Source organism: Triturus cristatus, chromosome 4_2 (assembly GCF_964204655.1).
Source record: "Triturus cristatus chromosome 4_2, aTriCri1.1, whole genome shotgun sequence".
Lineage (NCBI taxonomy): Eukaryota > Metazoa > Chordata > Amphibia > Caudata > Salamandridae > Triturus > Triturus cristatus.
The window spans coordinates 543,542,573-543,686,751 of record NC_140586.1 but is presented as its reverse complement, the minus strand read 5'-3'; positions in this window follow the sequence as shown (position 1 = coordinate 543,686,751).

The window sequence follows — 144,179 nt, the reverse complement described above, 5'->3', positions numbered from 1 at the left end:
GGCCCCCGGGGCCAAATTTGGCCTGGGGAGGGGTGGCCACACAGCTCCCCTCCCCTTTTGTAAAGAAAAATCCTGGGCTTGGCAAAGGCAAAGTAAGTGTGTTTTCTCAGCAATTCCACTTCAGAAAATGCTCTGAAATCCTTGGTGGAGGTGAATTTAACGTTGATCTATTGGAGGACAATCTGTAGTGATTGTGCCAAGGGGCTTCTTTCTTGGTCCCTACTAGTGAGAGCAGAGTCCATGATTCTCCATTTAAATTACCACAAGTATGCAAAAGTGCAAAACCACCTGGAAGCCTCACCCGTTTGGCCTCATCCCATCCACCTTAGTAGTATTCAATGGTCGTCCCACCTTTTGCCAGGATGATGGACAGCTTACCAAAAGGTCCCCCAGCACATTTCCTGCCGATTTTGGTGACACCTTCTTAATACGATGAATATGAGGACATCTCCACCGAACAAAGAAGCATTTACTTTATTTAGTTAAGAGGATGTACCCTTGTTTGGTGGAGATTCACCTCTCTGTACTCTTGCCATCTTCTCTATAGGAAAATTCATGTTATCACATATTTCTGGAAGAAGACGCACAAGGAACAATCATATTGCTGAAATTAAATGCACAGAAGGTCAATGGAGACATTTCCTTCTGATCCATTACGCAGCTGTAGTGTGTAGAATATGCACTAGACATTTACCTGAGTTAGCACATACTAATTAACCAGTAGAAAGTACTCCAGTTGGGTAGATATTTTGTGCAAAACTGTGAACTCTTGTTGGATGAAGATGCAGATGAGGTTACATTCTGGCACAGCCACTCACACAGCTAGTGACACACCCACTCGGATATTCAGACACCCACTCAGTCAGTCAGTCATAATATTATTTCAATTTCTAAAATCACAAAGGTTAATACATTGTACATAGAGGTGAGAATATATAAAAATATAGCCAAGTAAACATACAGGTGTGTTACATGGGTTTCAAACACTCCTTCCTTTAAAAAATACATAATTGAGGAATAAATAGTTAAAAAGAACTAAAACAAACCAATTTAGAGGGTCAACCCTGAAATGCTATCTCGTAGGGTGACCATTTTTCCTTAATTTGTATACAATCAGGTTAGGTTCATTAGAAAATCATACTAAAAAAATGTGTGGTACATAGAAAATCATCCGAGGTGAATCTATAGAGCATAAAACATTTACTAGCAGCTTCTCTTCTTTGAACGAATCACCCAAACCCAGCCCAAGAACTTAGCGACAGTAAACACAATATGGTCTTCAGTGGACGTTTTTAAAATCCTGAATGCCTCGCTACTTTACCTAGTCCCTAGGTTTAAACATACGGGTTTCATCCATCTAGACCTGGGTTTTCTATAGGCTGGACAAGCAAAAAGAATGTGAGCCAGTAATTCGTAAGGGTTAAGACAAAATAGACAGTTGCTACTATTCGAGCTACACCAGTTGCTGGTAAATACATTAGTAGGGAGCGAACCCACCCTAAACTGGTGATACAGTTTCCTGTCTTTATGGGTGGTTATCAGATCCCAATACCCCTCATATTTCCCTTCATACTTAAGATCGAGAAAGTCTCTAGACAGGGAGGGGCCCATTAGGGCAGCAAATCGCCTCATAACTAGCATATGCCAATATGCTGCCTTAAATTCATTCTTTAACGGAAAAACATTGTCAGCTGGGGAAGCCCATAGACAAATCATCCCCATATCACAAAGAGTGGCCTTTACTTGTTTTAGCCACGTGATTTTGCTCATACCATCAGCCTCCCTAACTTCCATTAGGGCTTGGGCATAATGCGAAAGCTCTGGTGTAACCCATAGCCTTCTCCAATAGGCCACAGGCCTATAGTGTGCCACATCCTCAATCGAATAGCAGCCCAGATCTAAAAACAAGGGCAACAGTGGGGTGGATTGCGGGAGGCCAATTAATGACCTTAAGAATTTATTTTGCCCTGTTACCAAAGAGTCTAAGTTGGCGTAACCCCACAATTCAGCCCCGTACAATATCGAAGCACTAATTTTTGAGGAATAAATTTGTAATGCCGGAGCAATGGGTTTAGTATAGGATAGTAGCTGTTCCTTTAACAAAGCTCCTGAAAGTTGGGCATGCTTGATGGCGGGCAAGTCTATTTGGGGCTTCCATCTTAATTTATTACCAATTTTTTACCCCTAAATAAGAAAAAACCTGGGTTTGTTCCAGAGTACCTTCCCTCATCTCGACTCTACCCTTAATAGTCTTGTGTTTATCTAGGACCATATATTTTGTTTTGTCAACATTGACTACAAGGTCATGGTCCTGGCATAACTCCTCAAATCTTGAGAGGGCATGCTGAAGGCCCTTTCGTGTCTTGGAAATTATAAGGGTATCGTCCGCAAACATATGCAAAGGGATTTTCATCCCGGCTAGAGATGGTGTATATGTGGGATAATTGTTGAAATATTGCACTACCCCGTTGAGATATAGTGAAAAGAGGGTTGGTGTTAGAACGCACCCCTGTCTAACACCCTTCTCTACAGGGAACTTTTTGGTAGTACTCCCCTGTGCATCCCATCTCACCTGCGCATAATTGGCAACATGTAGCTTAACCAAAAATGCCAGAAGTTCTCGTGGCATTCCCAGTGCCAAAAAGATTCGCCACATCTTGGTACGGGGGACAAGTTCAAAAGCCGACTCAAGGTCGGCAAATGCTGCATAAATTGTACCTCCCCCTAGTAATACAACACGCCAGTATATCATGATGAACCTGAACACCTGATCAATAGTGCTAGTACAAGCACGAAAACGCGCCTGCAGAGGAGACAGAATATTACATTCCTCAATCCAAGCCTGGATTCTGTTCAGTACCAACTTAGCCGCCACCTTCTGTATACAATCTATAAGGCTTATCGGCCAATAGTTACCAGGTTGTGAGTGGTCCCCTTTCTTATAAATGGGGAGCAATTCCGCTCCTGCCCAAGTAGTGGGCATTGATGCTCCACTTACAATAGCATTCACAAGTAACTGAATATACTGTGCCCAATTTGAAATATCATAAAGGAACAGGTCGTCAGGAATACAATCGGGCACAGGCGCCCTCCCTCTGGGCACTAAAAGTAAAGCGTTTTCCACATCTTTCTTGGTGAAGTGCAATGTAAAAGTGGGAGATAGCATATCAAAGCAATCCTGCTCGTCCCCATTACATGCAAACTGAGCCTTGAAATGCGATACCCACTGATCTGGATCTACAAAGTTTGTAGGTACCTTACTAGGTACCCCACTTCCCCATTTCACCAAGTGCCAGAAGGTAGTCATATTTCTACCTAAACAGGCCTTAAGCAATTCTGACCAGTGTTGTTCATCCCAATCCCTTTTGGCACAATATTGGGCTGTCTTGTAATCAACCCTGGCCCTACGAATGTCAACCCTGTTTTTTGACCTGATTGCACTAGCTAGGGTTTTATAGGTCATACCACATGAAGTGTTATACCATGCTGCAGCCTTAAACCCCGAATCAATCAGGGGTTTTTTAGCTTTGGAAGTAAAAAAACCTTTAGGATTATTAAATAATTCCTCATGGACCTGTACAACTATGGTGTTAAGCTCCTCCTGTGAAGCACATGACTGAAGAATACCCAGGGCATTAACCATCATACCACTCATTTGCCTTAGGTGCTCCTCTTTTTTAATCACATTTGCCCATTTGACTCGTCTGGTGTTATTTGTCAGTAGGGCCTCCACATAATCTTTCCCTGGATCCTTACCAAATTGATTTAGGGAACATGCGGGTTGAAGGGAGAGCACTAACAGATTGTGGTCACTCTCTATGCGTTCACAGACCGCCATATCAATTAAATTGGACCACAGTTCCTTATTAAGCAGGAAAAAATCAATGCGACTACTACGTAAACCAGAGCTATAGGTATGCGAGCCCTGCTTATCTGAGGGCGATCTCCCATTAACAGCTCGGACTCCCTGTTCCAAACAGAGCACTTTTAACTGTAAAGCCACTCTTGTCCATTTTTTAATTGGGGAAAGATCCAACGATGGAATAGACCACTGGACATCCTCCTCTGCACTGAAGTTTACATCATAAAGGTCCAGAGGTTCAAACGTGCAATTAAAATCATCAGCTATTATCAAATTATTGTCACCTCTATGTTCTGTTAAAAACCTATCTAAAATATTGATGATGGGAGAGGCTTTCCCGCCTTGCAGACCCCTTGAGTAGACATTAATGAGAAGCAGGTCAGGTACATTTACCTGCTGTATCCTAATTATAAGGATGCCCCTGGAATTAATATAAATCTCCTCCACCTTATAGTTGTTTGATTCTCTGACCCAGGTTGTAAAGCCCCCCTCGGTCTACCACGCTGCCCACCTTCCGCAACCTTTGCAAAATGTAAGTAACCCTGTTGAAATACAACGCCCACGTCTCTTGGAAAAACAGTATATCGTGGCCCTCGATGAAGCCGGACCACTCCACTGAAACAGTTTTTTGTTGGAGACCCGCTACATTCCATGAGACTAATGTGCGTCCTACATCAGCATATTGATTTCAGTTATAACTCTGCAAATTAGACAAACCACTCGCCTCCTCTGGGCCACTTACACCTACATTCAAATAATTACCAGCAGGTTGGATGCCACACTCCCCTGCCTTACCCACCATGGATACAACTTGGGTACTGACACATTTTTGACCATACTGTATGGGTGGGGATGGGCCTCCTACGTTGTTAAAACCTAAATCCCAATCTCCCTCACCCAACTCAACCATAGGGGGCAAAGAATTATTAATGCCCATACATGAACCTAGTCAGTCAATATCCTCCAAGTTGGGGAAAAGCTCAAATCTATTGTGTGTGGGAACCATATAATCGTAGGGTCCTGGCGGTGACGCGACATTCCTAAAGTCCTCTCTTTGTTTTACATTGGGTGGAATATTCCAAAAGAAGAAGCCTAACGGCAATATATTAATATTATCGCTGCTTGTGTGTCCTGCCCCAGCCCTGTCTAAAATGGTTCTGACTAGGCGCGGGGACCCAAAGCTCAGGACCACGCAATCCCCTCTAAAGATTTTTGAGGTTTTCCTTACCCATGGAATTCTACGTATCATTTTGAATTCTGTAAATAAATGGTTACCCAACCCAGTTCTGTCATTCAACAAATGGAGGACCTTATTCCTAAGTGATGACCAGTTCTCATCACTACTTGAAGAAAGTACTGGCAATATTCGATAAAATAATGGTATATGGTGTAGCTTCAGGGGGAAGATGGAGAGTTTTGGTAGGACTCACTACACCTGCTGGTAGCGGCCTTGAGACTTGGCACTCTACTCACCCACTACGGTAGGTGACATTGGTTGTAGGTGCATGAATACTCTGTGAATTTACCGTAGGAGCCTTTGTTTTAGTGAGGGTAGGGCGACCAACCACATCAGTGGAAATGCTAACTTCAGGGACACTTGCTAATCTGTGTCCAGCCGATCTGTCAGACACACCCTCTCTCACCATGGGGATTGTGGAAAAAACATATTGCTCAATCTTTGCTAATCTTAAATCAATGCTCAACAGTTTTATCAACAACGGGTCGAGCATAGCCGCAATTTTCTCTTCCAGTTTAGAAAAGATGATATCCTCAGGATCATTAGGTACCTGGGTTTCAGTAGCCCCAGTTCTTACGGAGATCGAAACACCCTCGCTTCCCAAGATAGTTGCTTTAGTTTTTGCTATCTTGCATACTTGGTGTGTGGTTTTGGGCAGGCCACGTGCCTTTCTTTTTTTATTTATACCCTCCACACCTGTGTGTTGTAACGACTTTTGATGGCGAGTAAGTATCTTAGTGGGGGTGTGGGTAAAAGAGAAGGGATACTAACTGCCACAGACAGCTTGCTGGATTGGAGCACATAGGATGGGGAGTTTACCATAGCCATGCAATCGGGTACTATGCCTGGCTCCGAGATGAGTAATAGTGGAGGTGGAAAAGCCTCAAGGGAGGCTCTACGTGGATCTAGTGAGAGTTTCCTTTCTGTGAACTCTATTTCATGTGTTAAAACAGATTCTGCCCGTGTCAAAAAAGCATCCAACGTACCCGCCACCCCTGGCACTCCCGCCCCCTTACGTTTAACCTTACTCATAATACTGATGACAGATACTCAAGAACACTTCAATAAATAGTTTACAACGATAATGCTAACTAGTATAGCAGGAGTTCAATGAAAGGGGGGTGGCCCAGCCCAGTCTCCTCCTGGCTCAGACGGGCACAGACGGGCCCGCCCTTGGTCCGGGCTTCGTCCGGGTTCCGTCCCACGTGCGTCCCGCGGTGAGTGATGCAGCGCTTTAAGCGCAATATACCATGCCTCCCCCCTCACTCGCGGTAGCTGTGTGCGGTCTGGTGCAAAACTCACTCAACAGAGAAGTGCTAGAACCAATACTGTATCACAGTATTACGGGACAGACAAGTGCTACAATACAAACGTCCACCCATTTAAAAATGGTAAGTCTTATTTACCCTGGGGCAACAAACTAGTCATGGGAAGACAGTGAATGTCTTAGTACTGCCCTTACACACTTTGCAGTCTGGTGCACCCTGGGGACTTAAGTCCTCGCCCCGGGTGCAGCGCTGGGCTGTGGGGAGTAAATGCAGCAAAGCGTCCCTGAAAGCTACTGAAGCAGGGCGTCCTCTATTCCCGACTTTGGCCTCTCAGCAAGGCTCAAAACGCCAAGTATGTCCCCCGCGCCGCAGGGGGAGAGGCAGCGCTTTAAGCATGATAGACCACATCTCTCCCCTCACTCGCGGAAGCTGTGTGCGGTCTGGTGCACCCTGGGGACTGGAGTCCTCGCCCAGGGTTCAGCGCTGGGCTGTGGGAAGTAAATGCGGCAAAGCATCCCTGAAAGTTACTGAAGCAGGGCGTCCTCTATTCCCAACTTTGGCCTCTCAGCAAGGCTCGAAACAGCAGGTATGTCCCCCCACTCACACAGCCATTCAGCCACTCTTACATCCACACACAGCCATTCACACACCCACTCATACACCCACATAGCCACTCACACACCCATTCACAGACCCATAAAGCCACTCCCACCCCCATTCACCAACCCATACAACTACCCACACACCCACTCACAGACCTATAAAGCCACTCACACACCCACAAAACCCCTCACACACCCACTCACAGACCCATACAGCCACTCAGACCCACAAAACCGCTCACACATCCATACAGCCACTCATACACCCACGTATAGATCCATACACCCACTCACACAACCACTCACAGACCCATACAGCCACTCACAAACCCATACAGCCACTCACAAACCTACTCACTGAATCACACACTCACTCACACTCCCTCAAAACTACTCACACACCCATTCATACACCCATATAGCCACTCACACACCCATAAAGCTACTCCCACTCCCATGCACCAACCCATACAACTACCCACATACCCACTCACAGACCTATAAAGCCACTCACACACCCACTCACAGACCCATACAGCCACTCAGACCCACAAAACCACTCACAAATCCATACAGCCACTCATACACCCACATACAGATCCATACACCCACTCACACAACCACTCACAGACCCATACAGCCACTCACAAACCCACTCACTGACACACACCCACTCACACTCCCTCAAAACTACTCACACACTCACTCATACACCCATATAGCCACTCACACACCCACTCACAGACCCATAAAGCCACTCCCACACCCATTCACCAACCCATACAACTACCCACACACCCACTCACAGACCTATAAAGCCACTCACACACCCACTCAAAGGTACCAGACAGCTACCCACACACCCACTCACTGACCTATACAGCCACCCACTCACACACCAAATTTCAAAGGTTACAGGTTACAATTAGGAAATACAGTTTAAAAGACCTTCCAAATTCACTATAAAACAACAAAGGTTACAGGTACATTATAGTTTGGCTTGTGTGTGTACAATCTGAGCCTAAATATAACATACCTGTAACCTTTGTTTATTTTGTATCTCTCTCTCTCTCTCTCTCTCTCTCTCTCTCTCTCTCTCTCTCTCTCTCTATATATATATATATATATATATATATATATATATATATATATATATATATATATATATATATATATATATATATTCAGTGAAAAAACCATAGGTTTCACACATGTTATAGTTAGCTGGACATTTTACTGATAAAAAACCAATGAAATTCCCCCGTTATAGTTAGTGCAGGCAACTATAACTCACGCAACCGCAATCCTCTGCTGATGACATATGTGTCTTTATGAAAAAAAAATATTTGTAATATATGTATAGCTAAAATTTAATGGAAGAAGACATGGGCAAATAATTGTCTAAATACAGTATTAGCATCAGCAGAGGATTGCGGTCGCGTGAGTTATAGTTGCCTGCACTAACTATAACGGGGGAATTTCATTGGTTTTTTATCAGTAAAATGTCCAGCTAACTATAACATGTGTGAAACCTATGGTTTTTTCACTGAATTTGCAAGGTTTTTTAAATGCTAATTCCTAACTATAACGTGTGTGAAACCTATGGTTTTTTCAGTGAATTTGTAAGTTTTTTTAAATGCTAAGTTACTTTACGCCATTCGTGGCGTGCGCGCCCACTTAACGCAGTTCGTTCCGTGCGCGAAGCGCACCGTGCGCGCAGTGAGCACGCGGTGCGCTTTGCGCACCGCGCGCCCACTTTACGCAGTTAGTGCTGTGGATGGGCCATGTATGCACGATGCGCTTCGCGCACCGTGCGCACATGGAGGAGATATTATGCGCTTCGTTGTGAAAGATAAGCTTTTACATTTTCTGCAGCATGACGTATAAGCCATTCTCAAATGGTGCCCTGCGGGCACCATTTGCACACGGGGTGGGGAAATAGAGGATTATTTTTTTTTTTTTAAATTTTTTTACCGTACGCGTACGGTAAGCGTAATCGGCGATTTTTAGTAAAAAAATAAAAATGAATTTTTGGCCTTGGGGGTTCTTTGGGGACACATTCATCAAGGCTAGGTGGTTAGGAGCTGTCTAAACAGTCCCTTTACATGTTTTTGGCCTTTGTTTTTCCTCCCCCCCTCAGAGTGCGAGAGAGAAAATGGCGGCCGCCGCTTCCTGGTTTCGACCGATTCGAATGTTTACTAAGATCTAACAGCCAATCAGAATCGCGCTCGCGCACGTCACCGTACGCGTACGGTAAGCTTACGGTAAGCGCACGGTAAGCGCACGGTAAGCTGCCACAGATATATATATTGATTTAAATGCTATTTTCTCAGGAACTACTGAACAGATTTACACCAGACCTACAAAAGGCACTTCCTTGACCTGAGGACTACCTCTCTGCCAAATTTCAAGTAACTCTGTTCAGCCGTTCGGGCTGTAGCTGTGTCTAAAGGTCCTATGGAAAAATGCATGGGAAAAACGCGTTTTGGGACCCCCCTTTTTTCTCAGCCCCCGCTTGACGAATCCCCCCGAGACTTTCAGGGTAGGAGCGGAGCGTAGCGCCCCATTAGTTTTGAAAATGTCGCGAGGATTCGTCGACCGGCGCCAAAGTTATTCCAAATAGAATGTTGCGGTTTTCCTATGGAAAAGGGGTCCTAACTATAACTACCTACTGGCAACCGCCAGTAGGTAATATATATATATAATATCTACTGGAGGTCGCCAGTAGATAGTTATAGTTAGGACCTAGTTTCCATAGGAAAAGCGTTTTTTGTTTTCCCAATAACTTTGGTGCCGGATGACGAATCTTCGCGTAATTTTCAAAACTTGTGGGGCGCTCCGGCCAGCTCCTAACCTGAAAGTTTCGCGGTGATTTGCCAAGTAGGGTCGAGAAAAAAGGGGGTCCCAAAACGTGTTTTCTCCATGTTAATTCCCATAGGAAACTTTAGACACGGCTACAGCTCAAACTGCTGAATGGAATTACATCAAATTTGGCAAAGTAGCCCTTGTTTCAGAAAGAGACCTTTTTTTAGGTCTCGCCTACGCAGCGCGCATGCGCTGCTTAGGAGAGATACCTAATGTCATTGGCACAGCTTTAGGGGCAAAAACGTGCACGCGTTGCATTGCTTGCAATGGCAACGCGTGCACATCTGGCGATTTCCTTGCGGGAGCGCACGGCGCCATATGGTGGCGCCATATGGTGGCACGCTCCCGCAAGGGAATCGCGCAGGCCCCCTCCTGCTGCGTGAGGTGCACGCTTGTGCTGGTTTTAAGATTCGCCCCTTCGTGCGCATGCTCTATTTGCTGTATATCGCGTCAGTCTCCTTCCCACTCCTTCTCGGAGGTCTTCCCTTCTTCACTGATGAAACCCACCCCCCCAAAAGAAATGCCCTTTCTGTCGCTGCTTGGGAGAGACCGACATGTTGGGCTCCTCTTATTTGTGCTCAGCTGCAGCTGATGCCTATAGTAAATGCGCGAGTGCCGAATCTTTACTGAGATACTGTGTTACAGCGCTGAATGCAATGGCTCTGGTCAAACTAGGTTTTAACACTGACTGTGATCCGCCACCAAACACCCAAGGCATATGCCTCGCGAGCCTTTCCGTGTGACGTCTCGTTTATTTGGCGTCTACTTTTCGTATTTTTGCTAACCTTTGTCTGGCTCTCATAATATAAAACTCAAGATTTATGCACAGAGGTTGAGGTGCATGAAGTCGGGGGAGAGTTCTAGGCGTCTAATGGAATAAGAGGAAAGTTTGAGTGCGATTTGTACCGGAAAAGTAGACACAAGCTCCTCAAACTAAGTGGACAATTAGTTATGTTAGGTTACGATTGGAGGCCTGGCCCTTTTGTTATCAGAAGACAGCCATACATGCTCGAATGGTTTAACTATATACAGACTGGAGTGGCAGTTATTTAATTTAAATTTGCGTGGGGTGTGAGCTCGGCCACTTAATCTTGCCTGTACAGGTGGCTTAAACTTCTTCTCCATGGTATGTCTGCCTTTGAATTAGCCATGTTCCTGTTGTGCGAATGTCCACTGAAGACTGCAGCTGTTATTTTAAGTGGATTCTGGTGGCTTGTGTGGTTTGTCTTTTCTTCCTCACAATCGCAATACTTTTTTCCTTTTGGATGTTTTTATGTTGAATTTGCCCTGATCCTTTTTAGCTTGCATGTGTGACCAGTCATTTATTCCATGCTCATAGTGCCAATAGCCATGGCTACCGAATTATGCGAAAGAGGAGGATCAAATTATGCGGCAAAATGGACTAAATTATACGACGGGAAAAGGCAAATAATGTGGCACATTTTGTGACAGTATTTTAGTTTATTTAGTAATTTTTACACCTGGTAAGTGTCTGGGAAAAAAGGATCACCTTAGTAGTACCGATTTAACACCCAAAAACAGCAATACGCTACTGAAAGATGACCAGGCAATCTTTGTGCAAAACCTTCCAAGTGGTAGGAACCCGAGTCACCATTTTTTTTGTAACTTTTGATCCGTTTGACCTACAAACAATTTTGTTGTTGTTAAAATCTGCAGATTATTCAGCAGATGATGGATTATGTCGAAAATGCAGCAAATCTATAATTGTGAGAAAATCGCCGCTGCCACAAAATCGCATAATTCCAGTGGCCATGCCTTTAGCCCATTCATCTGTTCAAGGCCAAGTAGCATATTTTTAGGAAATGCTTTCTTATGCTTGGGCCTTCACATTTTGCCCCCCTTTCCCTGTGTGGTGTAGTACCACCCAGAGTGATAATGCGGCTTACTGGCACCACTGACCTTTTGTTTCTTGCAAAAGGGCACTTCAGATCAGTATACGTCTTGTGTGGTGCAGCAAGTGCCAATAGCCTCGCTCATCACCTCCACAATTCCTAGTTTCTTGTTGATATTGTTAAGGTCTGTGGCAATTTGGCCAGCTTGCCCATCTCCGTCTGTGGGCAAACATTTAAACAGTCTAGTGGGCTCCCTCTAAAACCACTCGGTAATTCTTCTCTATTTACAGGTTCTGGCTGTAGTTATAACATGTGGTCTTAAAAAGTCCATTTGTTATTTGCTATGATTGTGGTTATTATTGAGAATTGTTTTTTCCTGCATTGGTCACTTCTTTTTTTTTTTTGTGGTGCTTTCGGATTATTTTGGTCTGAATTTCCTGCACGTGGTGATGGTGTTTTGAAAGTAGCCCAGTACACAACCCCACCGTTGTGTCAATGGCACTTTAGCCTGTGTGTGCATCTCACAAGGCGGTAAACATGGCGGGCTCCACTGGCTTTTGTTATGGTGGCACTTTAGACTGTCTGAGCCAGCGAGAAACCTGCTAGTGGCCATCCGTCTTTTGTTTAATCCACAGTGCTGCACGTATAGCAAGGTACGTTTATAGAGCATATAATTGTCAGCAGGGAACAGGAAGCTACACTTATTCCGTTACACAACCACGGCAGGGTCCCTAAACTCTTTGCATATTGTCAGAAAACAGCTGATGCAGTTGAGAAATCTGATTCTGACGCTTGCAGACATCACCAGCTGCAGCCTCCCGCCCATGGCCATCTCGGCTGATTCTGGCTGCCGGAAAATGTCTTCTGTGCACGGTGCCTCTTGGCTCGCTGGGGTCATGAAGGATGTGGGCATGATCCCTGGCCATGGAAAGGATGCTAGAGGAAAGGCTGGCATTCCCTTAAAACGTTAAACACATTATGTTGTGCAACACCACGTGCTGTGGCTGTTTTGACCAAGCCTGTGCAGGGCTAATTTTCGAGTTTCTGTTTTCCACGATCTGAGAGCAGTGGCTTTGCACTGCAGCTTCCATTCATGGCTTACCAGGTCATGTTTGCTTAAGTTATTTGTTCAGTCTTTTTCCTGTGCTATGAAGGCAAACAATCGAGAGCAGGAATCCTTCCCTTCCCTTGCCTTCTGATGATGCCTGAAATTTGAGTCTTATTTCGTGGGAGAAGGGGTTTTTCTTTCCCTCCTGAGATGAATGTCTGTGAACCACGAGACTTTTCACTATCAGATAATGGTTAGGATTTGTCAAACTTGTACGTCATCTTGTTGTCAGGTTTTGCCTAGATATCACATGCTCTGCCTCTCGGAGCCCTTTGTTAGGTCTCGCTGAGTCAGCGCGCATGCGCTGCACGGAGAGACATTCAGTATGTGAGTTTTGAAAGTGCTGCTGGCTGGCGACAAGCTTGTGTTCCCGCGAGCTTGCACGCGCGCAGCCGGCAGCTTTGCAATATGTACAGCCGCGATCACTCACTTTCGCGCGCGCAGCCTACTTTTCACTTTTCGCGCACGCGCGCACCACTCGCGTTTCTTGTTCTGTTTCGTGACAGATGCCCATGTGCCATTTCTCCTAAGAGTAATAAAAAAGTTTGCTATCAATCATTTTGTACCAAGATCAGCAGCGTAAAGATACGAAATTACCATGTTAAAAAAAACCTAAAAAAATGTGTGTGAAACGTCAAAATCGTGTTCAAGCTCGGCTCTCTGCAACCTGAACTTTCCAAAGCTCCCACTTCCCCTCTGTGAGCTCTTGCCAGCACTATAACAGCTGTTTGCTCATTGCATGTGTTCCATTTTATTGCCACTACAGTTACTTTCACACCTTGTCGGGACCCTTTGTCCCAAGACACACCAGACTAAGTTGCAATTGCCATTTCCTGATGTAACTTTCCATGATCCTGTTCAAACCTTTGCAGACACGCTTTATTTGAACGCATCATAGTCAAATCTTTAGTCATAAACATATGCCCCAGGCACTATTAGCCCGTCAGTTTCCGTCACACGCTGTAAACACCCTTCCACAGTCCACTCCGGCCTGTCCACCATATATATATGGGCTGAATTTCATGGAAATAACGGATGCTCTGCTTTTCTCTAAGTTATCGGGGGTGGGGTGGGGGCGGGGGGGGGGGGCATACAAACCCGATGTTTCAGTTTTAATTCCCATAATTACGTCAGTGTACAGGAGTATGGAAAGAAAACAAGCATTGGCAAAGCCAATAAGTTTCGTCTATGTGAAATCTATGGCTTTGTCAATGTTATTTTTTTAACACATTGCACAGCAATTGAGCTTCTGTGCAACATGGTTTAAAGTAAAAAAAAAAAGCTATGACGCGCCCTGTGTTGACAGTGTCACAGCACTTTTTTTTAACGTTTAAGCCATGTTAGCCATGTAACACAGCAGCCCACACAACAAGCATTGGCATAGCCAATAGGTCTCGCTTTTGGGACCTTATAAGTATTTAGTTATGCAGCACAATATCCTTGGAGCAACAACATCAACTGTTGCATGGCTAAACACTTATAAGGTCCCAAAGGCGAGACCTATTGGCTATGCCAATGCTTGTTGTGTGGGCTGCTGTGTTACGTTGCTAAATGGAGTAAATCTGTTCAGTAGTTCCTGAGAAATTCAAAAAATAGAGGTCGGAAAATCAATTTCCCATAGGAAACTTTAGACACGGTTACAGCTGAAACTGCTGAACGGAATTACACTAAATTTGGCAAAAAGGTAGCCCTTGGTTCAGAAAGAGACCTTTCTTTCAAATGGTGTAAATCCGTTCAGTAGTTTTTGAGATATTAAAGGAAAAATGTGTTTATATATGAGGGCGGGACCTAACTACACAAGCAGGAGCTTGGCTCTAATTGGCTGATAACACTTCAATCCAGGAAGTGTTGACAGCCATCTTGGTGCAACTCTTTTAGGTCTTGCCTAGCGATGCAGTGCATGCGCCGCACGCTTGGTGAGAATCCATTGTTGTCGATCTACCCAAACACCACTGCACTAACCTAAACCCTAAAACACTACCCCCAGCATGACCCCCTACACAACACAAACACCACTGCACTACCCTAAACCCTAAAACACTACCCCCAGCATGAACCCCTACACTACCCAAATACCACTGCACTACCCTAAAACACGACCCCTACACTACACAAACACCACTGCACTATCCTAAACCCTAAAACACTACCCCCAGCACAACTAGCTACACTACAAAAACACCACTGCACTACCCTAAACCCTAAAACACTACCCCCAGCACGATCCCCCTACACTACCCAAACACCACTGCACTGCCCTAAATGCTATATCTACCCCCAGCACGACCCCCTACATTACAAAAACACCACTGCACTACCCTAAACCCTAAATCTACCCCCAGCTCGACCCCCTACACTACACAAACACCACTTCACTACCCTAAACCCTAAAACACTACCCCCAGCACGACTCCCTACAATACCCAAACACCACTGCACTACCCTAAACCCTAAAACAGGACCCCCTACACTACACAAGCAACCCTGCACTACCCTAAACACTAAAACACTACCCCCAGCACAACCCCCTACACTACACAAACACCACTGCACTATCCTAAACCCTAAATCTATCCCCAGCACGACCCCTACACTACACAAACACCAACTTCACTACCCTAAACACTAAAACACTACTCCCAGCATGACCCCACACACTACCCACACATCACTGCACTACCCTAAACCCTAAAACACAACCCCCTACACTACACAAACACCACTGCACTCCCCTAAACCCTAAAACAGTACCCCCGCACGACTCCCTACACTACACAAATACCACTGCACTACCCTAAACCCTAAAACACTACCCCCAGCACGACCCCCTACACTACACAAACAACTCTGCACTGCCCTAAAACACTACCCCCAAAAGAACGATGGATTTAACCCAGATCTCTTGACTGGGGGAGAATGTCTGCATTGTCAGCATTCCGTTCATCATTTGTTTGTTGTAACGCTTTTCGCCCTAAGTGGGATGGGTATTCCCAGACGTGGGACCCGTGCTCACTACGCCACTGGAGTCTAGCTATCCTGGCTGATGACGGCTGATAGCCAGAAACCAGTCCTAGGATGCTTGATTCCGGTCCAGGGAAGACATGGCTTGGCAGTTCGGGCTGGACTGTTCCCATGAGGCACAGGGTCAAGACTGATTTGCATATGGCCATGTCTAAACTGGGGTGGCGTAGTGGGCAAAAGAACGATGGATTTAACCCAGATCTCTTGACTGGGGGAGAATGTCTGCATTGTCAGCATTCCGTTCATCATTTGTTTGTTGTAACGCTAAAACACTACCCCCAGCACGATCCCCTACACTACCCAAACACCACTGCACTGCCCTAAACCCTAAAACACTTCCACCAGCACGATCCCCCTACACCACCCAAACACCACTGCACTGCCCTAAACCCTAAAACCCTACCCCCAGCATGACCCCCTACACTACCCAAACACCACTGCACTACCCTAAACTTACCCCAGCACGACCCCTACACTACACAAACACCACTGCACTACCCTTAGCCCTAAATGTACCCCCAGCATGACCCCTACACTACCCAAACACCACTGCACTACACTAAAACATTACACCCAGCACAACCCCTACAATACCCAAACACCACTGCACTGCCCTAAACCCTAAAACACTACCCCGGCACAACCCCCTACACTACAAAAACACCACTGCTCTGTCCTAAACCCTAAAACACTACCCCTAGCATGACCCCCTACACTATCCAAATACCACTGCACTGCCCTAAACCCTAAAACACTACCCCCTACACTACACAAACACCACTGCACTACCCTAAACCCTAAAACGCTACCCCCAGCTTGACCCCCTACACTACACAAACACCACTGCACTACCCTAAACCCTAAAACACTACCCCCAGCAAGACCCCCCTACACTACACAAACACCGCTGCACTACCCTAAACCCTAAAACACTACCCCCAGCTTGCCCCCTACACTGCCCAAACACCACTGCACTACCTTAAACCCTAAAACACTGCCCCCAGCAAGACCCCCTACACTACAAAAACACCACTGCACTACCCTAAACCCTATATATACCCCAAGCACGACCCCCAACACTACACAAACACCTCTGCACTGCCCTAAAACACTACCCCAAGCACAACCCCCTACACTACCCAAACAACACTGCACTGCCCTAAACCCTAAAACACTTCCACCAGCACGATCCCCCTACACCACCCAAACACCACTGCACTGCCCTAAACCCCCAAACCCTACCCCCAGCATGACCCCCTACACTACCCAAACACCACTGCACTACCCTAAAACCTAACACTACCCCCAGCACGACCCCCTAAACTACACAAACACCACTGCACTACCCTAAACCACTACCCCAGCACGATTCCCTATATTTCACAAACACTACTGCACTACCCTAAACCCTAAAACACTACCCCCAGCATGAACACCTACACTACACAAACACCACTGCACTATCCTAAACCCTAAAACACTACAGCAAGCACGACCCCTTACACTACCCAAACACCACTGCACTGCACTGCACTGCCCTAAACCCAAAAACGCTAACCCCAGCATGAACCCCTACACTTTCCAAACACCACTGCACTACCCTAAACCTTTTATCTACCCCCAGCACGACCCCCTACACCATACAAACACCACTGCACTACCCTAAACCCTAAATCTACCCCCAGCACGACCCCTATACTACACAAACACCACTTCACTATCCTAAACCCTAAAACACTAGCCCCAGCACGACCCCCTACACTACCCAAACACCACTGCACGACCCTAAACCCTAAAACAGGACCTCCTACACTACACAAACAACACTGCACTACCCTTAACACTAAAACACTACCCCCAGCACAACCCCGTATACTACCCAAACACCACTGCACTACCCTAAACCCTAAACCATGACCCCCTACACTACACAAACACCACTGCACTACCCTAACCCTAAATCTACCACCAGCACAACCCCCTACACTACGCAAACACCACTTCACTACCCTAAGCCCTAAAACACTAGTCCCAGCATGACCCCCTACACTACACAAACACCACTGCACTACCCTAAACCCTAAAACACAACCCGCTACATTACACAAACACCACTGCACTACCCTAAACCCTAAAACACTACCCCCAGCATGACTCCCTACACTGCACAAATACCACTGCACTACCCTAAACCCTAAAAAACTACCCCCAGCATGACCCCCTACACTACACAAACACCTCTGCACTGCCCTAAAACACTACCCCAAGCACGACCCCCTACACTACCCAAACACCACTGCACTGCCCTAAACCCTAAAACACTTCCACCAGCACAATCCCCCTACACCACCCAAACACCACTGCACTGCCCTAAACCCTAAAATCCTACCCCCAGCATGACCCCCTACATTACCCAAACACCACTGCACTACCCTAAACCCTAAGACTACCCCCTGCACGACCCCCTACACTACACAAACACCACTGCACTACCCTAAACCACTACTCCAGAACGAACCTGTATGCTACACAAATACCACTGTACTACCCTAAACCCTAAAACACTACCCCCAGCATGACCCCCTACACTACACAAACACCTCTGCACTGCCCTAAAACACTACTCTAAGCACGACCCCCTACACTACCCAAACACCACTGCACTGCCCTAAACCCTAAAACACTTTCACCAGCACGATCCACCTACACCACCCAAACACCACTGCACTGCCCTGAACCCTAAAACCCTACCCCCAGCATGATCCCCTACACTACACAAACACCACTGCACTACCCTAAACCACTACCCCAGAACGAACCTGTATGCTACACAAATACCACTGTACTACCCTAAACCCTAAAACACTAACTCCAGCACGACCCCCACACTACACAAACACCACTGCACTACCCTAAACCCTAAAACACTACCCCCTACACTACACAAACACCACTGCACTACCCTAAACCCTAAAACACTACCCCCAGCACTACCCCCTACACAACCCAAACACCACTCCACTACCCTAAAACACTACCCCCAGCACGACCCCCTACACTACACAAACACCACTGCACTACCCTAAACCCTAAAACACTACCCCTAGCATGACTCCCTACACTACCCAAACACCACTGCACTACCTTAAACCCTAAAACACAACCCCCAACATGACCCCCTACACTACATAAACACCACTGCACTACCTTAAACCCTAAAACACTGCCCCCAGCAAGACCCCCTACACTACAAAAACACCACTGCACTACCCTAAACCCTATATCTACCCCAAGCACGACCCCCTACACTACACAAACACCTCTGCACTGCCCTAAAACACTACCCCAAGCACAACCCCCTACACTACCCAAACAACACTGCACTGCCCTAAACCCTAAAACACTTCCACCAGCACGATCCCCCTACACCACCCAAACACCACTGCACTGCCCTAAACCCCCAAACCCTACCCCCAGCATGACCCCCTACACTACCCAAACACCACTGCACTACCCTAAAATCTAACACTACCCCCAGCACGACCCCCTAAACTACACAAACACCACTGCACTACACTAAACCACTACCCCAGCACGATTCCCTATATTTCACAAACACTACTGCACTACCCTAAACCCTAAAACACTACCCCCAGCATGAACACCTACACTACACAAACACCACTGCACTATCCTAAACCCTAAAACACTACACCAAGCACGACCCCTTACACTACCCAAACACCACTGCACTGCACTGGCCTAAACCCAAAAACGCTAACCCCAGCATGAACCCCTACACTTTCCAAACACCACTGCACTACCCTAAACCTTTTATCTACCCCCAGCACGACCCCCTACACTATACAAACACCACTGCACTACCCTAAACCCTAAATCTACCCCCAGCACGACCCCTATACTACACAAACACCACTTCACTATCCTAAACCCTAAAAAACTACCCCCAGCACGACCCCCTACACTACCCAAACACCACTGCACTACCCTAAACCCTAAAACAGGACCTCCTACACTACACAAACAACACTGCACTACCCTTAACACTAAAACACTACCCCCAGCACAACCCCGTATACTACCCAAACACCACTGCACTACCCTAAACCCTAAACCATGACCCCCTACACTACACACACCACTGCACTACCCTAACCCTAAATCTACCACCAGCACAACCCCCTACACTACGCAAACACCACTTCACTACCCTAAGCCCTAAAACACTAGTCCCAGCATGACCCCCTACACTACACAAACACCACTGCACTACCCTAAACCCTAAAACACAACCCGCTACATTACACAAACACCACTGCACTACCCTAAACCCTAAACACTACCCCCAGCATGACTCCCTACACTGCACAAATACCACTGCACTACCCTAAACCCTAAAAAACTACCCCCAGCATGACCCCCTACACTACACAAACACCTCTGCACTGCCCTAAAACACTACCCCAAGCACGACCCCCTACACTACCCAAACACCACTGCACTGCCCTAAACCCTAAAACACTTCCACCAGCACAATCCCCCTACACCACCCAAACACCACTGCACTGCCCTAAACCCTAAAATCCTACCCCCAGCACGACCCCCTACACTACACAAACACCACTGCACTACCCTAAACCACTACCCCAGAACGAACCTGTATGCTACACAAATACCACTGTACTACCCTAAACCCTAAAACACTACCCCCAGCATGACCCCCTACACTACACAAACACCTCTGCACTGCCCTAAAACACTACTCTAAGCACGACCCCCTACACTACCCAAACACCACTGCACTGCCCTAAACCCTAAAACACTTCCACCAGCACGATCCACCTACACCACCCAAACACCACTGCACTGCCCTAAACCCTAAAACCCTACCCCCAGCATGATCCCCTACATTACCCAAACACCACTGCACTACCATAAACCCTAACTCTACCCCCAGCATGACCCCCTACACTACACAAACACCACTGCACTACCCTAAACCACTACCCCAGAACGAACCTGTATGCTACACAAATACCACTGTACTACCCTAAACCCTAAAACACTAACTCCAGCACGACCCCCACACTACACAAAAACCACTGCACTACCCTAAACCCTAAAACACTACCCCCTACACTACACAAACACCACTGCACTACCCTAAACCCTAAAACACTACCCCCAGCACTACCCCCTACACAACCCAAACACCACTGCACTACCCTAAAACACTACCCCCAGCACGACCCCCTACACTACACAAACACCACTGCACTACCCTAAACCCTAAAACACTACCCCCAACATGACCCCCTACACTACATAAACACCACTGCACTACCCTAAACCCTAAAACACTACCCCAGCACAGCCCCCTACACTACCCAAACACCCCTGCACTACCCTAAACCCTAAAACACTACCCCAACATGACCCCCTACACTACCCAAACACTACTGCACTACCCTAAACCCTAGAAAAGAAACCCCCACCCCATGCCCAGTCCCCCTTACCTCTCACTCCTCGTGGTTCCTCTCTCCTCATGGTTCCTGCTTCACGTCGTCTCTGAGGGGCAGTGCACGTCGTTGTGAGGAAACTTTACAACGACGTGGATCGCCTACATGTTTTTTAGAACGCATGGTCATTTACCATACAAACCTTTACAATGAAATTTGTTGTTCTAAAAAAATGCGTAGTAGTGACTTTGCGATGTACAACGCATGCGTGGTACTGCGTTGTAATGGTATCTCGAAGTAAAAAAGTCGTAACGGCTGTTTACCGATTGAAGCTGGCCTCTGTTCTTCAGTGAGTCGTTTATTTGATAAATTAGGAGGAAGGAATGTGTTTTTTTTACTGAAAAGTGCAATCCCAGCTGTTGTATTGTGAAAGTGTCTGTGTGGCCTGGTTTCAGTTCCGGTGAGAGAGTGGAAAAGTCTGTTTGGATCTAAAGGAGTTCTGTTGTTGGACGGGGCGGGCGCGACACGTCATCAGAAAACACAGCTAATGGAAAGTGTCCTCCCTGAAGTGTGGAGCAGTGCCATGAGAGGTCAACGAGTGTGCGTCCCACCGCAGTATGACCGTACCGCGTTACCCATGTGCCGCCTCCAGGGTACGGGAGGCATAAGCGGCATCGCAGGTCCTCTTGAAGACCATTGTAGCACTAATTCTACATTTTGGAACTAGTGCATTTTAACCTTGTTGTTCCTGCCAGATACAAAGAGAAGATCCTGTGTTATTCAGTGCCCTCGTTACCTTTTTTGTGGGTTGTGGTGCTTGTCACTTCGCTGCCCCGCCGGTGCATGCGACTGGGCACCCCACCTTGTGTGCCATCTGCAGGGCCTCTGCCCTCGGATCACTGGTTTCAGTTTCTGGAGTGGCAACATAAACAGTTGCTCCCAAAGGACTAGCCTGAACACTTAGGTGAATATTCCCTGCACCAGCATGCAATGGAAATTCTTTCCTAGTTCTCCCATGTCGACGAGGACATCATAATAGCACGGCTCCGCTCGCGACACCGTATGACGTCATCTGAGCCATAAGAGGACCTCGTCGGCGTGCTGACGTCAGTTCCACCCATTTTGTCCGTGCCACCGAGGCAAATAGGCGGACCGAGACATTTTCTCATGTATACATAGTACACTAAATATATATATATTCACTGAAAAAGTCATAGGTTTCAGGCACGTTATAGTTATGAATTAGCATTTAAAAAACCTTAGAAATTCACTGAAAAAAACATAGTTTTCAGGGGCGTTATAGTTAGCTGGACATTTCACTCATACAAAACCATTGAAATTCCCCCGTTATAGGTAGTTCAGCTAACTATAACTTGCGCGCCCGCAATGCACTTCTGAAGACATCACATATTACATCACTCATGACATGGTCAGTGACATCACTCATGACATCACTGATGACATCTCAAATGACATCACTGATGACATCACTGATGACATCAACCAGTGAATGTGTGCTTTTCTGAAAATTAAATATGTTTTATATATGTATATCTCAAGGTTGATGGAAGAATAAATGGGTATATAAGTGTCTAAATGGATGATTTTTTAATGAAAAATTGATTGTATAACTCACTGATTAAGTGTATCTTAGTGAATACATGGGTTAGTGAGTAATGTTTAAATGTATAAATATCTGTATCAGTCTCTCACTTTGTGTATAACTGGCTGCATGGGTTGGTGAGTAGCTACATGAGTGTCTATATGGGATATTACTTGGTTTTTCGAGTATCAGTATGAGTGTCTGAGTTTTATGTATGGTTCAGTGGGGGTATTACTTAGTGCATACATGCATGAATGAGTGAGTCACTATTTGTATGTGTTGAAGACAGTATGTGTGCAGGACTGTATGGTGGATGAGTGTGTATATGGGTGTGTTAGTGAGTGAATGACTGTCTCAATAGTGCCTTTATAAGTAACTACATACATCTTAAACTAGTATATGTGAGTATTGGTGTATATAAGTGAGTATATGTGAGAGTGAGAGATTGGAAGAGTTCCTGTATGAATAAGTATGTGTTTCTATAAGTGATTGTTCAAAAGAGTAAGTATGTGTAAGTTTCTGTAGAAGTAAGTGTGGTGGTGTGTGTATAACTGTATATGCAAGTAAATGGATGTTTGATTCTTTATTAGCATGAGTGACTATGTGTGTGAGTAACTCTATGGATGAGTGGCGGTGTGTAACAGGATGTATAGGTGTATGAGTACATATGATGAGTGAGTACATGTATGAGTGACTATATAGGACTGTTGGTGAATGAGTGGATGTGTATGTAGATCTTAGAATTACTGAATAGGTTTTTGTAACTGGTATTGGTATGTCCATTGTTTTGAAAATTTTAGTTTCTATTTTTGTATGTGTGTATCAAAGGTTATATAAGGGTGAGAGTAGGTCTGCCACTCTATCATAAGGATGATGTAATCAGTGATGTCATTTGAGATGTCATCAGTGATGTCATGAGTGATGTCACTGACCATGTCATGAGTGATGTAATATGTGACATCATCAGCAGTGCATTGTGGGCGCGCAAGTTATAGTTCGCTGAACTAACTAAAACAGGGAAATTTCAATGGTTTTGTACGAGTGAAATGTCCAGCTAACTATAACACCCCTGAAACCTATGGTTTTTGTCTGTGAATTTCTAAGGTTTTTTAAATGCTAATTCCTAACTATAACGTGCCTGAAACCTATGGTTTTTTCAGTGAATTTCAAAGGTTTTTTAAATGCTAATTTCTAACTATGCCTACAGAGATAGTATATGTGAAGAAAGAAGAAAAAACGCAAAGAAAGAAAAAAAAGAAATGCAGAAAGAAGCAACAGAAGTCTAGACCACCTCTCTACAACGCAGCGCAGTGGTACTTACTGGAAGCACCTGGTGGGCTACTTAGCCCCCCAGAGCCCTCAGGATTGAAGGGGAATTATTTCCCCAACTTAAAACGCGCCACAGGGCGTGTTTGCACACGTCACCCCAGGCCCCGTCCCCTCTCTTCACCACTGTGTAAACATGTCCTGTGGCCATTTTAAGTTGGGAGATTAAGTTCATTTATATCCTGAGGGTCCCTAGGGTCCAACTAGCCCACTAGGTTCCTCCAGTAAGCGCCACAGAGCTGCGTTGCAGAGAGGTGTAAAAAATGGCATGGCCTGGACCACCTCTCTGCAACGCAACGCAGTGGCGCTTACTGGAAGCACCTGGTGGGCTAGTTAGCCCCCAGGGGCCCTCAGGATTGAAGGGCAATTATTTCCCCAACTTAAAACGCGCCATAGGGCGTGTTTGCACACGTCACCTCAGGCCCCGTCCCCTCCCTTCCCCACTGTGTAAACACGTCCTGTGGCCATTTTAAATTGGGAGATTAAGTCCCCTTGAATCCTGAGGGTCCCTAGGGGCAAATTAGCCCACTAGGTACGTCCAGTAAGCGCCATTGCGGAGAGGTGTAAAAAGGGGCACGGCCTGCACCACCTCTCTGCAACGCAGCGAAGTGGGGCTTACTGGAAGCACCTGGTGAGCTAGTTGGCTCCCAGGGTCCCTCAGGATTGAAGGGGAATTATTTCCCTAACTTAAAACGTGCCACAGGGCATGTTTGCACACGTCACCTCAGGCCCCGTCCCCTCCCTTCACCACTGTGTAAACGCGCCCTGTGGCCGTTCTGAGTTGAGAGATTAAGTCCCCTTGAATCCTAAGGGTGCCTAGGGTCACACCAGCCCACTAGGTACTTCCAGTTAGTGCCACAGAGCTGCGTTGCAGAGAGGTGTAAAAAGGGGCGTGGCCTCTGAACATCTGTCTGCAACGCAGCTCCCTGGTGCATACTGGAGATACCTGTTGGGCTAGTTGCCCCTCAGGGACCCTCAGTATTGAAAGAGAATTAATTCCCCAACTTACAACTCGCCACGGGGCGCGTTTGCACAATGGTGAAGGAAGGGGGCGTGACCTGAGGTGACATGTCTGCAAACACACCCTGTGGCGTGTTTGAAGTTGGAGAATTAATTCCTCCTCAATCCTGAGGGTCCCTGGGGGCCAACTAGCTCACTAGGTACCTCCAGTACGCGCCAGAGAGCTCTGTTGCAGAGAGGTGTTCAGAGGCCATGCCCCTTTTTACAACACTCTGCAACGCAGCTCCGTGGTGCTTACTGGAGGTACCTGTTGGGTTAGTGGGACCCCCTAAGCAGGCCTAAAGGGTCAGGGTGTTTCTACCCTGCCCCTTTTTTGCATTTTTTTGCGTTTGTTTCACTGATTTCTTGTGCCTCAGTTCTACAGAGGCACGAGATGGCTGCCAACACTTCCTGGTTTGGAGTGTTGACAGCCAATTACAGCTTGTGATCGGGAGGGTGCACGGATTCTGTACGGTCATACATATATATGTGTTTTTACTTTTGATTTTCTCAGAAACTACTGAACGGATTTACACCATTTAACAAGAAGGGTTCTTTCTGAACCATGATCTACCTTTTTGCCAAATTTGGTGTAATTCCGTTCAGCAGTTCGGGCTGTAACCGCGTCTAAATTTTCCTATGGGAAATTGCATGGGGAAAACATGTTTTGCGACCCCCCTTTTTTCTCTGCCCCCACTTGAAGAATCACCCCGAAACTTTAAGGATAGGAGCGGACCGGAGCGCCCCACGAGTTTTGAAAATTTTGCGAAGATTTGTCAATCGGCGGCAAAGTTATTGGGAATAGAATGTTGCGAATTTCCTATGGAAAATAGGTCCTAACTATAACTATCTACTGGCAACCGCCAGTAGATAATGTGTGTATATATATATATATATATATATATATATATATATATATATATATATCCAATCCACCTTCTGTAGTACCAGCCGGTACCACCAGAGACACGGACACTTTTCGCTGATACAAAATAGTGCTCAATTTATTTTAAACAAACATAGTTCGGTTTAGTCCAGATGCGTTTCGACCGTCCGAGCGGTCTTGATATATATATCCACATAAAATTATCACAGTTCAGTAATAATTGTCCAGCACTCCAAGGGGTAAAAAGTCACTTGTACTCTTTATTTGCAGTGATGATCACATCAACGCGTTTCGACAGCCTCACGTTACAAATGCATAACCAATAAAGGCATAAAGAAATAGCAACAGATCAAGCATTTCTCACTATTAAAACATACACGCATGATTGAGACATATTAAAAACATTCATGCCAAACAGTAATAGCATCTTTTTGGTAGGAACAGGTGGACAACGGGGAGGCGGGTGGGACAGTGAGGAATCCACAGGCAGATACTGTAGCCACCAGAAAAAGCGTTACCGAAGGTAAGTAAATTGTTCTTCTGATAGATACTTCTGCCTGTGGATTCCTCACCTTTCGAATAGAATCCCCAAGCCGTACCTCACCTGGAGGAGGGTGTCCACCTGACTAGACCAAAAAATCTTCCAAAACAGATCAAGAAAAATGGCCATCCCTCCTAACCTCCGAATGCAATAATAATCGAATAATTTTTCACCAAAATTATATTGAAAATAATACTTTAAAAATACTTTTATTAATAAATTTAGACAAACACTTAGAGGAAAACTTTTATTTATAATTAATTTAAAGATATTTCATACTTTACAAACTACGCCGAAGTCGCGACCGCAGCGCGACTTTTCAAAATGGCTACCAGAAAGCACGCAGCCATCATGTAGGGTGCGCGAAGGGTGCGCGACTTCTGTATAATATTAAAAAAAAAGATTGACTATAGTTTTCCTAACTAAAAATTATTTTATATATATATATATATATTTATTCCTTTCACTCCTCTTCTAACACTCGTTTCGTCGCTGCAGATAGGAGCTCGGACCACAATTTCGTGCTTGAATTTTTGCTTTATTGTCCGCTCTCAAACACAGCCATTACGTGTTTCGAGCCCTCAAACCCTTGATCACATGACGCCAGTAACAGTCTCTGCTGGGCTTTTAACCATTTTTTTCCCACCTGATGTGTGTTTTTTTCTTTTCTTTCTTAAAGTGACAAGTGCTATATCGCATTTCAAGTAGTAATGGACATAGAGAAAATTGCTCATATGCTGAACAAATATCCATGAACACAATATTGATTGCAATAAATATTACCTGTTGATAACAATTAATAAATAAATAAATATCCATTGTTATAAAATCTTTTTTGGTATAAATACATAAAAATATAAATATCTAATATATAAATATCTAAAACTATCACTGACTCTAATACAATAAATAAATAATTTGTAATTTAAGAACCGCATAAAAAGTCATTTAACAATTCTAATATTGGATCATGGTATTTCTGACACAGTGTCATATTTGTGATGAACCAATCATTGTCTTCATAATATTTTCCATAGTGGAATCAAATCTATATATAATTTGGGATTGTGTCAGTTAAACATATTGGATGGTTCATGTCTTATAATAATGCTAATGATAACTATGAACCAATCCTGTTTGTCCAATTTTGTTCCTTTGCGATATGTTCACCGAGTGTGTTGGTTGTGTGTATATAAAAAAAACCTATATTACCTAATCTAAAACCCATAAGTGCAACTGTGAAAAAGACAGAAAAATAGATGTCTCTTTGTTTATTTCTAGCTTAAATGCGAATTATTTGTTTTTTCAGAAGATATGCTTTTAGACTCATAATTTGTACGACCTCAATTATAGGCAAGTATAGAGATCCTCCGTTCCATTAAGACCCGATGGTTGTTTGCTGTCTAATTGTAAAATATACCTGGTTTCTAATTTCCTTAGGGCTTTTTCTCTATTTCCCCCTCTCTTATTGTATGGCACGCAATCGATCAAAAATTATTTTAAAACTTTAGGGTCTCCATTGTGTGACTCTTCGAAATGACGTGCCACTGGGTAAGTTTGATCTTTGTTTTTTATGGCTCTCAAATGCTGGAGTATCCTTTTGTGGCCCTGGAGAACCGTGCTCCCAACATACTGAAGGCCACATGGACACTCCAGCACATAGATCACATATTCTGTTTTGCATGTCAAATTCCGATGTATAGACATTTCTTTGTCATTAAACGGTGTTCTATTTGAGGATTTGTTTTCTCCATATTGACATGCTTTGCATGATGTGCATTTAAAAAAAACTTTCTTTGATTTAACCAAGTCGTCTTTTTGCAATCCCATGGGTCATTGTGGACCAATTCATCCCTCATTGAGGGCCCTTTACTGTATGTGATTGCTGGCTTAGTTGGTAACGTATGGCCTATGATACGATCAATTTGTACAAGAGGCCAATTTTTCTTTATGATGTTATTGATAACTTTTGCTTGTTTGCTATACTCAATTATGAATCTGAATGTTTCCATATTTAGTGCAGATTCATGTTGAGTTAGAGTGTTGATAATAGTATTGGCACTGGTCTGTGTTTTTAAGAGACTGTCCCTGCTGATTTTGCTGCTTCTTTTAATGGCCATAGCTATTGTTTTCTTGGAATAACCTCTCTCAAGAAATCGTTTAGTACTGGCTGCTTGCGCAGTCTGCAGGTCATCTTCATTGCTGCTTATACGTTTTAACCTAAGCATCTCACCATAGGGCATACTTTGTATGAGATGCTGGGGATGAGCGCTGGTAGCATGCAATATAGAATTGCCTGCAGTTTATTTACGATGCAATTTGGTGGCAATTACTCCATTTTTTTATGTAGTCCTGTACATCTAAAAATTCTACCTGCTGATCCCTTATATTGGCGGTGAATTCTAAGTTCAGGTTGTTAGAATTAAGATCTTTGATCAATTCTTCGGTCCTTGACCGGGTCCCCTGCCAGATGATGAAAAGATCATCATTTCGTAAATAGGAATATTCATCTTGTGTCAAAAGGCCAGCATTTTTCCAAGCGATCAATTTCATTCTGTAGGTGTTGTAAGTATTTTTGAGAATTTGCTGGTCACATTTGCAATAGCAATTCCTGTCCTGTAATTGTCTCATAGCCTCGTTGTTGTAATCAGATTTATTCCATAGGACTAAGTTTCCCCCTTTGTCTGAGTTACGAATAACAATATCAGAATTTTTTTTTAATTTAGTCTTTAATGAATGATATTGAATCTCAGTTTTATTTTTTTCTTAGTTCTCATAATTCTCTGTACTCTATGGTTGAGTTTTTTTATTTCTCCTACAACATGTTCATGGAATATTTCAATTCCATCTCGAGGCATTATTGGATTGAACGTGGAGGTAGGTTTGAACCTCGTGATTTCCTTATGTGGATCACAACTTTTGTTGGAAACCTGTTGGTCTTGTAGATATTGAGTTGGTGTCATATTTTCATCTAGCAATGCTTGCAATGTATCCACTGTAGATATGTCCACATTTGTTGCATCAATAGTTGGAGATTTTAGCAACCCAGATTGTTGTTGTATATCGCGTTCTGCCTCTGCTGGTTTTTGTAGCATAAAATGTTTTTTGAGTTTTAATTTGCGTATGCTTCTATATATATCCATGCGGGTTGAAGCATAATCAAATGAACTCTCAGGGCAGAAAGAAAGGCCGAGGGATAGTAATTGTTTCTATAGTTTTCCTAACTAAAAATTATTTTATATATATATATATATATATATATATGTGTATTCTTTAAGCTTTTGATTCCTTACGCACTTGCAGTTATCCGACCATTAATTTACTCCACTCCGTTGTGCTTTTCCATAGATGTTTTATTTCAAGCAAGCCAGCAACCCTTACGCGTTTCGGTCTCCACCGAGACCTTGCTCACGGGGAACAACAAACAAAGCACGCCATTGCTGCATTTTTTAAACAGGGTGACATCACTTCCTGTAGCTTTTCGCTTTGCATTGTGGTATCTGTAGTTTTTTAAAATAGCATTTTTTACCATTATTAATGCGTATTTAGTCTATATTTTCCAATTGTAACCAATTTTTTCAGTTTATACATTTAGAACATAGCAAGACATTATTGCAATAAATCATTAGATATCTGATTAAAGGCCACAATCAATTATCAATTTGGCAATGTCCCTTTTATATTATGCAACTTATTACTGGCCATCCAGATCTGGCCCTCCAGTGGGCTCAAATAGCAAACCACAATTCATTTGTAGTAATTACATTACCTCCATGTTACTATTCAATTACGCCATAATGTTATTATATACTAAACCCTCTAGTGGGTTATGGGGGACCATTTTGTATATGCTTGAACTCTTTTTTTGCAAATTTCTACTCAGTTCAACAATTCTCAAAATCTCATCTCAATTCAATATTTGTTACAAAAATATGATTTTTAAGAATAAGGAAGATAAAATCATCAAAGGAAAACCAATATGAGCAATCATTCTTGTATAATCCTTAGTCCCAAATCTAAAAGGTTTTGTTTCCACCAGTCTGTGTTTTATTAATTATCTGAGAATTTGGGTCATTGAGTCATTAAGTCATTATGGGTGTGAATGTAATTCTTCGTCTTGATTTATTCCCATCGGGGTCAGTGTACGAAAGTTGATAATATGTTTGGATTCTTTCTGTCGTAGAATCTTTTCTCTATCACCGCCCCTTACATTTATTTCCACTTGCTCAATTGCGTAAAATGTTAGCTCTTTCCAGTTGCTACCATGTGCCTTTTCCATATGTTTAGCAATGGCATTGCTTCTGTCAATGTTGGTCGTTGCTCTTACATGTTCCAATATACGTTTTTTTAACTCGCAAATGGTGCTTCCAATGTATTTTAACGGGCATGGGCATTCCACTGTGTAAATCACAAATTGACTTTTACATGTTATCAGTTGATTTATTTTCCACATCTTTTTTTTAAACATTTCAATTTCCTTCATATTTCTTACTATTGTGCAAACTTTACAATGTGTACACTTAAAAAAAACCCTCGTTTGTAGCCAATTTTTTGGTCGTGTATTTTCAAAGTGGCTATGTACCAGTTGGTCCTTTAAATTATTCGCCCTTCGATATGTCACCTTGGGCGAGTCTCTCACTATCCTTGCCACTGTGGGATCCAGTTGTAGTATATTCCAATTTTTACGTAATATCGTATTGATCTATTTATTTTCTGTGGAAAATGTTGTTATCAGGCGAATCTCTTGGTTACTTTCCTCTTTTTGTTCACTTTTGACTTTAATCAATTCAGTTTGTGTTAGTTTTTCTGTTTTTTGACGGCAGACATCTATCACTTTGGTATTATAATTGCGTTTCTTAAATCCAACATTTGCCATTTTACTGTTTTTCTGCCATTCGGTCTCTTGCGAGCAGATTCTCCGAATCCTCAGGAATTCTCCGAATGGAATTTTGTTAATGGGACTAGATTGATGAAAAATTTCAGCATACAGGATGGAATTCATGGCAGTGCTTTTGTGGTGCAATGTAGTGTGGACTTGACTTTCATAAACATAGATTTCCGTGTCTAAAAATGTTGTTCGCTCTTCACTTATATTATAGGTGAATTTAAGATTTGAGTCTGTGTTGTTTTAGATTTCAAAGTATTTTGCGAAGTCCTCCTGGCTTCCATCCCATATAATGAATAAATCGTCAATGTAGCGTAGCCACATAACGATTTTGTTAACAAAATAATCATTTTTAACACTCCAAGCTTGATTACGCTCCCACCATCCCATGGTGAGACATGCGTAACTGGGACTGAATGGAAATCCCATTGCGATGCCGTTTACTTGTCTATAGATCTCTTCTCCAAACATAAATATGTTTTCAGTCAAGCATGTTCTTATCATTTCTAATAACATTTGATTGTGATTGTGAAATTGAATGTTACGTTCTTTTAGGAAAAATTCGCAAGCAGTCAAACCAATATCATTTTTGATATTCGTGTAGAGTGATACTACATCCATCGATATCAATTTATATGATGCTGCCCATGGAATTTCCTGTATGTGGCGTAATAAATCACCAGTATCTTGTAAATATGATGTTAATTCTTTTACGTATGGTAACAAGTAAATATCCACATAGTTTGCTATGGGCTCCAAGAGGGCACCTTTTGCCGAGATTATTGGTCTGCCCGGAGGTTTGGTGGGATGTTTATGAATCTTTGGGAGAAAATATATAGTTGCTGTTTTAGGATGTTCTGTGGTCAGATATTTCGCCTCCTCCTCATCTAGTAGATTTTTACTTTTCCACAACATTATTTTTTGATCTAACTCCCATTTGTACTTTTTCGTTGGATTTTCCCTGAGTCTTTCTTAAAAATCTCTATTTCTTAATTGTGAATGTGCTTCTGATATATATTGTTCTTTGTCCATTATGATGATATTTCCACCCTTGTCTGCCATTTTGATTTCAATGCTGTCATCAGTTTTTAATGTTATCAAGCCCATTCGTTCCTCTTTAGATAAGTTGTCTGTATATTTTGTATGTTTCATTTGATACAAATCTTTGATTGCTGCTTCATGAAAGAGGTCAATCTTGTTACCTTGGGTTAGTTGGGGATAATATCCTGCTCCCAGTTGTGTACAATGCATTTCCAGATCAGAGTCGTGTAAATCTGGATCCTGGTCTAGTTCCATTAGCGCTATGAAGCACTCCGAATCTTTCACTGCCAATTCCATGTCTAGTAAAGTGATCTTTTTCTTATAGTTCGCCATATTTGAGTTTTCAGAGAATATTTTTGCCAGCTTGATTTTACGAGTGTATTTGTAAAGATCTACCCTTACTTGGGCTAAGTCCATATTGTTTGATGGACAGAAATTTAGGCCTCTTTTTAACAAATTATTTTCTTTGTCCGATAATGTTTTACTAGAGAGATTGTTTATTTGTAGATCATCTGAAGATATATCCATGGTGGAGTCTAGTTCCATTTCTGTTTCATGCTCCTTGTTCTTGCTCCGACTCTGTCACTTTCGTTTGAGGCGCCCGCCTCTTCTCGTTGGTTTGATCATGCACGGCCAAGTCCTCTGCCTCTTCCTCGATTTCCCATGGATTGTGTTCCAATGCTTTTCTCCCAGTTTTTTTGTTGTAGTGCTAATCTCATTTCTTCTACAAAATTGCACCTGGGCTTTTTCTCAATATTTTCTGGCTCTCCCTCACTTGCGTCAGTAGAGGTTATTGACGACAGACTATCTGTATTATTTGTTGCCCTATCTAATTTGTCTTGTTGTTTGAATCTGTCGTATTTTCTGGCATATGTAAAAATACGCCCCTCCATATAGTCTTCTCTGTCTCGTTGGAATTTATTCAACTTTCTTGTGCGAACTGTTTCCTCATGTCTGTCAATATATCCTTCTAGTTCTTCTTTAAACTTTATTTGGTCCGGATTTAATTCGATAGTGGCCAGCTCATTTTCCATATCCATCAATTGGCTTTTTATTTTTTCCAGTGCTAATTCAATGTGTTTAATTAGGATTTCCATTAATCCCAGCGATGATTTTAATATGAACTCTCCCCATTCTTGTAGTAGATCGCTACTTGTTTCCTGATGGTTCGGCATTATATTAATACGTAAACCACGCAGTACGCGTTTGACCTCTAAATATTTCTTAAGTGATGTGATCTCCCACCATTTATTTATTTATTTTTTTGACAATTTTTCCCAGTTTCTCAGTTTATATTTAATGTCCATACTCTTCTGATACGTCCCAGTTCCATTTCCTTTATTTGAGGCTATTGGATTTTCTGGCTCAAAAAAAGTATTTAATAATTCAGTTCTCTTGGCTCCCCTTTTTTCCATCTTGCTGGCAATTCTGTCATCAGTAATGTCATCAGTGATGTCACTAACCATGTCATGAATGATGTAATATGTGACGTCATCAGCAGTGCATTACGGGGGCGCGAGTTATAGTTAGCTGAACTAACTATAACGCCGGAATTTCTATAGTTTTATACAAGTGAAATGTCCAACTAACTATAACGTTCCTGAAACCGCTGTTTTTTTCAGTTAATTTCTACAGGTTTTAAATGCTAATTTCTAACTATAACGTGCCTGAAACCTATGTTTTTTTTCTGTGAATATATATACATATATATATATATATATATATATATATATATATATATATATATATATATATATATATATATATATAATACACACACACATATATATATATACCAGCAACAAGTACACTGATATTCCCAGCCTCTTGTGGCAACGAGCCCTCGGCGGGGTAGCGAACTCAATATTTATAAACAACTCCAATCCGCTTTCTTCTTTGGTTGTGTAAAAAGAAAGATGTGCTCGGGCTCGATTTGTTGCAGCGTGTCCATCTTATAACATATAAGTATTCATTGTGGACCTATGACACATTGTTAAACCTCGTTCATGTACTAATTCCATGAATTTAGGTTATTGTACAAAGCCCTCTGCATTTGTTTCCATTTCATTATGCATATAATTTGGGAAGCAATTGGTATCAGTTTGCCAATCAATCAGGAGTTTGGTTAGCAATTGGTAATCAACCACATTGTTAAATTGGGCTGAGGTGGCTACTGACACATCAGGGCTAACTACCCCATCTGGCACTGTGTTATACAATTCAGCTCAAGCGGGCCTACGTTCCCCAAACTTAATACTTCAATGTTCCTCCTCCAGACACAATGCCGCCCGTGTGGGCGATTGGCAATTTTTAAGTTCAGGAAAAACACACAAAATACATGTACAGTACCACCATGTGTCCATCCAAAAAAAGAAACCCAGCAGGGATAGATATATTTGTCTCTCTTGCATGTCCTCTCCCCGTTGCAACATTCTGAACTCCTGCAAAAATAAAAGGACAAAGGTTCAGTGAAAATCTCGTATTCCATTTCTCTACAAACTAACAAACCTAACTAACCTAAGACCATAAATAGGGCAGGGAGCGACATTAAATTCATAACAAACATAATACCCTTTCTTAGCTACAAAATCATCAATTGGTGATTTACACAGTATATACAATTACTTGAGATCCGCCTAGATGGACTGCCAGTTCTTCACCACTGTTCAGTCCTCCAGGTCCACAGTCCTATATTTGATAATTAATTTGGGCTCAAGCCTTCATAACTCTGGTATTCTGCTGCTCCTCTTTCTTGGATAAGGATTTTTTCCAGCACACAGAGGGGCATATTTACAAGGGCATTATCGCCGCTTTAGCGGCACTTTTTGCCACTGAAGCGGCGATAATTTCATCGCCCTATTAGCAAGGTGGCGCTAACATGCATTAGCGCATGTTAGCAGCCGTTTTTGTAACGCCATTGCGTTATTTACAACGCGGCCCCGGAACCACGAAGCGATGATGAAAGCCGCGCTAACCGCAGTTTTCGCAGGATCCTTAACGCCTGGTCAAAACTTGTCTTAGACATGTTTTGAATGGGAGGTGGATTGTTTGGTTATGTCCACACTCCCCTATTATCAAGCTTTTCATTACCGTTTGAAATCATCGCTTGATTTCACACGCTAATGATGAATATCGCCGTCTATCGCAGGTTTGTACATCGCCTTTGAGCAAGATGTTGTAAATACGCCACTAACACGTTGATGTAAACTAGTGATAGGAGGCGATATTCAAGATGGCGCTAAGCGTGATCACCGCTGTTTAACGCGAAGCGTTAATAATATCCACCAGAATTTTAAAACAAAGATGTTTTTATCATGTTTTTGTTTAAAATGCCTTGCAATGGGATATTGCTTATCTTCATTGGTGATAGCTCTCGTGTGCTCCAGTACTCTTTTTTTGCGCTTTATGGATCGTACGGCCTATGGTATACATTTCACACAGGCAGCATATTGAATAAACGCAGTAGTCTGAGTTACAAGTAAGATGCTTTGTGATAGTAAATGGTTGATCGTCTTTTGACAGTTGTGCTGTCTTACAGTTTGTACTGTATTTACAGGGTTTGCAAGTACCACATGTGAAAAACAAATTGTATGTTGTTAAGACTATTTGTTGATTTTGCTAAGCTGCTACATGGAGTATCTTTCACGGATGCACTTCTTCTGAACATCACCTGTGGATTGTTTCCAATATGTTGAGCCAAAACCTCATCTGTCTTAAGTACGTACCAGATTTTCATCAGACTAAGTTTTACCTCCCATGCCTGACTTTTAAAAGAAGTTAGGAATCTTATAGGTTGAGTATCTGATTTTCTTTTCTTTTTAGGCCAATAACCCTTCTTTTTTGACCTCTTTGACCTTTGTACATGCCTGCTCAATAACTTTAAAAGAGTACCCTCTTTCCTTGAATCTCTGCTTCAGTGTACTAATCTCTTCAAAGAAAGCCGCTTCCAAGCTACAATTTATTTTGGCTCTTAATAGTGCATTGTGTGGTATACTTTCTATTAAGTTCTTAGGATTGTGGAAATGTGGATTTTCCTGATCAGTTATGTCCCCTATCTTGGACCCCAACGGTTCTATATACATGTTACAAGTACATGTATGTTCCCTCCAGTTCCAGTTTCTAAGACGCAAACATATGTGTGTCTACCGTCAACATGTTCTCTGTCAGATCCGCCATCAATGGGCTGGATATTCGATTCCTAGGTATGACAGGCCACCGACTTTATATGGCTAAGTTACTCCATTTTTACAGTTCAGGCGAGTAGGCCCGATTCTGTCCTCAAAGCCTTTCCCTGCTCTCTGTCTCTGACAGCTTCAGCTTGAGCTCGCATCTGTATCCATGAACTTTGTCCTACTCCCTGTGCAGCTAACGGTGCCTGCCTCGGCTAGTCTTCGCCTGTCTGCCAAGAAGCTGTATTTCACCTTCGAATTATCTATTTTGCTCTCCAGCCGATGCATTCCTGTCCAGTGATTTAGGTAAACATTTCCTTTAGCTCACAAGCAGAGGACTCAGCCTTTCCGTCCTCCTGCAAGTGATTCATAGCCCTGTTGCCATGGAAAGTTTTCTGCCCCTCGCATCTCATATAGACACTTAGACGCTTGTACACGCACACACAGTCAGTATAGAATAGATTCTGTCCGAGAGTCTCTTCCTTGTGGATAACATAGTTCTTTAAACATAGGATGTTAGATATGATTTGGGATTAGGTTGACTTGACCCCCAGACTTCTCGTCTCCACATGTAGAGCTAAATGTCAAGTCCCCTTCACCCCCTAGTTGCACGTCAATTACACGTCATACTGCTGCGCGCGCATCTATGCCAAGTATTATCTTATAGATCCACCTATGTCTGATAATTCTAACCAATCATGTTTCTTTTATTCCTTATTACGCCTAGTTTCGATTATGTCACTGTTTTGTCACTTTTCTTATCAAATGTTACGCCTTCTACATTCGTTTCATTGTAATGTACTTATTATAAAAATACATGTCTGTTAATAAATTATTGTACTTCACTTCCTGAACCCTCGTGGTGACGGAACCTGAAGGCCGCGACTCGAGTCGGCCATTTTGAATGGAATAAAGCCCATTAGAAAACCTCTTATACCACGGATTCTGCCTCTTGTTATTTTGAGCTATTTACTTTATATTAAGATTCCGTATGAAATTCAGTCCGGTATTTTATTTACCACATAATGGCGCCCGAACAGGGACACTTTCTCATCTCACGCGCCGGCGGTGCGTTGCAGGCCCGGTCTCCTGCCACAGCTGGACGGACCATAAACGCGTACCAGCAGGATTTCCTGTAAGCTCCCTCCGGTCAAGCGGGGGCGACTGAGGCTGCGATCAACCCAGACGAGGCGGTGAGAAGTGCGAAGTATCCCGACCAGAGCCTAGCTGAGAGAGCAAGATCCGAGGTATACAGAGGCCCACCAGGTTTTCCGAAATCCCGATGTCCAGAGGGTCCGCTGTCCGCAGTTATCGAGTCCTGTCCATTCTCTGAGGCCTTCCGTTTCAAGGAGCTACTCGGTGAGTACCATCGCCGGGGAGGCGTGTTGACGCGCACATAGGTTGTGCCAGTCAAGACGGATTTGGGTACACAAATCCGGTCTGCACTGTTTAGCAGTGTATATGTACTGTTTAGCAGTATATCAAGTATTCCGAAGTATTCAGTTATTGTCAAGAATTCAGCGTGGTGATTAGTTAAGCAGACTGTCATCATTGTCGACCATTATTAAATGTTTAATGTTTAATGTTTAAAGTATTCAGAAAATGTCTTGCATATTGTGGTATGAATGATTGTTCATTGTTCACTGTTCATTATTGTGTTTTTCTCGTATTAAGTAAGTTCAAGAGTAAGTATCAGATCAGTTGTCAATATGCCGCTCTTCTCGAAGTTAAGACAGATTACTACCAGAAAAGGGGTGCTTGAAGAAGCAGTTCCTATTCCTCCTAGAGACACTCCAGGACATTTCATGTACCATAAGCATGGCTTAGATGCCATATTGTTTCTTGATCTATGGGTAGATTATACCAAAGGATTACCGGAAAGTCAAAGGTGGCCCATAGCGGGAACCTGGGATGCAGAGTGCATCATGAAAGTGGAGGAAGAGTTATGGAAAAGAAAGGTCAGACAGTCACAGAAAGACGCTGTTGAGTTATGGCGTAAAGAATCTCATAGACGAACAGAAAAAGCACGTAGACAAGAAGAGAGGAGTAAAGAAAGTTCAAATAAAGTTCAAGAAAATCTATTAATTGAGGAAGGTATCCGAGTGAAATCAGAACAAGTGAATAGACAAAGAAATGCTCTTATGAATGGTATGTATCCCCTTCTAGCCGAAGGACTACCTAAGGCTGTTACAGAGATGCCAAAAGACTTGCCACCCCCATTATTTCCAATTAAGGTACATCCAAAGGGGCATCCCAGAACCGCAGAAGATGTTTTTCTTTCCTCATATCTAGACGATGCAGCTCCCGAGTATGCTAACGCCACACCACATAGACCGTCTGGCGGAGGGGTTCAACGTCAGGATCAGGTATCTGTCCCCGTGCAACAGCAAGTTCCGACACAAGCGTCGGCAAGCACATCTGTTTCCGCATCTGTCTCCGCAGTCGACTCTACAGAGGTATCGACACCCATAGTTGCTGTGTCACGTTCGACGAACCCATTCACACCCGACGCCCCAGATAGGGCCACGGGAGGTGCTAGCAGTACCTTCACACCACCTAGAATAAATAAACTTGTTTTTCAAGAGTCAGCACATTCACGTACACCTAAGTTCGTAAATGAACGTACGCTTAAGGAACTCCTTGTAAATTGTAGATATGACCCGGTGGTTGGTAAAGAGGACGAAATGGTCCTGGCATCATTACGTATCAGGCGAGCCGCAGAGTATTTAGCGAGGTTACCAGGGATGATTACGCATCTAGATAACATATATCATTTTGTTCAAACAGGACGAGATCCAGGATGTATTAACAGAGCTATGGAATTCCAGAAAGTAGAAATACAGGGGGAACTGTTACGTTTCCTCATAAACTGTGTGATCAGAAATCAAGATCGTCCGGGGGTAGACCCGAATGCAATGCTTATTCTTACAAGATGGAGTCAGAATATATCAGAAGGGAGACACGATAAGCAAAATTGTATAATAGCCATGTGCCGAAAAATACGTAAAGAAATAGAGCGTATTCATGAAGAGAGATTGGGAACAGACGAGTTTGAGCAAGATGAAGTGTCCGAATCAGGGAATTCCGCAAGACAGTCAGAGACCATAGCCTATGTAGGCAGAGGAAGATACTGTGAAAATACTAGATGTTTTTCTGATCCCATACACTCTGTATGTCCAAATAATAGCAGAACGTATCCGACGCCTGTAATAAATCCGAAATCTCCTGAACATTCGTTTCAAGCCGCAGATAAAATACTACGAGAACGAAGGGGTTATCACCTCCTCGATTCCGTAGATGAGCAAGAATTAGCCAGATCAGCCGTTCACTGGGTTGTTAGTCCTGAAAAATACGGTGATGAGACCGTAGCACACACGTTTCTCAACCTCAGTACAGATGAACAACGTTTAGCTGGAATCTATATGATTCAGCAACTCCTCATATTATATAAGAGCCAACATGCTGACCCTGGTCCTTTACCTGATATATTAACGGAACTACTTACGTACAGATGGAGAGGTTCTAGTAACAAGCTAATTAAAGAGATATTAGTGTCACGTAAGCAGTACGTCCTTTTTGTAAATCCAGATTCTCTCTCCTTGCCCCCCAGAGAAAGAGCACCGTACTACATGGATAGACAAAATCCTTTACGGGAAGTGCACCCAATAAAAGGCGAAGACAATGAGTTTCACCGTGTATTTGTTTACACACCCATATCAAAAATGGAATTATTAGAAATGAAGAAAGTAGTACCTAGTCATGACAAAGACCCAGCGGGTTTCCACCGAGAAATTAAAGACATGTTACTGATGGGAGAGTACACCTTTCCTGATATTATGACGATATTAAAGGTGCTTTTGCCTGCTGGCATTTATGAAAAACTGAAAGAAAAAGAGTGGGAAGTGGGAGACCAAAAGATAGACTGGACAGCATTAGCAGAGGAAGAAAGGAGCCGAACTGCAGGTTCGGGGCTCGGGGATAAAGTTAAACTATTACCAGGTTTACTAGTACAGGTACTGCCACGTTTATTAACTACAAAAAAGGAAGATTGGGGTGCAATCACAGCCTGTAAACAAAAGCAAGATGAAGACACAAGCGATTATTATGCTCGATTTGAAAAATGTTTTGGTATAAATAGTGGTATAAAAGCAAGTAGTGACTCATATCCACATCTATTTGTGACAAAATTAGTGGAAAATGCATTGCCCCCAGTGAAGAATAGAATATTGAAATTCGAGAGTACCTGGCAAAGTAACACTCCGTCGCAAATGCTACAAATGTTACAGTATCATCACAATAGAATTAGGGATGAACAAGAACACGAGCATAGACGCATGAAGGATACAAAAATGAAAATGCTAGTTTCTCAGACAGTACCAGCAGATGGTCACAAAAAGGGTGTGACACATTCTGGTGATTCTGCAGTTCCTGTAAAAGGAACCTGCAATTACTGTAAACAACTAGGCCATTATGTACATGATTGTCAAGTCCTGAAACGTAATATAGCTACAGGTATTGCAAAAAAGAGACCACGATTAGTTAGACAAGATCAGAATGAACAAGGAGCTATGCAGCATGGACAGTCCATGCCAGTTCAGCAACAGTCTATGCCAGCCTCACAGCAACCCATACAGTTTGTGCCAGCTGCACCACCGTTGCCTGCTACTGCCACACAAACCACAACACGACAAATGTATCAGACTGCACAGTATGAATACCCTGAGTATCAGCGTTACGCATGAACCAGCCTAGAGAGGGAAGTTGACTTACCGCTTATCGAGATTCCGGTAGATCAAGAAGGACCTTATGTACATAGTGAATTATTAGGTCAAGATAGAAAATTCTTACTCGATACAGGGGCAAGTCGAACAACCATAAAACGTAGTGAAGTTCCAGGGGCACCCCTCTCAGGCTCTCAAAATGTTTCCCTTGGTTTTTCAGGAAAACCTATTGTTAATGAAGTATCACAGCCTCTACCACTTACGATAGGACCTTTGACACGAACTACAGATTTATTGCTTACTAAATCATGCCCAGAAAATCTGTTAGGAATTAAAACTCTGAAAGCACTAGGAGCCATAATATGTTGTTCTCCGGAAGGAGTAAGGTTGTTTTTGCGTGATTTTAAAGGTCACTATGTGTCTAGAGACATGGATCCCCGACTACAGACTTTACCAGTACATCTATGGGCACAAGGCCCTACGGATGTTGGCTGCATGAACATTACACCCTATCGAGTTACATTGAAAGCAGGAGTGGTACTACCACGAATGCGACAATACAAGTTACCGCATGATGCTGTAGTGGCTTTGCTGAAAATCATTGATGAGCTAATTGCCCAGGGAGTAGTTGTAGAAACAGACTCCAATGTATGTAATTCACCGATAATTCCGATTCTTAAACGAACTGATCCTACTGCCCCACCAGTGTACCGATTGGTTATTGATTTGCGTGAACTAAACAAGTGTATTGTACCACAATTCCCTGTGGTCCCTGATATATCATCATTGTTGACAGCAATTGATTCCGAAGCAACATTTTTTACTGTAATTGATCTCAAGAATGCCTTTTTCAGCGTCCCAATAGATCCGGAAAGCCAATACTTGTTCGGATTCAGTTTAAATGGGCGCAGCTTTAAATTCTCACGCGCTCCTCAAGGATTTACAGAAAGCCCCAGCATCTACAGCCAAGCACTGAAACGAGAACTTGACAGTATCCACATGCCAGTCAATACTGCACTGCTTCAATATGTCGATGATCTGCTGATCACCGCGAGAAGCGAGCCAGAATGTGAAAAAGCTTCTCTGACAGTTTTACATTTCCTAGCCGACAAGGGGCACAAGGTGTCCCCTTCTAAGCTGCAATTCTGTGTTCAGCGAGTTATTTATCTTGGTCACTCGCTGTCCAAGGAGGGAAGGCAGCTTACACCAGATCGCATCCAGTTAATTGCTAACATGTCAATACCCCAGACACAAAAGGAGGTGCGAGCTTTCATAGGCCTCACTTCATATTGTAGGCAGTGGATCCCTCAGTACGCATTTCTAGCAAAACCACTCATTCAGTTAACCACACAGGAGGCAGCCACATCGACTGTTCTCCCTTGGACTCAGGAACATACACAAGCTTTTGAAAGCCTAAAGGAAGCCTTATGTCAAGCACCTGTTTTAGCAACACCGTGTTATAGCAAACATTTTACACTCTTTGTTACAGAACGCGAAGGTACTGCCTTGTCAGTACTCACTCAGGATCAAGCAGGATCACGCAAGCCATGTGCTTATTTTTCCAGTACATTAGATCCCGTAGCTCAGGCTTTGCCTGCATGCCTGAAATCAGTGGCAGCGACAGCTTTAGCAATCAGACAAAGCGATGCCATAGTATTAGGACACCCATTGACAGTTCAAGTACCACATGCAGTAGAGGTTCTTGTGAACCGAACACAAACACAACACTTGACCATAGCAAGACTTACCGGTTATGAACTGACATTGTTTCAACCACACATAGAGATCCGACGGTGTAATACATTGAATCCTGCTACACTATTACCTGTAATTGGAACAGACCCACTAGCTCATGATTGTGTTGAAATCATTGAAATAAAGACGAAACCTAGACAAGACTTGACAGACGTTCCATTGTTAGATCCAGACCTGACGTTGTATGTAGACGGATCGTGCATGAGAACAAGTACAGGAGATTTAGTGGCCGCGTATGCAGTCACAACAGACACTGAAGTTATTGAGACACATTGTATAGATACTCTGTCAGCCCAAGCAGCAGAACTTATTGCTCTAACGCAAGCCTGTATTCAAGCCACAAATAAGAAAGTTAATGTATACACTGACTCACGTTATGCATTCGGAGTTGTACACGACTTCGGCGTGCTATGGCGAGAGAGAGGTTATTTAACGTCCCATGGTGCCCACATTCAGCACGGACCCCTCATTCATGCCTTGTTAGACGCAATACATCTACCCACTGCTATATCGATTATGAAATGTAAAGCACACACGAAGGTTACTGATACCATTTCTCAAGGAAATGATTTAGCTGACCGAACAGCTAAACAGACTGCTCAGAATCGCACATTAGACATGACAAAGCCAACAGTTCAGACACTAACACAGTGTATGACAATTAAGGATCCCGCACTTGATGTAATTGACATACAGACACATGCCACAGCAGAAGAAATAAAGAAGTGGACTGAACTAGGAGGGATCCAGACAGATCAAGGATGGATGACGAAGGAGAAATCTGTATGGTTTCTCCCTGATTCCATGGTTCAAGCCATTATAGCTACAGTTCACAGTCCAGCACATTTAGGAGAGAAGGCTATGCTAGACAGCATTCAGCACATTTGGTTCAACAAACATTTACGAGCAGCAGCTAAACAAAAAGTTCGTACCTGTATGATATGTTGTCAGTTTAATCCAGGAAAGAGTGTTCCCGTAGAGCAGGGTGGATTTCAGCCTCCTGACCATCCTTTTGAAATCCTCCAGATGGATTATATTCAGATGGAACGTTGTCGAGGATTCAAATATGTTCTCGTAGTTGTCTGCGCTCTCTCCCGTTGGACAGAGGCGTATCCCGTATCAGATTACACTGCCCCGACTACTGCCAAGCAGCTAGTTCGAGAATTCTTCCCACGGTACGGGTTACCACGTGTTGTATATTCAGATAACGGTCAGCCTTTCTCATCCGAATTAATGAAACATGTCTCACTCTTGTTGGGATATCAGTGGAAATTCCACTGTGTCCGACACCCCGAGGCAGCAGGTCTCGCAGAAAGACATAACCAGACACTGAAAATCAGACTGTCCAAAATATGTAGAGAGAAAGGTGTCGACTGGATAGTAGCATTACCAGTTGCACTCTTTTACATGAGAATGGTAGCACACTCTAGAACAGGGCTATCCCCGTATGAGGTGATCTTTGGTAGACCACCGAATATGTGGGGGACGCCTATACCACGCAAAATAACTGACATTGACTGTAACATGCTGACAGATTACTTGGCTTCCTTGATGTCTGCACTACAATCTTCTCGTTCACAGGTAGCTGCAGCCTTTCCCGACAACACTGAGGCGAAACCCCATGACGTTGTTCCGGGTAATCTTGTCTTTGTGAGAAATTTCGACAGGAAAAGTCAACTGGAGCCCAGGTGGAAAGCACCCAAGTTGGTCCTGTTGACCACAAGAACAGCCGTGAAGATCGAGGGACGCAAAGGGTGGATTCATTCAAGTCACGTCAAAAAATTTCATGGACTACCTTCAGACATAGACACTGTGCCCTGCACTCCCTCACAGACTGATTCAAAACTTCCTTTTGTTGAACAGAATGACTCTCAGTGCTATAAATTAAAGCTTAGGCCCAAACAGTCGAGCAATTTGATTGTTTAAGTCCTCTCCAAGGTGAAGCGGTTGAATTGTCTCCGACATGTATCCCTTGGACCTGAGTAGAGAAAATACCCGAGAAATGTTGAAACGACAGGCGTATTGTAAATCACTGCGTAGCTACTGTATGAGGACATTATTAATTTTGTTTTTATTGAGTATTTTAGTAATTATTACGAGTGTGATTTTGCACATATATCATCCTATCTCTAGACATGTTTATAATGTTGCTGCAGAACATTCTTTTAGTGACCTACCGCCACATGAATTATCTTATAGACTTGCGCTGCGCAATAACACATTCATTAGTATGTTACATCATTCCCATCAGACTAGTAATGCCACCAATTGTTGGGTGTGTGGCCGACTTCCTCCCTATCAGAATAACAAAGGAGTTCTGCCTTTCTTTCCACATCCATTCACACACAATGGCTCCTGTGGAGCATGGTTTAGTTTATTAAATTCCATAGACCCAGACACAGCAGTTTATCAACAACATTGGATATGGGGAAATCTGAATCTAGTTTTATTCAAAGTCTGTCACCCTAATAAGGAGGGTCACCCCAGTAGAACAGGAACTGATTTAGAAAATGAAGTGTATAAATTAGGTAATTTTACGCCTAATCTTATGATTCTGAATGTCAAATCCGAAGTTGAACTAATTCTGCCCACTATGTCAGTATTTCCAGTTAAGGGTGAATTATGTGTAAGAAAAGTTGGTTCCATACATATGGGCCATAGCCAATGCGTTACTACAGTAGAATATAGTGATCAAGGTAAATCTTCATTTAGAGCTTCTCGCCATTCTTACTTTATATGTGGTCAGACGGCATATATGCGTCTGCCTCTAGATTGGGATGGTACCTGTTACATCGCATTCCTTTTGCCACCTGTTTTCCTAGCTCCCCCTGATTATTATCGAAATGTTCATTTAGTACACAATAGAGAACAAAGAGATCTCCCAGTTGTCGATTATACTGAGACAGCATGGGACAAGTATGTAGATTTCAATAAAGGTATCTTTCCCTATATAGGTACAATATCAAATAGTAAGCTGATACGCAGACTCACCAAGACTCTTGAAGCTGTAGTAAACGAGACTATAGCCGCCCTAGGCAATCTGACAGAGGAACAATCAGTGATGAGAATTGTTGTTCTCCAGAATCGTCTTGTCCTTGACGTCATCCTGGCCGATAGGGGCGGAGCTTGCAGGGTCATCGGATCCAGCTGCTGCATATTCATACCAGAAAATTCGCCATCCGTATATAAAGCTATAACACGCCTTCATAAGATTGTAAGCCAGATACACGAAAATCCAGGCACTTGGACGTGGTCCGGGTGGTTTTGGAGTGTGATATCAGCCTGGGGATGGAGAGTTTTATCCTTCCTAGGTATTGGCCTTCTTATGCTCTTCAGTTGTTGTTTATGCCTGCAAGGTGGACCAGCGATTTGTGGTCTGTGTGCCACATCATGCATTCCACATCACAGGTCCCGTTCAGAATGCCGGAAGGAAGAAGAAATGATGCTCCATGAGCAAATCGATGGAATGATGAAGATTGATATCTCTTGAAGGGCAAGTAGGGGACAAGGAGGGAATGTGGAAATGTGGATTTTCCTGATCAGTTATGTCCCCTATCTTGGACCCCAACGGTTCTATATACATGTTACAAGTACATGTATGTTCCCTCCAGTTCCAGTTTCTAAGACGCAAACATATGTGTGTCTACCGTCAACATGTTCTCTGTCAGATCCGCCATCAATGGGCTGGATATTCGATTCCTAGGTATGACAGGCCACCGACTTTATATGGCTAAGTTACTCCATTTTTACAGTTCAGGCGAGTAGGCCCGATTCTGTCCTCAAAGCCTTTCCCTGCTCTCTGTCTCTGACAGCTTCAGCTTGAGCTCGCATCTGTATCCATGAACTTTGTCCTACTCCCTGTGCAGCTAACGGTGCCTGCCTCGGCTAGTCTTCGCCTGTCTGCCAAGAAGCTGTATTTCACCTTCGAATTATCTATTTTGCTCTCCAGCCGATGCATTCCTGTCCAGTGATTTAGGTAAACATTTCCTTTAGCTCACAAGCAGAGGACTCAGCCTTTCCGTCCTCCTGCAAGTGATTCATAGCCCTGTTGCCATGGAAAGTTTTCTGCCCCTCGCATCTCATATAGACACTTAGACGCTTGTACACGCACACACAGTCAGTATAGAATAGATTCTGTCCGAGAGTCTCTTCCTTGTGGATAACATAGTTCTTTAAACATAGGATGTTAGATATGATTTGGGATTAGGTTGACTTGACCCCCAGACTTCTCGTCTCCACATGTAGAGCTAAATGTCAAGTCCCCTTCACCCCCTAGTTGCACGTCAATTACACGTCATACTGCTGCGCGCGCATCTATGCCAAGTATTATCTTATAGATCCACCTATGTCTGATAATTCTAACCAATCATGTTTCTTTTATTCCTTATTACGCCTAGTTTCGATTATGTCACTGTTTTGTCACTTTTCTTATCAAATGTTACGCCTTCTACATTCGTTTCATTGTAATGTACTTATTATAAAAATACATGTCTGTTAATAAATTATTGTACTTCACTTCCTGAACCCTCGTGGTGACGGAACCTGAAGGCCGCGACTCGAGTCGGCCATTTTGAATGGAATAAAGCCCATTAGAAAACCTCTTATACCACGGATTCTGCCTCTTGTTATTTTGAGCTATTTACTTTATATTAAGATTCCGTATGAAATTCAGTCCGGTATTTTATTTACCACAGGATGACAACTTGCCAGCTGCTTTTTGCAAAAAAGGCTGCTCTTAAGTTTATTATTACCTATCTTCAATGGTAAATCTAGAAATCCAATTTCGGTGTGATGTGTGTGGCTGGTGAAACTGAGATTCAATGAATTATCAGTCAGTAATTTGATGAATTTGCAGTCTTCGTCTCCACCAGCTTTCCATATATAGAAAATGTCATCTATATAACGTACCCAGAAGATGACCAATTTGCTGTCCTCAGGGTACGTTATATATATTAAATTTTCCATTATATATATCCATGTGACCAAGAGCTGGATAGCTCGAAACGCGTCTTTTTGGCCGTTAAATAAAAACACTTTCACGAATTTGGATTGGTGTGGCTCGTGCTTGGAGAAATTAAGAAGCCTACTGGTTGATATATAAATATATATATATATATATATATATATATATATATATATATATATTGTAGTAGTTATGGTTATGGTTCAAACAGTGGTATCGTTAAGAAGACATTTTTGCATTTGTGTTGGAAATGGCCCTTTTTTCAGGGTTAAACCAAACTTTTTCCCATCCTCTTCCTCTTTTTCTGACCCTATTTTTGTTGGCTTTCAAACTCTGAGCATTTTACAACTGCTGATTAGTGCTAAAGTGCACGTACTCTCTCCTCTAAACATGGTACAATTGGTTTACACCTGTTTGGCATATTTGATTTACTTGTAAGTCCCTTGTAAAGTGGTATACCATATATTCAGGGCCTGTACATTAAGTGCTACTAGTGGGCTTGCAGCACTGCTTTTGCCACACACACAAGTAGCCTTTCAAACCTGTCTCAGGCCTACCAATGTAGGGCCTGTGTGTGCAGTTTACTGCCATTTCGACTTGGCATTTAAAATCAGTTGTCAAGCCTTACATTCCCCTCTTATTACGCATTATTCACCCCTCGGTTGGGTCCTAAGTGATGCTAAAGGCAGGGTGCTGTGTAACTAAAAGGCAGTACATATACTTTTAGGTTTTACATGGACTGGAAGTAACAAACAGCTGAATTCATTGTTCACTGCTGTGAGACCTACTCATTCTGTAGGCTAGCTTTGGAGATTCCTTAATACACCTTTTACGCTCTAATTCCTGATTGGAAAGGAGTAGCTACTTCATGTTTAATATCTTTGGAATGGTGGTGATAAATCCTCTTTAATGGTAAAGGTGTATTTGACATTACCATTTTAGAAATGCAATTTCTAGAAAGTGGACTTTCCCCTGCTCTTAACTTGGTTCTGTGTGCCTCCAGCAGGTGTCCAATACACCTGTGGGATGGGTGACAGCTACACTTTGTGCATTCCCTCTAGACACCACAACACCAGAAGGGCTGGATGTGACAGGGGATTCATCTGCAATCATCTGCAAACTGATAGCCTTTCTGGTCAGGAAGGGGGAGAAGCGTCTCACACGTACACCTGATTAGGTTGTGTCCAAGCCCTTACACAAATGGCTGATTTACCCCCTATTGGCAGTCTGGAGCCAGGGCTGGTTTGAAAGGGACCCTTGTGCACTTCAGATAACTCATTTGAAGTCACCCCCTACATCAAAGGCACTTCTGGGTATGAGTACCAGGGCTCCTACCCTATAAAATCAGTACACTACTGAACCTGGGAAGAACTCTACTGGTGTAAAGGCTACTGTGCTGAAGGATTGCCACTCTGCTGTGATTGACTGTTCTGAAGAACTGCTTCTCTTCTTTGCTGAGTTGCCTAGCTGCCTGCTGATCACTGCCCTGCTGAGGCCAAGGACTGAACCCAAAGTGACTCCAAAGGCTTGCTGGCTTGCGTCCTGTGTTCTGAAGTCTCAGGGACACAAAAGGCTTCCTACAATTGCTACTGGAGCTGCTGAACTCTGCCTTCTGTGAGTCCTACCCATGCCTGAGTTACCCCCTGCAAGCTTTGCGCCTCTTTCAGGTTCTGCAGCTGCTTTCACCATCTACATCTCCTGGGCTGTTAAAGTCAAACTTTTGGGCTCTTTGCGACCATGAACGGATCTGTTCGCTCCAGAAAAGTGTTGCTGGCTCGAAGGATCAGCGCGAGCAGATGCAAGTTTGTCTCTTCGCAAAGCAGCATTGCTGCTTGCGACCACGGGACTCCAGCCCGTCAGTCCGCGATGCCTGGATGCCTCCTGAACCACGTGGATCATCACCAGCGATCCTCATCTTGCTCCCAGCGAACTCCCAGGGACTCTTAGCTCAGCTTGAGAAGCAAAAAATTCAGTGGGACCTGTTTGGAACTGTATCTGACCAACGCTCCATTGTGGTCGGCTTGACTTTCGAGATTTACCCTGGTCTAGCGCGATCTCAAGTAACCTTTAGCGCTATTGACTTCTAAGTATTTTTTTCCGTTTATTCTTTAAATATTCATATCTCGACTTCTATTGATTGGATTATTGTAGCAATGAGTTTGGTTTGCTCAGATAAATATTCTCTATTTTTCTAAACCTGTTTGGAGTCTTTTGTGGTGTTTTTATTGAGTTACTTTATCTTAAGTGTTGCATAAACATTTTCCACATTGCATCTAAATTTAAGCCTGGCTGCTCTGTGCCAAGCTACCAGAGGGTGAGCACATGTTACTTGAGGGTGTGTATCTGACCTACCCTGACTAGGGTGGTGTTCCCTACTTGGAGAGGGTTCAAACCTCTTCCAACCAAAGACTCAATTTCGAACAATTTGCCTATGATGTTTGGACCTGTTAATGGATTTGAGAGAAACTTGGGGGCATATCATCAAGCCCCGGAGATAAAATTATCTCCGCTTTAGCGTCCGTTTTCAGACGGAAAGCAGCGATAATTTTATCGCCTAATCAGCAAGGTCGAATCCTTGCTTTATCGCCCTTTCCCCCCAACGCCCATCTTTGCATCTCTAATGAGATGCAAAGTGGGCGTTCCTGCCCTGACATAACTGGAGAAATGTCGCTAAGCGACATTTCTCCAATTATCAATTGGCACGCTAACCTGCAGAGCGACAAGCAAAGTAGCGATAACCTCTGTTATCGCTACTTTCCTTAAGCCTGCTTCAAAAGTGACTTAGCCATGATATCCTATGTAAGGTGGATATCATTATTATAATATATAATTATGCCTTGCCCTATCAGCAAGCTTTCGCCAAACTTTGTGCGGTTATCGCTGTATTTCCAGCGATTATCGTACAATTGGCAGCTTGTGCTCTGAATTTTATCGCTTTGGAGATAAGCGTTGCTGATAGCACGCTATCTCCGCGATGATATTCAGAGTTGGCCGGCGATAATTATCCTCGCGCTAAGAGCGCTGAGCGATAATTATCGCATGGCCTTGATGATATGCCCCTTGGTAATTTACTTACTCAGTCAGCTAAGATTCATGCCAAGTTTCCTCAAGATCTGTGCTGAGAGAAAAAGATTAAGGGGGAGTGGGGCGAGAAAAAAATGGTTTCCCATTTTAGCTCCCATAGAAATACATATAATAAAATCTTGGTGGGAACTAATTTCATAATTTCAACCAAACAATATTGCAAGCAGATAATCATTGCTCAAATGCAAAATAACAATTATTCAGTTTTTTCGTAATGTAAATTCTTTGCATCAAAAGTCTTTCGCTCTTTCTAATGAGTGACAGGAAAGAGCCCCAGACTGCAAGGGCCTAGCACGGACACATGAAGTCAAAAAATTGGATTTTAACACACTCAAAATACTTATGATAAATAAATTACATGGACATGTTGAATAAAAAACACATGCTCGAGTTTTATACTTGGATTGATAACATAATTGTGCAACGAAGAAGCACAGATGTTAGAACACGCTCCATACACCAGGTACTTCTAAAGCTATTTAGAAGTATACTGTGCATAACATATACCCTATTAACAACAGGACTTAATCGTCAAATATCTTATTAATTTAATTCAGAACCCGACTGTCATGAGTTTTTGCAGGGTTCAGAGATATGTGTGTGTCTGTGGCCTGTTGTCCCTTTGTTTGGCACACTGTGAGGTATACTATCTATTTGAAGGGTTTAAGCCTCATACAAATGCCTTCGAATAACTAGAACGTCTGTTATCTCATATTAACCAATGCAAATGTAGGTGCCCTTGCAGCACACCACAGTCATGTGATCGATGCCTTTCATTTACATGCCATGAAAATTAGACCACTGACAATACAGAGGAAATACAAAAATAGTTACCACTGATTTCAGCCCCAAAATATTACTTCTACAGTTTAACAGTAATTGCTTCTCGACTAGGGGCCAGTTAGAAGAGGACAAATCACCGGGGATCTCTGTACATGTTATTGAAATCAATCAACCCGTCCTAGGGCGGAGGGCCTCTTACTTACATATTCGTCCTATGTCTTTAATGAAGGACTCCAGGTTCGAAAACAATCTTTACACTTATTTCACTGTTCAGTATTTCCTCCACACTGCATGTTTCATCCTTCCCTGGGAGCTGCCAGCCTCTCAGCCTACAGCGGTGCACTACTTTCAAAGTGTACTGGAAGGAAAGGGCATTTCTTTCCAACTGACATCTTTTTGCAAAAAACATATTTGATGTTCATTATCATATTTATCTATTACATTTTAACATGTGTTGGTATATTTTGGTGAAACATTCTGTGAAAGCCCAAAGCCCTTCCCATCTATGAATCTGGCCCAGAAAGAACTAATTTAAACTCAATCAGTTGTTTAGACCCTTGTGAGCTTACAGGGAGCAACCCAGGCTTGGTTGTCCTAACCTCACTGCGTAGAACACTCCCTCTGCCTTACCTTTAAACAGCAAATGATTTTGATGCCCTAGACATGCTGAAACAAAGCTACGAGGCACTCTTGTTAAATATTCATGCTTCGTTTCCCCTTGGATATCCAGAAGGTTAGACTTGGAAGTTTAAGGATCTCTAGGCAAGCGTTGCTAGGATTTCCTGAGTTCATCACTGTCGTAAAACAGATTACATTTGTTTTAGGGAAAGTTTGTGATTCAGGAATTTAATTTATACAAAGGGCACCAATTAAAAACCTCTATTCACACACCAAGTGCTTTGCTATGGTTACCGATGATCTACAGTAGTTCTGCAGGATATTGCCTGATGTCGAATACTGTCCTCATGTATACCAGAGTTCCTTCTGGCATTACTCTATCTACCAGAGTTGGATCAGCCATTCGCCTAACCTGTACTGGGACTAGCAAGACATCTGTTTAATTTGTGTGCTTCCTGTGGGAAACCCGATGACCCAAGGCTGCCCAGAAACTTCACCTGGAACTTCTGAACATATGGTGGCCTACTTATGACTTTTTACTTGTGTACTGGCTGTGGACAGGCTGAGTGGGACGCTTGTGTTGTTTCTGCTGAATGTGTGTTGTGTCAGCAGTTGGTAATTTGGTGCCCATCCTAAAAAAGTCTGAAGCTCGGATGCTATCTAGTCTTTATTTACAAAACCAAATACATATGGCTGTATTGTTACAATTAAATTCAGCAACTGGTTATTCTGTAACTATTTTTTGCTCTCCATGCAATTCCAGAATGAGATGAACCACATGCAAGTCAGACTATGTTCTGCCACCATGAGTCCAGGTCAAACTGCCTGTCTAGGTCACCTCTACAAAGGAAAGCATATAGCTCCAGCCAGGAGTCATGGGTTTAGTTGCTCGCTATGCCAAATGGAACTTCGCTGATGAGACCCAACAAGGCCAAACCATTCTGGGGTTGCTAGTGTCACTTTCAGAAGGGACAGAACCTGGACTGATTTTCATGTGATTCTTTCCATTGTGCAATGACACAGACAATCTAACAAAGAGTGATGTGGGGTGCAACAGAGTAATTACCACGGTTTCAGTTTAATTTTTGCATTTCCATCCATCAATTGTTTTGCCATCTATGGACGCGATTACAATTTAGATGGAATGGAATTCCTTTATGGAATTCCACTCTGCCCGATCACAAGTGGAACTGGATTTACTGGTGCAGAAAGACTGGACCCAATTTTGGCAGCTGGAATTTCCGAATGCCACATTTGCTGTTTTGGAAAGTGCCGAATTGCAGCAATATCTGTTTTCTAACCCCTGCACTGCCCTCAGCAATAGCACAGGTTAGTAAGTAATGCTCCTTTCCGCCAGGCTATAGTCTCTAATTCCCTTCCCCCATTGCAAACCTTCTCCCATCACCTCGCGCCCCATACCAGCAACCCCCAGCTCACAGTTACCACCAGCCCAGTGAAACAGGGTCCACACACCTATTCCATATTTTATGGAGAATAACTCATAATTGCAGGCATTGCACGAGAAGATGTCAACTTGTATCAACAATTCCATCTGCCCGGAAATTCCTCATGAATTCTGCATTACTCCTAATTGGGCTTTTGGTGGTCTGCTCTAAGTGAAGTGGTTATGCCCAGGCGTGGGTCTTGCACATGTTGTGCATTAGTGAATTAAGGTGCCTCAGCCTGCTTCCTCGTGGAGCTTTCGGAGCATAAGATCTTCAAGCGGCTACTTATCAGCACCAGGAAGACAGTGACACAGGCCGCCATCACCAGCCGACTAGACTATAGCAACACACTCTATGTAGGCCCAACCTCCAACCTCATGCAAAGACTTCAATCAATCCAGAATACACCAGCCAGACTGAGCCTCAACCTGCCCAAGAGAACCCACTTCACCCAGCACCTGAAGGACGTCCACTGGCTTCCAGTTCAGAAGAGATGCCACTTCCCACACCTACAAAGCCCTTCATGACCTAGGACATGCCTACCTGAACCACTGCCTGCATTTCAACTGACCACACCGCACACCTCGCCCTTGCAGAGATCCCTCGCATACACCGCATTGGAGAAAGATCCTTCTCCCATCTTGCCGCAAAAACATGGAACACCCTCCCCCTCCATCTCTGCACGGCATCCTCTCTCACCGACTTCAGGAAGGGGCCCAAGACCTGGATTATCAACTGAGCCCGGCAGAAAGTGCCTGGAGACCCTCACAGGTGACAAGCAGCGCTATACAAATTCCTCTTGAAGGCACAACTCACTGGTGATGCCAAACAAGGTTGCAATAGAGTTAGTTGTGCTCCCATTAAGTGAGGTGACATTGCCTACAGGTTCATGCTGGACTGCTCCTATTGGAGAAAGACCAAGACCCTGTTGCAGATTGTTATTCCCTTCTGTAATGGCACAGACTAGCTAAAAACAATGTTATGCAATGCACCCAGAATCGGTTCCAGTAGTTGGGATTATTTCAAGTATTTCCATTGATCACTTCTTTGATGTCTACATGAGTAACACTAAATGGGTACGCCCAGACATGGGCTACTTGCTCGTTGTGTCATAAGACATCAAGCTGCAAATCACTAATAAGACCCAGCAAGACAAAAAGCAGTCTGGGATTGCCTGTGCTCCTGTTCAGAGGGGACACGACCTAAACATTTTAGCTGGACTGTTCCTATAGGAGTAGAACCAACATTGACGGATTTTCCTCTCCTCTGATTGTATAGATGAGCTAAAAACAACGGTACAGAACTTGTCCAGACTATTACTTGTAGGTCATATTAACTGAAGGATTTTCACTCATCACTATTTTGCTGCCTTTAAGTTACCTTAAGTCAGGTAGGTAAGACCACAAGGCCCTCATGTTTGCTGTGCTATAAGGAATCATGGTGCGATTAACTGATGAGGCCCAACAAGGCAAACCAATTTGGAGTTGCTTGTGTACCAGTTCAGAGAGGAAGAGGTCTACCATTTTGGGCCATCCTGTTTCTATTGGAACAGGACCAATCATTATTTGCAAGAGGGTATTCTTTTTCTCTAATGAAAGGCAAGCTAACAATGAAATTGTGAAATTCAAGCTTAAGATGAAATTGTGAAATTCAGCCAGAGTATTTACCAGCGTGCAGCTTAATTTAAGCATTTAAAGCCATCATTAATTTTGCTATCTAGACAAGTTGCCCAAAATGGTGTGGGTAGGTCCAGACATCGATTCCTTGCTTCCTGTGCCATGGCAACCAAGCCATAGCTCACAGATGAGGCCTGACAAGTTCAAAACCAGATTTCTTGTGCTTCCAGTTACATGGGACCTGGTTTAGCAGTTTGGACTGTACCATCCATATTAGAGCTGTACCTGGACTATGCACCATATGCAGAATGGCTGTTTGAGGCAACTCTGTGATGTTAAAGAGAATAAGATAGAAAAGAAATTTCAGTAATTGAATACATTATCAAAACGTTCTTAATAGAAAGGCCAAAATGTGTTTTACAAGATACATATGTTTCTGCAGCATTTTCTTCACAGCAACAGCACTATTACATTGGAGCATTCATAGTTTAAAAGTGTTTCAGGAATACACTTATGAACCATGAATGCACAATATTATTCAATGTTAAATGGACATCAAGGAGCAATTATACAAGTGTAAATGAATAATTTGTAGACAGTTACTCTCATCACAAGTTGTTCATGTTACAGCAATCAAGACCATGTCCTTTTGTGAATTACTCAGTTGTGAGTCCAAGTAAAATATACTTCAATTCCATTCAAAATAATTTCATTTGTTCTAGTTTGAGATGATCAATACATTGGCATGTACAATTTCACTAATCTCTCTAAAGCATAATAAATCCTGTAATCATATAGATTGATGGTAAATTTTAGAATTTTGTTGTTGATAGTTTTTCTCATCAAGGATTATTTTCATATAGTTATCTAAAAGAGGTGCTTTGTATACTAAGGTTGATCTCAATTCTGTCACATGGAATGGCAAATTTCTATTAACTGTTAGCATTAAAGATTTTTTCAAGCTTGCTACAGTTTCCTACAGGTTAAAGATTAAACTTTCTAGTTGTCGAAAATATTAAAATTATGTTAAGTTAAAATTAAATATCCCCATAATATTCTCAAAATATTTGGATTTTATTTGATATCAATTTAATCGGACTTTATTTAGAAGTATACTGCATGATTTTTTGTTCAGACTGTTTTATTGAATGCATTCCTCATCCAAACTACACAGTTCAAAACCCTTGAGCTATTCCTAAAATGTATCTGAGACTACATGATTCAGATGTAATTAAGTTATTTGAAATCATTTTAAATTGTAGTTCAGAACCTGTGTACTTTCTCTCATAAGGATAATTTTAGAGTATAATTTTAACACCTTTATGATGACCTATTAACCATACAAGCAATTGTAATTCCTCTTGCAGAACGTTTTGCAAAATGGTAATGTTAGATGATACGAGCTATGTCAAAATCTTTGCATATTTTTGTTCATGCCATTGTAACACTGTTGAAGAATACAAAAAAGTGATGAAAAGCTAGAATGCATTTCAGCCACTGATAATTACTCTGGCCTCATCTCAGTCCATCATTTTTTGCCACCTCATATTAAGCCTAGCCATGTGGAAATCAACCTTGGTCTTACTTAGTAGGAACTGCCAAGCCCAAACTGCCAAGCCAGGTCCTGTTCCAAATGGAACACAAGCACTCAAAGACAGGTTTCGTCCTATTTGTACTTTATGTGTGACAGATATGCCCATACCTGTCTGAGATAGCATGGTGGGAAAAAAGAGATATGGACGTGATTGTTGTCCACAGTATTGGCAGTACTTACTTTTTACTTATGCCTACTACCCCTCCCAGGGTATTGGCCATCAACCAAGACTCTCCAGCCATCTCTTTCCTGGGTTTTTCTTTTAATCTGACTCCAGGTGTAACACATCTCCTTGCAGTCAGCCTCGAGGCCTTGACGCCAGGTGTTTCTTGGCCTTCCTCTTGTTCTTTCCCCTTGAAGGTTCTAGGTCAGGGCTTGCCTGGCGGTGTTTGATGTGGATTTGGGGAGGGTGTGACCTATCCAGCCTTAGTATCTTTTCATAATTCCTCCATAAATAGGGAGTCAGAAAGCCTGATACCATAGTTCTTTCTTGCTGGTGGTGTTTGGCCAGTGGATTTGGAGGATTTTCCTCAGACAGGTGTTCATGAAGGTCTAGACTTTGTTCGTGGTGATCACTGTTGTTCTCCAAGTTTCTGCTCCTTCCAGAATAACCGATTTTACGTTGGTGTTTAAAAGCCTCATGTTGGTTAGAAGCATTAGGTCCTCTTTAGCTGAATGAAGGCAGCCCTTGCTTTGCTGATGCATGCCTTAACTTCGGGGTCTGTTTTGCCATGTTTGTCTATGACACTGCCCAGGTAGGTGAAAACCTTAGCCTGTTCCAGTGCATTGCCTGCAAGTGTGACTGCATGCCATGTTAGCCTTCAGGATCTTGGTTTTTCTCTTCTGTAGATGGGTATGGGAGAGTAGTGCCAGGTTGTCTAAAAATTCCAGGTCATTGAGCTGCATCCAAGGTGACCACTGGATCCCATTTCATCTGCTTGCTGTGGATGTCTTTATGATCCAGTCTATTGCCAGCAGGAAGGGAAAAGGCAAACACAAACAACTGTGGATGACTCAGGTCCTGAAATGGAAGACTTCTGTTAGGTGTTCTCCATAGACTGCCTTGCAGGTTATTCCCTCATAAGAGTTCCTGATGATTCTTATGAGTTTGTCTGGCACAATGTAGTGATAGAGGAGTTTACAAAGGATCCCTCTGTCCATTCTGTTGAATGCCTTATTATAGTCGATGAAGTTGACTTAGGGGAGGGCGTTCTATTCCATTGACTGTTAATGATGATGTGCAGTTTTGCAATCTGGTCAATGCAGGATTTATCTTTGTGCAAGCCAGCTTGCTGGTCTTGCAACTGAGTGTCAATGTATTCCTTCATTCTGTTCTGGATGACTCTGTTGAACACTTTGCAGGGGGTTGATAGCAGAGTTATCCCTCTGTAGTTTGCGCAGTTGCTCAGGTCACCTTTCTTGGGCATCTTGATGAGATCTCCCTCTTTCCAGTCTGATGGCACATTTTCTCTCCCCAGTTACTTCCAGACATGGGGTACAGCATGCCTACTGACGTTTCAATGTCTGCCATCACTGCCTCTATAGAAATGTTGTTCGGCCCTGCTACCGTACCTTTTCTCAGATGTTTGATGGCTTGCCGTATTTCTTCCTTGGCTGGCCTTGGCAAGTCCTTGTCAGCTGACACTATGTCAGACTGTGGCACAGTTCTTCAAATTTCTCATATAGTAGTTCTCGTCTAAATAAAAAAGGAGTATTACAATTCAGAAATTAATTCATATTTTGGTGATTTGCATCCCAAAATATATTTTTTTTACCATTTGTATTTTGGCAGCAAGCATAATTACTACATTTATAAAATCCTTTCAAGGTAGCAATTCTTATTGCAATTGTTTTTATGTATAGTTTGTTTTTTAATGTTAGCCGTATGTATTCTAATTTGTTCTAATGGGGTTATTTAAAGCTAATGTTTAAAGGGCAAACTGCATATATTTGTACTCTCACAATTACATTTAGTTGAAAGTCTTATTCTGTCATACTTATTTACTTTTGACCCTTTTAGTGATTGTATTTTAGGTAATAGTTCATTTCAATTAATTGATAGAGTTTTAATGATTGCCCTCATCTGGACAATAATCTCTTTATAAAGAGCCTGTTTCAAATAGTTTCAACCTCTCTCCAGTAGATAGAGTCCTAACTGCAAAGCTGTTTTCCTGTTATAGCTTCCAATAGGGCATGTTATTAAGTTGATGTTTTGGATGGACTGAAGGTGCATTACTACACTATCCACAGCAGTCTCTTTTCTAAAGAGTTTCATCTTTACCCTTCTTTTAGCAATGAATATCTCATAATCTAAGAAATCTAAGAAATGAGTCTGAATAGTGATTTATTCCTACTCGAGTTCAATATTCCACATCTTTAAATTCAGCAAGTTGTGAAAATTGGGTAGATCTTCTACTGTACCTTGCCGTGTGACAGAAATATCAACAAATTAAAAGTAACCAAGTAATACATGATCTTCAAATGCATGTGCACTCTATTGGATAGTTTCCTATCATATTAGACCAATAAATATGTTTACATAGGGAGAGAAAACCTTCAGCCCATTGCTATTCCTCACATTTGCTTACAAAGGCATTATTCATAAACAAAACAATTTAAGTTCAAGCAACATTTTATTACGAGAAAGGAAATATCCTGACGGAGCATTGAAGCATTGTTTCATTCTAAATAGACTATCTTTGAGGTCTATTCACAAAGACATTTTAGATTACGTAAAAACAAAGTCCTGTAGTACTCTTTTGTGTACTCTTAAGTGCCTTTTTGAATTAGCCCAAAGACATCTAAAATGGAAATGAAATAGGAATATACAGGGAATATTCATATACAATTAGGTGTCAATTACGATCCGGTAAAAAAATTCCCCGTGCGACTCGTATCCGGTCTTTTTACCGTACGAATCGTACAAGTGCCGTACGAACTGGCAATCACGATTCGCATGGGAAAAAGACCATACGAATCGCATTGGGAATAATTCCCCACACGTCCTCGGGTCGGAAAAAGTGTCCGACACGTCCTCGGACGATTTACCGTACAAACGTGAAAAGCGAAGTCCGACCGGGGAATCACGATCCGTCCCGGGCGTCCGAATGTACAACCGTATGGTTAAAAGACCGTCCGCACCGAACCCCTATAACAACCATGGAGACGTCCAAAAAGGTGCCCGGTACGTGCCGTACCCCTCCCCAGCCCCCGCATGTATGCGCCGTACCCCCCCCCAGCCCCCGCATGTACGCGCCGTACCCCCCCAGCCCCCGCATGTACGCGTCGAACCCCCCCCAGCCCCCGCATGTACGCGTCGAACCCCCCCGTGTATGTACACCCGAGTACGTGTCGAACCCCCCGTGTATGTACGGTGCGTACCCCCGTGTATGTACGGTGCGTACCCCCCTGTGTATGTACACCCCTGTACGTGTCGAACCCCCCCGTGTATGTACGGTGCGTACCCCCCTGTGTATGTACACCCCTGTACGTGTCGAACCCCCCGTGTATGTACGGTGCGTACCCCCCTGTGTATGTACACCCCTGTACGTGTCGAACCCCCCGTGTATGTACGATGCGAACCCCCAGCGCGTACATACACGGGGGGGTTCGACACGTACAGGGGTGTACATACACAGGGGGGTACGCACCGTACATACACGGGGGGTTCGACACGTACAGAGGTGTACATACACAGGGGGGTACGCACCGTACATACACGGGGGTTCGACACGTACAGGGGTGTACATACACAGGGGGGTACGCACCGTACATACACGGGGGGGTTCGACACGTACAGGGGTGTACATACACAGGGGGGTATGCACCGTACATACACGGGGGGGTTCGACACGTACAGGGGTGTACATACACAGGGGGGTACGCACTGTACATACACGGGGGGGTACGCACCGTACATACACGGGGGGGGTACGGCGCGTACATGCGGGGGCTAGGGGGGGTACGGCGCGTACATGCGGGGGCTGGGGGGGTACAGCGCGTACATGCGGGGGCTGGGGGGGTACGGCGCGTACATGCGGGGGCTGGGGGGGTACGGCGCGTACATGCGGGGACTGGGGGGGGTACGGCGCGTACATGCGGGGGCTGGGGGGGTACGGTGCGTACATGCGGGGGCTGGGGGGGGTACGGCGCGTACATGCGGGGGCTGGGGGGGGTACGGCGCATACATGCGGGGGCTGGGGGGGGTACAGCGCGTACATGCGGGGGCTTGGGGGGGGTACGGCGCTTACCAGGCCACCTACTCTGGTCGTTTTGCGCCGTACTTCGCATTTCCGGCACTTTTTGGGTGCCGTAAAAATATTGCCGTCCGGACTGCTGTCGGTTCGAATCGTAATTCCTGGGTCGTGAAACGCTGCCTGGAAGCGTCCCGACGTCACGTCGCAGCATTCCCGGATCACATTCGTATGCATATTTTCGTCGGTCGGTGTTTTTTACGATTCGTACGGAAATGGTGTTTCCGTGCGAATCGTAATTCCATGTTTGTAATGTTTTACAACCGGGTACGAGTCGGACGGAGAATGCGCTCCGACCGACGGTTCGTACCCGGTTTTTACCGGATCGTAATCGGCACCTGAGTGTAAATAGAAAGGACGATTCCCTCTTTGCACTTTTAGGAATGAAGAGTTGGACATTTAGGAGCCGAGTCACAAATGTTTATAAGAGTAAGTCAAAGACTACATTTTACATACTTCAAAATGTCATTGTGAATAGGCCTGATCTGTCTAATTCAATCATTTAAGGATTTCAGTTTTGTTGTCAACAGTAATACATTTCACAACAGTGTGTTTCATGTATTCTTTTGAGAAAGTGATCAGTGTCCTTTATGTATGAAGGAAGTGAAGTCACTATGAATACACAAATTAGATGTTCCATGAGTAATGGTTCAGATTAATTCAATAACTTTCGTGTATCCCTTTTGTGCATTCTCAGTCCAATCTTTACCCCCCCCCAAGCCATCTTCACCTAGATAAAAAAAAAGTTAAACAAGGGTGAAGGCCTCTCTTTTCCAAAGCTTTAGAATTCCCCTGTTTTAAGTCAGGAGCGTAACATCACTAACATCACCACACCAATTTCCTTCCACCTAGGTAATTTACTTTATTCCAGCCTCATCTTCACTGACTTGTGTAAACACTATAGTGTGCTGAAAGCTCTAGGAAATAATCTATGTACACTTTTGACTTTTAGTGAACACTTTTGATGTAATTGCACTATATTTCCCATTTCATTCTGCTTATCAAGTGACTAGGGGGTGTTGAACCCCAAATCATGTTTTCGAATTGCTTTGTGTAAGTTAGCATTCATGGCGCCATTTTGTGTCTGGGTGCCATTTTGTATCATAATCGAAACCTATCTTCTGCTACTTCAGAGAAAAGACCGTCTCTGAGTTATGTTTCTTCGGAGCTGAGTTCGCTACACTAATGAATGAGCTGTTCTTACTAGCGCATATCTTTCTTATCCATATCTTTCTGGGCCTTCTCCCTCTAGTCTGAAGACAGGTCTGCCTGTAGTGGCCTTGGACTTTGTAGCTTTGTAAGATATGAGTACTGAGATAGTTTTTTCTTCCCTTTTCTCACTCATTTGTATTGCTTTGTAGCACCTGCCTGGAAAATCCACTTTGGGTGTGTTTTAGCCCAGTTACAAAATGTACTAAATGCATCTCTGTGCTTGTGGACATTAGTCCCTCTGCAGCACTCCTAGTGATTGGGCAGACAGGGCTCCTCTGAGTGTACTTTGAATAAACAATTACTGGTTTGTATTCTCTACTGACTGACCAACTCTTCATTTGGTATGGAAGGCTGAGAGGTGGTCGTGAGTGACCCGAGTGACTCTAATCGGGCCACTTCCTTCAGTTGGCACCCGAACAGGGACTCCATCGGGTGAGTGACCCATCCCCTTCCGTGGATGGGGTGGAGGTCGAGGCCATCGTCGGGTCGGACGGACAGATCAGCGATCCCTGCACGAAGAGTTCCTGACACTCGCAGCTGCCCTTCTGTCCCGCTGGATGTTGCCTCGCCCAGTGGTCATCCCGACTGGAGTCCTGAATGGTGAAACCCTTGGATCTGACAGTTTAGTCTGAAGAGTCGGCAGTGGAGAAAACTTCGTTTGACCTGTATGTATCAGGTGAGTTTGTTTTGGTTCTTTGTGGATATGGTACCATTTTGTTTTTTATTTGGTACGTTCTAAAGACCGTCTTTGGGACACAAGCAATTGCAATTTTTTGCTAGGCATAAAATAGTGAACTTGTTTTCTTTTGAAAATGGCTAGTCTTAGTTAACTGTTTGCCTTGTGCTGTTGTTGTTGTTCTACTGATGCTCGATTAGAAGAAATCCAGCCAGCGCCTCCAGAAGGCACTCTGAATTTCGATATGTATGTGAAACATGTTCTTGGCCTTATTATGTTTAGTACATTATGGCACAAATATATGATGGACAATACCGAATTGCAGTGGCCACTGACAGGTACTTTTGTTGAACAAAAGATTGAGTATTTACAAGAACAGTTGTTTAAGAAACGAAATAGGCAGTCTATGTTTGATTCCCTCAGAACGTGGCAAAAGACAGCTAAGCAGAGACGAATGAAAGCAGAGAAAGAAGCCTGGAAGGGGAGAATGCAGACGTTGGCTCAAAAGGCTGTAGCATATGGTTGGAAAAAACAGAAGGAGGGTAGTGAATGTGAAGATAGAAGGTTTGGAATACACATTGATAAATCGTATGTAGTTCAGGAAGCAGGTGACACTTTTGTGGAAGAATTGTTAGACACCCAACCCCCGCCTCCATATGCTCCTCAACAAATATACCCTACTGTTCCGGAGCCCTCACAGCCGCTTGTCACAGTTGCGTTTACTGTGTTTGTTCCTGTGTATATTGCTGTTGTTTTTAACGGCTGTGGCTTCAGCTCCTCCTTCTGTCTTTGCCGTCTGTGGGGACTGTGACTGTTAGTACCCCTGCCACACCTATTGTCTCAGCCTCTCTCTCTCCAGCTCTTTCCCCTGCGTCGCAACCATCAGCGACGTTAGTGCCTGTGACTTCTGTTGCTTCTCCCACTATGATTTTTCATCCTCCGACATTGGTAGGTAGAGGGACACGATACGTGGATTTGAGGATAGGGATTGGACGAAATTTAATGACCGCATGGGACCGTTAGTCTGATCAGAGGTGGGAAATGATGAGAAGCAGGTAATAGCTAATCAGGCTGCACAATGGGCTCGTAATCCTATTTATAGAGAAGAGGATGTTTGGGCGACTATGATAGATTTTGAACCCTTCATACAGCAGCACGCCCTTAAACACATGGGCGCAAAATTAATTGGTGTTTGGCCACAGTATTTCGAAGCGGAAGCATCCCAAATTTTATATGATATTAAAGATTGGGTCTATATTAGTGAAATGGGGCCAGAACAAGTTTTTTCTAATGTTACGACAATAATGCTTATAGGGGAAGACAACACAAGTAAAGTCCCAGGTCAGTGTCCCAGTTTCCGATGAGAGAGGTTCATCCCATATATCGGACGGTGGCTGCTGCCTAAGGGAGAACAAAGAGGAGCTCCCTTTTCAAGAATAATTATAAAAATTGCATAGATATGCACATGTCCACATAAGCAAGAAAAGGTTATAGTAATTGTTCCCTAGTCAAGGCAAACTAATAAGTTCTTTATGTGTAATAACACTGTGTCCACTCAAGCCTAAACAAGAATAGCATCAATGGGTGAACAAAAAGCAACAACTGAATAACAAACAATATGTATCAAATATCATGAAAGACAAATATCTTTACTTCGCAATAAAATATTTTTCTATCCTCCAAAATAAACATAGTCATAACACTTATTTAGTAAAAATAGGTAAAATACTGTACTTCATGGAATTCTGCTAAGGGAGGTCATTGGCAGTGTGCGGCCTGCTGCGTGGTGACACACATGACCAGGGTTGTGGGCTCACTGAGAAGGACTGCTCGGAGCCCCCTCCTCCGGACCTGGTTTGACTGCTGTGTGCGGAGACTGCTGAGAGGCCAGAACTGGTGATCCTGGATGAGGCACTCCAGCAAAACCGCAGGCTGGACTGCAGGTAAGGCGGCCCGCTCCCGGAGACCCTGTGGTGACAGGGACCACAGGCGAACTTGGGGGCCGGCCATCCGGTTGGTTAGGGCTGGCGGACTATACGCAGTGGCTTGGTCTCCCCTCGCCCCCGTGCACTGCCATCTGACAAGCGCTACTGAACACCATCACTGCCAGGGGCGGGGAAACGATACTGGGCAGAATTGAGGAGCGTGTGAGGGGCGGCTGGTGAGCTGGCCCACGTCGCTCCTGGAGGCCCTGTGGAGACAGGGTCCGCGTTTGGGCAGGAGGACTGGCCACCCGGTTGGGTCGGATTGGTTGTCTGTGTACTGTGGCCTCTGCTTTCCTTTACCCCCCCTCGGGTGGGGCATGGCCTGCTGGCTGGCACCTTGAGGGGAAGAGACCTGCTAAGCCTGCTGCATAAGGGGTGCTGCAGTATGAAACAGGGAGCACACTCCGGATTGGCTGGGTCTGCGCTGCGGCCTCCACTGTTCTTTGTGCTCCCTCGGAGCAGTGAGAGCGGACCGGCAGTACCTGCTTGTGGGTGCTGCTGCGTTCCACAGGGTGGGCCCGAAATAGCACAGTGAATGGACTGCCGAGACATCTGCACCTACTGGAGGCTGCGGATGCCTGGGGCTTACCGGGAGGATATCCATTTGTGTCACTCAAGCCCCCCACAAGTGAAGAGGGCCGTGGTGCTACATGACTACCATTGGGCTCCTGCTGGAGACCACAGGTGTCCTGGGAGAAGCCGGGAGGACACTCACGTACTTCTGCACAACAAAACTTTAACCCAAGCACCACTCATATAACCTGAATACTCGGAGAAGAAAGCAGACAGATTCTTTGACCTTCACCATTGTGACTCTGGCCAGTGGTACAGTTTAGGTTTCCTTAAATGTATGTTAAATACAGTGCCGGGACAGGAAATGGTCCAGGAGGACCCTAAACAGTGACGCCAGCAGTTTGATAAGATAAAGGGCCAGAGAAGAACTCTAGCTTAAAGATGGCCGGAAGTGGGGGTGTGGAGGGGCCTGCAAATACGACACAGACAGGGCTGGATGCCCTCATGATGGAGCTTAGGGCAGGTTTCAAGGCCCTAGATGGACGCTTTGATTCACTGGAACAGAGGCTGGACACTCTGGGGGCTCGAATGGACACACATGAGAAAAGGCTAGAGACAGTGGAAGGTAGAGTCTCTGATCTCGAGGACGGGGCCGCCCAATCAATAAAGAAAATTGACCAAATGGAAAACTCAAAACCGTGATGATGAAAAATGAAGATTTGGAGGCAAGAAGCAGGTGCAATCACATCCGCGTCATGGGGGTCCCCGGAAACCACGAACAAGGGCCATATGGTCCTCTTATGGGAAATGCTTCTAACTGATCTATTCAGTAAAGAATTCTTCACTGCCACATTTCTGGTGGAGAGAGCCTATCGTACTCTGGGCCCATGTCCAAACTCTGGCTTTCCTCTGAGGTCGCTCATCACCAGGCTGCTAAACTTCTAAGACGGAGACACCGCCTTATGGTTGGCCAGGGAGAAAGGACCACTTAACTGGCAGGGCTCCTCGATCTCCTTGTACCCGGACTTCACCGCAATGGTGCAAGACGTCCGTCGCAAATATACCGGAGTTAAGGATGCAATGCGGAACCTGGACCTGAGATACGGCATGATCTACCCTCCCCGGCTAAACGTCCAAGTTGAAGGCAAGGGGTCTCTTGACACCCCAGATGCAGTGCAGGAATTTTGCTGCACATACTCGGAAACACATGGAGCTAGTTGAAGGGAGTCCCATGGGGTTCACGATTGGACAGTAACTCTGGAGCTAGCCCTGACCTTTTTTCTGCTGAATGACACCCCGCCACAAAAAGACACAGGAGACGCTTGCAGCCACAGGAAACAATATATTGACGCTGAATAGGCCATTGCATTTGAATATGGCAAATAACATACCATAGCGCAGTAACTGGAACACTGTACAAACAGGGGTAACTGGCGTAGCGTTGCCACCCCCCCACAAGTGGGTATCACATCTTATTGAATCACAGTTAAGAGATTGATATTGCTAGTCACATTAAAAGTGTGTTGGAATTGGGGATTCCATGTTATGGAAATAGCAGGGATGGGTGGGGGGGGGGGGGGGGTTTAAGGGAGTTCACAAGACCTAGAAGGGATGTTTTATGTTGAATATATATTGTTATTGCTGTTCACAACATACCACGGTAGCATTTATAAACATCATGCATTACTAGAAACTTTACATGAGCACACACGGTACGTTAGCTCCATTCTCGGATTTAACACTATTCACCTGGAAGATTAGGGGTTTAAACAATGCACGTAAAGGCGGGTAGGTCCTACACTATCTGCAATGGCACCAGACTGACATTGCATTTTTGCAAGAAGCACACCTCCGCCTACACCAGCTCCCGGGTTTGCACCACATGGGGGATGCACCGCTACTTCTCTGGATACAGTGCCAGGGGCACCGCCATTTTAATACATAAACAAATACCCTTCCAACCCACGTTGAGTCGTGCAGACCCTGGGGGGTGCTATCTCCTGGTAGTAGGCCAACTCATGGGATACAAAATGGCCCTCATCAACATTAATGCGCCCAACACAGACAATCCTGAATTCTTTTGCACCCCGCAGGCCCAGATACACCAGGTTGATGTGGACTATATTTGCATGGCGGGACGTCAATCAATTGTTAGATCCCAAAAGAGACAGCACTGCCACCACCCCTGACTACAAACCCCGGGCACATCGCGCAGTGATGGACCTTTGCGACACACACCCTGGTCGACGTTTGGCGCATCCAGCAACCCTCTGAGGCTGCGTGCACACGCTATTCAGCAACACATAACATATGGACGGGCCTTGACTATTGGATACTCTCTCCCAACATGATGCTATGGCATGACACTATGCACCACCTCCTTCTTAAATTGCGTATATCCAGAGATGGGGGAGTGGAGAGGCAATGGAGATTCCCGGGGCTGGCACTCAGAGATTAAGTATTTTGGTCCGAAATTCGCGGGCCATTATAGAGAACTTTGAGTTAAACAGGGGGTTGGTTACAGCCTGGGCCACCCAATGGGAGACCATATGAGAGGGATCTGTATTTCCAAACACTCTGGAATTTTAAAAGACTTGAGGCGCACACTCTTCCGGGTTGAAGAGCAGCTGGACGCATTGGATCGGGGAAAGGCCGTGGGGGGTGGGGTACAGGCGAATTTACTTAAGCGAGCGGTCATCCTTAATGAGTTCCGCAAAGCGGCAGAGCGTGAAACACACTTCCTAAGCAAATATGCCATGGCCAGGAGATATGGCGAAGGGGAGAGACTGGGGCGTACACTAGCGCAAATACTGCAAACCCCTAGGTGCCAACCCTACATCACAAGCCTTCGGAAAAGTGACAACAGCCAATTAACAGATACACCGGCCATCCAGACCGAAATTATTACATACTATAAAAAGCCTGTACCCAACCCGGTTCACAGAAAATGTTGCAGAGAGAACGCAATATCTGGAAGAAATTGCAATGGTGTGGCTGAACTCCACACAGAAGCAATTCCTGGGGGAGTCCTTCACAACGGAGGAAATAATTCAGGCCATTAATGCAATAGATGGCACAAAGGCCCCTGGACTAGATGGCTACACTGGTAATTTTTATAAAAGGACATACTTGCTCCGCATCTCCTTGAAGTATACCGAGAAGCTCTCAAACAAAGTCCTACCACCTGCACTGCGAGAAGTGGTTACTGTACTGCTTCCCAAACCCAGAAAAGACCCTCAGGTGTGTGGATCATACAGGCTCCTTTCATTATTAAAGTTTGATATTAAAATCCCTGCTAAAATTATTGCGACTCAACTCTCCCTCCAGTCAGACCAATAATTTCATCGGCCCAATTGGGCTTTATACCACACAGGTCCACTGCCCTGAATCTACGTACTCTTTTCTCAGTGCTGCATATGATCTCACCTGGGACCACAGCTGTGGCCGCGTTGTTAGATGCTGAAAAGTCGTTTGACTCTTTGGACCCTTTTTGTTGGCCACATTGTGCAAATTAGGTATCCCATCGGGATTCACCGCTCTCATTTCCTTACTTTAAACCCAACCTACAGCACAAATCCGATTAAATGGGACCCCGACCCCTCCTTTCGTCCTGTCACAGGGCACGAGACAGGGACGCCCACTATCGCCCCTGTTGTTCATTATTGCACTTGATCCCCTAATAAGGCAGTGGTTTAAGACCGGTCCTCTCTTAATCTCACTTTATGCTGAAGATATTGTCCTTTACATCCGGCACCTCTATGAAAACCTGGCACCCGTAATCAGGGAAGTAATTCGGTATGGGACATTATCTGGACTCTACATAAACTGGAGCAAATCTGAAGTATTCCTCCTAACAGCGGTGACGGTACGTGGGAACACTGAGTATCCATTGAGTGGTGCGACACATCAGTTAAATATCTAGGAATACATATGCACCAAGAGGCAGAGCAGATAATACGACTGAATTACGGACCAGCGCTCAGTAAACTAAACACTCAGATAGAGCGTTGGCTAAAACTCTCCCTCTCACTGACCGGTCAAGTTGCAATTATTAATATGGTAGTATTGCCTAAATTCTTATACATGTTCCACAACATCCCCATCCCGCTCATGAATGCGTTTTTCAGGACAATATGTACTGATCCATCACGCCTGATTAGAGGGAGTACACAACCCAGGATTAGCTGGAACACGAAGACCCTGCCATATGAATGGGTGGGTTGTAGTTCCAGATTTTCAGGTATATTACCTGGTGGCACTTTGCAGTTTTGCACACTACTGATATCATCCCGATCCCCGAATCCCATATGCCAAAGCAGAGGGGGACTTTACCAAACCAACTCCGCTGGCTGCAATACTGCCTCTGGGCCTCCCTAGGGAACCTCATGATAGCCAAACTGTATCGACAACTAGCTGGGCCTGGAAGAGACTGGCCCGTCTGACTGGAAACTGCCCACTTTACTCCTCAGCGATCCCGCTGGCTGGCAATCGATGGCTGCCAGTCACGCAAGGCGCTTTGGTGCAAGGCACCCTCACAAAATACTCCCTAGACACCATGGGAGCCTTTTTCCCAGGAGGGCATGTATATTCGAAAATGGAGGATAGCCATTTCCACGGGTCCCCATATATGGACCAGTTCACACTGCGCCGGCTGTGGGGCACTTTGAGAGCCCAGATCCCCAGCTACCCTTTGGAGCTGGACGGCTTCCCCCCTTTAACACTTCTCATTTCAGACACTGGAGGGGAGCATTTAATATCCAAGCTAAATAAGGCAAGTATCGGCCTCTTCCCAACCAGGAATGCCAGGACACATGGGGCCTAGGAAAGCGATCTGGGTCACCAAATATCAGACTCTCAATGGGAATACTGCTGTGCTCAGACATGTGAGGTATCCCTCAATTACAGACATAAATTACTTCATTTCAACATTTTAAGGAGGGCATTCGCAACACCAGCCAAACTGCACAAATTCGACCCTGCCTGAGCCCATACCTGCCCCAAGTACCAGGCACAGTTTGCGTTTTTCACGCATATGACTTGGAACTGCGAAAAGCCCCAAAAATGTTGTCGGGACATGTTCACTGTCCTCTCGAACATGGTGAACACCTCTATTCAGGTCCGGCTTTAGGGCAGTGTGACTGGTGCAGCCGCACTGGGCAATGGCCTGTGGAGCGGGCGCCAAACTCGAGGGGGGAGGGGGCTCTGTGTTTAGCAATAACTTATGATTGGAGAGATGAGGGGCGGCACTTATGCCCAGTGGTAGTGAGAGAATCCAAAGAAGCGGTCATGGGGTGTGAGGGCGCCAAAAATCATTATTGCACCGGGCGCCACCAGTGCTAAAGCCGGCCCTGCCTCTATTACGTCGGCACGAGAGTTGGCGCTCCTGGAATATGGAAAAGAGTTCCCGGAGTCCATGCGACGATTCATCACGATTCATCAGGATTGCCCTCTTGTTAGCCAAGTGGGAGATAGCCATAAAATGAGGCAGCAGGTTCAACCCCACACACAAGGAATGGATTCACTGTTTAATTTACTGCAACACTAATTGTGAGCTACATGCTACTCAACAGCCAATCGCATCTCGACCACACGATATTTGGCAGCCACTGCGACAATACCTCCTAGATACGGACGACACCCAGGGCCCCCAGTCACAAGGTCAAGTAACACAACATAAACACACGCTATTGGATAAGTCAACAGTGTCGATATAACAGTTTATTGTGAACAGGGCCTTGGTCACTAATGCGGAAGTGAGTAAACCGGACAGTGGTCCAGGCGGACCAGGGCCACTTGAGGTATGTTTCAGATCTGTACAACGAATGCGATTAAGTAATGCTCATAAGTGTACCACAGGTATCTATTTACTGTTTTAAAGGCTTAAGAACAGCATGTTGTTATTGTAAAATTATAAATACAATTTTGGTTTTGAAAAGCTGCAGTGCATTAGAGCAATCCAGTCGCGAGGTGACGAGGGCAATGATGGCTGATTGGTGCACATATGATGGGATCCAAGGAAAGATCTTTTTCAAAATCCTTGTGATGTAAAAGCAAGTGCTGGTAGTACGAGTGACCTATGTGTCAAAAATCAAGGAATCATCAAAGATGATACGTGATTTTTATGTAATCCAGTTAAAATGCATACATTAGGTTTGCAGCCTAAAAGAGGTTCTGGAATTACATTTCCACACCTTTCGCTATTCAACACAACAGAAAATGGCATATAGTTAGTAGAGCAACAACAGTAAAGCACATGCTCACAAACCAACACCCGCAAATCAGCAAGAAACTCCAGGTAGCCTACTGACACCTTCTCATATATTTCAGCAACACAAATATTTATCTCCATTCCTTACAAACCTTATAAATGTAATGACTCGAACTGAAACACCACGCATGCAGCAGAAGTCTTAATACATGTATTACATTCACAACCTAAACGTAGCATTTGAGACAGAAGTTCTCACACACTCTTGGACACAAAACAAAGTGATAGAGGCGGCACAGAATACTGCACAACATGATTCTCCCCAACAGCACAACACACTGTTTGCACATACCTATACGCACAACAAAGGAGCTCTCTAGAAAACCAATCAGCACCAAATTGCACCAAAGCTCTATTTGTGGCTGAGTAGTGCCTCCTAACTGCACATTCCAGGAATTACATAACATCTTAGAAAGCCAAAAACATATTTGTCGGACCATCCCACACCTTAACAAACACAAGACAGGAGAAAATCCATAAAACTAAAAAAGCAATGCTCTCTAATAATACAACACACCCCAAGCACATGCAAACACCCATAATGACAATGACATTACCACACATTATACAAGCACCCTCGCACGTGCCCAACAAGACATCAAAACCAAACATCTGGGAAAGTGATGCCTCAACAGCATTTATCACTTCTTTTATAACTATCTCTCACAGATCCAATGTAACATGTTGACCACTTTGCGCCTTTTTCTCAACACAGCACTATAGTTCCACAGCAGGCAATGGGATGCTGCCTAACAACACAATCCTACTATACTGACTCAACAATAAACAACTATTACCCCCAGGTCCCTCCTGTCCTCGTCCCCTTCATACTTACAAGTGAGATAATCTATCTCACGACAGAAAAAAGAAAAGCAGGAATGCTGGTACACCCCTCCCCCTCCCCACTGGGAGTACATAAGGGTACAGTACCCAGCATGCCTCCTGTTCTTTTTACTGTCTTTCGACAGTATGAAGTGGACTAGGACCCTAGGGGCTCCTTGGGCTTACCTGTTGCTGGGCTCCGGGTTGGTGCTGGTGTTCTTGGTCTCCCCTCCTGCCTGGCTTGAGGGTTGCATGTGGGCGCTTGCTGACGGGTCGAGGCTTCTTCCTTCCGCTGGCGGTGTCCTGGCTGCGTCCTCCGTGTTGCTGGGCATGTCGGGGACGTAGTGGTTCCTGCTTGTTCTCCGGGAGTGCGGCGGCCTCCGTGTGGCTGGGGCGTTTTCCTTCCGGGGATTGCCTGACTTCCTGGGTTTGGAGCAGGAAGTCAGGCGTTTCTATGCTGGCGGCGGTGGCGTGGGGTGCTTGCCGGTCCTCTATGTAAGTACCGCATAGCATTTTTTTCTTGTTTCTGCTGCCCTGCTTCCTGGGTTTTGTCCCTGCATTTGGGTTTTGGCCATTTGGGGGTATAGTGCTGCAGGACGTTCCCTCGCATTTTGGCCTGCCTCTGCTTGGGATCGTCATCTTCTTTCCTGTGGTCCTGGACTGCTGGTGGGCTGCCTGGCTTCTGGCTTGGGTGGTCTACGTTCCTGCAACCTCCTGCGGTCTGGTCCTGTGGGGGCTTGCGGTGCTTGGATTGTTCTGCGGCTGGCGCCATTGGTAAACATGCCAGGAAGAGCAGACATGTGGAGGTTTCCTCTTCTGCCTCGGCTTCGTCTTCCTCTTCTCCTTCTCCTCCGCGTTCCAGGCGTCGTTCCCGAGGTGGTGATGACAGACTGAAGCGGCTCATTAGGGAAACTCTGCTGGATATGGGGGTTGCTCCCCGGTTCAAGTCTTCTGGTCGGGCTCCGCCTCCTGCTTCTTCTTCTGCATCTGAGGATGAATGGTTGGGGAGCGATGTGCTGAAGGGCAAGTATGTCGACAAGGACATGTTGCCTGACTTGTTGGGTCATGTGAAGGCTAATATGGGGTTTCCTGCTGATGATGCTCCGAGTACTTCTGGGAGTTCCTTGCTTAGGCAATTCCAGTGCTCTGCTCCTGTGGTCATGCCAGTTCATCCATGTGTTAGGGAGGTGCTTGACCGGGAGGGGAAGGATTCGGACTGCATTCTGCTCCCTCGCTTCATGGCGAAGCTCTATCCTCTTCAGGATATGGCTAGGGATTTGCCGGACTCTGTTCCTGTGGATTCTTTTGTGGCCAGTCTCGTTGGGCGCACTTCTTTGGCTGAGGACGCGGTTGTGCGGGATCCTGTGGACAAGCGGGTGGACGCTTCCTTGAGGAAGGTGTATTCTGGTTCCCATCTGGCGCTCAGGGCTGGCATTTACGGGACTTATGTGGCTCAGTCTCTGCTTTCGGACTTGAAGTCCTTCTATGGTTCTATGGATGATGCCACTGACTGTTCCGGTCTTCTGGCTCATGTGGAGCGGCAGGTTGAATTTCTGTCTGACATTTCATTCGACGTCGTGCGTGCCTCGGCCCTCTTTGGGGGTGCTTGTGTGGCTGCTCGTCGTAACTTGGTTCTCAAAGACTGGAAGACTGATTTGGCCCAGAAGTCTGCTGCTCTGCGGTTGCCCTTTCAAGGTTCTATGCTGTTTGGTGAGGAGTTGGATGGTCGGTTGCATCGGCTGTTTAAGGAGAAGAAGCATTCTTCCTCTTTTAAGCAGCATTCTACGGTGCCTGCTTTCTCTAAGCCTAAGCCGTTCTTCCGTCCTTCTTCTCGCAGACAATTTACCAGGGGCAGGAAGGCGAAGTCTCCTCCTGCGAAGCCCCATTCCAGACTGTCAGGGGGCGGTCGGCGCCGGATCCTTGGTCGGAGGTCGGCTCCGGTTCTTTCTTCCTGCCTGGATGTCCTCCTGTTCAGACTTGTGGGTGCTGGACATTGTCCGTTTGGGGTACCTCTTGGAGTTTTCGGCTCCTCCTCCGGACTCGGGGGTCCGTCCGACTCCCTGGCCGTCTTGTCCGTCCAAGCGGGTGGAGCTGTCTCTGGGGGCCAGGTCTCTGCTGGACAAGGGGGCGGTTCAGTTGGTTCCTCCGGGGGAGAGGGGTCAGGGGTTTTACTCAATCATTTTTCTGGTCCCCAAGGTGACTGGGGGGTTTCGTCTTGTACTGGATCTCAAAGCCCTGAACAAATATGTGCTGCGGGTTCCGTTCAAGATGGAGACTCTTCAGCGGGTGATTCCCCTGGTTCTCCAGGGTCATTACATGTGCACTCTGGACCTTCAGGATACCTATTATCACGTTTCGGTCCACCCTCTCTCCCGTCGGTTCCTGAGGTTTTGTCTTCGGGGTGTCCATTATCAGTTCCAGGTTCTGCCTTTCAGCCTGCGGTCTGCCCCCAGGGTATTTACCAAGGTGGTGGCTCCCTTGGTGGCTTACTTGCATCTTCAGGGGGTTATGGTTTACCCATATCTGGATGATTGGCTCCTTCATGCTCCCTCCGAGGTTCAGTCGTTGAGGGATCGGGGTTGGTGTGTGCAGCCTTGGAGGCCCATGGGTTCCTGTTGAATCTCCCCAAATGTCAGCTTCTGCTGTCTCAGGATCTGACTTTCATCGGTGCTCGTTTCCGCACGGATCTGAATCGTGTCTTCCTGCCAGTTGCCCGGGCGGTGACCTTGTGTTACCTGGCTCATCTGTTTCTGGGGGGTTGGTCCTTCCCGGTCCGTCTTTGGTTGCGCCTCCTGGGTCTGATGGCGGCTACATTGTTCACTGTGCCTTGGGCACGTTTCTGTCTTCGGCCTCTTTGGTCTTACCTGTTGGCCCGGTGGGATCCTTTGTCTCTGGATTTGTCTCTGTTGGTTCCGGTGTCTCTGTCGATCCTTCCTGCTCTGCGATGGTGGACTTTGTTGGCCAATCTGGCCAGGGGCTTGCCTCTGCAGTCTCCTCTTCCATTGGTCCTTACAACGGATGCCAGTGCGTTGGGTTGGGGGGCGACTTTGGGGTCAGAGTTCCTTCGGGTCGTTGGTCTCTGCTGGAGGGTCGGCGGTCCTCGAACTGGCGGGAGTTGTCTGCTGTGTCTCGGGCTGTCATGGGGTTTCGGCGCCTTCTGTTGCACCACCATGTGTTGGTTCGGTCAGACAACACTGTGACCGTGGCCTACTTAAATCATCAGGGGGGGATCCGGTCTCGCTCCCTGAACGCGGTGGTTTCCCCGTTGTTTTGCTGGGCGGAGAGCCATCTCTTGTCTCTGGCAGCTGTGCATGTCCGGGGAGTGGACAATGGGGTGGCGGATTCCCTCAGTTGGTTTATTCCGGCCTCCCTGGAGTTGGCCTTGACTCCGGTGGCCTTTCGTTTGGTGTGCGTGAGGTTTGGTCGTCCCTTTCTGGACCTCTTTGCTTCCCGGCTCGATGCTCTGCTTCCCCGCTTCTTCTCCTGGGTTCCTCAGGAGGGGTCTTGGGGGTGGATGCCCTGAACCTTCCTTGGCCTTCTCGCCTCCTGTATGCCTTTCCTCCCCTTGCTCTGATATCCCGGTTTCTGGCTCAGCTGTTGCTGGAGGATCGAAAGGTGGTTGTGGTGGTGCCCTTCTGGCCCCGCCGATCGTGGTTTCCCACTCTGAGGTTGTTGCCGGTTCAGGGTCCTTGGTTCTTCCCGTTCCCTCCGTCTCCCTTGCGGTCCTCTCCGATGTTGTCCCTCCGGCGGCTTCGGCTGTCGGTTTGGAGGTTGAGAGGCAGGGGTGGAGGAATAGGGGTCTCCCGGAGCATTTAGCTTTGGCTATTCAGCGGTCCCGGAAGCCTTCTACTCTTCAGTCCTATGGCAGGCATTGGGGGAACTTTCAGCGTTGGTGTCTCGGTCTGGCGTTGTCTCCCTTGGTTTGTCCTTTGCCTGATGTTCTTCAGTTCCTTTGGGTAGGGTTCGAGAAGGGTTTGTCTGTCTCGACTCTGAGGGCCCAGTGGGCTGCTATTCGGGATTTCCGTGCCCGTTGGGGGAATCTGCCTGATGTGGATGACCTGGTTTCTCGTTTGTTGCGTAGTTTTTCGATCTGGCGTCCTGTGGTTCGGCCTTCTTTTTCTCTTTGGGAGCTCCCTTTGGTTTTGTGGGCCTCGGTGGCTGCGCCTTTTGGAACCTTTGGAGGAGGTTGATTTGAAGTTTGTCACTTTTAAGGTTGTTTTTTTGGTGGCTATTACTTCTGCTTGTCGCCTGGGGGTGCTGGAGGCTCTGATGTCTCGGGAGCCTTTTCTTTCTTTTTCTGCAGATGGGGTTGTTCTCCGTTTGGATTCCTCTTTTGTTCCCAAAGTTTCCTCTCAATTTCATCGTTCTCAGGAGTTGGTCTTGCCTGCTCTGTGTTCTGGTCAGGTGAATGAGGACGACCTTCCCTGGTCCTTGCTGGATGTTTGCCGGGCCTTGAGGGTCTATGTGGACCGTACCCGCCCTTTTTGGCGTTCTGACTCCCTGTTTGTGTCCTTTGGGGTGGTCTCCAGGGGTTGCCGTGCTACCACTTCCTCCATTGGTCGTTGGTTGAAGCAGGTTATTATGTTGGCCTATTCCCTTGCGGGCTCTCCTCCTCCGGCTGGGGTTCAGGGGCGTTCTATGCGGGGGGTGGCTGCTTCCTGGGCGGAGGTTCGTGGTGTGTCCCTTTCCGAGATTTGTCGGGCCGCTACTTGGGCCTCTGCTAATGCCTTTGTTCGGCATTACCGGATTCAGAATGTTCTGGGGGATGACGCTAACTTTGGTTTGGGGGTCCTTCGGGCTGTATGTTCCTGATTCCCCCTTTTTTTCTTTGCGACTGTGCTGTTTTCTAATAAATTACTGGGTGTGCTATGGCTCTGTGTCCTGGTGTTTTGTTGGATGATGATGGCCGGTTGCTGCTTGGGTATTCTCACTTGTAAGTATGAAGGGGACGAGGACAGGAAGGACCTGGGGGTAATGTCCTACTACTTACCGGTAATCTTCATTACTCCGGGTCCCGTTGTCCTCGTCCCCTTCATACCATCCCTCCCTCCCGGACTTTTCGGCCCTCATCTGGGGCTTGTTTGTTCAGGAGGCATGCTGGGTACTGTACCCTTATGTACTCCCAGTGGGGAGGGGGAGGGGTGTACCAGCATTCCTGCTTTTCTTTTTTCTGTCGTGAGATAGATTTTCTCACTTGTAAGTATGAAGGGGATGAGGACAACGGGACCCGGAGTAATGAAGATTACCGGTAAGTAATAGGACATTAATTCTCAGTGAACAAGGTCAGCAACAAAGTCATAAGTCTTCGTCTTCCAGAAACAAACACAAACCTTAAACATCCAACGCAAAACAGTTAGGACCACATACTGTTTTTCAAATTAAACCACTCGATACCATAGATAAAGATTGCACTGACCAACTCAATCATCAGAAAGATCAGGCATGATGTTACCTTGCCAATGTGACTGAGGTCAATTAGAAATCCAAGAACCATGCAAAATGTCCCTCCATACTGCAGAGAGACATTCAATATACATACACTGATAGTATAACATAAAATGTAGAAGACAGATTGTCTAGAAAGCTCCACAAGGCACAGGATGTTCATTGCATAATTTCAAGTACCTGTAAACTACCTTTATTACTTCATGACATTGGTCCTCTAATCAATGAGTTTCTTTGTGAATCTCCAGGTCTCCTGAGATGTTTCACATATTCTGACATGAATTTGTTTGTGCTCTGAGAGCTGTCCCTGTAGAAACACAATATATTTAATGTGTAGTACATCATTTATATTCTTGAACATGACAATAAAGAAAAGATTAGGTGTCTAATGGCTATATTCATTGTATGCTCTTGAATACTTTGATGGAGTATGGGCATCTTTGATTTACATTTCCATGAGGAACCCCATTCTTTGAGGGGCAAATGAATCTTTTTTTAAGAAAAGCTGAAGTCTGATTCAGAAACTATAGTCGTGACCACTGTCTTGGCTAGCTATTTGCCTGCCTTGTGCAGATCCTGTCCAGCCATCAAGCATGGCAGATGTTTTTGCTGGGCCCTGATCAACAAACTCAAGTAGGCTGCCATGGACGAGGACCTGTAGCAAAGTTTTATAAAACACAGTATGTCCTGTAGCGAAAGAGAATACCTGGCTTTTCAATTAACCAACCTACCATAGGCAGGGCTGAGCACATACACCTGTGAAGCCCAAAGATCCCCTGCACTTTACAAATACACATAACAGAACGGCAACAGCCTTTGGCACCATCTACTGGTATTCTCCATGTTAGCAGCCTCATCTTTAAAAGTTGGAGCAGGCCTGCTTTAAAATCTAGCAATCCTGGAGAATGAGGACCTTCCTGCCAGTCTGTGCTTTGCATCACTAGAGTTTTGGTTTGGGAGGAGTCACATTCCACTTGCCTAAGAAGTGTGAGAAATGCCAGTAGAAATCATCTTCTGCCTCTTTGATCTATTCTTGGAGGACTAGCCCCCCAGGCCTCTAGCAGCGGCAGTCAAGGTCAGTCCTCCATGAATAGGGGTGGGCACCTGAAGAAAGGGTCGGCATGTCTGACCTTCAGGTACCCCACCAGAAACCTTTCTGTTGTCTCTGTGCTTAGCTATCTCCCCAGTCTTACAGGTTCAGCTTACTGGCTTTTTGCTTTTTATCATCACAGTGCGGTGTCTGCATTTAGACTCCCTGCTGTAGGAGTCTAAACACAGACGTTTCAAAAACATTTAGGGGATCATGCTGCTGACACTCTACATTAAGAAAAATCTCCTAGGCTAATTCTGACGGCGGCCTGGCTTTCCCTTGGTAGGAAGAAATCTTTTAGTGTAAAGTCCCCTATAATGTACAGTGCATTACACATAAATTGAGGTTAAAGATTGATCGAGGGCAGAAAAAAGAGCGTTCATCGGGGATGAAATGCATCAATAGCCTATGGCTTTTATCAATTTTTCTTCCCAACAGAACGAAGCGTGCCCTCTACCATTCTCCATGAATGTTATAAAGTGATGTTTTATTTTTAGGGCATGAGAAAGCTGCACATTACATCTCGTGAAATTTCTGCCAGGGCCAGTGTTTTCTTTTTCTTTGTGGCATAGAAGCAAAACGTAGGAGAGTGGAAATGAGGCCCAGGGAGGAGCTGGGAAAGACAGACCATTTTTCACTGGCAGCACCATGCCATCAATCTTTGTAGTCTAACACACATTTTTACCTAAAGTGAGATTTTTAAACCAAATAAATGTACAGAAAATACATTGAATATGTTTAGCTGCTTTTCTTGTACAAAATGGAGTGGTATAAAAATCTATCTTTCACAATGAGCACTGTTCTCTGCGGAATACAGATGACATCCTGAAATGGCAGCCCCCAAACGACTCTGCAGTGCTTCAACATTGTCTGGAATTAGTAGGATTATGGGGCATAAGGTACCGAATCATGAGGCAAGGTTCTCTTAACTATGTGCTCAAATATTCAAATTATGCAACACCTGGTCCGAATTCCATTCATTTTAGCTCTAAACTATATTTATGTGAAATCTGCAAAACGTGCAAATGATGTAGCAAACTATGTGGCAAACACAGTAATTCCATAATTATGTGTAAATGCTACAGCCACAGAATCACATAAAGCCTCTAGCCCTCACCCTTGAACATTTGTTATCAACATTTTTATCATGAAACCTACATTTTCTAATTGCACTGCTTGCCCATTGTTAGTTGTACATTAAAGAAAGCAGTTTTTCCAAGTTAACGACCGCAAATTTAAACATGTAATAAAAAAAAACATATCAAGGGTAGAGTGTGATATGGTCCTATATTGTCACCTCGGGGTTCTAGTGAGACATACAAACCATTTGGTACTTGCCTTTATCACGAGACTCCCTCAAACAGTATTGGCCATAATACAGGTTTACCATGTGTATGCTATCACTATATATATATTGCAGTAATATAGGAATAAAAAAAATTACAGTTGCAAAAAGCTGACGTCAGATTGAACTCAGTAGCATGTTCCCGTCAAAATTCCAAGTAGTATGTGCACGAAATTTAGCAGGGAACGGTGCGTACTAAAATAATAGGATATTCGTGTCGTGGCACATCACGACACCGAGGTTAAACCTTGCAAGGTCGCCAGACAAAATCGCAAGGGGTACATGAATAAAAGAAAGGCCTAATGTGATTTAAAGAGCGTGACGGAGCTGTATTCACAGACGGTCTGGCCCGCAAGTACAGTGCGGCGCCCCCTGAATAGAGATGTAATCCCGCGCAGGTCTCCTGCGTCCGCCATCTGGCAGAGAGGCCGAGGGAGTGACACGCAACCCAGCTGGGAATACCGCTGCCTTCCACATGCTTCCTCGCCCGGGTCTGCGTGCCCCCTGTTCCGTTATATGAAGGTCCCGATTGAACATTAGGGTAGACGAGATGCTGCTCGAGTAATGTCTAAAAAGTTTGAATATATCGCAACATACGCGCACTGTGATCGCTCAATTCCAAGCCAGCTCTCTCGTCGAGCCGTTAAAAACACATAGAAGTAATTGCTCTACAGATATAATAACGTGCACTTACAATTTTAATGAGGCGCGTTACATGTTATTATAGTGATCTAAGCATGCTATTTAACAAGGTAGAGGCGGACACAGGCAGTGACAAGCGCGCGCCTGCTTCACTGTGGTCAGCTTTGGCTCGTGGTATATGAGCGATTGCAGCATTGAAAAACGAGAGGTGATTTGTGCCACCAAGGCATGGTCTTGACGTTAGAACTCAATTAAAAAGATTTCGTTGAATTTCATTCAGAGGTCGTTATTGCTGTGGCAGGAATAAAAAAGAAGCTTGCTAGTACAAATGATGAATTAGTGCCACGAGCTAGTTTAAACTTAAATAATTTGTCCTACAGTTTTATAATGTCTGATACCATCAGACAAATATGATGGGTTCTTTATATTTATGTTATTATGTTTTCTTCACAAATAAGACCTAGTGTGAAGGTGCTATTTTTGTTTGGCCAATTACGTTCTGTGTAGCATATTAGGCCAGAAAATGTCAGTTTCAAACGATAACGTTTCCAATAGGCACTTCATATAATTTTGCAAACAGACTTTTCATTGAAACAAGTATTTTATTTAATAAATCCTGGTGCTTAGAAGCTGATGCCCGCTGCATATGTAGCAGGTAAGCTGTTACGTGATAGTTTTAACATTTCTTCATACAAACTGTATCACTCATGAAGTATTACTAACTCTACTACTTATAATAATGATATAATAATACAAATAATAATAGCAACAGACTACTACCAAAATAATTATACAATTATAACAGTAACACAAATTAACACAAAAAGTAAAATAAGTAAACACTGCTTCTTCCACAGCACACTTGACTACAGATATATCCTCATAGCACTTCACATGCACACAGGCAACTCCTAAGCAAATGCTGTATTGTACTGTATTGGTACATGCATTGCCCTTTTCTACCCTCTGCGGGGCCCAAAGCACCACCATGGACTCAAGGATTTGAATAGTGTCATCATGAAAGGCGAGTGAAGAATCGCTCCTCACTACCAACTCGTTAAGTAAGAGATCTTAAACTTGCTCCATCTCCCAAGAAAGAAGCCCAGCCTGCCAACCCCATACCATTTCATATCACCCCTCTACATAGAACCCTCCAGTTACTTACTTTTCTCTGACATGGATCCACAAAGTGCTACCAAAATCACCTTAGAACCATCGGGATGGTTTGCTCATAAAATCATTTACCCCCTGAATCTATCAAAAAAAGTTTCTATGACCCTAAAACATCAACTTAGTAAATCTCATCCAGAAACACGTGTTTCCGACCCCAACTTTTGCGCCAACAAAGAAGCTTGAATAAGTGACCTAATTTTCTATACAAATAGGCACGCACAATGGAGGCAAGCCCTGCTCTCAATGCTCTTGATTTCTACAGCCAGAAAAACTCGACACGGCCTCAAACTATCTGTAGCCCCTTCTTTGACATGCAAAGCAGTAGTCAACATCACCATCTACAACAATGGCATCATCCAGGCATCGGATGGCCACCTTAAATTATTTGAAGAATTCTTTCCACTCATTAAGAAATCGGTGTCGATCTCAGACTCATCCGACGCTCCATTATTTCCTACCATATTAGGCATCTCCAACTCTCCCCCATCTACCATGGATTCGGTAACCACTGCCCACCAAACTAGATCACCGGCTCTTCCCACACCGAAAGTAATCACTCTGGATTTACATAATCAAACAACCCTCTCTATCTCTACCTCTCCACCGCCCCTTCAACCTCAGTCTCCCCCCAATCCTGCTCCTCCTATAACATCTAAAGACAGTCTGTTAGCATGCCCCAGCACCCATCTCTTGAGCTCTCCCCATCCTAACTCAGACTTTACTTCTACCCACAATTCACCCTTTCTCATGACTTCTCCCCAATATATCTGCACCTCAGCCCCAACTTCACACTATGTTTCCATGTCCAATGCCTCAAGACTGGTCAACCCGCCCCTATACCTCACTAGACTCCCAACTGGATGAGATTACAAAAAGCTTGCAAGATCTCAAAGTGGACCTACACAGACTCATTCACATCACAACAATGATGACCAACTATCAGGGGCCTAATAAGAACCACATGACGTATACACCAACATATGACCAACCCACCAACCACCCCACCATAACTCGAACTCGCCTCCCTGCCAACCGGACCTCTCCCTCCACTCTGACCTCGCATTGGATTAGGAAATCTAGACCATACCCCAACGCACCCTCACAAGCAACGAGATGTAAAGCTCCCCTATCCAACAACGATCTCTAAACCCTACTCCTATCATACAACTCGTCTCACCATCAGAACATGGATAGTCAGGGAACTATCCAGGCCATCACGACAAATCCTCTCAGAGCTCGTAGACTTAACCATAGAGATGTCAACAAACATAACCTCAGACAAGTTAACCTTACACATTCTAACCCAGCACACCACAAATCCCAACTGGTGTCCTTTTTTGTATGGTCTATTGTCCTATCATAAAATTCAATAACATATTTTGAACAGCAAGAGTTCACTATCAGTCCCCACTTCCACCATCCCCTTAATCTACAAATATATGACACTAGAGTGACCAACTAGCTCAAGGTAATCATGGACAGAGGTCTTTATTTAAACGTTAGCACACATGGGCCTATACCTCAAACATGGCCTACTACTCTGTCCAAAAATATTGAAGCACCTGTACAATTAATAATCTGAAAAACTCATGCTTTTGCTGGTGAAGTCTCCTTGGGCTCTGACGGTGCAAACCATAGACCAATGTTTTTTGCAACTTGTCCCTTTGGTGACACAGTAACACATATTGAAAGCCTATATTTCCAGTAGCGGTCCGTGGAGGGAGTTCGGTAGGACAGTGAGGCGGGGTGGGGGAGGGGCAGGGTGGGGAAATGTAAACACCGGAATATGGATGAACGGAGGTAAGTACACATTTAAATAAATAAAACGAATTTCGTTGCGCGCGCTGCATCGCATTTTGAGATGCAGCACGCGCAAAGGAATTTGCGCGGGCCGGCCGCATAAGGAGGTCATGCAAGTTAGTCAGTCAACTCTTCAGGTCTCTAGTGAACATCAGTAATACAATACAAAAGGAAAAAAAACAAAGGAAGAAAAAACCACGTGAAAAGGCCACAGTTCCCTTGCCACTGATCATCATCTGAATCAGCTATCCCTGCCACAGTTTCTCTCCATGTGCCTCCGTCACCTCCCCCCGCTGCTCTCAAGTCCACAGTTGGCACAGCACCCGCTGAACCGCCCCCTCCAAACAATCAGAAGTCTACCTCTTCTCAGTGTCCCTCCCCCTCCCTATCTCACACCCTCTCCGGCAGCTGGGCTGAGTTGGGGTCTTCAATATCATTATGTTTCAGGAGGTAAGTTTGCAGAGGGGCCCAAATATCCCGTGGGCGAGTTGTAGGTGGCATAAGTTCAGCATAAGTATGAAGCTGATCTTGGAAAAGTATGAGATCATTCATCCACTCCTTAAATTTTGGAGCTCGACCTCTCCCCAACAGCATGCAATCCGTCTTTTTGCTAACAGAAAGGCCAATGAAGTGTATCTTAACCGGCAATTTCTCTGTGCACCCCAAGAGTGCCACAAGGGGGGTATCAGGCAAGTGCACCCCAGTCATCTTGTCTAATGCGCTATAGACCTCCCTCCAGTACTGCCGGATCAGTGGGCAATCCCAGGCCAAGTGTCCAAATCCTGCGCCCTCTACTCCGCATCGGTTACAGCGGTCATTATCGCGCAGTCGGAGACGATGCAATCGGGCAGGTGTATAGTAAAGTTGGTGTAAATATCTATAATGTATGAGTCGCAGTCTGCTGTTAGCCGAAATGTCACCAGTCTGCCGGCAGCAGAAGGACCACTGTTCTTCCTTGAGGGGGTGTCCCATGTCTGCCTCCTCTCTGGCCTTGGCCGGGGCAGGGTCCCATTCCCTCTCCCTCTGTGTAGTGGTGTACAGTTTTGAGACTACATGCTCTGGGGGATCTTGTTGCATTAAGACATGCAGGGGGGCCATGATAGGCGGTTCGAGTGGGAAGCAGGACACAAGGGCACGAACATCCTGTTGTAATTGCACATAGTAGAAGCGTTCCAGCGGGGTGGGGGAGGAGGCACCAAAAAACTCATCACAAGTGCAAAAGGACCCGCATGTGTACAGCTGACCCGAAATGAGCCGTGACAGCTTTCGTAACATCCGACAGCATCCCCCTCCTGTGTAACAGGTATGTCATGTCGTCCTCGCAGGGGTGTTAGGGGTGAGTATAAAAGGGTGTTTTGCAGTCTCTGCGCCATATCCCACCAAGCACTAACGGTGCATTGGACGGTAGTCGAGGCCAGTTGTCTAGGTACGGTGGGGGCGCTCAAATATGCCGAATAAGGAGTGGGAGCCATATATCCATCCTCCACTGCCAAATGAGGTATGTATGGGAGGGATGGATCCAGTAGGCCGCAAAATGAGCCTGAGCGCAGATATAATATAATTCGATGTCAGGGACCTCAAGACCTCCAACGTCAAAGGGACGCGTGAGGATCTCCCAAGCCAGTCTGGGCTTCTTTCCGCCCCATGTCAATTTGATCAGCTGTGATTTGATGCTGTTAAAAAAGTGGCGGCTCCGAGCGTAGGGAATGTTAGTAAACAGGTAGAGAAGTTTAGGTCAAATCACCATCTTAAGCAAAGACACCCTGGCGGCCATGGATAAGGGCATCGCAATCCATCTGGTTATTTTGTCTGTCAATTGATCCACTGCGCGGCCATAATTATCCCTCATCAACTCTTCCCGACAGCGGGAGACGCGAATGCCCAGATAAGTGACAGATTCTGCGCACCAAGCCAAGATAATCAGGCTCGAAACTCGGGTGGATGCAGTCCAGGGGAATATCTGGGATTTACTCCAATTCACTTTTACTCCCGACAGTCTACCATACAATATAACAGGGAGGATTGGATTAAGGCTGACGGCGGGGTCTCGCAGATATAGCGTCAAGTCATCCGCATATAGTGATATTAAGATTTGTCTTTCCGAATAGATCAGGGCATGCTCCCAATGATGTTGTAGAATTTTAGCTGCCAATGGTTCAATGGCTATAGCAAAAAGGAGAGGTGACAAGGGGCACCCCTGTCGAGTGCCTCTGGTTATCGCAAAGGGAGCCGAGTGTGCACCGTTAATAAGGATTCGGGGCTGCAGGCCCGAGTACAGCAGGTTAATCCAGGCCAAAAAGGGGGGAGGAATCCCATTCGCTGCAGCACGAAGGCGAGGTAATCCCATTCCAGGGAATCAAACGCCTTAGTGGCATCTAGGAATATGGCTGCGGCATTGGTTTCCGGGTCCATGCCCTGCAGTAGCGCAAACAGCGTGCGCAAGTTGTGGGAGGTACCTCTAGTAGGTACAAAGCCCGACTGGTCCGGGAGGACCAGGGCGGTCATCAGGGGGCTGATACGGTTGGCAGTTAATTTAGCTAGGATTTTCGCGTCCACGTTTATTAAGGAGAGGGGTCTGTACGAATCTCAATATTTGGCGTCTTACCCTGGTTTGGGTATGGAGATAATGTGGGCTTCTCTCATAGAAGGGGGGAGAACACCAGACTCCCTTGCCTCATCATATACATGTCGCAGAATCAGGATGAACAGGTGATGAAAAGTTTTATAGAACTCCGCCGGGAGGCCATCCGGCCCCGGTGCCTTCCCAGATGATAGCTGCATAATAGCGGTTATCATCTCCTCATCCTTGTGATGACGTAACAAAAATTCCCGTTGGCCATCCCCCAACCAGGCAATCGCGGTGTCTTCAAAAGAGGGATCAAACTCAGTAGAATGATCACTTTGAGCCTTATACAGACACTTATAAAAACTACGGAAGGTAGCCACTATAGCTGCCGTATCTCTATGTATCTGGCCATCTGCATCCTCAATCTCTAGGACTGTATTTGAGAATCGCGGGGGACGGACAAGGGACACCAGCCCCCTGCCCGGCCTGTCTCCCTCTCCATATTGACGCGCCCTAAAGTACTTTCCCCTGAATTTACACTCTTGTTCCGCAGTGTCTTGGTACTCATTTAGTGTACTCCTAAACTGCGCCTGTAGTTCAGGCGTTGGCGCTGTCTGTAGTTGCAGTTCGATATGTTGGAGATCACCCTCAAGTCTCCGCAGTCTGGCCTTAATATCTTTCAGGATCCCCCGCTCTTGGCAATGCACAGGCCTCGAATAGTTACTTTAAATGCCTCCCAAATAGTGGAGTAGTTCCCGACCGAGTTTTCATTGCACGGGAAAAAGTCTGTGATCTCCTGCTCAAGTCCTTGTTTAAAAACTGGGTCAATCAAGGAAAGTGGATTCAAGCGCCAATTCAAGAAAGGAGAGCTTTCATGCAGAGGGGTAAGACCTATTAGCACCATGGAATAAGCCCCTTAGTAATCAGCCACATGTCAGTTCTGGACCAGGAGGCCCGAGCCGTGGTGAAGCAGGTCCCTTCCCTCTGTAACGGATGCATATGTCGCCACGCATCAACAAGATCGTGATCAGCAACAATAATTTTTAAAGTGGATTGGGATGTGGACCAGTTGCGGGGTTGTGGGTGTGAACGGTCTAACGCAGGCTCAATAGTGACATTTAGATCTCCTCCCCATAACAAGTGTGTGGATCCTATTTCCAGTATTTTACCCCAGAGTAGTCTAACAAATGCATGGTCATCGGAATTAGGCCCATAGCATGAGACAAATGTAAAGGTCTGCGCGGCTAATCTGCCCCAGATAATGGAGTACCGACCCAGCTTGTCTGCCAGAGACCCAGTAGGAGTGTATGGGAGATTTTTCCTCACGAGAATACACGTGCCTCAGGCATACGTTGAGTAGGAAGAGAAACTGGTATATCTGGCCCACCGAGAAGCAAATGTGGGGGTAGTGCTAGGATTAAAATGGGTTTCTTGCAGCTCTGCGCATTGGATATTGTGACGGTCCAAATACGCCAGGATATGGCGGCGCTTTCGCGGGTCCCCTAGTCCTCGCACGTTCCATGTGAGGAACCGGTATGTGGGATGAGTCAGGGGATCAGTCACGGCGGCAGACATAATAATACAGAAACGTCAGTTGTGTGTGTCAAGTGGCAGTTGCAGAGGGGTTTCACATCTAGGGTCTGATGACCAGTGTCTTGCGGCAAATCACTAATCCGTACGGTTCTATGGCCAGAAGTAAACTTCACACATCCCCCCTCCCACATCAGCAGCCCAATTCTGCCGTGGTTCCCTTCCCTCCCCCCCTCCCCACAATCCCGTGTCCCAAGAGGCACCGCCACTTCCATCTAAACAACAAGACTGAGGGAGAAGATCAAACAACCAAAACTTCTCAACCTCAGCCGAAGTATACTAATAATAGTTAGGGTTCACCTGATGGGTGGGTTCCAGAGGGCTTCCAGATCCTCCTCGCATTAGCGAGGGCATTCGGGCAACATTAGAAGGACATCTCGTACCAGTTCATATAGTAATTCTATGGCTTAATGGGTGACCAATGCGGAAATGTCGTCTTCTTGCAGGATAAAGTCATTACTAGCGTACAGGTCACAATACTGGGACAAAGGACTAACCAGGCCCATCCCGTCCAGTACAGTACATTCTCAGGAGCGGTGAGCAGGGGGGAATATGTGCCACGGGGATCCATACATACCATCCTGTTCAGTGTCTATGTCGCAGTTCTCCCCCACCGCTCCCAGCAGCAATGACATATAGGATGTTTCCAGGAAAGAGCACATCTTGACGGCAAGCTTCTGTCCACTGTGTAAAGGTGAGTGTAGAGCCGGCGCAGCAGTTCATCACTCTATGTCGGAGGCTCCTCCGTGTTCTTCCAGGGGGTGGGAGGGAGAGGTGCTGTGCCTGTTAGGGGGTATTGAAAAACAACAGTTTCCCCGTGTGCGTGATTTTAAGCCATGCCGGGAAAAGCATAGCGTAGGGTAGGTTAAGCTGCTGCAGTTTCTTTTTGACTGGGATAAACTTTCTCCTCTGCTCCTGCACTGCCATGGTAAAATCGGGGTAGAGAGATATTTCCATGCCTTCGAACCGGAGCTGCCCATGTTCTCTGGACAGGCGGAGGGCAGCGTCGCGGTCTCGATAGTTTAGTATCCGGGCTATTATCATTCGGGGAGTGGCCTCGGGGACTGATCGCACAGACAGGGTGCGGTGCGCCCGCTCAACCACCAAGACCGGTGAGAAGGCCTCCCTTCCAAACAGTGTGATAAGGAGACGTTCCACAAATTCCTCCATACGCCCTGTGGCCATCGTCTCGGACACGCCAAGGATACGGAGGTTATTACGGCGAGAGCGGGATTCCAAATCCTCATTCTTGGCCGCCAGGACCTTGAGAGCCCTCTCCATGTCCGAAGTCCGGGACGTGGTGGCAGTGTCCTCGAGATCCGAAATACGGCGCTCTGCCTCCGTCAGCCGGTCCTCATGCCTGTCTACCGTATGCGTGACTCCGTCCAGCCGAGCATTCATAGAGTCCATCTTGGATTCGATGGAGATCAAGCTGGATTGCATGATGAGTAGGAGCTCCTTAAGGTCTGCAGTGGAAGGGGGTTGGGGTTCCACGTGGTCATCCTCCTGCTCTGCCTGCGAGCGGGTAGCCTTTCGTGCTTCAAAAGTCAATTTTGGCTGGCGGCCGTCTGGCTTCCCCATCTCCAAGGACCAGGATGCGATAGGGAAGGGGGACCGTCCGCGAGCGACTGGGTCCTAGGTGTGTAGCGCAGTCAGATCCTCCACTTACTGCTCAGTTCAGCAGTAGACTCCCCAGCCCAGGGTAACAAAGAGGTACAACACCACTGCAGCTCCCAACCGAAGGAAAGTTCCCCCGCAGCCAGGCCAATGTCCAGCTGCCGCTGATAGCGGCGCTCTCCCACCCGCAGCGTCGCTTCAATCAGCTCCCGGTTTACTCACAGCATTAGACAAGGTCTCATCAAATGGGGGGGATCCGCATACAACCCCCAACCCCCCAACGGCAACACTACAAGCTTGGCTGCCCCACGCGACAGCGGGGAGAGAGTTCCGCAAGAAGGCAACTGCAACCCGATGGGGGTCTCATTAAGTCCTTATCTCCCTCACAGAGTGCAGCCCAGACTCAGGGGCAGTTTCGTCTGGATTCAGGCCCAGGCTGCTCAGACCGCAATTGAGGCTCTTCTGCAGTGTTCCCTAGTCGATTGTGGAAAGGAGCCCCTATCAGGTGCTGCAGATCTCAGATTCTGGGCGGCGCTCGCTGGTGATCCGCAGCGCTAGTCTCTCCGCCTTCCCATACTGCTCCAGCGGCCTGCCGGCAGGCAGTGAGTTTCAAGGCCGCATGGGGGGGGGAATGGGTGCCGCGGCCGTCCCAACAGTATGCCACCTCCACGCCCTGGCGTCCGACCATCACCCCTTACCCCCTACGGACAAGCCCACCTCCACTCACCTCATCTCCCGCAGGGCAGCATCGGGGGCTCTTTCCTGTCTGACACCGCGCACATCATCAGCACTCGACGTATCAGGCTGCACAGGCGGTGTCCTCCTCCGGACCTGATGGTGTTGCAGACGCCAGTCAAAGTACCGCACCTGGTAGAGACACCAGACCGCAGCAGCCCCAGCCGGACGCCGCCAGCTTCACGTCCCCCGGAGAGGTCAGACTCTTCTCGCGCTCTCCGGAGTTCAGAAGATCGCCGCGGTCACCGCCATCTTGCGGATTCCAGCTCCGGGTCCAGGTAAGGGATCTCCAGGCTACTGCTGCATAATTTCAAGACTGTCAATTTCTGAACAATGCCGCATTGCCCTTCAAGTCTTTTCTATGCTCTGGCGTGGTTTTCCGCAAGAGATGACACGGATAACCGGCGGATGGTAGCCCGAACAGCAAGAGCCTCACACGAGTGCGGCCATCTTGCTTGGCACCCTCTAGCACCCCCCAGGAACATAGCCTTAAATGTAGCAATTCTTTTTTTAAATGGAAAAAGTGTTGTGAAACAAAATTTGTGTTTTGTTTCTAAAACTGGAATCAATAAAAAGTTTGTGGTGTTTAGATCACTCTTTTGCGAGCTTTGGGAATAACCATAATAATAATAAAAAAAAATTCAGCAAAGGTTTGGCAGTTAATATTTTCAATTTATGCTTTTCCTGCCTACTTGCAATTTGTGGGGGAAAGCGATATGAAACCGGTGGGTTACCCATGAATCTATAGTTTCTGAAAAACATACAAAACTCTGAATTAAACCAGGAGGAGTTTGTGTAGACTGCTTTCAGAAACCAAAGTCAGATTAATGTAAATAAGAAACATAGAAATGAGTGACAAGGGTTTATTTAGAATTTGTTTGCCTCGATCTTCAAAAGTAAAATACTGTTATGGCTGTCCGACTCCTCTGGTCACAGGGATATATAGTGTTTGTTGGTTGTTCATAAACACACTATATCCAGAGCAATCAACTGAGCTGCATCTTCTATTCATTTTTCATTGTGTACAATGCATCAATTCATGAGGTAAAATCCAATATATTAAACGCGTATTAATGAAAGCTATGCTTTTTGTATGTGCCCAAGAATCTGAGTTCATGAAAATGATCATTTATTCGACTCTGAATTTGAGGTTACCCATACTGTCATATCATTTGGAGAACATTTGCAATTTGAGTTCTTTCTTTCAAACCAACTTACATTTGGAATCAAGAAATTGAGAGAAATTCAATAGATAATAACAAATGCTCAACAATTCTCTATCCCCATGCTCATCCTGATAAAAATGGTACTTAGATGTGTGACTGTGCCACTCACCCACAATATGAAAGGCCCGAAAATGCAATCTGGAGACATCAAGACTTTTTGGGGAATATCAGTCTTTCTGGTGATGTGGTTAGCTGTGATATTTGGCCAACAGCCAGGAAACCTTCCATCCCCAGACATGGGGATGGAAGGCCCCCCGGGAAATCCAGGGTGGAGGGGCTTACATGGCTCAGACTACTTTTTCTCGCTCAAATGCCCTGCAAACAACACACTTTTACTAAAGTAACACATCTCCCTCACATTCCTTAGAGGCAAAGTTCCAGAATCTCAGCGCATTGTCAAAATGTCTACAATACAGCATTCCCACACTTCTGCTAATACAAACAGTACACCAATTGTGTGGGTGGGCATATCACACTTGACAGGAAAGGCTGCAAAATGCAACATGGAGCGATCAAGATTTTTCATTGTTATTTTATTCTTTCTGGGGATGTGGTAGCTGTGGTATTTGGGCACTAGGTGTGGCACTACCTAGGGTTCTTAAAACTAAACACATTGTGGTGTGACTTACTTGGATCCTACCACTTTTTCTTACATGAAACAATAATAAAAAAAAACACATTTCTGAGAGACAATGTTTCAGCATCTGCAGTGATTGGCCAAAGTGCCAGCACCCTGCATTCCCACACTTCTGATAAAAATAGCACTTCACATGTGTGTCTCAGACTGTCACCGGAGAAAGCAAAGCAACATGGAGACATCAAGATTTCCCTTTGAATTTTCAATCTTTCTGGGTATGTGTGAAGCTGCAGTATTTGGGTAGGAGGTTCACCGGTCCTCTGGAAACCTACTAATCACAGACATTTCTTAACACTAGACATACAATGGAGTTCAGGGTGGTGTGACTTATGTGACCCCCCACTACATTTTCGTACCCAGATTGGCCTGCAAACATCAAATGTTTCTAAAATAACACATTTCCTCACATTACTGAGAGGGAAGGTTCTGGAATCTGCAGTGATCTACCAGTTTCTACCATCCAGAATTCCCACATCTATCCTGATAAAAACAGACAACCACTTTTGTTGGTGGGCATATTGTACAGGGCAGGAACCAGTTAACACGTGGACCATTTGAAGTCAATGCTGTGTTAATGTGGTCAGCACACTGTTACAGTTTTGGTTCATAGCATATGCATTAGGCCCGCCCACACATGTGGGCTACTGTTGTTGTAAGAGGTGTGAGAACGTAGGTTGGTAAGATTTTCACCATGGTCTAGATGTGCCCAAGATTTCTGTCAAATAAATATGGGTAAATGTGTATTTTGTGACCCATGCTTTGATATCTGTAATGCATTTGTGAAAATGTTCTTGGATCCAAGGAAGTCACACCACCTTGCACTTCTGTGTGTATCTAGCTTTCAGAAATACACAGGGGTGATATGGTTCCCTGCATGTGGATTCAAACATTGTCAACACCCCCATCAAAAAAGAGAGATAATAGGCGTTTTTAGTTTTTACATAGTTTTGATATTTGCACAATGTTCTGGGTAAGAAAGTATTCTGAGATCCATGAAAGATACACCAGCCTGGTTTTCCCTGGTTCTCAGAAAAAGCCCAGAGTTGGTTGAATTTCCTTGGAGCCGGCTGACCATCAGACTGAAAACTACAGTCACCCCACATGATGAGTAGAAGGAAAATAAGATTTCTTTAGGTAAAGGTTTGACACATGGGCTTGAAAGGAAATGGGTGAAAGCTTGCTGGAAATCTATGTTGAAAAGCTAACACTAATCCGAGAGCAAGGACAAATACAGTGGGTTCCCATGATCCTTCTGTCACTTAATATCTCTTCTAAGTAATGAGAAATTGTAACTAGCTCTTTGAGACCAGAGAGTCTAATATAGCCTTTACCATATATTCTGGTGCACCCATTGCAGGAGGGGAACAAGGATCAACTGAGTGTGCTAGATTGAAACATGAGAACTGCACTGCCACATGCACAGAAACATAGGCAGTTTCAAGGTGTCCTAATATTAACTTCATGATGGCACTTTAGTAGTAAGTAGCTGCTAGAGTGTGGTGGGTTGGCTACTCTGATCTGCATATGAGCAGTATGATTGAAACCGCTCATGCTAATGAGGTGGACTGGAAAGATTGTGTGTATAATATAGACATTGAATCGGGAAGGGAGAGACAAGATTGTGCCCAGGCGCCCGCAGGAATACTGAGCTGCTTTCTGTGTCACAGATGTATGCAGTTTGCTTTATCCAAAATAAAAAAAGTACATTGACTGGAGAGCCCTGCTTAATGAATTAGTTCACTCTAGTATGAAGGATAACGTAGTTTCACTTTTATTTTTAAGTCCACTGGGTGCTAGTGGTCTTGAGATCAGTGCAGTGTTGGTTCCTGCCAGTGGTTTTAATCTGATCTGGGTCATGTCTAATCATTTGTGGGGTTCAAAGTGGATTGTGTTTGACAAGTCAGGTAAGCATTTTATAGAGTATACATTTTTTCAGAAGAGTGTGTAGACTGTGGTGTCATTATCACAGAAATGTTTCTTTGAGATGTTGTTTACCTGTCATTAAATTCATTTCCTTGGACTTATCTTGAAAGAAATTAAAGAGGGCAAGGGTGTAGACAATTCGCTTTGATATGCTGGAATAGTTTGCTAATGTAAAGACCACTTGAGATTGATTTTTGATTCATTAAGAATGGAGGGTCAGAATGATAGTTCTTGTACCCAGCCAACGTAAGAGTTTTTTTCCTCCTAATTCATGACTTCATGGAATCAGCACTGTGGCATCTATGGGATGATTTGCTCCTTTGCTTGACCCAGATTTTGTGAGCTGCAATGTAATGACCTGGAATTATTTTGGGCCTCATTTACAATATTTTGCCATAGGGCACTTCCGCAAGCCTTCCTGCTGCACTGCCCTACTGCAAAGGAAAAGGGCAGGAATGTACCTTATCAATCAGATACGGAGCATTCCTGTCCTCCTTCCCTGCGCTGGCGCTCAACTGACTGCCTTGCTCCAAAACAGGCACCCTTGCACTATGGTGCTCTGTGCAAGATGAGCCAAAAATACATACACGGTTTCAAAGCCAAACTTGCTATTGCGGAAGTCAAAGACCTGTTTGAGGGCACGTATGCGTTCTTACTCCCGAGGCTGATCTTTCTTCATCGAAGTCATAAAGCTCAGGTAAGTAAACTATAGCCAAAGAAATGTCCAAACATAGATCTCGTTTGCCCCGCGACTGTAACAGTTCAGAGTTTCACAATTATATACAGATGGGAAAGTCTGCCTTAGAGTATGATTTTTCTTCCCTTGGGCCTACAGAGACCAGTGACTTATCAAAATGGGGTGAAACCTATATGCTAAACCCAAATCTGCAAGTTTCAAGAGAATATCTGTACAACTTATGGCTCATCTAGGATTGTCATATTTCTCTGGCTCTGCTACGGATCGGAGCCCAGGCCTTTTGTCACCCTTCTCTGCCAAGTTAATTACATTTCTCTCCTGCAGCAGGAACAATGGCCTCCCCGTATAAAGGGAGCAATTAACAGTGGTTCACTCAGTTCCTTAGGAGGAAAGAGATGGGGATGAATGGTCTGCATCAATCGATCAGCTGTCACACTGTCAGGGATGGGCTAGCCCAATCCCACTGAAGAAAGGAGGGAGCTCAATGTACTAGAAGAAAGAGCAAGATAGGATGAGCAGTTCATGGAAGACAAGAAATGCAAGAAAGAAGATAAGAAAAGGAAGACGCTGCTCAGAAGGTGTGTGACTTGGAGTGCCTTTGATTATTGAATATCCGGAGTATGGCCATATATCCAGGAAGTGATGATTGTGAAGATATGTCCCCATTTCATTGAAGGTTTATAAACTATACTTAGGCATTGTGCAGCAAAATGATCCTGTACCAAAGTTGGCATACTCCAGACTATATTTAAAAGAGCTGTCCTAGTGGCACACAGCAGGCTAGACTCTTAATGTTTAACTGATGTGTACACTTGAACTTTCAAGTTTTTTAAACTGTCTACAACAGATATGGAGCACCATATATAATGCTTTATTTTTCCAGCTTACATACTGAGATTGATTTCTGCAACTCACATACATAAATTGCCTGCTATCTCAGAAATCCGCCTTCCACAATATGCCTAAGACTTGACTTAATTTCACTTGATTCATATAGGCTTGAATTCTCTCTTTCTTTCTTCATCATGACTCTCTACTTACCTTCCATCCTCTGCATGCTTTCGATTTCTGAGTATAGCCTCCTCTCAGTCTCATGCCTGTCTGCCTTATTCTCTAGTTTTGTAATTCTACAAAAAACTGACACCTTATTTCATAGACCCAGAACTCTCCTGCTTTAGAACCCCATCCCTGCCACCTAAAATTACCTAATCTCTCCCAGTCTATCTCTCCAAAAATTCACCTGAAACCATATGGCGCCCATTAATGATCACACCTAACTGGTATTAATATATTCTATTGCAAAGTAACAGGAGTAAATGCAAGCACTGTTTTTTGTTGAGATTATGTGATCGCAATAACCAACATTTAACCGCTGGAATAACCCCTACTCTTGGGTTCCGGAGTAGCATTGTACTCACTGTAAATCGCTTCAGCACCTCATCAAGGGTAGTAAGCATTATATAAATGCAATGACAATTGCCAGGAGTCAGGGAAGTTTAACTTAACTGCTGCAGGTCCTACAAAACTAGTGATTACAAAGGGTCTCGAAAACTTGGGAGCAAGCTGGATATTGGAAAAGACAACCTAACTAAATCTCCCTTTGTTTACAAAGAGGCTGGTTTTCTGTTGGTATTACATATTCCGTATTGCCTATTTTAGCCTTTTGCACATGATTATTTGCCAAATCTTCTTCAAATCTCACATCTGATTCTCCTCCATGTCTAGAGCAGCCACCTTGGCTTGAAGGTCCCTGTCTGACTACTTGTCCTGAAATACCACCTGGCTGGCTGCCAGTTGTGAGGGGCTCAGTCTGACGGCGCTTTCACTTCCTGTCCTGGAAAATGCACATGAGAAGCTTCTTTGAGCTTCTACCCCTTCTGGAGTTTTGTCAACCTCATCAGCATTCTCCTCTGAGGTGACCTGTAGCTGTTATACTTCATCCCCGGCCCTGAAGGCCTTCACATAGTGCTTTCTCCTGAAATTCAGGCCCAATTCCAACAGCTTGTCTCTGCATATGGCTTTCAAATCTACCACTGTGAGAGGTTCTAGTATAGTCAGATCCACCTCCATGTTCCCTTAGACATTTTGTAGAATGATACTGCTGTATTTTTTAACTCTGATGCCTTGGAACATTGCCTACCAGCCCCCAGGGCATGTGTTCTGACCCTTAAAACATGTTGAAATTGGAATTTTTATCTTTCTTATAAAGTGATAGTATGTGGTGCCCAAAATAAATGCATGACATGGAAAGTTAAATGTCACTAATGGAATACATGTGTACCACATATGAAATTCAACACTACTGTGCCATCTACTAGTGTAACTAGGCAAACATTACTCCCGGCTAACCACTCTAGCCTGGCAGCTGCATTTTAAAGCTTGCAGCTGACTTACAAAATAATCTTTATGACAGGAGGAAGCCTTTCTTTCAATTATAAACATGTCTATGAATGCTTAACAGCCCACAAGGTAGGGTGGATGGTATTTAAAAGTAGGACATACAAACATTTAAAGTTAACATGCCCCTGCAGTGAGTAGACTCTAAAAGCTATTTTCAATGTAGCATGACTGGCTAGCCCATAGGCAAACACTGAGAAGCGATATTAGATAATTATTCTGCAGGCTCTGGTCAATGATGAACTTGGATTTGTAATAAATAGTAAGGAAAAGTAACTTTTGGGAAGTTATATTTTTATATTTTCCCTACCTGAAGCTCGTGGAGATTAATTTACATTAGCTCTCTAGCAGTGGCCCAGTAAGTGCTCAGCCCTGCTGAGGTGCAAAAACTGCTCAGAGAGCAGAGACAATGACTATGGTGTGGAGATGCAGTTTCCCTTTCCCTGACAGGAAGGCTATTTGGGGTGTACCCAGGAAATAATTTACTTCAAAAGAGCATTCTTGTTCACAAGCAAATGTTAGGTAACACTTGGAAGGGCTGCAGCTTTTGTCCACCTAGTCAGGCAGGCACCAAAACCAGTTGGGGGAGGAGGGGGTGGCAACTGCCACCAGAACTGGTTTGAAATGACCAAAGAGGATGTCACTGCTCATTACCCGGGCTAAATCTTTGGGTGGGCACACAGGCTCTGCACTAGGGAATAAGGGTTTCCCATCATGGATTTTAACAGTGAGGGGTATGGTGGGATTGTTTGTAGTAAAAAAACAGACACTGCTGCAGAAGTTGGTAGATTTATGCCTGCAGACTTTATCCCCATTGGTTAGGGAGGGGCCATCCACAGGTGCCCTCTTCTGATCACTCTCTCAATTTGTGGAAGAACAGAAGAGGACTGGACCCACTGGCTGTTACCAGAGGGGAGCTCTGAAGGACTGGACCAGCTCCCCCTTGTACTCAAGACAAAGAAGTGGACTGTCTGGCTACAGGCGTCCAAAGTCACAAGATGCTGTTTCAGCAGACCCTCAGTGAGAAGGTAACTGGCCTTGTGAAGCCCAATGTCAGATACAGTCACAGCCTTACCCTGCTGAAAGATTATGAGCTCCAAGCAAGAGATTACAACTGAAGGTTAAAATCTTGACAGGGCGAAGGCACCAAAGGTGTCCAATCGGTAAGAGGACTTACCTAGGTGTGAAATTTGTATTTCTCTTCCTCTGAGCGTTTTCCTCCATGACCAAGGTTCAGTGGTACCTGGCCCAGTGCTTATCCGACTTTGTGAGGAGTGCTGAAGGATTTTGACTTTCAGACAAAAGACCAATGCCTCATTTGTAGTTCAGTGGACATAGTATGCACCGTCGGCATGGCGGACTGCTTTACTACTGCCTGGGGTATTCGGCCTGCTGAATTTAGAGATGACCACTGGCCCAGTGGACATCTCTTAGATTGGCAGGAACTGCGACCAGGACGTTTTCTGTCAATATATTGAAAGTTTGATAGATGGGACCATCTGGCAAACTTTCAATGTTTTCAAAAAATGTTCAAAAACAGAATCCCAAAGTGGGATGTTGTTTAAAAAAAATAAAAAAGCAATGACCCCGCCACAATGGAAGTTTCACCCATGGCATGGGGGTAAATTTGCATTTTTCTCTGCCCATTACCTCCAGGTTTCACCTTAAGGAATGGTCAGAAAAAACTGCCATTTGTTCACCCACTCTAAATAGGGTGGGTGGACAGATGACAAAACATTCAACCACCCTTAATCTGTCGGGCCGTCAGAGGGGTATGTCAGTGATGGAGCAGTCTCTGCCGACGACAAAAAAAAGTGGGCGGGCCTTCGGTTTGGTGGTGATGGTACTCCATTGCATTGGCAATGGAGTACTCTCTGCCAAATTCCCTTAGTCCCATGTTAAATCCTCCGACCGGGCCATACTGGGTTGGTTTAACTGACCCGGACTCCACCACGGTCAGATTCAAACTGCGTCTAGGTCCTAGTCTACCGTGACCATTGATTACCATTGTTGCTTATTGCTTTTTGGCGTTATTTTTACTTTACTTTTTACTTAAAAATTATAAAATTAATATCTCTGGGCCCACTTATTGGATTTTTGTCATTTTCATGTTTATTATTGTTTATTAAGTTTTACTCTATTTTTATAATTTGGAGTGGGATTTTTATTGCTCTTGTTGTTTGAATTTTAAACAGTTTTGGTACTTCTAAATGCTTTACATCTTTTAAGTCTGTCTGCTCTGTGCAAAAGTTACCAGGGTTTGAGCTAAGCTCTAAATTACCAAAACTTTTAACTGGCCCTAACTGTATAGGGCCTTTTTTGCTTCTGGTGGACCTCAAATGGTGTTTTTTTCTTCTATAAACAAATGTTGAAAATGGCTTTGGCTCTACAATTTTAAATCCGGCTTTAGCACCCTACCAAAGATCGTTTGATGCTGGTCAGATCCCTTTATTTTCCTGTGCCAATGCATAAAAACGCAGTTGTCACTATCATATGTTCCGAGCCTCTCTTTGGCACATCATGTGTTCTAGAATCTGTTTTCAACTGGACCCTGTATTTCATAATGGTCAATGTACAGCACTCCTGGTCGACATGTTCGTGCAGCTATAAAAGAGTTCTCTGTAAAGCACCCAGTTACTCCCTAGAGCTAGCACTGGGATGTCAAACTCCAAAATTGAAAATGCTCATATGGCACGGGTGAAAATAGGCATTTAGGTGTGCCTTAAGATTCTGTAAATATTTTACAAACATGCAGAGGAGAAGCTAGCACTGAGAAGAACCCTTTTGACTTACAAAAAGTATTGTAGCTGTGGGCTTACTTTTATTGTACTAATGTCTTTTAAAATTAGAAACTACAATTTTATGGAATATAATCAGGGTTTTGTGTTGGCTTTTTAACATTACAATAAACTTTAAGCTATATATTAAATCAGAAAGCATTAGTTCATGCAGCACCAAAAGTACATGAACTTCCATTATAGAGGTTCATTTATTGTGTTGAGTGTGATGACCAAGTAATGTCGCTGCAAGTGAAATAAAATATGAAATCGAATATGATCAGAAATAATAATAAAAAAACAATAGCAGGGAATGCATCTGCAATCATATAAGGGCTGGTACATTGGTAAATAACATGGGTGTAAATACAAAGCACAGTAGGACAGTCATTACGTAAAAAACACATATTGTGATTTTCTTGACAGTGCATCAATTATATCTGGAGCAACCTTGAAACAGAATTTACTTGAGACAAGATAAAATATGCTATTAATGAAATGGCACTTAATAAATCATCTGGTCCTGATGCGCTCCCATTGGATATTCACTACCTTCGATTTGATGATTTTTTGACCCTGGCAGAAGATGTATAGTGAAGCATGGGGAGCGGCGTGTTGAGCAGCTGGTTGTGCTCATTAGAGCGACAAAACGCTGCAGTGAATGTGTGCCCTAAACAAGGCTGACATAGATAGACGCCCTGCATTTCCCCTACGTATGAGACTAAAAGGCGAATTCGAAAATGTATATGTAATGTTGGTGAAAGTCCATAAACTATTCGACACTTATTGCTTGACAGTTTTTCTACTGCTTGTGTGATTTTAGTTTGTACAGGAAGGGTGGAACTGGTTTCAGCACACAATCCATTTTAGGGCTTGTGTTCAGTAATTTATTTGACGTCACATGTACCACTGAGAGCATTAACTCTCTACGAATTTGGCTCTTCATTTTGAACTTGGTTACTAAATAATGCATACCCTGACCAAATGCATGCTGCTAACAGCAAGAGTTCCAGGAGAGCAGTCCCTGGACCTGCAGCCCTGGACAGTTCTGCATTCCTGCTCCAAGATACCAGCGCCAGGGTTGGACTGGGACTGAAACAAGGCCCAGGCAACAAAATAAAAGTGGCCCCCATAGGTGAATTAGATAGCTAAGAAAGTGACCCATTTTTGCAAATCGGGGCAGTTTTGCAGGTATGGGAGATTGCATGGATTTGAGCTTGCTGCAGGGAAAATTTGTGTTACTATCAAGTGAACAGCCAGAAAAAGGTCCCCCACGCTCACCTATCAGATCAGTCCTTCGGACACTGCTTGATTGCCATATAGGCCAGTTCGACCTTGGCCAGTGCTACTGTAAGGGGGATATGTACAACAGAATTGGCTGAGTGAGGCGTTAGTCGTTATGGCTAAACGCCTCACTCCGCCACTTCAGGAACGCAAGGCTGCACCATATTTTAATGCAGCACACATGGAAGTCACAAAATGTATTTTGTTTTAAAGATTGTTTAGGTGCAGGAAAGGGAACCTTCCTGTACATAAACAATAAGAGCCTTTTTGAATTTTCCATGTGTGCTGCATAAGACAGCACACATGGACATGGCCCTTTACGATTAGAAAGTCTAAAGCGTTTCCATTTACCACAGAGACAATTATCCACTGATGAATCTTTTACTGGCAATAGGAGGGTGGATATTAGAGTGACTAAACTCCATGTTAGCTGCGTAATGAGGAGCATTGATTGACATTCAACTTACAGATTTGAAATCAGTTTTAGATAGATCACTCTAAGGACCATGCTGTAGAAATAAAGAATAGCAACCGGAAGTTCCAACCTCCGAACGAAGTTAGGCCGAGTGAGGATTATACAAACCAATAGCTCTGCAATTGCAACACATAACAGAAGAAGCAAAACCTGATGTTCTGATAGAGCTTGATGATTCTCCTCACAATGCATTTAAAACTTTCGTCACAGTCAAAATGGAAGAATCAACAGGACTCAATAATAGACTCAAACACATTTAAAATAATTTTGGTGATTGTATTAAAGAATCAAATCTCATCAGAATGAACAGTTTCTTAAGAATTCCAGTCAACAACATCCCAGCTTGCATTAAAGCACCAAGCATTTATGCAACTCTTTTATCGGTTAATTATAAAATTCAGGGGCATATTCTTAAGGACTTATCACCGAGTTATCAGCACTTTAGCACAGCAAAAGTGGCGAAAGAATTATCGCCCATTCTCAAGCTGGTGCAAACTGCCGATATCGCCAGTTTTCCAGCGATAGCTTCCGAAAAAAGCATCGCCACGGATGAGAGCGACAACTAACGCTAATGATATGCAGAGTAGGCGTTCCCGTGCAAAAACACACAAAAACACCACTTCGCGATATTCTCAACGACCAGCCAGACCTGCGATGCGACCCAAAAAAAGGCGATAAGGCACATTAGCAGCAGGAATTTAACACCTGCCTTCTACTGGTGTAAAGCGTTACAACAAACAAATAATGGACGGAATGCTGACAATGCAGACATTCTCCCCCAGTCAAGAGATCTGGGTTAAATCCACCGTTCTTTTGCACACTACGCCACCCCAGTTTAGACATGGCCATATGCAAATCAGTCTTGACATGGCTTGGCAGTTCGGGCTGGACTGTTCCCATGAGGCACAGGGTCAAGACTGATTTGCATATGGCCATGTCTGAACTGGGGTGGTGTAGTGGGCAAAATAACGATGGATTTAACCCAGATCTCTTGACTGGGGGAGAATGTATGCATTGTCAGCATTCCGTCCATCATTTGTTTGTTGTAACGCTTTTCGCCCTAAGTGGGATGGGTATTCCCAGACGTGGGACCCGTGCTCACTACGCCACTGGAGTCAAGCTATCCTGGCTGATGACGGCTGATAGCCAGAAACCGGTCCTAGGATGCTTGATTCCGGTCCAGGGAAGACATGGCTTGGCAGTTCGGGCTGGACTGTTCCCATGAGGCACAGGGTCAAGACTGATTTGCATATGGCCATGTCTGAACTGGGGTGGTGTAGTGGGCAAAAGAACGATGGATTTAACCCAGATCTCTTGACTGGGGGAGAATGTATGCATTGTCAGCATTCCGTCCATCATTTGTTTGTTGTAACGTTCTACTGGTGTAAAGCAGGACGACTACCTGCAGTATGACAGGGAGCCCAGCCCAGAGCCACATCTGAAGGCCAGCACATGTCATGGAGACACTGATCATGCAGCTTGGAGACCCAAGAGGCCCACAACACCCACCGCCACTACCTCCTTGCCCCCCCGACCACTCCCCCGCAATCCCCACTACCACGAGGCAGCGCAGACAAGGACAGCGAACGTTTCGAAAACGGCATGGCCCCTCAGCCACACAATAACAGAATGTGGGAAGAGGTGGGAACCAAGTAAGTGTGAAGGAGAATAGTCACTCATGAATAAGAATGCACACAATGCCAAGTGTGGCGGTGATGTGCTGGACAGACCTCAGTATGCAGAGCACAGACCTGTCCATGTGGACATATACTGCTGGTGTTTGTAGTGTTGTGGACAGTGGACGCAACCATGTTACCTCAGGCAGTGGCTAAGACCTCGGTCATGTAGCTGTGTTGTCCCCCCCTGTAAGCGTAAGCGGAGTGGGCTGGTCCGGCGTACGCCAGTCTAGCATAGGAGTGTGAATATATAGGCCGGGGCTCTGGGCGTGGTTCACCGGGATGGCCAACACGTCTGCCAGGGCACCGCCCCTCACCCTGCCACGAGGCCACTGGCATGACCGCCAGCCTCCTCAGCCGATCACTGGCATCCGCGACACAGGCCCCAGCGAATCCAGCACCGTGGAGTTATGTCTGTGCTGACTACTGTCGTCGACCTACACTGCGGTAAGCAGGGCTCACAATATAGATTGAGTCGCGGTTGCAGATGACGTTGTCCAGTAGGCAACTGACATTGCTACCAGTGCGGCCCGCCCGGACCACACATCATCGCAGGCTGCGCACCCCCTGAGCGCCACAGGTGCCACTAACTCTGTGCACCACGAGTCAACATCACGTGGCCTTATTGAGGCAGAATTCAGTAGGCAAAAGACATTGCTACAAGTGAGGCCCGCCCGGACCATGCATCATCGCAGGCTGCGCACCCCCTGAGCGCCACAGGTGCCACTAACTCTGTGCACCACAAGTCAACGCCATGTGGCTGTGGGACCCTGCTGACCTCTGCCTCTGGCCTACACTGTGGTCAGCAGGGCTCACACACATCAGATCCATTCCTGACCTTCACAGACTACGTATAATTGCAGGCTGCACACCTGCTAAGCGCCACAGGTGCCACTAACTCTGTGCGCCACAACCCATGGACCCTTTATGATTGAGTTACGTGCTGTGGACTGCGGATGCAACAATGTCACCTCAGGCAGTGTGAAAGATCGGGGACGATGATGATGAAGATGAGGCAGGTGTAACACACCCCACTGCAGCTGCGGCAGAAATATCCCGAAGAGACACAAACATTGACAATTTCTTCACATGAGCACACCCAGCTCTGGTGCCCCTACCTCAGTGCACCACAAGTCATGGCCTCTTCTGATTGAATATTGGTTGACCTTTGTACTTGCTCCTGCTACCTCCATGATGCTTCGCAGTTGTTTGTGTTATGTTGATGTTTTCTGTTTCCGCCTTAATAGTGATCACTGTTCAAGTTGTTGCCAGCACCAACCACTCCCTGAGGGCTGGCTCACACTCACCCCACAACCATCCAGCACAGGCGTCACTGGATATGTGATCCTGGTAATAAAAAGGGGACGGGCGCACGTGCCCGTAGCCAGTTCCACTATCTATCCAAGTGTGTCCGTGTGGTCATTATGTATGAATAATGGCCCTGGGCCCTACCACATTACATTGTGCTGTGGACAGCGGACGCAACCATGTCACCTCAGGCAGTGGGTAAGAGCTTGGACATGTAGCTACGTCGTCCCCCCGTAAGTGACAATGTTGCAATGTAGCATGCACCCGGAGGGCGGGCTTGCACGAACGGAGTAATGATGGTGCGCAAGACCACTGAGGGTCCAGGATTATACATGCTAAGTGTTGTGTGTATCTGTATTGCCGCAGCATGAGCCAAATGGCTAGCCACATTAGCAGCGCCAGTTCAGCCAGGCATGTACTCTACATCTGTGTCCGCCCTATCCTTACCATAGGCCAACACTGACGTGGCCCACCACCTTCAACGGCCAACATCACAGTGTCGTTGTCAGGCTTGTGGAAATGAGCAGACAGGCACGACAATACTGTGTCGTAGGAGTGCAAGTGATACAATCGCGCAGCGTACATAGGTAAATGGGTTCGGGGGAGGGAGGAGCAGCTGTGAGGCAACGTAACACACAGTGATGCTGCTCATATGCCACATGCAAGACATGTAAAAAAAGAATCCCAAACTCGCACACATCTCACCCCACCCCCAACAAGCAAACTCCCAGTTCCTGAATGCAAGAAGATGTCAAACCAACACTAGGGATGAAAGCTCCTTAGTCTGAACTATCAGGCAGAAGCACATCTGCACCTACAACCTCGGAATTGCATGTGCCCGGCAGCCCCTGACAAATACTATAGCAGCTGATGCCGACTCCCACACTACGCACAGCCCGACGAGAGACCAATGTATACACATCTGTGGCGTGGTAGCAGTATCAGAGTCGGAAACCAGACTAGGGTGGTGTAACGAGGGCTTTATTTTAGAGAGCACTTTCTTTTGACGAGCTGTCAGTCGGAAGCTGGCAAAAGAGGAAGAGTCCGTCTTGCTCCGTCTTGGGGACTCCAGAGTGGAAAAGGGGTCGTGTTCAACCGTCTGGATCTCCTTTTGTCGTGTCCTCCGGCTCTCGCCGATGGTCCGGATCCGCAGACCAATGAACCATACGAAAAGAAACAAAGAAAAGCAAACCAAGGATTAGGACGGTCGTCCTGCACTGTATATAAAGGGGCCGGGAGTGAGGGAAACCGAGTGCTCTGGTGTGTCTGTCACCTCAGTACGGAAATGTGCTCCAGTGCTCAGTGAGGGGTGGGAGTAAAGGATTAGGTGATATGTACAAGCGCTATGCAGGTACGTGCTCTCACAGGAACTGGTGACTCCTTCTCCCCCCCCCAGCCCGCTACTCAGCCCCGTACCTGTTCAAGCCACGCTCCTCCCCTGGGAACGTGGCAGGGCGGCTCGAGATAACGTTGGCCTCCTGGCTCGTCGGGGGTTCCTCCGGTCGTTCTCCCTTCGATCGGGTCGTTCTCTCCTCCGGTCCAGATCTCACGGTTCTCCTTTCTTCTCCACTCCGGTTCTCCTCTCTCCTCCAGGGAAACGCCGTCCGTCTCCTTCCGGGTTTCTCCTACTTTTGAACATTCCACCAACGTGACGTCGTCCAGGGGAGGGGTTTCGTCATGCTGGAAGGCCGTGTTAAAGGAACCGTGTTCCGTTTCTGGAGCCCAGTCTTGCGGGGAATACGAGTACCACTCGTCCTTTAGGAAGAGTACCTCCGGCTGCTGTAAGGGAATACAAGGGGTCAAAGAAGCGTCTGTTGACCAACAGTTCCACGATGTCTCTAGTGACTCGGGTATGTCACCCGCCCCGTCACACTCCTCCCCCCCTGGCTTCTCCCGTTCGGGGAGAGGGAAGACCCTGGACAAATAGGCTGCATACCCATTGTCTTTACCCTTCCTATGGCGAACAGAAAAGGCATATGGCTGCAAAGATAAGAACCAGCGTAGAATTCTGCGATTCTGGCTCCTATTTTGATACATCCATTTCAAAGGGGCATGGTCCGTGTACAGTATGAACGGTTTTCCTTCCAAATAATACTGCAGTTTATCAACGGCCCACTTTATGGCTAGACATTCTCGTTCTATTGTAGGGTACTTGGCCTCCCTTGGGAACAGTTTTCGGCTAACGAAGAGTACTGGGTGTTCTAAACCGTCCTCCCCTTCCTGTGATAAGACTGCCCCTATACCCACATCGGAGGCGTCAGTGGCGAGGATAAAGGCCTTGGAGAAATTGGGGGACAACAGGACAGGTTGAGTGGTGATTATGTGTTTCAGTTCCGAGAACACCCTCAACGCTCCAGGGGCAGGACGTAGGAGGTCACGGGGTCTCACATCTTTTCGGAGAAGATCAGTAAGGGGGGCGGCTAGTTCGGAGAATCTGGGGATAAACCTACAATAGTAACCTATGAGTCCTAGGAATGCTTGCAGGTCTCTTTTGGATTGTGGAAAGGGAGTCCCCTCAATGGTCCTTATTTTCTCTGTTTGGGGGGTGATGGTACCGTCCCCTAACACAAAACCCAGGTAATTTACCCGGTGGAACGCTGCTCGGGGCTTTTTGGCATTTATATGCAAGCCTGCCTGCTGTAAAGCGGTGAGGATTGTCTGCAGGTGTTGCAAGTGATCTTCCCAGGTGTTGCTGTATATGACTATATCATCCAGGTACGCTGAACTGAATGACGGGAATGGATGTAGAATAGTGTTCATGAGGCGCTGGAATGTGGCAGGTGCCCCGTGGAGACCGAAGGGAAGCACTGTGAATTCGAATAACCCTTCGTCAGTTATAAATGCCGTTTTTTTTCTGTCTGCTTCTCTGAGGGGCACCTGCCAGTACCCCTTTGTGAGGTCCAGTGTGGTGATAAACACAGCATCTCCGAGTTTTTCTATTAACTCGTCTACCCGAGGAATAAGGTAGGCGTCGAACGTGGAGATGGCGTTTAGGGCTCGGAAGTCCATACAAAATCGCCTTGATCCGTCCGGTTTAGGGACCATTACTATAGGCGATGCCCAGTCGCTTTTTGAGGGCTGAATAACCCCGAGCTGCTGCATGTCTCGTACTTTTTTTTGTTATGCCCTCTCGTCGAGCCGCTGGAATTCTGTATGGTTTTTGCTTTACCTTTTTCCCGGGATGGGTCTCGATATTGTGCTCAACCAGCGACGTTTTCCCGGGCAGGTCAGAGAAGATATCAAAGAACGGGAGTAATGTCTCCCTCAGGTCTCTTTTCCTCTGACCAGAGAGCTCGTCATTCACGATCAACTCGTTTATCGTAGAGCGCTCTTTGGGAATGGTGGGTATGAGGAAGTTCGTGCCTTTTGGAGGAGGTCCTATCCACTTCTTCAGCAGGTTTATGTGATATGTTTGGACCTTATTCGCAGACAGTTGTAGTCGGTATGTGGTGTCTCCAACCGTATCTATGACCTCGTAGGGACCCATCCACTCGTTCTTGCTTTTGCTGGCGCTGGTAGGTAGGAGAAGTAATGCCCAATCCCCGACCTTTAGTCTTCGGAGCTTCGTCCCCCGGTCGTAATACTTCTTTTGTTTCACCCTCTGTTGTTCGAGATTGGAATACGCTAGATTCTGTAATCTCCCCAGTTGATGGGTATACTTGAGTAGTGACTTCTGCTCTTGTTCCCCTTCTGTTTCCCAGGCGTCTTTGGTCATCTCCAGTAAGGACCTTGGGTGTCGTCCGTACAATAGTTCGAAGGCCGAACAGCCCAAGCTGCTCTGTTTCTGGGCCCTCAATACATACAAGGCCAAAGGCAGAAGACGATCCCATTCGGGACCCTCGGCAGTGAGCATCTTCTTCAAGGTGGTTTTTAAGGTCTGATTGCATCTCTCGACGAGACCGTCCATTTGCGGGTGATAGACTGAGGTCCGCAGGTGTCGTATGTCCAGTGTTTTGCACACTTCCTTCATCAATTTGGACGTAAATGGGGTGCCTTGGTCGGTTAGGACCGCTTTTGGAAAACCGACCCTGGAAAAAAGCTCGACGAATTTTTCGGCGATGTGAGCCGTCGTCGGTGTCCTCAAAGGGAAAGCTTCAATGAATCTCGTTGCGTAATCGACTATCATCAGTGCGTATACATGGCCCCTCGAGGACTTCGGTAGCGGTCCTATTAAATCCATACCCACTCTCTCAAATGGAGGTCCGACGGTCGGTAGGGGTTGTAGCGGGGATGCAGGGGGGTGGTGTACATTCTTTCTTTGGCAAATCTCACACTTCAGGCAGTAATCGTGGACGTCTTTGTAAATCCCCGGCCAGTAGAAATATTGTATGATACTGTCGGTGGTTTTCTCTTTCCCGCTGTGTCCGGCTGTGAGGTGGGTATGTGCAAAGAAGAGCACCTGTTCTCGGAAAGACACAGGGACCAACAACTGGGGGTTCCCTCCCTCTGCCCCCTCCCGGTACAGCAGATCCTTTTTTATGAGAAACCTTGGGTCCTTTTTGGTCTCCTGACTTTGGGACACATGTGCGCTCTCCCAGGCGTTAAACAGTGTGGTGTCATTGGCCTGTGCGAAGCGAAAACTGCGGTCCAGGACCCAAGGCTCAGGAGAAAGGAGAGAAGCTACTGACTCGGTGCCTGTCGAATGGGGAGTGGACATTGATCGTTTGAACAAGGACATAAACCCTGGATTATCTACCCCTAGTATCACGTCCTCGGGCAGAGAGTCTACCACCCCCACCTTCACTGTACATGGCTCCTTGTCAACGGGTCTCATGGTTTCCTGCGCAAGAGGGTAGGGCCTAACATCCCCGTGTACGCAGCGGATGTGAACCACCGCGCCCTGAACATATTGGTTAGGGAGGACCAGCCTTTTCTGTACTACCGACTGCCTGCACCCCGAATCTAACAGGGCCTTTACTGTTATACCGTTCATCCTCAGACTCACATAAAATGAGGTTCCCATTTCGGCTGAATACAGTATTGTTTTGGGCAGATAGCCAACCTCCATCGGCTCCTCGGTCGATCGTTTCCTAGGGCATAATCGGGCGATGTGGCCCCATTCTCCACATTCAAAGCACTGGGGCCCCCGAGCAGGAGGCCCATCGATCCTCACCGGCCTGGGTCTGGGGAGTTCAGGCATTGACTTCTGTTTCCTTTCCACTTTAAGGGGGTTCAGTCCTTTTGACCCCTTATCGCTTTCCCACCCCAAGGTCTTTGGCTGCGCTCTAGCATAATTTGCGGCCATTTCGATGGCTTGTTCAAGGAACAGTCCAGGGTGTTGTTTCAGCCATCTCTGGGAGGCATAAGGTAATGCCTCCATGAACTGTTCCGAGTAAATCTTCGTCATCACCTCCTCTTTGGTGCTTGTGGCCGGTCTTAGCCATTTGTCTGCGGCCATCTTGAGTCAGAAGAACGAGGTTTTGGGGTTCTCCCCTGGTGTACCTTGTTCCCTCCGGAACCGAAGACGGTAAGCCTCTCCGTCGAGCCCGAGGTGATCTAGGATGACCTCTTTGATGGTCTGATAGGGAGCATTTCCCGATGGGTTGGCCACCTGGTAGGCGAACTGTGCCTCACCCGGCAACAGCGGAGCCAAAAAAAAGGGCCATTTATCTTCCGGCCAACCCAATGCTCTTGCGGCTCTCTCAAAGTTCATTAAGAACACGTCGGGGTCTTCCCCTTGCATGTACTTCTGCAAGGCTATCCCCGAAGGGTTTGGAACGGGGTGGGTCGATTCTCCAGGGGTACAGGGATGGTCGGGACCGGGCCGGTCTTCTGTAGACTCTCCATGTGAGTAGTGATGGTGTTCTGAAATAGATCCCGGTCTGCTTGGGCCAACGTCATTTGTCTCTGCACTGCCCATTCCAGCTTCTCTTGTCCCTTTATGAGATGTTGGATAAGGGCATCCATCTCTTTTGTACAGACGGACTGCGATGACGATCCCACTTCTGACACCAGTTGTGGCAGGGTAGCAGTGACAGAGTTGGAAACCAGACTAGGGTGGTATAACGAGGGCTTTATTTTAGAGAGCACTTTCTTTTGACGAGCTGTCAGTCAGAAGCTAGCAAAAGAGGAAGAGTCCGGCTTGCTCCGGCTTGGGGACTCCAGAGTGGAAAAGGGGTCGTGTTCAAATGTCTGGATCTCCTTTTGTCGTGTCCTCCGGGTCTCGTCGATGGTCCGGATCCGCAGACCAATGAACCATACGAAAAGAAACAAAGAAAAGGAAACCAAGGATTAGGACGGTCGTCCTGCACTGTATATAAAGGGGCCAGGAGTGAGGGAAACCGAGTGCTCTGGTGTGTCTGTCACCTCCGTACGGAAATATGCTCCAGTGCTCAGTGAGGGGTGGGAGTAAAGGATTAGGCGATATGTACAAGCGCTATGCAGGTACGTGCTCTCACAGGGACTGGTGACTCCTTCTTCCCACCCAGCCCGCTACTCGCCCCGTACCTGTTCTAGTCACGCTCCTCCCCTGGGAACGTGGCAGGGCGGCTCGAGGTAACGTTGGCCTCCTGGCTTGTCGGGGGTTCCTCCGGTCGTTCTCCCTTCGATCGCGTCGTTCTCTCCTCCGGTCCAGATCTCACGGTTCTCCTTTCTTCTCCACTCCGGTTCTCCTCTCTCCTCCAGGGAAATGCCGTCCGTCTCCTTCCGGGTTTCTCCTACTTTTGAACATCCCACCAACGTGACATCGTCCAGGGGAGAGGTTTCGTAATGCTGGAAGGCCGTGTTAAAGGAACCGTGTTCCGATTCTGGAGCCCAGTCTTGCGGGGAATACGAGTACCACTCGTCCTTTAGGAAGGGTACCTCCGGCTGCTGTAAGGGAATACAAGGGGGCAAAGAAGCGTCTGTTGACCAACAGTTCCACGATGTCTCTAGTGACTCGGGTATGTCACCTGCCCCGTCACAACATCCCACACACAGGAGTCCTTGATCGAAGTAATCTTGCATGGAATGGCCTTCACACTTACTCCTACAACATCCTAGGCGTACAACCGGTGCACACTAAAACAACTCATTGATCCGAGATGTGGCATTTCATCCACAGAACTGGCGCAGGTCAGAACAGTGCCGCTTTTGCCAAGAGGCACTGATGCAATTGCCGAACATCGCGGACACATGCACAATCCCTGTCATGTGGAACTGTACCATGCACGAATGCTGCATTTACTGCGGGCACTATCATTGGCAGTGCTGCGGATCAGTTACCGGCTATAGCTTCTGCCTTGCCAACGTCACCTGCGTTCAGCCTGTGTTGCATTGTCAATTGTACATATTCGAGTGGTGCATGGATGTCTGCCTATCCAACAGGACGGTAGATGAACTGGATTTTGACATGTGCATGTACCCCCTGTTGGCACATGACCAGGAGTGTCACCTTGATACCCGTTTATGGGATGCCTTGCTACTTGGCATACATGCTGGCAGCTGGACCTGGCAGATTGCACAAATCCTAGTGTGCAGTGACCTCATTCATCCGCTCCCCTATTGGGCTGTAGTGTTAATTGGTGAAAGGGGGTGGAGGCAGCACATCTGTCCGGACCTGCTAATGGATGGACTCACCATCCTGTTTGATAAAGTCAACAATGACCTCATGTTGAAAATGACGGCCTACAAAGCTGCAATTGCTTTCATGGACGAGTAACTACGTACCTGCAGCCACAACTGAATTGAACACATAGTACATGTCCTGACACCTTGTTGCATCTTGGAGTTCTGGTCACATATCCCACAACAACAGTGGACATAGCTGCATTCGCCCGGACTCCGACTAAATGTGCGGACCACAACGCGGGTTGACACACACCTGTGAACGGTGAGGCACTCCCCCGGAGGGGACAGTGGCGCTTGGCAAGGTTCCTCATTCTGACATACTGCTGCATTGGTCTGCATGTTGTGGCACGTATCTTGCCCCTACTGACACAAATATGCTAATAAAGTGTACTCATCTTCACTTGTATTCAACTGTGATGAGTGTTGATTTGAATGACAATGTGTGTCTCACTTCCCATCTGGGTCACAGCCATACATGCGCATTGATAGCATTACCCAGGGAGTACATTTTTGTTGAATCACTGTCCCTACATTCATGCATACTTACATACTTGATTGATCATAGCCATGACACATCTGTGTGAATTGGAATGTTATATTCACATATCCACCCACAGCTGATCAGCCATCTTCTCCTGGCACCCTAACACACTGAGTTGGAATGCCATGTGTTGGTCGTGGGGGTCCTGGGAGACAGCTGTGGTGGTGGGTGCTTCCTACTGTGTGGTCTGTGCAGGGGGTGGGGGCTCCTGGATGCAGCTGGGCTGCCCTGCTCTTGGGGTTGGGGTGCCATGAGCTGTTGGAGGGCATCTGTGTCGATGTTGGGGAGGTCCTCTTTATAATCAGTGCTGTGTTGTTGGGTCTGCTCTGCAGGAGGTGTTGATTGTCCCTCTGCAATGTAAAGGGGAGATGCATATTGACATTGTGTTCACATGTATGTTCACGCATTGTACACGTTGTCGCATACATTGTGACTGTTTGTAAGGAGATGCCTATTTGATGTGGGACAGTTGACCTTTCTACTCCATCAGGGATGTGAGGTTGTACTTGTACATTGTCATCTCACAGTTTCTGTTGTGTCCTCTGTTCTGGTGTGAGAGTGTTGCAGTTTGTACCACATTGTTGACAATGTTGAGGTGCTCGGATTCTTACGTGTGTTTGCTGCATTGTGGGTGGGTTGCCCCTTCAGCTCTGATTTTTTTGGCCCTTATCCCTTTCAGGCAGTGTGCCTTTCACTTCTTTGCTTAAATAGTGCTGAGATGTTGCAGACTTGGGTAAATTGGGCTCTTGGTCGGAGTTGTGACTCTTGGGCATGGTTGGTTTGCAGATGTGCTATACTTAATTGTGCATGTGGCTTGTGGAGCTCTGGTTGTCCTCTGTGCTTGCTCCGGCTACCTCCATGGTGCTTCGCAGTTGTATGTGTTTTTTGTGTGTTTTTTGCTGCCGTTTTCATAGTGATATTTTCCTGCCTGACTTGTGGGACTTGCAGGCTTATCTCTCTATTTTTATCGATGTTGGGACCATCGCAGCTTTTTTCACGTTCGGGTATAGATTTTTATCGCCGTCCCGATGATTCTATCGTGGACATTTAATTCGTTATCTGGAATCTATCGCATGTTACTGCCGTGTTGTGAATAGGACGTTAACACTGAGTTATTTTCCAGCGTTTAACCTATTTTGGCGATGATTATCGAAGATTCTCGAGAATATCCCCCTCAGAGTACAAAGTTCCACTACGCTGAGGCAGAAGGATGGTTCAAATTTCTAACAGCTCAGGTCCTACAAGACAAAGGGAAAAATACAGACTTAAAGTCCATTAGGGGTGAGTTCATTAGCTTGAAGGCAAAATAGGAATTTATCAAAATTAAAAATGGTTCGCAAAGAATGTCTCAGTCCATCAGCTACCGATTGTAGCATTGACAAATAGTCCAAAACTGAAGATCGATCAGCATAGCATCCGTATCCCAAGTAGGAAAAATCAGAATGGCGGTCATTGCCCCTCCTTTGGGGGATTTCTTCTTTTATAAGTTCTTTAGTAAAATTTGGTGGTGTATCATCACACCACCATCGAAAGACTATCACATGTGAGATGTCTTATCATGTCACCCGGTATGAATGAAACATCAGGCTGGTTTCCCATGCTAATTATGAGAAGGTAACGTTTGCGGGTCCTCACAGGTCTAACATTGGTAGAGAAGAAATACAAAGTCTTTGACTTATAGCCATAGCTTAAATATTTTTCCTATAGGAATATTTCACTGTGAGCATTGGAAAGGCATGCAAGTGAGGGGAAAGGTTAGTATTAGTTAAACATTTTGTAAAAAGCCTTTAAGTTAGCATTGCACGTTTAAATGAAATGAGCTCTGACATTACTTCAAACATTATGAAATTAAATCAATTCAAATGAAGAATGTTTACATTTATAAAGAACTCTATCAAAATATTATTACATATAAATAGCTAACATCAGTAATACCGTACTGCCACAATGTTTTTATGACATTCATATAAATGCACGTTTTGAATTTTTATTTTACTAAAGTCGTTTCTTATATTTCATAAACTACATAGTCTCTGGTATCAATATGCTAAATCTCAAGCCTGTACGTCATTGCTACACATTTTTGCAATACCTCTCTAACTGGTGCATTCTCATCAAAAAGCATACAAATCACTAGGCCACTTCACATAGCATCACATTTTTCATTAATATACATCTATAAACAACATATGCATTAGATATTCATTATCTCAACTCATTTATATGTATCTATGTTAACTTATGGATGTGTTTTCTTCATCTCACGTTTTAGAGCATGCTCTTACAGTGCCTCCCACTAAACTTGTCTCTGTCTCATATGTCACTGTTTCTATCTACCCAACATGTACTTTGAGCTTTTCATGTCTTCAGTGTATAAATGTGTTGTGTATTATGATTAAAAAAAATCCTGCTGAGTCAATCTCCCCTCTGATGGCGAATCAAGCCATTACTTGATCTATCACATCAGATCTCTTCACAAATTATGGGTGTGTTGTCTTTAACCTCTTCATATTACTTTCAGCTGATCATAAAATTTGAATTCTGCATCTTCCATTTCAAGATGAGCTCCTGTTCTATTCACCCCATGATTTTTACTTTTTTGCAAAACCTGATTTACAATATCACCTGCATTATGCACAAAGAGATCACTGCTACAGGTTTCAAGATGGAAATCACTAATACATTTCCTAAATTTTCCACCCAGCTGGTAACACTTGATAATTCCTTACCTATAGTTTCCCAGGCACCATCTGCTATTTAATCTTTCAGGTCTTTGTTCAAGTCAGAAATATTTTTAATGTAACTTTGCAGGTCTTTACTTCTGTCCGGTATGTATGCACAACAGTGTTGGACTTTAAATAATCAGCAGACTCCACCCTCTTTCGCAAGAAGGATGTCAAGGGCAAGTCAATTTTGAATCACCATTGATCTTATCGATATCATCTACTCACTTACAACAGAAAACCCTCGAGTTGTACTGATGGCAAGTTTATCAACAATAGTGGACAACTTTCTAATTTTCGAAGAATGTAATGCTACTCCTACTGAAGGAATCAGAACTCCAAGTATATCACCTATTATTTCACTCGCACTTGCACTTCTCTTTGTTCTTTCATTCATTTCCATTAACTCTTTTTTATCCTTTTCATATGATACATTTTTGGAAAAACGATTCCCATATTACACTTCTATACCACATTTCGGCAACCTTTGGTAGGCACTCTTTCCACAGATATAATGTATCCCAGGGAAGATAGGATCTACTCCTTCTAAATATCGTCCCCAATTCTCATACAATTCAAATGTATGTTCACATTCACTACGTCCTACAACAACAGTATTATTATTTGATTTATTTCGATATATAAAGAGTTTGCCTTTGTGTTGCCAATCTAAAGCTAATGAAACCATTCTCTCTAAGATGTTGTTTTCATCTTGTGGTAATCTTTAAGGAGTAAAGTTGGGCAATGTACTAATATTATTTATTTCATGATTCTGTCTACTTTCCACTAAACCTATAAAAATTATTTTTAGTTCTCATTAGTTTTCATGTCAAGTTATTTCTGAGTGCATAAACCATATCCAAAGATTGAGTCAGTATGAATATGTAACCCATAGTGTTAAGTGTCTAAACTTCAGGATGCAGATTTTAATGTCTAAGCACAGAAATTTCAGAAAATATCTGATCTTGATTTGAGTAATAATAAACCAATTGATCTGTACAGTAGAACAAACTAGTTAGCACTATGCAAGAAATTCTATAAGTCAGTGGTAAGTTACAGTAGGTCCCACCCTCAGCAAACAGTAAGATATTTTCATACAAACATAGCACTCACCAACATCCATAGAATCCACATACTCTTTGAGTAAAACAGCATAAACATTTAAGCTAAAATCTATTTACAAAGTAGCATTGTGTAAAGAATTGTCTTTCATATCAACAGAGTCAGAAGTATTTCTTTTGGTAGCTCCGGAATAAATAATCAACTTTGAGTCTTTCAGAGAAACATAATGTGGCACATTTAAAACAATAACCATTGCAATCAATATTAAAACAATAATAGAATGAATCGCAGTATATACAAATTTGCATTTGGAGATGATTCCAGAATCAGACTGCATGGTCATTCAAAAATAGCAGCAGTGGCTTGAGCAATTTTGCAAAGTCTTGGCACAGGAAAAAACTTATGGCAAAGGTAGAAATCTTCTCAAGTAAGGAGAAACTCTCATATCAGCTGCATTGATGAGTAAGTTCAAGAAAGTCTGTGTCAGTCCACTTGTTCGTACATCCAGATTAAAATTCAAATTAATAACATAGTGTGCTTCAGGGAGGTTCAGGTGGACATGTATTGTTAAAACAAAAGTTGTAGAACTCATGCTCCCACTCATTAGTAGCCAAAGGGCATATCTACAACGCGCCGAAAAGCGGCGATAATTTTATCGCCTAATTAGCAAGCTCACGCTAACGCATGAAACCTTGCGTTAGCGCAGGAATTCCTAACGCCCAGCTTTGCATCTCTAATGAGATGCAAAGTGGGCGTTCCTGACAGGAGAAATGTCGCTAAGCGACATTTCTCCTATCAGCAAGCCCCACGCGATGAAGCATAGCGGCAAGAAAAGTAGCGATAACCCCTGTTATCACTGCTTTCCTTACGCCTGCTTCAGAACTGACTTAGCCATGATATAATATGCAAGGTGGATATCATGGCTAAGTTTGTGAGGCCCTATCAACAAGCTAACGCCCCATTTCGTGAGATTATCGCTGGGTTTCCAGCGATAATCTCACGAAAGGCAGTTAGCGCTAGGATTTTTACCGCTTTTGAGATAAGCGTTGCTAATAGCACGCTATCTCAGCGATAAAAATCCACGCTAGCCGGCGATAATTATCCTAGCGCTAAGGGTGCTTAGCGATAATTATCACCGGTTGTTGCTGATATGCTTCCAAATAAGTCAGTTCAGGAGATGTGCACCTATGACTTGGTACCTTTGCTCTTTTTGATCCCCTCACAGCTGTTTGCTCATCATCTGTGTCACTTTGATCTGAGGGCTCAGAGCTTTAATGAATCATTGGTGGTACTCTTTAACCCTGGGCATAGTTTGCGTAGTCGCGCTATGCGTAGCTACGCGAAGTGCACTTTGCACTACACACGCTACGCATAGTGAGGTAGGGAAATACTGTACGCAATGATTGCACAGTGCCGGATGCTTGTCCGCACTGTGCAATCATTACGAACGGCATCATGCACAGTGCAAGTGGTCGTTTTCTGCCGCTCGAGTAGATTTGTACTCGAGCAGCAGCTTTCTCAATGATGACTGGTAGTTTCTCCTCCCGAGCGGTCACGAGCATACGCGACCTCTCGCAAGGAGGAACCTGACCTCCCCGCTTTGAGAATCTCGCTGGAAGGTTTATTTTCCATGCTCGCGATCGGCAACTTGATGTTGCCGATCGCGAATGATGTTGATTTTACTCGCTCGCAGTTGCCAACTTGATGCTGGGGACCGCGAGCGAGCAAAAAATGCCCACTACGCTACATGTTTTTGCACTGTGCTACGTGCAATTCGCGTAGAGTGTAGTTGCACAAACTACGCACACTCCGCGAGCATAGTGTAGTTTTCTATCCAGGCCTAGTACTCTTCCTGAGGTCAGGCAGCTTCTCTGAATATCACCTCTTTTGGGGCAATGGTCTCCGGACACTGCTCGCTTTCTTACTGCACTATGCCTTTCTTTGGGGTCTGTACTACTCGTAGTCAACTCTTCTGATTGTGACCCTTCAGTACCTGCAGTTAACTCTCTCAAACGCCTCAGGCTAAAAGTGTGCTGTTCCAGCAGCTTGCTGGTCCCCAACATCTTGGCTGACCTGATCTCTCTGTCTCACTGAAAACACCGGCACATTAGGAACAGGCGCTGTTGAAACATTCAGGGGACTTGGGACTCTGTGGGTATGTGCTGGGTGCACCCAGTTTGGGACCCCCCCCCCACTTAACAACAGTGTTTGTGACCAGGATGACTTGGAAAGGCCCCTTCCAGCGAGGTTCCAAGCACATTCTTCACTCATTCTTCTTCACCATTACCTAGTCTCCCAGACTGAGGCCATGGCACTGGTTCCTGTTTGACCGCAAGGGCACTTCTCCAACCTGGTGAGTGACAGAAAGTACCACATCAGCGGGCCCCTTGCAATAGTCTAATATAAGGTAATCTGTGATATTGGCTAATGCATTAGTGGGAACAGATGGCAGCCTCATCACACGTCCCATGATCACTTTGGGAGGCAATAATCCCGTCCTCCTCTCTTGAGTAGATCAAACTCTTCAAAACAATAGCCAATGCATCTGGCCATTTCAGAGACGTAGTGGTACACACTTTCGCCAATCTAGATTTAAATATGTCATTAATTTGTTCAACCAACCTGGAAGCCTCCAGTCGGTAAATGCAATGAAGCTTCTGCTCAACATGTAGTGTTGCACATAATATTTTTAGGAAGTCATTGTTAAAATGAGTTCCAAGGTCTGACTCCAGAAATCCAAGCTACCTTAACAACAGTTTTGCCACAGTGAGACTATAATTTCCAGGAGTAGTATACATTTCAATCCATTTTGAGAAAATGCACACAATGACCAAAACACTTCTCAATCCATTGTAAAGGGGCATTTTTATCAAGTCCATTTGCATCCAGATGAAAGGACCTGAAGATTTACCAATGTGACTCATGACAACCTGTGTTCTTCTTGCTGGGTTCTGTTGTTGACAGTTTCTCTACAACTGGGATCGTACCACACCTGTTGGAAAAGGCTCATCATTGCATCTCTCCCAACATGTGCAGGACCATGGCAGTGCCTTGCCAATGGTGACAATAAGCTATCAGGCAATACCGGTCTGCCATCAACATAAATCCAGACATCATCCTTTCTCTATGTACAGCCAGCTGCAGCCTGTGCAGGTATGAGAGGTGGGGCCGGGTGGGGTGGATTTTGACAGACGACAACGAGGGAAAATTTATTATTTATTTAAGACCTTCGGTCTAGGTCCACCCTCTCCCCGCAGCTCTGCTGTGCCGTCTCCTGCTCTGTCTCCTGCTCTCAGACCCCAACCTCCTCCTGGGAGGTTCCAGGCTGCTGCCCGCGTGTTCTGCCCGCTCCACCCAGGAACCGGCCTGCCATCAGCCGCCACCGCAACTAGCTCATCTGCTATTACTTTTTGTAAATACCACTGCTGTGCCACCAATGGTTTATTGTGCTTTTCATTTTGATTCTCCACCACTGTTTTCATTTTGTGCCTGCCTCTGCTCTGCTGCCCCTGTGGCCCCTCCCCCTGGACAGCCCCCGCTCCCGCCTCACAGTCTCTCATCCCTCCCCCTTCCCTACATAATGGCAGCCAATGCATGTTCACGCAGCAGACGTAGGCAGCGGGTGTGCCGCCAGCGCACTGAAGGCACGCCACAGGCCTGCCCGTCTGCGCCATCCTTGACCTAACCGCAACCAGTGCCAGGAACCCTGTATCTCAACCCACCCACCGCTACAACACAGCTGCCCTCCATGCACTCAACCCTGGAAGACTCAGCGACTGCCAACAGGCCATGCCAAACATGACTCATGGCTAATTCTCCTGCCTCTGCTGCCGTCAGACCTTAACCGACACCCCGGCCAACAACACCGCCGACGCCAACACCAGCAACACCCTAAGATGCATCCTCCTCAATGTGCGCTCCATGCACAAACACGCCGTAGAGATCAGGAAACTACTCGACTCTCTCTCCTGACATCGGCTTCTTCACGGAGACCTGGACCAACGCCTCCTCTGCCCCCGACATCAACACCGCCATCCCGGATGGATACAAGATCCAGAGGAAGGACCGCCCCAACCATCCGGGAGGGGGACTAGCCATCATCCACAAGAACACCCTCCGCCTCACCACCTTCAACAAAACCTTCCCCTCTGCTGAACACCGGCACTTCCAGACCAGCTCAAACGCCACACTCTGCAGCACCCTCGCCTACAGAGCCCCGGGCCCCCAGGACCCTTCGCCACCACCATCACCGACCTCATCGAACCCCGTGCCATTGCCTAAATGAACTACATACTAATCGGAGACCTGAACTTCCACCTCAACAACCCCAGCAACCCCAACTCCATCACCCTGACCAACATCAGTCTCAAACAACTCATTAGCACACCTCCCCACAAGGCAGGACACACCCTCGACCCCATCTTTGCAGCAGGAAGTAGCGTCCACTTCAGCCACATAACGCGACCTTCATGGACCGACCACCACCGTGTACACTTCCTCGTTGACAAACCCAAGCCACCCAAACCAGCCCCACACCCACCATAAAGGAACTGGAGCAGAGTCACCAATGAACAACTCAACTCCACCCTCATCTGAAACAACCACACCCCGACATCTGCTTTTACTTTTAGTAAATTCCACTGCTGTGCCACCACTGGTTTATTGTGTACTTAATTTTGATTCTCCACCACTGTTTTGGCTTTGCGCCTGCCTCTGCTCCACTGCTGCTGCCCCTGCAGCCCCTTCCCCCAGACAGCCCCTGCCTCTCGTCCCTCCCCCTCCCCTACTTAATGGCAGCTGCTGCATGGTCACGCCGCCGGACAGCCAGAGGCGCACCACAGGCAAGCCCGTCTGCACCCTTCCGCGACCCAACTGCGACCAGTGCCAGGGACCCTGTATCTCGACCCACCCACCGCTACAACACAGCCGCCCTCCAAGCACTCAGCCCCGGAAGACTCAGCAACTGCCAACAGACCACGCTAAACACAACCCACGGCCAGTTCTCCTGCCTCCACTGCCGTCAGACCTTCACCGCCACCCCGGTCTACGCCAACGCCAACACCAGCGACACCCTAAGATGCAGCCTCCTCAACGTGCGCTCCGTGCACAAACATGCCGTTGAGATCTGGAACCTACTCGACTCTCTCTCACCCAACATCGCCTTCTTCACGGAGACCTGGACCAATGCCTCCTCCGCCCCAACATCAACACTGCCATCCCAGACGGATACAAGATCCAGAGGAAGGACCGCCCCAACCACCCGGGAGGGGAACTAGCCATCATCTACACTCTCTGCCTCACCACCTCCAACAAAACCGTTCCCTCCGCCGAACACCTGCACTTCCAGATCCAGATCAGCCCCAACTCCACACTCCGCGGCACCCTCGCCTACAGAACCCCGGGCACCTTCGCCGCCACCATCGCCGACCTCATCGCACCCCACGCCATTGCCTCAATGAACTACATACTAATCAGAGACCTGAACTTCTACCTCAAAAACCCCAGGGACCCCAAATCCACCAGACTCCATGACAACCTCGCCAATATCGGACTTAAACAACTCATCACCACACTGACCCACAAGACAGGACACACCCTCAACCCCATCTTTGCAGCAGGAAACAGCGTCCACTTCAGCCACACAACACAACCCTCATGAACCGGCCACCACTGCGTATACTTCCTAGTTGACAAACCCAAGCCACCAAAACCAGCCCCACATCCACCGCAAAGGAACTGGATCGAGTCACCGACAAACAACTCAACTCCACCTTCATCTGAGACAACCACACCTCGACATCCGAAGCCAGCCTAGCAGCCAGAGAATTCCACACATGGATCTCCAGCGGTGAAGACAAGCTCGCCCCACTACGCAACCCCGACAAACATTGCCCCAGGAAAGCCCCCTGATCCACCACCGACCTCCAACAAGCCAGACGCACCTGCAGACACCTGGATAAGAACTGGAGAAACAGCAAGACACCTGAAAGCTATACCACCTTCAAGGACGCCATTACAGACTACCACAACAGAATCAGAAACACCAAAAGGGCTTTCATCCACAACAAAATCTTCAACAACTCCATCAACTCCAAGCAACTCTTTAGTGTCATCCTGGAATTCACCAACCCCGCAGCGAAGCAACAGACATCACCCCATCCCAAGATCTCTGTGATAGGCTCAGATCCTACTTCCACCTCAAGATAAAAAACCTCTACGACAACTTTGTCGACCATCCACCAAACTCCACAGCTGGCCCGCCCCCACACACACCAGCCAGCCCACCGTCTCCACCTGGAGGCTAATCACGCCGAAGACACTGCCTTGACTATGAAAGGCATCCTCTCAGGGGCCCCAACTGACCCCTGCCCTCCACACATCTACCACAGAGCCGCCACCGCCCTCGCACCTGAACTACAACGCATCATTAACACCACCTTCGAAACAGGCACCTTCCCAGATGACTGGAAACATGCAGAAGTGCAGAAGTCAGACCCCTGCTCAAGAAACCCTCAGCTGACCCCACGGACCTCAAGAACTACCGGCCCATCTCGCTCCAACAGGGAACTGACAAGATTCATCAAAGACAACGGCGTCCTCAACCCATCCCAACCCAGATTCCAAAGCAACCACAACATTGAGACCGCCCTACCTGCCGCCACACATGACATCCACACCCTCCTTGACCAAGGCCACTCCACAGCTCTGATCCTACTTGACCTATCGGGTGCTTTTGACACCGTCTATCGCACAGTTGTTGCCAGACTACATGACGCCCGCATACAAGGAACCTCCCTAGACTGGATCCGATCATTCCTCACCGGAACAAGCCAGACAATTAGACTGCCACCCTTCCTCTCCGATCCCACGGAAATCACCTGCGAAGTCCCACAGGGTCATCACTCAGCCCGACCTTCTTCAACATCTACATGGCCCCCCTCGCAGCCATCCTCCGACAACACGACCTTAACATTGTATCCTACGCTGATGACACCCAGCTAATCCTCTCCCTCACCAAAGACCCCACCACAGCCAGACTCAACTTCCAGAAAGGAATGCAGCACGGTGCACTCTGTATGACCAAAAGCTGCCTAATGAACAACGCCGAGAAGACAGAAGTCCTCGTCCTCAGAACCACCCCTTCAGCATGGGACAACACCTGGTGGCCCACCGCCCTCGGCAGCCCACCGACCCCCACGGACCATGCCAAAACCTCAACATCATACTCGACTCATCCCTCACCGTGAGCCGACAGGTCAACGCTGTCTTTTCCAGCTGCTTCAACACCCTCCGCATTCTCCACAAGACCTTCAAATGGATCCCCCCCGAGTCAAGGAAGACAGTCACCCACACACTCATCACCAGCAGACTGGACTATGGACACGCACTCTATGCCGGCATAAACAAGTCCCTACTCTGCAAACTCCAGACGATACAGAACACCGCTGCCAGACTCGTCCTCGGCATCCCTCGACATGAGCACATCATCCAACACCTATGAAAGCTCCACTGGCTCCCCGAGGAAAAAAGAGTCACTTTCAAAATCCTCACCCATGCCTACAAATGCCCACACAACACTGGACCCGAATACCTCAACGACAGAATCAACGTCCACGTACCCAAAAGACACCTCCGATCAGCCAACCTAACACTCACCATAACCCAGGGCATCTACAGAGCCAAAGCAGGCAGAAGATCCTTCTCTTACATCATGGCCAAGACCTGGAACGAACTCCCAGCAGACATCAGATGCGCCCCCTCCCTTAACACCTTCAGGAAGACTCTCAAGACCTGGCTCTTCAGCTAAACAGCTCTGCTGACCCCCCTACCTAGCACCTTGAGACCCTCACAGGTGAGTAGCGCGCTTACAATTCCCTCATTCATTGATTTAATTTTCCCTCATGGTGGTCTGTCGAATCCTCCCCCCAACCCGGCCACACTGCTGTTACCTGCACAGTCTGCGGCTGTGTGCAGACTGTTCACACCCAACCCTGTTGTTCCGTTTCTGTCAGCTTATCCTGTAGCTTCTTAACCTCCTATGACGTGATTAAAGCTGACATCAAAGTACAATCCGTGACATTTGATGTGTTTGTCAAGATCTCTTCATTAAATCTATACGCATTCAGGGCACAATATCTCGCCATCTCATCTGCATGCTGGTTACCAACTTTGACATAGTCGGTACCTTGTCAGTAAGCAACACATTTCACAACAGCAAATTGGGCAGGCAATTGTAGGAACTACAAAAGGTTCCTCACGCATTCCCCATTTCTAAAGGGCAAACCAGATGATGTCTTGAACCCACACTGTGACCACAATTGCCCAGCGTCATGTGCGACTCCAATGCCATACTATCATTCTAAATTGTAACTCAGAGCTCTTCTAAAATGGTGCATGCTTATGTCAGTGCTATAAGCTCTGCAACTTGCACAGAAAACACTCCTTGCAACCAGGATGCTTCCACAAAACCTCCAACAGTGCACAAAGCATCTGCAGCTTTCAGATTTCCTTTATTGTCTCTCAAACAGGAACCATCAACAAACAACAAACGGTCAGATTGAGGCACTGGCTCCTCAGAAATATCCAGACGGGGTTTAGTACACAATTCAGTCACATCCAAACAATCATGTTCAGCTTCATACACTACGCTCTCATTTCCAGGCAAGGGCATCAGTGTAGCTGGATTCAAGACAGTGCATCTCTTCAGTGTCACATTCTCTGCACCCAACAAAACTTGCTCATACTTTGTCAGACAACTATTGGACAGATACTGTGTTCACATACAAGTCAACAGTTTTTTCACTGAAAGGGGCACAAATATTGTCATGGCAATACTTTCACACTGCTCAAGACTCACACATGTATAAGCATCCGCTTTCAGACATTCAGACAAAGCAGCCGCAACAGGATCAAGGGTCTCTGAAAAGTAGGCAATAGGCCTACGGTTGCTTCCATGGATTTGTGTCAACACTGAAAGAGTGCAACCTTTTCACTCACTGCAGAATAACAAACTGCATTTATTGTAATCAGGCATTCCTAAAGCTGGTGCAATGCAAAGGCTTTCTCACAGCTCTGTGAAGGCAGTCATGCAATTGTCTTTCCAGGGTACTGTACCTGACACATCTATGTGTGTCAACCTCTATAGAGGTTTTGCTGTCAAACAGACATTTTTAATCTACTGTCTGCAATAGCCCACCATTCCTAAGAACATGCAGACTTCCTTTTGGGTAATGGGAGAAATCATGTTGAGAATTGCTGAGATTCTTTCCCATGACACTTTCCTCGCTCCTTTTTCAATGTGATTCCCTAAGTACAGGACTTCATTTTTGAAAAGTGTTATCTTAGTTGGGGAAAATTTATGTCCATTCTCTGCCAAATGATTCAGTAAGGCAATAGTATCAGTCTATCAAGCCTCTCTCATAGTTGACGCCCCCAGTGGGTCATCAATATACTGCACTAACACGGAGTGATTCGGCATTTTCAAAGATTCTCTGAGTTTCTGATCCAAAGATTGAAGGGCTTCCTGTATACCCTACACAACTGCTGAAATGGAAAGCGAATAAAAATTGACTGTCATGAAATGGAATCAAGAAAAAGGCCTGGCACCGGTGAGTGACTGAAAACCATGTGGCCTCACGTGGAATTTAAAATAACATCACAGCTGGATTCAGTATCACGGGACAACAAGGAACAACAATGGCATTCACCTTGCGCAAATCCTTCACAATGCAATACCTGCCATTCGGCTTCTGCAAGCCCTTAATACACAGACTTCCCATTATCTCCTTTAGAATCCCTTGCTCAATCATTGAGTCAATCACAGGGGATTATTCTGGTGACAAACTGTATTGTGAGATTCTTGGGAATTCTGTATTCGGTTTGATTGTAATTTGGACCGGGTTAACACCTTTGATTAGTCCCATATCTTTGCCTGTAAAGTCCCTAACTTCAAGTAAAACAGTATTTCTTAGTTCTTCAGGCAAGTCCTCACATGTCAGGTGAAGATACTTGCCGACATCTGATTTCTGTTGGGCAAGTTTAAAAACGACATCCTCATCATTCGTATGGATTCAATTCCTCTAAGTGTAAAATACATTGAACAGTTTAGTTTGCAGAGTAAATCCTGTCCACGCAGATACACTGGACTTGTGTGGTACACCACAAACCGGTGCTATATGACAAAGCATGTATTAAGCATATCTCGGGTTAACATTACCTCTTGATGGTGATGGTTGTCTTGGTTAGCTGTGTTTTTTGGCTTGCTGTGCGTTTCCCTATATTTAGATTAGTAAGGCGATGTTGGTTTATGCAACCATCATCAACCACTGTGTCTGTACATATTGGCTCTGTGCTCAGTACTTCTTTGGGGGAGTGTTGCAACGTTACCCAGAACCAGGACCAGTTTTAGCACTGGTGGTGCCCAGTGAGACAATCTTTGTTGTTGCTTCAGAGAAAACTCTTTTTCCATGGGTACCCTTACTTCGACACTCCAATGGTGGCCCTCATCTATTCATAGTCCCTCTCGCACTTGTTTTTCTTTTCTTTCTTAGCACTAGTCATACCAATGTAGAGCATCAGAGCACTTTACATCACACCCACACATTACACAGACACAATAAATCATGTGTGTAAATCAGTATATAGGAAATGCTACATAAGACAATGAGAATTTCAAGGTGTAGGAATCACATGCCATCCATGCTTGGTCTGAAGAAGCACAAACTTAGTATTTAAAACGTACCACAGTGTCTGTAGTGGGCTTTACTAATACAGACTGGGGGGGAAGGTAACATTTTAACCTGTCAAAAGACACACGGAGAATCAAAGGGTGAGGCTCAAAAGGAAGGTGAGACCATACTGCTCCCTATCAAATGTATACTCACTAAAAGTACGTTCTCAAGCAAAACACAGGCACAAAAATTAAAAAGGGTCCCCACTCGTGAGTGATATCCACGTTGAAGCCACAAAGGATATGTGTGTCTAGAGCATGAGGAAGGTGGGTTGAGGTGGGAAAGACCTTTTCTTAGGATGAGAACCCTCACTCACCCAAGGGTGACATGCGAAATCATAGGTTTCCCTCCTCACACCAGGGCCGCAAGGTTGCACACCGCCCGCTATGCTTGGCACCCGCTTGGCACCTAAGCAAACCCTCTGGAACTGACCGGCCATTGTAGCTTCCACCCCCCTCCCGAGACCCATGGTGTAGAATTTCTCTACACCCCAAAATAAACTCGGTTCCTCTCCATTGTGGGAGTCAAACAATTTTTGATCAATTCCTTGTGATCAATTTTTTCACACTTATAACCTTTGGTTAGGGTGGGCCTTAGCGCGCCCATACCGCAGGGGTTTCACGTTCTGTTATGGTCCTGACGAATGCCTGTTAAAACATGACACATAGGCTGAAACATGTTGACCACACGGTAAGTTACTTGGCTAATTAATACATTTAGTCCATATGTCCTACACCTTGTTTTTATAGACCACACTGTAAGTGACCTGGCTGGACATTCTATTCAGTCCATACGTCCTATACCTTGTTTTTATACATGTCTGTTTGGCTTCTATTAAAGTTTTTTCTGTTGACACAAACAAGACATTTTTAACTATCACTCTCATCACTGACAACACTCACATCACCAGCCCCGCAGTAATTCTGGCGTCGAAGCACACCGGGGTGGCACTCGGCCTCTCCCGGTGTGGCCCGATGATGAAGCATGTCACCAACCAGGTTGGTGAGTGAGGGCTTTCTAAAGAAACCTATTTGGATTCTACAGTAGTTCTCTTTTGATAATTTGATCACATACATACTAGGTCAACCTCACCAACAACCTCAAGAAATCGTTTCTCCACCCATCCAAAGTCCTCTGTTACTAAGATAGATTGCATAACCCCTAATAAAAGCTCTCCATCCACTGGGATACGGGGACCAAAGTCGCTCACCCCGTCTCTGTGCTCTTTGTCCCTTATGTTCATATAGCTCTTTTTCTATATTATACGTAGCCAGGAAGCGTGATCTCCACTTTGTGAATGTGGGAGGATCTGAGCTAATCCACCCTGAGGCAATGCACATGCGGGCCACCGCCATTCCAATAAAAGTCAAATACATTTCTCCCTTAGAGAGCTCCTACTCCTCACTAAGCACTAGTTTTGCTTGGGACACGACCTTAACTTGCTTTCTGAGATCCTTACCAATAAATGCACCAATCACAAGAGCTAAACATATGCACGATTTCAGCTTGTTCGGCTCCACATCTATGGTACTTGGAGTCCGTTCTCTTGCCCCAATTAAACAACTTCTTTGTCGTGTAATACAAATCAAAAGCTGTTCTAAAATGTTGACTTTTTAATCCAGCAGTCAGGAGCCTCTTTAAAAATCTCTAGGGAACATTTGAGTACTGGCCCTTTTACCCCCACTCTTGATTCCCACTTTGTAGTCTAAGATTCGAGGTCGCCTGAGATGACGTGTAATCATCAATCTTAGATCTGCCCGATTCGGCTTATTCTGCCCACCACCTCTATGTCCGGACTTTTAGCAACTGAAATTGGGTTCTTGTCTAGTTTACCAATATAATCCTGTATCTGGAGATATTTATAGACCTTTTCCTTAGTTAGACCAATCTCATCCTGCAGCTCCATAAAGGAACATATTTGGTCATCATTATATAAGCCCCTGTCTTTGAGATGCCATAAGTCTCAAGCTGCTTATACATAACATCTCAAAAGATACCTGGCAAGGCATGAGTGTCCCACATAGGGGTATACTGATCTATTCTAGTGATATTGGCCTTACTTTCGATCTATCGCCAGATCTGAAACGCCCCATCCACTGTTTTAAATCTGATCCTTTTTATGATAACTTCTTTCCAGATTCCTCAAGAAGCAACTCTTGGCATCAAACCCCAATGTAAATTGGTAGATGGATGGCATTTCAGCAGGATTAATGCCATATGTATTGCCCGTTAGCAAAACCCCAAAATGCTGTAACATACAAGACTAATAACACAGCACAAAGATAGGGACTGCCCATCCCCGCGACTTCTGGGAAGAATCATAAACCATGACGCTCTTCTTGGCTTCAGAAACTGCCACATATAGCTAAAATACATACTTTCTACCTTAGTTAGCCAACTTTTACTAATCTCCTGAGGGGTGGCTCTGAACAAATATGAAACTTTCAGAAGAACAAGCATTTTTAGTACGTTACATCTCCCCACCAGCGTTAGATGCAGATTATTAATCTTGGACAGGTCCTGTCTGACATTTATAATAAGTGGAGCTAAGTTCTGTTTTACCACTCTCTCCAGAGTGGGTGTTATATTTACTCCAAGGTAAGTTACATTCTCTACACAACGCTGATCCACAGGGTTAGTGCCCTTAGTACAAATCATCTGGGTCGTCTTAGCCTCGTTCAAGTGGTACTCTGCGGCAGCACCAAACAGGACTGCCTCATTTTTGATAGCCAAGGGTCAGATGTTATGACTGTTATATCATCGAAATAAGCCAACACCTTATACTCCACTTGTAATGTTGAGAATGACTGAATCCCACAATTATTATCTAATCAAGTGATGAAGGGGTCGATATATAGAGTAAATAGCAGGGGCGAACACAGACACCCCTAACTTGTTCATCTTGTGATAGAGTTTGGATCCGATCCCTTACCCATAATTTGCAGTCTGGCCTTATGAGCTTGATACAAAGCTCTAATGGCTTTAATGAAGCCCTGACCGAGTTCCTTCCACCTTAACACCTCCCATAGATATCACCAAGAGACCCGGTCAAAGGCTTTCTCAGCATCTAGCATGACAAGCCCATAGGTGATTTGGTTACCTCAGCAATATCTAAAAGGATAATTATCCTTCGCACATGGTCAACTGTTCCATGTCCTGGGATAAATCCATGCTGGCGGGGGGAAAACCGAATTAGCAACTTCCTTCCCAAGCCTGGTTGCCAGAATCTTTACATAGACTTTTGCGTCTGCATTAATCAGAGATATGCATCTGTATGACCTGGGATTTAAAGGGAGGTTTACCCTTTTTCTTAAATATAAAAATGTTAGTATCCTCCTAAGATGGTGGGATTGCATCCTCCACCTGTGCACAGAGAAAGGTAGTGGACATGGCTTCCATGAACTCAGGGAGAAATGTAAATTTTATCTGCCCCGCAGCCATACCCAAACCCAGAGAGCCAACTGCCGCTTCCACCGCCACAGTAGAGATTGCCCGCTCAAGAAAGGTACCTTTGTCATCATTTAATGCAGTCCCAGTCACTATACTGAGGAGCTTTGCATGGCTATCTGGTAATGGGAAGATATCCTCAGAATAGAGCTGGGAGTAGTAGTCTCTGAATACCCTGTGTATCTGTGTGGGGGTTTATATCTTCCGCCCAGGTTTATCACAGATAGCCTCAACCCCTCTTTCTGCCTCCCTTTGCCTGAAACGATGTGCTAGCAACCTGCCAGTGTTATCCCCGTATTCATAACAGCCCGTCTTAAAGTTGGAATTTTACAGCCACCTCCTTGCTGCATTGCTCATTGATTCTTGCCTTAGACACCGTGATGTTCTATGTGATTCTTGCACAGTCCTGCTCTTCCTTTAATGATTTGAGCAGATCTGCCTCTTGTTTAGAAAGGTCGTCATACAGTTCCAGTATTAGTCTATGCTTACATTGTTGCTTAAAGAGGTTAACACTAAGTGTTTCCCCCCTTATCCATGCCTTAAGGGAATCCCACACCATTTTAGGGGAATTTGTGCCCTAATTAACTAGCAGAAAAGCCTTCAGCCATCTTTACATGTGATCCTAATATTCTATTTCAGTCAGGTGTTTCCTATCAAACTTACAGGCCCCAAATGGCCTTGTAAAACCAGCCATCATATATTCTAGTACTAGTGGATAAAGGTCTGACAATGCCCTGGGGAAATATTCGATTCTAACTTGTCATACAAGGGACGCAGATACACCAAAATTATCCAGACGCAACACTTTGTTGCGAGGGAAGGAAAATAACGTATGTCCTGGATCAGGGCTTTTAAGACTATCCCACACATCAATCAAGCCGTGATCTTTGGTTAGTTGTTGAATTGCCTTAAAGACCATTGGTTTCCTGCCCATGAATAAGGAGCACTCCCCAGTCCCTCTCCCCACAGTGATATGCAAATTGATACCCCACAGAGGAAAAGTGGCACTGTCCTAGTTGACAGTTCCAGATTATATCTGCTGGATCCTCTAAATTAGGGCCATACACTGAACACAGAGTAACCCTCCCTGTGCAAATGCAAAAGAAGGCAGTGGCCCATCTCCCCGTCGCATCAACCTGAGTCCTGATTACTGTCCCGGTAGACTTTCTTGCAACAATAGCTAAAACCCTAGCCGTACTTCCCGGCATTGAGCAGCTTAACACTGAATACCCCATGTCTTCAAGTATTTTCCTTTTCCCCCATGGGACATGGGTCGCCTGGATGCAAACAATATTGGGTCGTATTGCCCTAAGGCCAAGTGCCACTGTTTTTTGCCTCTGACGTTCAGACCACATGCCTTTATCATGCAAATACGCAATTTATCCTGTGTCATTATTCCTTCTGATCCTGTTCTCGTTTAGATTCACCATCTGTCTTAGTTTATTAGGAACATCCAGGCACTGCTCAACCTCTTTTTTACTGCTGGGTCTCCCCCTGTCATTAAAAGCTTGATTTAATATAGTACTTTCATCATGAGCAACGGTCTTAATTAAAGAGTGATAAGAAATGTTCATTTAATATTTGCTTAAAAATCATTATAAACAGTGAACACAAAACGCAATGTTGAAAGAGGGTAATATAAGAGTGAGGAGATAAAGAGAAGACAAACAAATACAAGCATTTTGAATCAATTGTTCAAGTGAAGGCAGTTACGCTTTTGGGTAGGCCAACGCATAACGAAGAGCAATAATTAAGTTGTGAGATAATCACTGTTTGCAAAAGGAGTTTTAGTGCCGAAAAAGAGATAAATGGTTTGATTTTGAGAATTTATCTTAAATGAAAATTATAGGACTTTGCTTCAGAGGTAATCTGAAGGCGAAAGTCAATAGAGTAGTCAAATAGAATACACAGGTGCTGAAATGGATGGAAGAGAATAGATGGAGGAAAATGTGATGGGCATTCATCGGCTGAACTAATTCGGAATTTCTGTTTTAAGAAACTTAGAGATCATCCAGGATTCTACTGTGAGAAGGTAAGAAGATACATGGTGTTGTAACGAAGTAACGAAAGAGCTAAAAGACAAAAAAATCTGAGAATTATCAACACAGCAATGATAATTGAGGCAGTACATGGAATGAATAGAAAACAATGGAATGGTGTATAAATTGAGAAGAGGAAGGTACCTAGTAGAGATCATGAACAGCCACCGTCCTGGAAGCTGGAAGGGGGAATAAAGAGAATCTGTTACATCTGCTCTGAGAGCTTACCAGATATTACAAGTATTCAGGAGAAGATGGAGTGCTCCTGTTGCTGTCAAGGTAACATGTTACTGTAAGCAGTTCTCGGCAGGTGGTTAAGGTCCTTCTCTACCTGGTCCGCAATAGAGTTTCTGCACTTGCAGTCACCCATAGGGGTACTTCACAAACCTTGTGGATCATCAGGCACGAAGGGCAGTGGCATGATGGCAGAATTCTGTGCTGGGCAAAGAATGCCACACTTAGGTTTTTTCATGTGCGAAACAGATGTTGAGAGTTTCATGAAACAGGCATGGGCAAGCCTTATCAACCGGCCTTATCTAAAAGATGATTTATCCATAGAAATCCGTACAAGATTCCTAATCCAAGATGAAGCAGTGCCTTTCCATGTGATGTCAGTTCCTGGTTGAACCCCACGTATGGCAGACCTTCCCAAGTGATGAATGTGCTGCAGCGCATTTGTTCCCTTATTTTTTGTTACATTCTTCATCCCCATGTCAATGGTTTTGCTTTAGCAGTTGGAACCTCTATTGCATCTACATCTTGGTGGTCTTGTCTGGCTGTATCATCTTTCCCGATGTCAGTGGAAGTTTGGTAACTTTAAATAATGTCACTATTAATCTTCATCTTGAACCAAGAGCTAAAAGACTGCGAAGTAAGCTTTTCACTCTGTGTTTTCCCTCAAATCTGGAACTCTCACAAGGAGACACTTTTCACATATACTGTCCTGTGCAGAGTGGTTGTTTTGAGGCATCATCTTTTCCTCCACCAGTGAAGAAGGGGCCTCAACAGGCCTTTCAACTGTCAAGCCCATGTCAGATTGTGATTCCTTGGATTTGATTATGCTGCGGATCACAGGACCTAGCACAATAGTAACAACAAATATGCCCTAATAAGTTGACATCTTGGCATTATGTTCTACATATATTTTAGTTGTCCCTTAATGTTACCCTTATCTTCCAAGGAATCCAATGCAGTTAAGAGAACTTTTGGATGCTACATTTTACCTTTTTCACTGTACAGTTTGTTCAAGACTGAGTAAAATTGGGTTACCCAATTTGTTGCCTTACTGGATCTGCATTGACCTGAGTAACCCCTCTAGTAACTTCAGATGTTTGTTTGCAGACATATGATACTTCCTTACTAGCATTTAAGAAGGCATTTGAATTTCCTGTCTTGGAATATTGTTCTGAAGTAGCATTGTGCAACATCAGTAAGGTGTAATTAATGTATTGCTTCGTGTGACTCATTTTTGTCATATGGTAGCTGAAGCTATCTGGTTTGAAAGAGCTCAGATGGCTTCTTTGAGTGGTTTGAATGAACACATTGAAGACAAATTGGTCTGTTCTCAATGTCCCCCTTTATTTTATTAGCATTTTAATTTAATGTTGTTGACTGAGTAGAGAGTACAAGAAAGATGAAAGAAAATGAGGAAGTCTATTAAAGGTATTCTATTTTTTCCTGAGTTTTTTCATTGGGTTCATCAGAGGTTTCATTGGACCTGATGTTACAAGAAGAACCGATGTGTGTAGGATCAGTAAAGGGTCTTTTAGCTGAAAATAAAAAGGAGTGTGGGAGGAAGGTTGGACTGTGTCTATATTGTGTTGATGCTGGATATGTGATTCAAACTTGAGATAAATGGCCTCAAAGGAGTGCTGAAAGAACCCACTCATCTCCTTAGAAAGATTTAAAAACAGGAGTTCATTGTTTCTTAACATTGTATCCTCTATGAATAATACAGATAATCATGTGTTCCTTCTACTGATGTCTATTTATTTTTATTTATTTATTTATTTCTTGTGACTTGTATAGCGCACTATAACCCAGGGGTCTCTAAGCGCTTTGTTAGGATCAGCTATACAATAAAAAGATGCATCAGATTAAAATTTAGCGGCCACCCCACGCTTGCTGGAAAAGCACAGTTTTTAATTGCTTCCGGAAGGGCATTAGTTTCTTTTCATTGCGGAGTTTCAGCGGTAGTTTATTCCACATAGCTGGCAAAGTATGTGAGAAAGCACGCCCACCCACAGTGGTCAGTCTACAGCGTGGCTGAACCAGACATATGGAATCAGCAGATCTAAGCACCCTCCCTGGTTTGTAAAGGGACAGGCGAGATTTCAGATAGGTGGGTGCTCTGCCATGAAGCGCTTTGTGTACAATGCAGAGCCCCTTGAACATTAGCCTCTGCCTAACTGGCAACCAATGGAGTTCCCACAGGAGGGGGGATGCCTGGGTACTCCTTGGTTTCTTGAAAATGAGCCTGGCAGCATCATTCATGACCGTCTGCATTCTGTTTAAGAGGCCCTGTGGGAGTCCTATATACAATGAATTGCCATAGTCCAGCCTAGCCAAAATCATTGCAGAAACCGCGCTCCTTAGGGTGGAAAAAGAGAGCAGCGGGGAAACTTTCCTGAGTTGGCGAAGGAGGCCGACGCAGCAGCCCACCACAGCTGTGACTTGCTTTTTCATGGACAGCTTGCTGTCCACCTGGATGCCCAGGCTCTTAACCACCTCAGCCGGTTCTGGAGGCGTGCCCAACTCCCCAGGCCAGAAACGGTCACACCAAGGGTTGCCAGCGATGGTAATCGGCAACACCTCGGTTTTGTCCGGGTTGATTTTTAGGGAGTTGCCGGACATCCAGTTAGCTGTACTTCTCAAAATGTTTTGCAGTCTGGTAAAGGCATTCTGGCTATCCTCCAGCTGGATAATGATCTGGGTGTCGTCTGCGTAGTTATATACCTGACAGTCCATTTGATTAAGCATTCGAATCAAAGGCTGTAGGTATATGTTGAACAATAGGGGTGACAGAGCAGACCCTTGTGGGACTCCGCAAGTGATTGAGGTTGCGGTAGAGAGCATGTCACCTAATTGCACTTTCTGCGTCCTCCCTTGAAGGAAGGATGTGAACCATGCCAGTGCTATGCCCTGAATGCCGAAGTCCCTCATCCGCGACAGTAGTTGTGCATGACACACGGTATCAAATGCCGCGGAGAGGTCCAACAGCACCAGGGCCCCCGGGATTTTCTTGTCTGCTCTGTTCCTAAGTTCGTCTACGATTGACAACATAACCAGCTCCGTGCTGTGATTCGCACGGAAGCCTGCTTGATTCGGCTCTAGCAGCGTGTTGCTTTCCAGATGTTCTGAAAGGGTGATAAGGACATGCTGCTCCAGGACCTTCGCCAAGAATGGTAACTGGGAAATTGGTCTGAAGTTCTTCAGACATTTTGCGTCTGCCCCCGGTTTTTTTAGCAAGGGAATCAGACGGGCTTCCTTGAAGGCAGATGGCACTTGACCAGTTTGTAGAGAGAGGTTCAGGAGACTCAGCACGTCATCCTCAATGCCCGGGAGTGCGAGTTTGAAGACTTCAGGTGGGCATGGATCCGCCCTAGAGCCGGACTTGACCCGTCCCGTGAGGGAGACTAAACTCTCCTTTGTAAGGTACAGATAGTGAGCGAATAAACCTACATGATGACTAACATCAGTCCCAGTAAAAAGCTAGGAATGATCTGCACCTCTTTCTAAAACATACTTATACTGCAAATTTTTAGTGGTCAACTGGATGCAGAGTTATTCAAGCAGATATTGATACAGGGTGTGCCTGAGCAGCTACCCAGGTGGTATGTTACCTGAATACCAACTTCTAAACTTCTAGTTGTAGAAGAATATTGTGATAAAAATAATGTGACAGCAAAAATATTGTGAGACAAAATAGGCAATTATAAATTTTTTGGGCTGTTTGTCAATAATATTGGGGCTTAAAATATTTTATACAGAAGTATTTTGGTATATAATATGGTTTGTATCAATACAGTAATGCGTTTCACATATAGAAAATATGGTTGTAGGTTAAATTAGGAAATTGTTTTTGTGTATTTTATTGGGGGAAGTTCATTGTATATTTTAGTAAATATTAATCTTTGTGGTTCATGTGATCAGTTTTCCTTAATATATAGTTATATATGTTATTTGTAAAGTTTAATAAGATACTGCCCTCCCCTCCCCAGCCACTGGAATGCTGCAATCTGGGCATCCCTACTTATCAAATCCTCCAAGGGCTCCATAATTAAAGTGAGGAGAAGAGGGGAGATACCTTACCTGTGCCCATGGTGCTCTGTATTGGGCAGTAATAAATGTGAGACAGTGAGAGCCAAAATGTATTCCCACAATCATTTAGTACATAAACGGACAGTATCAAATGCTTTTCAAAGTCCATTGGGAAAAATGTGTGTAACTCTGCTTCCCTTGACAGGCCATCTGCAAGTGTCTCAAGCAATACCTTGTGCTCCTACCAGGCATGAAATCATTTTCATCACTGTGCACCAGTGAGCGCGCCACTCAGAGACGGTTACTAGCAAAAATTGTTGCAAAAGGATGGGATTCCATGTTGAATAAAGAGATAGGGGACACTTGTTTGCAGGTTTATTAGTATTTAAAATTGTTCTATGTAGGTAATGTGGAGGGGAAGTCTTTGCTTAGCCTCCTTGAACAGAGACAACAAGTGCTGTGCCAGAAGAGAGTATTATTTCTTCAAAAAAGCTTTTAGGTTAGGGGCAGGGGTTTTTCCTGAGGGGATTTCCACTACAGCCTGCTGAGTTTTGCCTATCGTAATTGGAATACTAGTTATTCTAGGTCTGCAGGTGCTATGGCCCTTATAAAAAAGGTCATCTGAAAAAAGATTCTGAGTTTCCAATGAGAGAGAGTTCTGTTTCCTATAGAGTGTTCTGTAGTAATCAGCAAATTAACCTTGAAATGGCCAAGGACACAGTGACTAGCCTCCATTCAGCATTCATTATCAGCTTACCCAGTTTACACACCATTGTGGCTCTAAAGTCTGTTCAGGCTTCCTGAGACTGATATCCATATAATTACTTGTCAACTAATGCTTCAGTTCAGTAATATGCTTTTCATGTGCTCGTCTATCTCGCTCTCTGTCCTTCTTTTCCCCTCAAATGTGGGAGAAAGCCCTGCTTCTAATCACTTCCATAAGTGTGTCCTACAAGTTATCTGGAGATGAAACTGAAGTTACATTGAATTTTCTTATATGGCTCATAAAAAAGCTCAGTTAGTGTTTCATCCCTCAGCCACCAAGCGTTGAAGCTCCATGCACCCACGGCAAATTGACAGTTTCAAAGGAGAATAGTAAGAGATCCCCTTTCGGCAATATCCTCGTTCCCGTGGTAACATTGAGTTCTATAGCTGGAATTAACAAATAGTCCTATTGTAAAAAAGCAATAATGGGGCGCCAAATAATGAGTAAATTGCATTTTGCCTGGGTGTCACTTTTGTCAGATGTCCCTCATTCTCAGTGAAGACACCTATTTAGAAAGGGTTGTTGCTTTAATGATGGAGGAGAGACTGTTCTCATCAAGTGATGGACACATGGCAGCATTGAAATTCCCAGTGGAGCATCCAGCAGTAGGTCTAAGACAGCTTCAAGCATACTATTGGTAACATTTGCAGGAACAAATGCACTGCAGATAGACTAGGTCGACACCATCAATGTTCCTGTTATAATTATATAATCACATATGTGCCAAAGTCATCTGCTTGCAACGAAGTCACCACCAACAAGAAGGTCTTATGTAGGAGGATGGCCGCACCTCCGGAGACCCTGATAAACCCAACATTGTACACCTTGCTGTATCCATGCCAAGTCAGAAAGCCATACTGTGTAATCAGGAGTTAACGTGATGCCCCCTCTGTTTACTTTCCAAGTTATAATATGGCATTGCTCTTGTGTGTTATCCCCTGTCATGGATTCTTCCTTGCTTTCTTCTACTATCTGTATTGCCACCTCCCCAGTAGGACAGCGCCTGGATCTTCATCTACGTCTGCGCTGCTGCTGTTTTTTAATGTTACTCTTTATCATTTGTGGTCCCATTGTCCCTGCTTTTCAGCCACCACAGCATGCTCATCTATTCTGGCCTATGCCTGGCCTGGTAGCTTGAAGAAGTGAGTCCAGCCTTTTTGGAGAACTTTTAATTTGGCTGGAAATGACAACATGTACTTAAATTCAGGGTTGGAAGGATCCAGCCCTGTAGCAAACAGTATTTGTTTTTCTTTTCAAAAAGAAAATCCCAAAACGCAATTTTCTTTTTGAAAAAAAATATAATTCTTCTCTAGCCATGGGAGTCTTCTCCACTGGTGGAGGAAGCATTATAAAGATTTTACTGTGCCTTAATGCCAGGTTTTACCTGGCATAAGGAACAGTAAAAAATGACTACGTCTGCCCATCTAAATTGGGCGGGTGGAGATGTAGTCCTTTCTCTGATGGCCCCTACTCCCCAGGACAGTTGGAGAGTTTGGCAATGGCAGACAGGGTAGTATCTGCCGTGGCCAAACTTAAGATCCGTCTCCAATTAAATTTGGCAGGTGGACCACTATATTGGTGGGGAGGGAACTCTGTCACCAATGCGACAAGTACCTTCTCCACCAATATATAAATAAGGCCCCAAGTCTCTATTCCTGTAGTTGAGAAAATGGGCTATTAGGGGTCTGGTTGGAGCCCCAGGTGTCAGCTTGTGCACAAGAGTGTAAAGAGGAAGGGGGGGTCACATGTTCCCCGCCCCCTAAACAAAACATCAGACCCAGGGGGATAGGGTTTCCGGGGCTGTGTGCCCCCCTCCACGTCATAATCATGCCAGACCCAGGAGATGGAGTCTCCAGGGCCTCATAAAGCATGCCATCAGTGATGTCATAGAACATGTCATGAGTGATATCATGTGTGAAGTCATAAGCAGTGCATGGCGTAGGTGCTGATAACTATAGCTGGTGAATTTCTATGATTTCTTTCGTTCAAAACGTCAATGTTGTTACTGACAAATCAAACTAACTATAACATTACTTTAACCTTGTTTTTTCAGTGAATATCTACCTGTGTTTTAAAACATCTTTTTTATCACACCTAACTATAATGTTACTTTAACCATTGGTACTTAAATATATATATATATATATATATATATTCTCCCAAAAAGCTCCGAGCTTTCGAAGATGCACACCACAAGGTAGGTTTGACAAAACCTGTTTATTCATGAAGCGGTATGATGAAACCCAGTTCATTTGTCGCCCTGACGCGTTTCAGTGCTTCCAGCACCTTCATCATAGGGTTGGCTTGTAGGCGCAACGAAAATGGACTGCCTCCTTTATTACCCATATGGCACTCGCTTTCCAGTAAGTGGGATGCCGGGAAAGGTAGTCCCAATTCTTCCTCCTCGGTGAGGTCGTTCCGCTAACAAAGTTAAACTGCCAATTATTGCAAGTAATTTACTGCCCTCCAGTGGGTCCCAGGCCTCCTCTGTCCGCTCCCAATCCGAGATACCTTGTGCTGCAGGGAGGCTGCCAAATGATTTACAGCCCCGCAGGCTCAGTCCAGTTCACAACGGCGGTGCAACCTTCCACGGCCGGAGGCGCCGTGTATTTCATTCTCCCAAAAAGCTCCGAGCTTTCGAAGATGCACACCACAAGGTAGGTTTGACAAAACCTGTTTATTCATGAAGCGGTATGATGAAACCCAGTTCATTTGTCGCCCTGACGCGTTTCAGTGCTTCCAGCACCTTCATCATAGGGTTGGCTTGTAGGCGCAACGAAAATGGACTGCCTCCTTTATTACCCATATGGCACTCGCTTTCCAGTAAGTGGGATGCCGGGAAAGGTAGTCCCAATTCTTCCTCCTCGGTGAGGTCGTTCCGCTAACAAAGTTAAACTGCCAATTATTGCAAGTAATTTACTGCCCTCCAGTGGGTCCCAGGCCTCCTCTGTCCGCTCCCAATCCGAGATACCTTGTGCTGCAGGGAGGCTGCCAAATGATTTACAGCCCCGCAGGCTCAGTCCAGTTCACAACGGCGGTGCAACCTTCCACGGCCGGAGGCGCCGTGTATTTCATTCTCCCAAAAAGCTCCGAGCTTTCGAAGATGCACACCACAAGGTAGGTTTGACAAAACCTGTTTATTCATGAAGCGGTATGATGAAACCCAGTTCATTTGTCGCCCTGACGCGTTTCAGTGCTTCCAGCACCTTCATCATAGGGTTGGCTTGTAGGCGCAACGAAAATGGACTGCCTCCTTTATTACCCATATGGCACTCGCTTTCCAGTAAGTGGGATGCCGGGAAAGGTAGTCCCAATTCTTCCTCCTCGGTGAGGTCGTTCCGCTAACAAAGTTAAACTGCCAATTATTGCAAGTAGCTCGGAGCTTTTTGGGAGAATGAAATACACGGCGCCTCCGGCCGTGGAAGGTTGCACCGCCGTTGTGAACTGGACTGAGCCTGCGGGGCTGTAAATCATTTGGCAGCCTCCCTGCAGCACAAGGTATCTCGGATTGGGAGCGGACAGAGGAGGCCTGGGACCCACTGGAGGGCAGTAAATTACTTGCAATAATTGGCAGTTTAACTTTGTTAGCGGAACGACCTCACCGAGGAGGAAGAATTGGGACTACCTTTCCCGGCATCCCACTTACTGGAAAGCGAGTGCCATATGGGTAATAAAGGAGGCAGTCCATTTTCGTTGCGCCTACAAGCCAACCCTATGATGAAGGTGCTGGAAGCACTGAAACGCGTCAGGGCGACAAATGAACTGGGTTTCATCATACCGCTTCATGAATAAACAGGTTTTGTCAAACCTACCTTGTGGTGTGCATCTTCGAAAGCTCGGAGCTTTTTGGGAGAATGAAATACACGGCGCCTCCGGCCGTGGAAGGTTGCACCGCCGTTGTGAACTGGACTGAGCCTGCGGGGCTGTAAATCATTTGGCAGCCTCCCTGCAGCACAAGGTATCTCGGATTGGGAGCGGACAGAGGAGGCCTGGGACCCACTGGAGGGCAGTAAATTACTTGCAATAATTGGCAGTTTAACTTTGTTAGCGGAACGACCTCACCGAGGAGGAAGAATTGGGACTACCTTTCCCGGCATCCCACTTACTGGAAAGCGAGTGCCATATGGGTAATAAAGGAGGCAGTCCATTTTCGTTGCGCCTACAAGCCAACCATATGATGAAGGTGCTGGAAGCACTGGAACGCGTCAGGGCGACAAATGAACTGGGTTTCATCATACCGCTTCATGAATAAACAGGTTTTGTCAAACCTACCTTGTGGTGTGCATCTTCGAAAGCTCGGAGCTTTTTGGGAGAATGAAATACACGGCGCCTCCGGCCGTGGAAGGTTGCACCGCCGTTGTGAACTGGACTGAGCCTGCGGGGCTGTAAATCATTTGGCAGCCTCCCTGCAGCACAAGGTATCTCGGATTGGGAGCGGACAGAGGAGGCCTGGGACCCACTGGAGGGCAGTAAATTACTTGCAATAATTGGCAGTTTAACTTTGTTAGCGGAACGACCTCACCGAGGAGGAAGAATTGGGACTACCTTTCCCGGCATCCCACTTACTGGAAAGCGAGTGCCATATGGGTAATAAAGGAGGCAGTCCATTTTCGTTGCGCCTACAAGCCAACCCTATGATGAAGGTGCTGGAAGCACTGAAACGCGTCAGGGCGACAAATGAACTGGGTTTCATCATACCGCTTCATGAATAAACAGGTTTTGTCAAACCTACCTTGTGGTGTGCATCTTCGAAAGCTCGGAGCTTTTTGGGAGAATGAAATACACGGCGCCTCCGGCCGTGGAAGGTTGCACCGCCGTTGTGAACTGGACTGAGCCTGCGGGGCTGTAAATCATTTGGCAGCCTCCCTGCAGCACAAGGTATCTCGGATTGGGAGCGGACAGAGGAGGCCTGGGACCCACTGGAGGGCAGTAAATTACTTGCAATAATTGGCAGTTTAACTTTGTTAGCGGAACGACCTCACCGAGGAGGAAGAATTGGGACTACCTTTCCCGGCATCCCACTTACTGGAAAGCGAGTGCCATATGGGTAATAAAGGAGGCAGTCCATTTTCGTTGCGCCTACAAGCCAACCCTATGATGAAGGTGCTGGAAGCACTGAAACGCGTCAGGGCGACAAATGAACTGGGTTTCATCATACCGCTTCATGAATAAACAGGTTTTGTCAAACCTACCTTGTGGTGTGCATCTTCGAAAGCTCGGAGCTTTTTGGGAGGATATTTATATATTTTTTTTTTTTTAAAAAGCCAGTCGGCGAAACGCGTCTGTCAGCGTTTCGGGGGTATAACGGGGGGGAACTTGCCAAATAAAGCATTCATGCTTTGAAGAACATTGTCCCTGTATTTTGCTGGAGTGCTCTTCAATTTACACGTTTTCACGTGTTGGTTGTTTCATATATATATATATATATATATATATATATATATATATATATATATATATATATATATATATATATATATATATATATATATATATATCCTACTGGTGATTGCCAGTAGGTAGTTATAGTTAGGACCTAGTTACCATAGGAAAATGGCAACATTCTATTCCCAATAACTTTGGCGCCGATTGACGAATCTTTGCGA